We start from the raw sequence: 144,179 nt of genomic DNA on the forward strand, positions 1-144,179 counted from the left end.
AAATGTGAGCCATTTCCTCCACCAGACAGCAGACAGATGACGAAGGTCTGTGATGAGGTGGAGATGAAGCATTTGTAAAGGTTAAGCAATGATCTGTGACAAAAAAGCTCTTTTCTACATAGTTAAAGCCTGACATCGGATAATGGAGGGACAAGGACAGAGAGGAACATGCAGCTGTGGGAAGTGTCCTCGTTTCTGAGAGCAAAATTAGCTTTTAATGTTACCAAAAAAAAAGAATTATTAAAAACAGGGTGTCTGTACAATTACACAGGCTGAACCCAATTTGCCCGCCACTCTAATTAATGCACTATTGATCAACTTTAGTTGGCACTTTGATGTTAGTCGAGTTTGTTAGCTTGTACGCGTCAGTAATGGATTAAAACGCTAACGATATTGTGCTCAAAGAAGCAGACCAAAGCTGATCAAATATGCTATTATTCGCAGCAATTCACATTTACTAAAAAGGTTGCTGTGCATGTAGGCGTACACATGCTTTTAATTGGAGTTTTAATTAACTGTAGTTATTAATTGTAGTTAAGACACTCATAGACATTACTGCTCTAATACTTGAAGCAATGCCGAGCTTAACTGGGTAAAGACATTCCCATTCAAATCAAACAAAAGTTAGAATCCTCCACAAATGGTAGTCATGGTTACCATAGCTACAGCAACCACTGTCTCTATTAGATATCCACTAAGGCCTCGCCAAGGTCATAGAAATAAACAAAGCTCTCACATAAAATGTTTGTGATTACTCAGTGATGAAAAACTGCAGATAGCGGCATAGACTCTTTTTATTAGCGGAATCCATCGCTGAAATGGTGTCTTTAAGAACACTTAGACATGCGTGTTCATGCTGTGTTTAAGGATTGAACAATTGCGGTTTTCATAAGCAGCTCGTTCGGCACAGTCTGATATGGGTGGGAGGGTGTATGGGTTTGGGTGGCTGGGTATTTGAGTGGTGCCGTGATGACCTTTCCGTTGTCACTTTTAGTGTTGTGACCTGACTGTACTCATTAAAACCAGTGTAACGGATCATTCCCCCTAATTGTTTTTGTTGACAAATTAGTCCTCAGACTCAAGGCTTCCACAGAGCCTGCAGCAGAGCTCCGGCTAATGAGAGATCCAGTGTGTGTGAGGATACACACTGCGGTCTGTCTGTGTGTGAAAGAGAGAGATACAGAAAAATATACCCGTTTAGCTCTGTTCCAAATCCTAGAAAGCTGACTCACTGCCTATAAAGTCAGCTGCCTTCTAACACCACGTTTACACCGGGCACGACCACTGCTAAAACAACAGCTAAATTCTGTGTACACTGGACGGAGCGACCGTTCCAAATCATTTGGATTTCCAAATCATTCTGATTCAAATCTTTGTCAGTAAATAGAACGAGGCATCAATTTACTGCAGGGGATTTGCCATGTTGCGTCTCGCTGCGTCGCATCCAGTGTAGACAGCATCACTGATTATCAGAATCAGCTTTTATTGCCAAGTATGCTTGTGCATGCAAGGAATTTGTTTTAGTGTCACAGGCTTCCAGTGCACAGAGACAACAGCAACACACGGACAATAAAAATAAAATGAGAATAAAAAACTACACATGTAAATATAAGTAGACTGAAATAAACTGAAAATTAAAATAAATTGTATATACAGAGCTATAGATGATAGAAAACGAATAGAATAGAATGAGATGCTGGGATGTACTAGGATGTAGGTGGTAACAAATAAATATAAGGTTATTGCACATGTTTTTATTGTACAATGGGGAGAACATTTAATTGTTCATAAGGCAGATATTGTATACTGTATATTAGATATTGTATATTACAATGAGTTCTATAGCTGCATTCAAACTACAAGCGTCACGCAACGACAAAGCGATCCCATTGAATTTAATGGAGAGCTGGCAATTTCCGGCGACAAGTGCGATGGTTGAGGCTAGAAGGGAGACAGCTCTGGCTGTTATTGTTGTCACACTGTACAGCAATAATACCGTTTTTGTATTATAGTAAGGGATAAGTTTAGGGTTGGGTAGGTGTAGACGTTAATAAAACACAATCTAATAGGTAGAACAATTAATTTCATTTTTAGTTTCCGGTCTGAGCTGTATGCCTTCTAGCCACAACCGTTGATGTGACCGGATGCAACAAAGTCCAGAATCCTTCAACTTTATGCAAATGCAGAGTGACCTTCTGGAGCGACAGCCAATAAGAAAGAAGACAGTAGAGCTCATGTGATCATTCTCCCCTCAGCTGTAGATAAACATAGAGACAGAGCGACACACGTCATAATCTGAAAACCACGCCCACCAGGGGGAAAACAATCCAATGCTCTCCATTGACTTTGTATTGTGGGAAGCTGCCTCCTTGTCATTTCTGACATATAACAAAAAGCAGAACAATGTCTAAAAACTGCTATGTGACAAGGTGTAAAGTAAACAAGCTATAAAACCCAGAGCTACATTTTTATAAGCTGTCAACCTAAAAAAAAAAAAGTGTGTTTAAAAACGCAAAAGTAGAGCCCAACATGTCACATTACTCTGAGAATTACGCTCACTGGAGGGAAACAATCGGCGATAGGAAACATTCATTATTTTTAACCATGTTAAAAGATTATGAAAAGATTAAGTTACACTTTCACTTCACGAATTTAAAGAGGTCATTGGATGCAAAGTTCACTTTTACATGTTGTTTGAACATTAATGTGTGTTGGCAGTGTATGTACAAATCTACCCTATAATGATAAAAATCCATGCAGTGGTTTTTAATTAATCTGTAAAAATAATATCCCCTTTTTCAAATTGAGCCATTCTCAGATGCCGTCACACCAACAGAGGCCACTCCCACGATAGTTGATTGACATGAGCATCTTACCTCAGACCTGCACTAAATCAGCTGTAACAGTCCGACCTCCATTGTTTTGATGCTGGAGCAGGGATGTTAAGTTAGACAAAAATATCTCCAAGTGAGCGATTGAGGTGTTGTGTTGCTGGATGTAATAATGAACATAGTGATCGTCATTTACTCGCAACATCTGAGCCTCTGAAGATGCAGTGGATTACGTTTGTTTGTGAAGGGAATGCACCTTCCGATTTACATAAATGCGTCTGTTCATGCAAATCATTCGTGATCCAGCTTCACCTACAGCAGAAGTGTGTATAAGGGTTTTTTTTTTATAAATCTCTGCAATCATCTTTCCTAATAACGTGCTAGTTAGCAAGTTTCGTGGCTAAACGCGCTAAATGCGGCTAACGTAAATAGGCTTGTCACTCCACAGAAGAGAGAAGAGAGGGGCAGGGTGAGCAGAGCTCATTTGCATTTAAAGGATCAATCCATCAGAATGGGTTGATTTTTGCAGTGCTCATTTTGACAAGCTAAAAAGGGTGTTGTTTTACACTACCATTGAGAATTTTTAACCAAAGTATATTATAGGCTTTTCATTAAGACCCAAAAGAATCATATCAACGTGTTGAAAATGGGCATCCGATGACCCCTTTAATGAGAATTTAACGTAAATATCTAACTTTTTTAGCACTGATAATAGTGAGATGTTCCTTGAGCAGCAAATCACCATATTAGAATGATTTCTGAAGGATCATGTGACATTAGACTAATGATAACATTAGAGTAATGATGCTGAAAATTCAGCTTTACATCAGAGGAAAAAGTGAAATAAATTACATTTTAAAATGTTATGATATGCATGTTTGATCAAATAAATACAGCCTTGGTGAGTTTATGAATGGTAGTGTGTTTGTAATGTTGCTTGGGTAAAACAAGGTATCTTTATAGGTAGCATAATCAAGTTTCCTACCTTTTGGAACAGCTTTTACGTATGTTGCCTTAAAATGCTGCCTCCATAGGCGGCTAACTAGGTTTCCGAACAGAGCATCTGTGCCTGGTTTATTTTGCTGAAATAAACTGCACCTTTTCTGTGCTTGTCAGAAGGACAGTAATGATTATTTATTTGTGTGGGGTTGGTGTATGGCTCTTGGGGTTCTCAAATCATTGGTATTCAACACAGGAAGCTGTGTGCATTTTTCTATCCTCCGCTCTGCTTCAACCTTGCCCCCACTCCACTACGCATGAAGTCACTCCGTCTTTCTCTCTCTCTCTCTTGCATCCACCTGTTCCATGGTCCAGTGGAGGGCTGTGAATGCTATCAGGGGAGAGCGTGGTGCGGTGCAGCCTGCCTGGCTCTAGTCCATCACGGGTGCACTCAGGCTACTTTCCAAGCCCGCCAGAGCCGTGCCGCACCGTATCGGGGGCCCAGCTGCAGACCCAACTGCCGCATTACAGCATGACGGATGGCTTCATATCAGGTGTTTAAACCGAGTGGCCGCTCCATCTGCTGAAGGATTTGGGAAGTCTGGAGTTCCCGTGTGATGAATGGTGAGAAGTGATGCTGCCAATCAGGCCTACCTTTGGCAGTGTCACTCCTCTGCTGTCTGTCTCTGCTTTCCTTTTCTCTTTTCCTCAGCCAGAGACAGCTCTCTCCTCCCTTACGAAGTCTCTGTTTTCTTTGCTTTCTCTTCTCCTACTAGTGGAAAAAGTACAATGGTGAGTTTAAAAGGATAGTTCACCCCAAAATGAAAATTCTGTCATTTTCTCACCCTCATGTTGACCCAAAACCTGAATAACTTTCTTCCATGGAACAATTTTTGATGAATACCTTGGAACCCCAAAATTATAATTGGTTGATCCGCAAAATCTGTCTGAATGATTTGTTCGCTCACTCAATGGTTCAGAAGCAGCAGTTAACAGCCTACTGAAGTGAATAATTATCTGAGGATAATGATTTTTAGTCTGTTCCTCTCACAAAGCTATCGGATGACTTCAGAAAACTTGGAATGTGTACACAATTCGTTTGGGCTACTTTTATTATACTTTAATGATACTTTTATGGTGCCTTTTGAAGTTTGACAGTCTCAGTCCTCGTTTACTTTCATTATACTGAGTGGCCAGGAGTGGCTATTCTTCAAAAATGCACCTCATGTTCCATGGAAAAAAAGAAAGTTCTATGGCTTTGGAACGACATAAGGGTGAAAAAAATAATAACAGTGTTTTCAGTTTTGGGTGAACCATTCCATTAATTGTAGAGTGTGGGAAGTCTCTAGACTCGAGCAGTCAGCCTGAGAGTCAGATGTGCTTTGCACATGAATTTTCTGCAGAGCTCGTTTGGTTCCAATGGCTACTGTGTAGCCACCATCACACTAGAGTCAGCCAAGTCTAGTTCCGCCTAAAATCTTGTATTACGTTACCATTTATGTTCTTAGCAGACATTTTCTTAGCTAAGGGACTTACACTCACAATCAGACTCATGGAGCCTTCAGAATCATGGTGGTCTTTAATACTTGGAGAAAGCTATCTGTTAGCATTACCATGCATCCTAAAGCAAAATCTTGCCATATGTGACCCTGGACCACAAAACCAGTCATAAGTTGCACTGGTATATTTGTAGCAATAGACAACAATACATTAATTGTCAAAATATGCATTGCTAAGAACTTCGTTTGGACATCTTTGAAGGTGATTTTCTTAATATTTCACACCCTCAGATTTCAGATTTTCAAATATTTGTTTCTTGGCCAAACATTGTCCTATCATATGGAAAGCTTATTTATTCAGATGATCTCAGATGATGTATAGATCCCAAAAATTGACCCTTATGACTGGTTTTGTGGTCCAGGGTCACATATTTGGTTATAGGCACACTGGATGCAAACCAATCAAATCTAAGCCATGGATGCCATGTCTAAGCATGAAAGCCTGCGTTTCCATTACCCTTCAAATTGCACAAATTTAAACTGCGAATTGAAAATATGCTCAATAAAAATATGCCACATTTATTGCAAGAAAGTTTTTACGCTTGGATGAGGTGGTTTTTCAGGCAATTCGAAAAAGGAATATTTTGCAAATCTTCAGTGGAAACTGTTTTTTTGTACTGGCGTACGTAAAAAGTCACATGATCATTCTTTAAAGTACTATAACCTCCAAGAAACACCTCATATGGGGATAACCCCTTATTTACACGGCATTACAGCTCCAATACGACCATTGTCAATGCTTGTGTTTATATCAGCAGCGCCGCGTCATGTTTCAGAAGTGGCTCTCCGTGCTGCTTTGTTAAAGAAAAACACACATACTGACAATTTGTTGAGTCAAATTGAAGTAATTTGTTACCCTGCTGCTTTAAAATTTTAAGCTAAGTGAAAACTTAGATATTTGAGTTGAAAATTTGGTTTGGTAAACTTAAAAGCTGGGCTTGTTACCCAGCTGCATTAAAATTTTAAGTTGAATGAACTCAAATATCTAAGTACAGTCACTTAGTACAATGTAACATTTCAAGTTGACTAAACTTTTTTGAGTTGAATGAACTTAAAATTTTAAGGCAGCCGGGTAACAAATTATTTTAAGTTGACTCAACAAGTTGTTTTTTACAATGCACGTCTCCTACAGTTGAAACTAATGGCTAATGTGGTGACTGCATTATAAGCAAAACTACCAACACCTGTTGGCATGATTTATCACAAGAGAAAAATAAGTGCGATTTAATCGCATAAACATCAGTTAATGGAACTGCTGTCATTTCACTGTAGTTTTTTATCGACATAAAAATATCACAAACGTTTTGCGAATCTGTAATGGAAATGTGCCTAATCACAGAAGGCTGGTGTAAATCCGTTTCACACTTTTAAGAACCTTCAGAAGGTGGTGAAAATTGGTCATTTTTTCTATATAAAACATTTTGGGCTTATATATTGATCATAAAAATTGAAAGACTGAGGATTACAACTATTCTGGCAATATACATGCCTACATTACATTTAAATGTCTATCAAAGGAGTAAGGTGCATGTTGCACTCATGATGTAATTGCATCATCTAGCGGGACAGTGATAAGTCATAAGTCGCAATGGTATAATTGTGGCAATAGCCACAAAAATCATTAAGTTATTAAGTAAAGATAATGTTCCATGAAGATATTTTGTAAATTTCCTTCCGTAAATATATCAAAACTTAATTTGTGATTAGTAATATGCATTGCTAAGAACTTCATTTGGACAACTTGGATTTTCAAAATGTTGAATGCATTATCTAACAGCAGGACAGTGATAACCGTTGGAACTCACAATGTAACACAAACTTTTCATGTTCCAGTCATTTCCCTACATTTTTTTCTCTTTAAAGATCTCATTTTATTCATAATAATCAGATTATCGAATTAAAAAGTGTTGCAAATACTGTTTATGTTGACTAAAGTTTTGTGTCTGTTGAGAACCTCATAACATTTTTGCTTCATTTAGTTTATGTGAATTGAGGTAGGCCAAGCCTGTAAACACAAGCTCAAAATACTCCCTTGTTAAAAGCGTATTTGTAGATATCACTTTCCACTGTGGTGATTCATTTATGTTGATGTCTTCTCCTGGTGCAAACAAACACTTCTGTGCCAACAGTGGGCCTTGGCTACCTTAAATCATATTTGTCTAATGCGTTTGTGTGTGCGTAGCGGGTGTCCTCATATGTACTGTATGCCAGAGTGTGTTTATGCTTCCTCTTTCTGGCTTCTTAATTTGTCTGCTTCATAGACAGTAGGCTTCTCCTGATGTGTGGGAAATCCATTTGACTGAAAGCACTTCCAGTTGTTGAAACAAGGCAGGTCTGGGCAAATCAATACACTGTCTTTCATTCTCATGGCACGGCGATGGGGACATATTTCAAGGAGCGCGGTTCAGAAAGACGGTGTGTGAGTGTGTATGTGTGTTTATACATCTGTGACTGACAGGCAGGGCAACGTTACACTTCATATATCTTGTCTGTCAACTTTTATTGCCGATGGGAGCTGGGCTGGTTGAAGGCACTGAGATGTGTTTTTCACATGTGTGCACTTCAAAAAGAACTGTACAGATCCCAGCACCCAGAGGACGCCCCCAGATCCCCAAACTTCAGCACTGAGAGACTTATATATCTGGCACTTTGGCCTGATCCGCCTTACGAGATACCCAAGGGCTGGGCTGTGCGGTATTGCTTCCCTCCATATTTTCATTTACACAAAGAGAGGTCTGTTGGTTGATTTATCTGAGGAATTGTCCAAGGGATTTTTAAAAAAAAACAAGAAGTAAATATAAAGGCAAGCGTGATGTGTTAATTTAAGAAGAAAAGGGAAGGTGTGAAAAATCATCCAGTAATATGGTCTTCTGACAAGTACATGGTTGGAGAATTAGGTGCAGCTCTGGGGAACAGCACGCTAATTACATTATCACATAGGTAGAAGTGCTTGTCAATTTCTTCCCACTTAGATTCCCTGCTTTATTCTCAGGAAGTGGAGCTGCCAGACGGAATTTGAATTCAATAATATGCCAAGTGAACCATGAGCCTGCCGTACAGATCCTGCAATGGAAAGAAAAATCTCTTATACAGTAAGTCATGGCTTTTGCAGAAACTATTTTGTAGCCATAGAGTTAACTTGTGCATCCTCGTCAATAAGAAATCCACTTCATTTGCTTCGCAAAACATCGGACAGTGCAAATCAGAACTTTAAATAAGCAAAAACAGGACACAACAGTAAAGCGTGCACTTTCAGTTAATATTGACGTTATTTTCCATTAAGGATAATAGCAACTCTGATGGAGGATTAAACTGCATGAGGCAGTCTGGAGTTTTAAAGGTTTTAAAAATCCAATATTTCATTGAGTTTACTCGGCTTTTATTCCCTGTTATTTTGTTTTGCGCTCTTTATTGACTAAGAAGATGTCTGTATTTAAAAAAAAATAAATAAATTTTCAAGGGTTCACAACAGAAATACTACCTAGAGAAAATAATTTTGAATGTCAAGCATTGCAAGTTCTCTGTAATTTATTTATTAGAGGGAAAGTTTATCCAAAAGTGCAAATTGTCATCATTCACTAACCCTCAAGTTGTTCCAAACCAAAAACTTGTTAAATTTCTTTCTTCTGTTGAACACAAAAGAAGATATTTTGAAAAAGTGGAAAACCAAAAAGTTGCTGGTAGCCATAGACTTTGGTAGTGTTTTTTTCTTCTCCCATACTATGGAAGTCAATGGGGACCAACAACTATTTTTCCATTTTTCCAACATCTAATATTTCTAATTGTAATTTTCTTGCTGTAAAGGATGTGCTTTAGAAATGCATGTAGCAACCATAATAGGTCAAATGGATGATAACCTCATATGAGTTACTCCTTCTTAAACTACATTGCTTTGTTGTGTTCCTCGTTTGGATAAAAGAGCCTGCTAATTAGTAAACTGCTGTCGCATTAGCGTCTTTTTTACTATTGTTTTAGAGATCCCAGACAGTGGCTTGATTCAGCATGTTTGCATGCATGCCACAGGTGGCTGACCGGTAGGTGGGGAAATGCAGGAAGTCTGTGTGGCCGTTTGTGTGTGTCAGGCCCAGCATGTTTTTCCCTCAGCAGAGGCGAGGTATCCTGTATGTGTGCGGCCCGTCGCCCAGGGCGGCTAACTTTCAGGAACCCCAGCGGCAAAAACAGCACTGCGTGTTTCCTGGTCTCTTGTGCTGTTATCAGTGGACACGACACCCGCTTGTGCCCCTGCAGGTTTCCTAAACCACCATCCTTTTTGCCTCCGGTGTCAAGATGTTGCCCTGTGATTGCCACAAGAAGCTTTTCTCTAGCGCACGCTGTGCACAAAAGAGATCGGATTGAGTCCTTGTGATAACAGAGGGTAGGGTCTGTTTGTGCCGATCTGACGCGAGCGTGTTTCATTCAGCTGGCGGCTCGAAGGCTCCCAAATTGAGAGGCATCTCACTGAGTTGTCTTTGTCTGAGAGGAACAAAGAGTGCACATCACGAACTCTAGCAAGAGAAGTTTTGTCAGAGTTCCAGAGATTTTTTATGATCTATGAGAAAGCATAACTTGTCAATTGAGAAAACAAATACTAAGAATTCAGCTCAGTCATTGCATGAATTACATGAATAAATCCTCATTTGAGCAGCTGAAACAAAAGGAAAACATTGTTAACGTGAATACAAGACATCGTGTTTTGAGCACAGGCCAAGTTAATGGTAGTTGCCAGAATGATTTCATAATCTTGTTGCAGACCCTTATTGTAAAAGAAAGCCCTCTAGAATATACATATCTCACTTGAAGCATACAACGTATGGGTCGAGTTGGGGTTAAAAGCGAGATTTGGGAGAGGGAGTCTGCGACGCATTAACTTCATGAACAGCGTCTGTGTGAAAGAGGCTGTTATCATCGGGCTGTAAACGACGCTTCTGCTTTTCCTGGCTCGGCGGGTCGAGATGAAGTCCAGATGGTCGGGGAAGTGTTTGCCCAAGGATGTAACCAAATATTCCAGATTGAGGTGGGGGGACCAAATGTAAAAGTTGAAGAAGGGGTCATTGAAAAACTCATACTGATTGACTACAAATCTGTTTTTTGACTTGGGGGGCGTTGGGGATATCCATGGCCCTGTTTACACCTGCTATTAAGGTCTCCAATGATTCGATCACAAGCGGTCAGCTGGTCAGCAGTTTACACCTGGTACTAACGTGTTTCCATGTCGTCTTCATGCACTTTTGTTATGATCTGTTCTGGGGCAGAATACCTGTACTACCTAAAGAATATTTTTTTATTTAACCCTGAATCCTGAACCCCGAACACATGGCCTATATTTCATTGTGTGCACCAACACAGGCAGTCAATGCATGCGCACTAAAAAATTTCATTCTTGTTCAAAATCTGTGCTATTTCTCTCCACTCACACACTTGTCAGCATGGGGTTTTGCCAACTTCAGTTTGTTGTTGTTTTAATCTGTCATCATTTTCTACTGTGTAACAATGGCCAGGGCTAATTACTGCAACAATAACATTATTGATCAACAATAACACAAAAATCAAAGGTGAATATGTGAAAATATGCACCGTTAGAAAAATCAAAATTTATGCTACAGTGCTGATGGCGAAATTTTACTCAAAGCACTTTGCTTGTACCGAATGTGTTACGTTACCCTTGCATGTATGCATAATGTATACTTTACATATGCAAAAGTATATTTCAGGCTACAGTATGTTTGATTTAATGTGGTCATGTACAGCTGCATTTAAATTACTGCTGTCAAACGATTAATCGTGATTAACTGCATCCAAAATAAAAGATTTTGTTTACATAATGTATGTGTGTGTACTGTGTAGATGAATATATGTATAAATAAATACACACACATGCATGTATAAAAAAAATGGTATGTTAATATATTAAATATATGTATATATTATATAAATTCTATGAATATATATATATATATATATATATATATATATATATGTAAATATTTTCTAAATATATACTGTATGTTTGTGTATTTATATATACATCATTTACATATACACAGCACACACATATTGTAATCAAAAACTTATTTTGGATTAGATTAATCGCGATTAATCGTTTAACAGCACTAATTTAAGTAGTTTTTCAGAAGCTGGTTTATAATAATAATAATAATAGTAATAATAATATTACAATTTTATTATTTCACTTTTAAACCTCACACTTGCAGCTTAAAAGGCCATCTCACAATGTGACTTTATTTCTTATTTTTACATTTGTCACAATTACCTTTTTCATGCTTTACTTTTACGTGGAAGCGGCTTTTGTAATAGATGTAGCACCGTCCAAACAGATGTTTTTCCAGGTGTAAACGGGACCTATAAGCCAGTGTTTGCCTTAAATTAAAGCAAGCTGTGTGACAGAGAGAGAGAGACAGAGTAGCCGCGTTCGTTATCATCCCCTTCTTTTCTCATACAATCTCATTTATTCCGCTCTATATAGAGTTTATCCCATAAACCTGTACACATTCATATCCAGATGCCTGTTGTGCCAGGCTCCGCCCACCGCTAGAAAAAGCCCCGCCTACTCTGCACCTGGGTTTCCCGCCGAAGCTCGCCGACTAGAGGCAAAGTACCACAGCTTCTCCAAGCAGCCGGGCGGGCGTTAGAGGCTCTTCGGAAGAAACGGTTTTCCTCACTACTTCGCTGTTCTCGAAATATTCCTGACTCTTGTCGCACACTAGGATCAAACGTTTTGTGTGTGTTTCGTGTTCATGTATTCGGACATTTGAAGGAAAACGCCGCATTAAATGAGTTGAGCTCGACACACAGACAGCATCATCCTCTTGTCAGGTTGAGCTTCATCCGAGCCTCGGAGCTCACTGCCCTTCAGCACACTGGAGCGTTTCTAGAACTGAGCACTGGAGTTTGACGGACACATTTTCTCCTTCGTCTTGGAAGTACACGTTTAAGACTGAGAAACATCACTAATATATCGACCGGAATCGAGGACAGGAAATTAATTTTTCTCTCACAACGCCGTTACGCATGGTGGGAATTTCTACCTCTTTTCAGTGTAAGTCGCTCAGTTACTGTCTTTATCTCAATTTACCGTGATCTCAGATAAACACTCACCAATCTGTACACTTCAGCCACGATTAATAATTTTATTAGGACGGTTTATTTTACATTTGGGTAAATGATAAACACTTTATATTATTTTTCTCTCGCAGAATAATGTGTATGTTTCGTTTTGCACATATTGCTTAATTTAATATCATTTACAACGTAAAGCGGATATCACCTACAATAAATAATAATACATAAAGTTGTCATATTCACCCATAGTAAGTTAAATGGCCACTTAAATTTGTAACGGCTCGCTGCTTTAGATCTTAACAAAATCAACGTTGGTAAGGATATGACCGCATTTACCTCTATTTGTAAACAATGAAAAATATCGCTTATACAAAGCGTTTCTTTCATGTCTACTCTGGATTTTATGGCATATTTTATATCGCATCATCGCTTTGAAATATGTTTTATCGGATTGAATCTGAAAGGTAAATCTTGTGTAAGAGAAATTATGACAGTATTGTCGATACTATATACCTATATTTATTCTTTGAATTTAGTTAACGTGTTCTGTCTCTTATCTCACATGCTCAGTACATTTTTTTTTTATCTTATATTCTATAGTTTTCCAAATCCAACACAAAACTGCACATAATTATGTATAATTTTTCACGCAGCTTCTAGGTTTGCTTCCTAATTTCCGTGTTTTCATAATAAGAATAATATGACAGACTTTTAACTTACGTCTACAGTAATTCATCATAACATAATATATGAAGTCAACCAGTCAAACATTAACTGGCGATCAACATGTCATCTGTTGGCCGAGTGTAATATCACCTCCGTCTGTAAACACATTAACGGTCTCTAATAAGCTTGAATTGTTGCTGGCCAGTCTGCAAGCTTCTCAGGCGCTGCAAATTTGATCAAATCAAATGTTTGATTGCAAGCACAGGTAAACATCTGGTGTGAGACAGGAAGAAAATTGTGACGCCAGGATGGATTTAGAAGGGTTTTTTTTTTGTTCAAAAAAAAAAGAAGATGCAGGAATGTGACACTGGTTTAAGAAGCTGTGAAAGAACAATCAGCTGAGAAGATGTTTTTGACAATAATGATATATATTTTGAGAAGCTTTGTGACAATTGTAATATCACAGTGGATTAAGATGCATCTGAAAAGTGTGATATCACATAGGTGTGTTTAACAATTGCAATATCAAATTTGTTGAACACATCCGTTGACAATTATGACGTCACGGTGAATTGACAAGATGAGTCTGCCAATTGTGATATCACAGTTGATTGAGGAGCTGTATTGACAACTGTGACTTCACAATGGATTAAAAAGACGTGCTTATCAATTGTGACTGAGCCAGCTTTTTAAAAAAGCTGCTCCTGTCACAATTGTCAAGCTCATCTTCTCAATCCATCATGATGTGAATAGTCCACTCTCAGCGCTTAAGTTCTCTCTTGACTGAAGAGTTGAGCCTTTAAAGTTTAAAAATGAGATTTTTTTTTAAAGCCTGAACGGGTAAAAGTCGAAAATTAAAGGGTGGAATTTTATTTCCCTTGCTCTCAGTGGCAGTCCGTGTATATTTAAAGCGAAAAAAAACCAAAGGGATTTTGAAGAACTGCTGTTCTTGACGAAATATGCTTGTTCTCACAGCTTGTGTCAAGTATATGCTTTTATTTTTGTATTTAACAATGATCCAGTGATGTTTTGTAATCTTAAATATTAAGTAGATTTACATTTTCTTTTTCACTTCAGGTTTTTTTAAAGATGTGTTATTCCGTCACATTTGTGCGATTCAGAAAATGAAGGCTATGACCTTCTGTAACTATGATGCTCTCCGCTGTGAATTGGTCATCGCCTCATTAAGATCTCCTGTCAACATGAGATTCGAACTGGAGACCAACGGACGGTGCAGGTAGTGAGCGTACCTTGATTAAAGGCAAACATAGTGTATAGTAGCCAGAGGTGAGGGTCCAGTGAGCGATAAGCACTGTGTATGTGTGTGTGTGTTTGAAGCCAGCATTAGCAGGCAGCAACATCCTCTGGCTGAGGCCATCTGCACAGCCACCAGCCTGCCTGCCTCACACCTGTTCCCCTCTCCTCCACTCCCACTGGCCTCACACGGGTCAAACGCATGAAACCAGACACTGCCACAGCATAATGAAGAGATGACTCGGCTGCCCACACCAACACACAGCTGTGTGAGAGCGAGAGATATGGAAATACTTATCCATTATTTTTGAATATGCCCGGGAGATATTTATTTATTTGAATTTATTACATATTTTCTGTATGTACGATCTATAAATATGCACCATGCATCACTAGAAATTAATTAACCACGCAGTGTGAAATATATTAATATTTTTTTATTTTTGTCACATTTATGATAGACAAGCATTGTGTGTTCTAGTGATAAATGTGCTTCTCATTTACCTTAAACGCAGAGCGGCGTAAAAACATTTGTAGTTAAGTGCTTACTGTGTATTTTAAATGACGAACAGCAGACGTTCTGGCCGAAAGCCAAGCGTGTTATCATTGCAGTAACTCATTTCATTAGTGATGTCATTAACCCCATACATAAACCGGCAGATATTCTCACCAGACACTTGCACAAATACGCAGCATGTCTCGTTGCTTCACGATTTCTCTTTCATGCATGTGTAAATCAAAAACATGCTCTTTGTGCGTGAGGATTCAGAAACGCACGCTGTAAATTTTGCAGCGAGCCACCGTATGTGTGCGAAAAGGTCTAAGCTGACAGACCATATAATTTCTCTGGATGAATAAAAATTGTAATAACAAAAGGGAAGAAAAACGAGCGAGTTCAGTTACGCGACATCAGCCAAGTGCATTATATGCGCTCTTAATGTTTCAGCTCTTAAGGGAAGCGTTCCCAAAATGCATTAGCGCTATTTCACTCGCATCTCTTTCCGTTGAGCTATATCATGTATGAGGCTCTTTATATTCATTGAGGGCTACTGTTGGACTTGCTGACACACTCAATCTTGGGCTGTAAATAAGCGACGTGAGATGTTGGGCTTTGTCAGAGGGGAGAAAGGGCCCTTATTTGCGAGGGCTGTAGATTTGACTCGACGTGAGTCTCCGTGGAGGGCAGGCCATGAATGATTGAGGCGGCCGTCATCTCCCAGAATCCACGCTTCGGATCGATAGGGGGCATAATGGCTACAAATTTTTCAACGAGGGGAATTTAGCGTGTGATTATTGGATTTCATAAAGCATGAAACTATAATGTGAGAGAAGAGGATGAGTGGTTTTTATTGTATCGTGGGGCTGGAGACTACAATATAATGAGGCAATATAAAGTCAAAGGGGGATGTGTAAGAATTTACATGGGGCTTTTTCAGCCGATACAGCTTTTCCGCCAAGGTACAAATTTTTATATGTTAATTTTTTTACATTTAATAATGTTAATATAAAATTCACTATTTATCAGATAATAACTTATTCAAATCTTTTAAATTGATTTATGTTAGTACAGTAAACAAAATACTCAATTTCTAATGTTCTCCAAAGTTGTATTTGAACTTGCAATGGGGTCTAGCTGAACTTGAGCCGTCATTGTGGTCCAGACCATGGTTAACAAAACAAACCGCTGCTCCAGCTGACAGGTGTCCAGGCCGCCCAGCCTTGCTCACTATCTGTCTTCCTCTCTCTCTTTCTCTTTTGCTGTCTCTCTCTCTGTTAATCCAAGATACACTTGCCAATTAACTTCTCTTTCTCTCCCTTTCTCTCTTATTCCAACACGTCCTCTTATTCGCTCACATCCATCAGCCGCGCTCACTCACACACACACACACACACACGCACGCAGTCACGCGCACGCTAAACTACCTCTCTGTCTTCTGTCTCTGTCTCTCGCTCGCTCGCTCTCTCTCTCTCCCCCTCTGTTTATTTTCCTGCCTCCATCTGGACCAGGCTGATATTGTAATCGCCCTAATGCACATTGCCTTCCCCTTAGACACACACACAATGTGCCATCCTGACAAGCCCCTTTATATTTCAGATAAGCCGGGGATGTGTGTTTAATGAATACAAAGCCGCGGTGTGTCGCCGTGCACTCTGCCAGAAGGTAATCTTATTGAATAGGTGCTTTTCAGCGATGCAGAAGACGATAGCGGTGCAGGAGTGAAGATGTAACCTGTTATCTCGCGCCTCCTCTATTTTCCCGTCACAGAATTTACATTTAAAGATTAGCTGTAAAAGGGTAAAAGATTCAGGGTGGTGAAGGTGTCAGGATGAGTGTGTGTTTATGTGTGTGTGGGTGTGCGTTGAGGGGGGGATGGGGTGGTCTAAGGGAGCGTGACTTTAGCAGGAAGGAGTGAAGGAGACACACAAAAAAACACAGGCTCTGTCATACAGGCTGTATCTGGCCTGCGTTTCAGCCTCGCGGCATCGCTATCTTTCTCCAGACCGACTCTCTGCTCCCTGGGAACAGAGATTAGCACATTGTTATCTGTAATTGGGTTTTGTCTGTGGATTCAGGGGCTGCTTTTGCCAAGGAGAAGGTGAGAATGGCACATGACCAACATTACGCTTTGGCATATCAGTGTAAAGGCATGATTGATGGGGAATATGGACTGTGTAATGGCTTCATTAGGGTTTACTTCTTTTTATGAGGTAACAATTGCTGAGGGATGGACTCAGCTCTTGCAGGAAGTCTATAAAGCTCCTCCATAAAAAAAAAAAAGGGTGACAAACTGCCAAGGAGACATCAGAAACATCCTTTCAGTGACGTTTATCCTTTGGCTACCTTTCATTTCATGTTGACATGATATAGTTATTTTGCTGGACTTAACAACAAATCCTTCAAATATTAAATAACTGTGTAATAATGCCGGCAATAAATATATAATATTGAAAAAAGTTTTCATTTGTACCTTGAAGTACTTAACAAATGAGTGGCACTTCATCTTATTTGATTATTTTTTTTGATGTAAACGGAAAGATGTGATTCATAATACTATTATTATGCTGTTATTATTATACTGCACCAAAATATTTTCTTACTGAAACACAGAAACCAAAAAATGAAAGTTTCCTTTTGGCCAAAAACCAAAACTGAAAATTGAGTTTTAAAAATTACATGTGTTAAGCTGTTTTGGTCAATAATTTTGGCCCTCCAAAATTTTTTTTGTCATAAAAAATTAATAATTCTAGTATCAGCAAAGAAATAGATTCACATTACATAACACTTGAGATAAACAAAGGACTCAAAACAAAAATACTGACTTTATAAATGAGATGAGGACACATTCTGGACTGTTATAAAGCTAATTGCATTATACCAGAAGTGCATCCGAATTAATCTGAATCAAATTGAAATTTGAATTGAATCAATTAAATGGGGAAATCTGTATCAATAACCAGCCCTACTTGCAGCTATGAGTGATCTTATGATCATATTTAATTATTTTTCTTGAAAGTAATTGAAAGATGTGATTCATAATAATAATGCACCAAGATATTTTCTTACTGAAACACAGAAACCGAAAAAAATTAAAGTTGTCTTTTGGCCAAAAATCAAACCTGAAAATGTAGTTTTAAAATTTTAATTGCCCAATTGAAGTAAAGTTATTTGGCAAGTAAAGTTATTTGGCAAGGAGCCATGTCAGTATTTCAGACAAGCTAATTTTACATATTGCTACCATCAGTTTTAGTCACAGTGAAGTGCGTCCACATTGTTGACATGTTTACCTTTTTTAGCTTATTAAAAATAATTGAAAGACGTGATTTATAATAGTAATGCACCAAAATATTTTCTTACTGAAACACAGAAACCTGAAAATGAAGTTTTAAAAATTACATCAGGGAAATTGAATTCTTTATGTGTTTTCAGGTGATAAATTAAACCAGTTGTAGTAAAGTTATTTGGCAAGGAGCCGTTTTAATATTTCAGACAAGCAAATTTTACATATTGCTACCATCATTTTTGGTCTTGTTGAAGTGCGTCCACATTGTTGGCATATTTACCTATTTTAGCTTATTGTAGAACTGCTAATTAAGCTGTTTTGGTCAATAAAATTGCCTCTTAAACACCTTTGTGTCATAAAAAATTAATAACTCTGGAATCAGTGTAGAAATAGATTCACAAAACAGAAATACTGATGTTATAAATGAGACGAGCACACGTTATGGACTGTTATAAAGCAAAATGCATTATACCAGAAGTGCACCCGTATGAATCGGAATCAAATCTAATTGAATTGGGAAATCTGTATCAATAACCAGTGCTACTTGCAGCTATTACTGCGTTCTCAGTTTACAAGGAGCACAGATGCATTAAGGACTACCTTTTTCTGTAATTTATGGGATCAGAATGGGAATCTGTCAGCCGTATCTGTTCAGTCACTAATGTTTGATTCATGGTCCGCTCACGCCCATTAATTTTGATTTATGGATTCTGATATGTATTTATGAAAAGGGCACCCACTCGAGTGCAGCCTCTGTGGCCCAGTAAAGAGGAGTGTAATTAAGATTTGTTTTGAGCCTAGAGGCTCGACTCCTTCAAGAGCTTTGGATCAATAGGCAGAGACAGTAGACCCCTGTGTGTTCACTACACATATTGACACGCTCAGTCAATTAGAGCTCCCGAGAAAAGCAGAGAGCAAGCGAGCAGAAAGACGGCGAGAACAAGATGGATCGGTAGAATTGTACTCAACGTTCGTACTCGGTCTGAATAAATGAAAAAATGAGGTAGTATGCAATTGTGTAACGCAGTGATTTTCCAAAGCACACAATGCCATATGGTGTGCATTCATTATAACGTCTATAGATTCTTACACCGCTAGAGAAAATAACACCTGGTATTCAATAGCTTCTTCATAAACTGAGTATACAGACTTTTTCAAAAAGCATTTGTGTGTGTGTGTGTGTGTGTGTGTGTTTTCTTGTCTCTGGATTAGTCCAAATTGCATTGAGGCTATAGTTTGGGCTTCCTGTTGTTGGCAGTTAGTGTCACAGACACTGTGGTGGGACAATAGCTCTGTGGTGTAGCACACTAGAAGATTGTGTTGTAGTTGAACGATCAGCAGGTGCCTTGGAGATAAATGCTCCGTGTCAATTATTTCTAGAAGAGGTGATTCATAAGATGGGCTGAAGTGTACAAGACAGAGCGTGGGGGAGCAGGTAAAGAGGAGCATGCGCCGGGGTGGATGAACCTCTTCGTTTTCAATGCGGCTTCGCATAAAAGAGTCATTTTGTTAAACGTCCGTTGCATCTAAGCTTTTGTTAGCAGTGAATGGAGGGGGCACCCCTGGCGCATTAAAAGTGTTTGTAGCTGCAGAACGAATGGAGAATTGCGCTGAATTACGTGACATTATCTCCCCATGTTACCATCATCACTATTGGAAAGACTAAAGGAGCCGCTTTAACACAAAAGTCAAAATATCCCAATATTTGAAACACCGTAGACCAAGACGATAATGCATTGATTACTCAATCGCTTTTTTAAACATAATGTTCTGAATTACGGGTGGAGTTTTCCTGACAAACGTGGTTCCTCTTGTATGCAGACTTCATAGAAGCTGTGAAATGGGAATGAACCTTGTCTCAGATCCTGTTTATGGTCGTATGGATGTGAGCGTGTTTTTTTTAAACAGCTGGGAAGGAATTCACCCTGCCAGGAGCCATTCCTGGTCACTCAGGACTTCCGCCATTAGCAGCACGGCTCCACTGCACGCACATGACCACGGAATGAACTCACAGATGGGCACTGGCCTCGGCTGCCACAGACCTTCGACACGTCAGTCATGTTTTTAGACCGCTCCGAAAGAAGATACCGAAGCAGATCAAGTGTAGCAAAGTGATGTAGAGCTCATGGTTGTTAGGCGACTTGTGTGCGGTATTGTGGAGTGGATCTTTATGGATCAATAGGGTCTGAGTTGAGGGGGTCGGAAGACAAGGGCAGTGATCTGTGCCATTTTAATTTGTGCAGAGTATTTGGGTATCATTAACCTTTATGTGAGTGGCACAGCCTCTGAGGATTTGAGATTCTGTCTGTGAAAACAATTTGGAGATGTTTGTATTAAGGATGCTCCAATATGAAAAATTGTTTGGCTAACATTAGAGTTCAGTATTATTATGTATAAATTTACATAAATGCAATAAAAATGTAATTCAATCATTCTAAATGCATCACAACATTTATAATGTTTAGTACAAGAAGAAATTAATATTCCTTTTAAGATTACTATAATGGCCTAACATTGATTTTGAGTGTTACTGACTTATACAGAATTATTATACAAATTAACAAAATATCTAATATTAGCCGTTAGCTGATATGGTGCTGAAATATAATGCACTGTATTTGGATAGTGAAATTGACTATTAATATACTGCATTTGGTTTTACAGTTAAAAATGTTTATTTGATTTCTAGATATTCCTGGTTATGATGTAGGGCCCTATGATTTTCGCAATGCTGAAAATACGAACAGAATCGTAGAATGGATAAAAATGGAATTTTCTGTATAACGCGGAATGTCACGGAATTTGCCCAATTTTGAATGAATAAATTAAAAAGTAGGTCAGTGCACTTAAATCAAAATGCGATATGGCAAGTGTCTTTGAATATTAAGATGCAAAAATACTATTTAAATATGAATCCTGCATGTTCTGCGTGTCTCTGCAAATGAATGGCGCAGACACGCGGTTTAGTTTACTACACACTTACCGAAGCACACATGGTGCTCGCATGTTTTTTTTAGCCTCTGCCGCCTCAATATATGAGTACATGAAAACATAAATACACTCTAGAACTGCTAGAGAGTCACTTCACGAGCATTTCTTTTGAGAAAAAACTATCATCATATCATATACAAACAGAAACCTGAAGGTTTTCGCACCAACCCGTCAAAATAAAAGTTCGGTTTAACTTGAAGAAATTGTGACGGAAATATATTTCTTAATGTAATGATAGTACTGCTGCTAATAAAATTATTATTAAAACTTCTTTTTTTAAAAGGAATGTTTACCAGGAAATTATTTACCAGAATTTATGTAAATACAGAAAAATATGTAAATTCACAACACAGTATTTCTGGGAAAAAATAAATTAATTAAAAAAATTCTTCATTAATTTTTTTTATTTATTTTTTATTAATTAGACATGCTTTTGATTAATAAAATGTAATGAAACCATGAAAATGGAATCCAAATTAATGGAAAAAAGAATTTGGAAAAAAAAATTAAGATTTCATAGGGCCCTATTAATGTGAGTTATCAGTGCACATTTTCTGCTGACAGTCAAAAAGCTATTTAGGCATTGAGTCCCACCCAAAATTTTGTTCAATTTTTTGTTGGAAAAAAATTTATGTTGACTTTAAGACTTGTAATTGCATGAGTCCCAGTGAAGCGTGATCTTCAGCGTTTTTCAGTTTGGCAGAAAATTTCCTGAACAATGTATCCAAGCATATATAGGGCTACGTATGGATTGGAGTGGCATTATGTGGTATTTCACTGCGCTGTGGTCTCTCTGATTTATTCCTTTCAAAATACACTTCAGCGCCAGTGTTTTAAATAGCTGCGCGTTGCGGCGAGCGGCGCAGCTATGGCAAAATTGAGACCCCTCTCCAAATAGGAAGGGGTCTCGAGGAGCAATAAAATAGCAGAGCGTATAAATCCATCTTGCCTTATAAGGTCAGAAATGTTTTAAGTTGTTTCAGGACAGTTGTGTGTGCCAGTAATTGTTCTCCCATCTGTCTTAATGTGTCTTTATCAACATCTGGTTTTGTAAGCTATACTTCAGTAACAAGTATCCGTTATATGTCAAGGGTTCCCAGTCCTGCTAGCACGATTAGCCTAGCCTTGACTACTGCTCTAAGTGCAGCGCCACATATGCTTGCCATTACTCCATACCATTCACAAAATGTAATAACTTTTCAGGGAAAAGATGTGTGCATGTGCCTGTTTTTCTTCTTCTCTTCACTTTTTCCATAACTGTAAAGAATTATTTTGGTCTGGTTTTAATGTTCCCCCGGTGACTGGACAAATTACTGGCTCGCAGGACGTTCGGGGCTGCATGAGTGAAACGTGAATGGCTCATCCCTCTAAGCGCAGCCCTGTCCGCACTTCCCTGCGTACCTTACCAACACAGAAAGCAAGAAAGACACCTTCCAGCCGTCTCGTTTGACACATGAAAGGAGATGCGTCTGTAATGAACCCATTCCTTACTCTAAGGCTCTGGGCACAGGAACGTGCGCACACTTTGGCAGCGATGCAACGATATGATCTTAATCTGCTATTTCCTCTTTGGCAGTATTAAATTGTCCACATAATAATTCACAGCTGCACTGGGATCAAATATAATGGTGCAGCTGCAATTTTATGTTTGCGAATTTTAACTGTTCTTTCTTTCTGTCTTATCGTCTCCCTTCAGCCCCGCCTCCTCCCGGCACCATATGGGAGATGCTGCTACAGTCAAATGAAGGGGGTTTGTGCTTTGGATATGGCGCAGAGTCATGTGCAGTCGAAGCCACCTTGATGGTTAGATTGTGTTGCAGTTTCGCGCGGCGTACCGTGTGCTCTCAATAGAGGGATTAGGAGCTTGTCATGGTTTCATTCACCCTGAGACACTTAATTCCAAACATTTCCGTCCTCCGGAGACCTAATCGCATATAGAATTTGCGTTGGCCAGGTCACGGTCTGAATGTTCATCCTTTGCTCACCCTTTTATAGCTACCTACAGCGGTATTTTTTTTTTTAGCGATGTGCAAATCTGTATATTTTTAAATTGACTAGTCAGGGAGCTCTCTGAATGAATAGTTGAGTAATCAGTTTATATATGGTAGTCTAAACAAAAATAAAAATTCAGTCATCATTTCACCCTCGTTTCAAACCTTTCGCCTTGTTTGAATTTTTTTTTTTTTTGGAATAAAAGATGCAAAAGATATTAAAACCCTATTATGCTATTTTAATATTCTAGACTTTTATTATTACAGTATTTATTCAAATTTTTATTAGCTTTTATTTGTATATTATTTTATGTTTATTTTTACTTTTAGTAGTTTAGTTTAGTAACTTCATATGTTTTTGCCTTTTTTATTAGTTTTTTATATTTTATATAGTTTTATTAATTTTAGAACTTCAGCTTATATATATATATATATATATATATATATGTATATATATATGTTGATATATAGATATTAGATTTCTTTCAGTCAACAATAACAACAGTGGTCTAATGTGGAAACATTCTTAAAAAATAATATATATATATGTATATATATATATATAAAGAAATATTATTGCACTTTAAAAAAACAGTTTTCTATTTTAATTTACTTTAAAATATAATTTATTTCTGTGATGCAAATTTGAATTTTTATCAGCCATTACTCCAGTCTTCAGTGTCACATGATCCTTTAGAAATCATTCTAAAATGCTGGTTTATTATTAATGTTGGGAACAATTGTGCTGCTTAATATTATTTTGGAACAAAATAATAATAATAATAGTCTTTACTGTCACTTTTTATCAGTGTAACACATCCTTGCTGAATAAAAGTATTAATTTCGTTCAAAGAAAGAAAGAAAGAAAGAAAGAAAAAATTTTACCCCCCAAAAAACTGACCCCAAACTTTGAACTGTAGTGTATATTGTTACAAAAGATTTCTGTTTACAAAAACAACTGTTCTTTTTATCTTTGTTCATCAGAGAATCCTGAAAAAAGAATCACAGCTGTGAAGCAGCACAACTGTTTCCAACATTGATAATAAATCAGCACATTAGAATGATTTCTAAAGGATTATTTTGACACTTAAGACTGGAGTAATGATGCTGAAAATTCAGCTTTGCATCACAAGAACAAATTCTATTTTAAATTATATTAAAACAGAAAACCACTTTTTTAAATAGCAATATTAATTCACATTATTACTATTACTCTGTATTTTTAATTAAATAAACACAGCCTTGATGAGCAGAAAAGCCTTCTTTCTAAAACAATGAAAATCTTACTGATCCCAAACTTTTGAACGGCAGTGTATATCATACAGGTTTGAAAGGACATAAGTAAATATGACAGAATTTTCACTTTTGAGTGAACTGTCCCCTGTCCCTAAAAAATCCCTGTACAACTATACTAGTGAAAGTGTCACTACTAAAATAACAAACAGAAAAACATAAGACCTCAATATTCGACTAGTCAGCTTTTAGACAACTAATCAACCATTGTGATCCATCCTATTTTTAATACGTCCAGAGAGATCCTGAGGTGATTCGCCACCATCAACGCGCGCAGCATGGAAGCACGGAAGACACCGCTCGTCACTGACAAGGGGGTCTTTCTGGACACAGTCTCCCCGAGCACTTATTGCCAAAGAGATGATTTGTCATGCACGGCCTCAGGCTATTGCTTTTAATGACAGCGTAAACGGAAAAGTCGGCGGCTGATTAGAGAGCGTGCACGCACAGCATGCTTATTCAGATCTCACTTTTGGCTCCCGTCTGGTGCTCCCTGTCACTCCGCGCCAAACACGACTTTCTTAAAAGGCCCCTTGCATCAGCTGAGCGCTGGAGGCGCCTGTATGTGTGTGTGTGTGTGCACAAGATGGATTAATGCTATAAACAGAGAGTTGGATTTATCTGCGATTGGCACCACGTTTTTCTCCGCGCAGGATTTGGAGCCCGAAGAGGAGGAGAGAGAAGAGAATGCCTTTATTCAAAACAACTGTTTGCGAGTAATTAACATATGAAAGGAAGCTTACAGTCTGGCAAATCCCTGCACTTGTTTTCAATTATTTATCCACATTCTGGGAGGGGGGTGGCGGAGGTGGGTGTCGATCGCGGAGGGAGGGTGGCGGGTTATCCAGAACCATGAAAAGAAAAGTGATTTTTTTTTCTGCTAACACAACCAGAGGGCCTCTGGGAATTTGCTATCAGGCATGATGAGATGAAAATGGAGTTAAGCCAAAGAGTGGATTATGGGTAACGCAGTGGGTCGATGACGAGCGGACGGTGAAATGGAATGAGAGCGGACTAGAATTCCAGATCAGCGTGATTATTGGATAAACCTCGGCTCGTGCTTGCCGTCTCTCCCTGAGGCATTGATTTTACAAAATTGAGCAAGAACGGATGGGAAAGACAAAGCCGCAACTGACCTCAGGGTGAGATGTTCATAGGACACGAGGAACGACAAAGATAGGTCTGGATGGAATAAAGTTTTCACTGACATTTGACAGGGTGGAGCCTTCCTGTGCTCACCGATGCCACAGGCTGGAGATTGATGGGCAGGGCTTCAGGTCAGGACTGTATCAGCACAGAGCAGAACTAGTCAGAGGAAACCAAAGGGAGGAGAAGATCAGGCAACCCTGTTAGAGACAAGGAAGATTGAGAGCGGAGCGCAGAACGATTGAACAGACGTATAGTCGTTGTGCCAGATGCCACAAAATAGAGAAGCGAGGAATGAATGAAACAGGAGGAGATGGTCTGAACAGCGGCACATTCAGAAGCATCATACAGTATCAAGTTTTAATGTGCAGATTTGATTCACTCTTGCAAGCTGTGCTTGTTCGCCCATAATCACTAGCTTTATTTATGATGGGCTCTGGAATAATGTTATAATCAGATTGCCTCGTTTATGGATAATGCAGGCTGTTATGTTATACGCCGTACGGGGCAACATAACATTGCAGATTCGTGTCTCTTTTATTAGGGTGGTGGTGAAAACTAACCGAAATATTTCAGTAGAACTGAACATTTGTGGTAGAAATGTTGCATTTGTAGTAGAAGCGTGTAGCTGGAGGCTATAGAGGGTTCAATTAACTCCCACTGTCCTCATTCTTGCAGATCTCGCTCTGTTCATGCCATTCATTTCAGACACTGACTTTGGAGTGCCTGACAGTGCCATTGATCTGCTCTCTGCATCTTGATCTCTTGAGTTTCAGCAGAGTGTGTGTAAAAGGATAGTTTCGGTTGTTTTGTTGTTGTTTTTTTCCTAAAAACACTTTTAATAGCACATGGTGCTAAGCTGGTGTGGAATCACATTGGCTACCCACAATTCACATTGCACGTGTATGTGTTTACCGCTGTACAGTGGATTTTTGGCTATGGATTTTTGGCTGTGCTGGGCTCCAGACTGAAAAATGACTTGGAGTCATGAAATACCAGGTTTATTTAATTTTATTTTATGCCAAACCACTGGAATCACTTTGATTAGAGCTTGGCGATTTTGCCAATTTTATCAGTTAATTCGAATTTTATGTTTTGCCACGATTAAATTTTTTAGAAATCGAGGAATCACGATTTTGAATAAAAATATTACCAAATGTTAGAATTAGACACTTTGACAATATGCCAATGATAACAGTAAAGAGAAAACAACGATCAAATTGTATGCCGGCCCATGTGATGAATCGTTCACGCGTGATGTGTTTATATCGCTAGGTGCCATTCACACAGAATGTGTTGACAAAGATGCGGCGCTGGCAGTGAAATAGGAGAAACATGCAAGAAGATGAGAGTGAACTTCTTTTAACTTGAGCACTGTGTTTTTATAATGTCGTTTCATGCATGAGACACTGCAAGAGACACGATTGCAACCGTCATGTTTACATAGAATAAGCAATGGAAAAGCAGCGCAATCGAAAAAACTGTGAAGTACTACTACTGTATATCTGATATTTCATGTTTGCGTCATGATGACAGGCTGAAAGCTGCTGTTTATTGTTTTTACAGAACATTTATAGTTAATAATAGTCTACTGGTTTTATACCTTCAGTCATTTTGAATTTAAATTACCTTGACTTTTAAGATTTTTTTAAAAGCATTTTCCTCATATTATTTCTTTACATATAATATGTATAAAACAAGTTTGTACAAGATGTAGCTGTAGTTCATGCATCTTTTCTGCAAATATATTTAACAAGTGATTTGTTTAACATTTGCATCATGTTGACAACATGTGTGATGCACTTGGAATAGAATTTTCTAGTTAATTAAAAAAGAGTTACTTGAATCATGTTGTAGTTACATTTTCAAGGCGACTAGTTAAAAATCGTATAAAAATTTGAGAATTAGTCAAATGTTCAGAAAAAATATTGCCCAGCCCTAACTTTGATAAAACCTATTGTTAAAAAAAAATGTTTGGCTGTTGCCAATGTTAATTACATTTTAAACTGTAAATAAATACAAATACAATTAATTAAAAGTAAAAAATGTAATTATAATATAATACATAATTTTTTTTGTTTGTTTTATCGCCATTTAATCATCGCCTGAAGCTTGCAATGGCAGTACTTAAGGCTATTACCTTTAATAGTTGTAGTTAGTGTCAAAGGACCTCGAGTGATACTGATGTCTTTATTATCATGATAAATATAATTTAATCATAGCGTGTAGGACATGCACAAAATTAGCTATTATTTTTATATAGGATTTTTTCACATGGTAATAGAAGATTTTCATTATCCGACGGTTGGAAAAGTGAAAACCACTTTCCCATTTTCCTTTTTTTATTTGCATTTTCATTCTCAGTTGGTGAGGCTGTTGTGTCCCTGGCTTTCCTCAGCTAATGGACGAATGTAAACCCTGAATTGAGTGCAGCGTTTGTTTAGCCTCCTCTCTTCCTCTACCCCTCTCCTCTCCCATCTCAGTCTTCATGCCATCTGTGGGTTTGATTTAGCGGCTAAGAGGCTTTCTGAGCAGTGGACAAGTGATGTTAATGGCATACATATGCCAGAGGACTGTTTTAGTTTTATGGCTCTGACATGAGACTGTTTTGATTCAAGCGAGGCTGAGCATAACTCATCCACCGCTGCGCCGCTTGCCATATATTTTATTAACACCAATGAGTTTTGCTTTTTATTTCCTCTGTATCTGTTTCTCTCTTTTTTTTCTCTCTCTTTCTAGTAGTGGTGGTAACTTTATTTAGCATGTAGTACACACACAAAAGCACCTCTGCAGGTTGACAGGCTGCTCACCTCACAACATATCTGCAGTGCCGTCGTCATGGCAACAGCAGCGGGCTGCCGGCGGTACTTTGTGGTCGGAGGTGTGCTGAAGTAGAGCAGTGCTGACCAGAGGGATGCTCGGGGTCTGCCCGGGACACCCGGGGTCATCGCAGCTCTGTCCGTTCTCACCTCGCCGGGCTAGTGAATATTTCATGAGGATGCTGGAAGTGTTTTATCCTATAGAGTGTGGACATCCATGCCTCAGCTCCTCCTCGCGGGACTGTGTATTGTTCGGAAGAACACGAAGTGGATTTCCTGTATCCTCACACCTGTCAATGAAGGTGTGTGCCACATTTTCTGTGGTGAAATGGAGTAATACACTATTATTGATAACTAAAAGCATTTTCAAATCAACATATTTAAAGGGAACATTCGAAAAGTAGTCTAATGTCCACTGACTTTCATTGTATGGGAAGAAACAGCTGCAATATTCTTGTAAGTATCTTCTTTTGTGCTATTCAGAATAAAGAAAGACATATAGGTTTGTTACAACATGAGGGTGTAAAATGATAATGATAATTTTTGGTAGGGCTGTCCACGACAAATAAAAATTCTGATTGATTAGTAGTCGTTCATTTTAAGCATTAGTCGACTATTAGTCGACAATTTTAATCATAATAATGAGACTTTAAGTGCCTGCATAGCCTCTTAAGCGCTCAAGAGCATGCAAAAGCTTGCCACAGCACACTGGCAGATATTATAATTATGAATGTGTCAGGGAAAAACAGCAAGGAGACTGCATTAACGTTTTAATAGTTTGTTGATAAACTAGTGCGTTCTTTGTTTTCGGCTTAAGAGATGAAGTCGGCGACACTGACTTGTCATCTCCACAGTAGTGGATGCGCCGGTATGCAGGTTTCATACGGATTACGTAATCTCAGAATATTCGTTTTCTATTTGAATTGGTTGATTTAAAAGTAAACATTTCACTTTCTATAGAAAAGTATAGTATACACAGCAAATATACACAGAGTTTTGAAGCTTCGCACTCAAGTTCACAGAGACAGAGACAACAGAAAACACATCCTGTTTGCTTTAATTATTTTACAAAAGCACAACGTTTCTTCGTTATTCTGAGTGCACACAAATAAACGCAGGCTCTTTACAGAGTCAGAAGATATATTACTTTTATCTGTATGACCAAAAATGATGGAGTATTTTAAGTGCAAGTGAGCACACCAGCGCCTCCATCTGTCATGCAGTTAGCGTGCCACAATTCAGCTTCCACATTCCAGCGCACATTTTTCTAGGTTAATATTAAAGTTGCTACTACATACATCTTTCAGATGAAAAGCCATGTTTGAGGTTGATGAATGATAGGCGAGTGTTTGCATATTCTGCCCAACGTGCTTTATTAACACATAGACTAGCCGTTAACAATCTGTCCTTCACAGACTGCGTGACTTCGCCACTTCCTGTGGATTTTTTTTTTTCCGCAACGAAGTGACTGATAAAATTTTGGTTGACCAAGTCTCTTCTAGTCAACTATTAAGGGGCAGCCCTAATTTTTGGGTGAACTATCCCTTATGATCATAGAAGGGGCAGGAGTGTATGTAAATTTTTGGCTTACGGGCATTGGACTTCTGTGGAAATCTGTTGAACTTTCTGCCATTAATTTGCCTGCTGGGTGTTCCTCAAGAAGGGCAAGAGTGGGGCGGATAACGGCAGCTTGTTGATGCCCCAGTCGAGGCTTGCGGAAGCCTGATAGCGGGACCAACCTCTCGACCAGGACAGTGGAGGTCAGTCTGTGAGCTCGCCCGCCCTCAGGGCTTCCGACTTTAATTACCTGAGGAGCAAAACATCCCGGCCCGCCAGTGGGGGTAGAGTGTGTGAACATGGGATATCGGGGCCGCGCAGTCCCGCAGCAGCGACATCCTGCCCAGGGAGGCCGGGCCCTGTCCGTCCTGGTTCCTGACAGTGGGCTATCTCTGCCGGGCCCGTGGTTCCTTCCATTCTAAAGGCCATTGTGTGGAGAAGGGCTGGGCCAGGAATGACTGGTTCCTGTTGGACTCGATCTCTCGCTCAGCCAGCTCCGGTCCCACTGACAGATTCCTCCTGTTTTGTTTTGCTCTCTCTCTTTTTGTGTTAGTCACTCATGAGGATACCGAAAGCAATAACAGGACTGAGGAGAGCCTGCGTTGTGCTGTTTCTGTCCTCTTTCCACAATATGTTTGCATTACATAATCTAAACATAAGCTGGGACAGCTGGCATCCTCACTTTCGTAAAAAGTTGACAAAAAGCAGAACCGTCTTTTTTCTCTCTCTCTCTCTCTCTTCAGCATTTGCTGGTGAATCTGTCAGCGTGCATCTGGACTCGCCTCTGAAAACCAAACGGCTCATGATCAGGATTTAGAAATGAGACGTAGGTGTTTTTGTTCGTTACCTAAAAGCAGAACCAGACACAATGAATCTGTCACTCTGTACGTGTTGGTGTGTGTGTGCATGTGTGAAGATTTAATATCTGAAGTATGTATTACTAGCACCACCTAGTGTGCAAACACTAAAGAGATGAGCCATGAAGGCATCTCTTACCTTTCCAAGATATGAGATTAAACAGACTCCAGAATAGCGTCAAACTTCACTGCCTAATGAAACATGCTCTGTTTTCCGCAGCGAGGAAGAGAGGCTCAGCTGTCAGACGGTGGCTGGACCGGGCTGAGAGCAGTCTGGCTCGGGTCCAAATGAGGGGGCTGATTTGTTACTGACGACATGCTTTTCATGAATCAGCACAATTGCCTGTGTCACTTGCTAGTGTGAGCCACACATTCAGATGATACTCGCACACATTATACAGACCGGAGAGTGGGATCATTCTGCCATCACGGGGAGCGAGGAGGGGGGTCTTTTTGGACCTTGCGACCGTTGTTGAGCTTGATTGGCGTGCACTGTGTGCCGCAGTCACGCTGAAAAGGTGGAGTGGGAAAGTCATGAATAGCTGCGGAACACAGATCTGGCCCCGGCCCTCAGCCACAGCTTGCTCTGGGACTCGGGGACAGCAGAATGGACAGATGGCTCGGGACTGGACACACATACACAAACACACACTTACTTCTGCTTTCTTTCTTTTTTCATGTAGACCCACTACACTAAGGTGGCTAAGTAAGCTGCGGCACATAAATTCACACAAGGCATGTATAAAGTTTTGGTAATTTAATTCTTCATGCTTTTCAAGGTGTCCTGTCCTTAAGTGATCAATTAAAGCAGTCATAGTGACGTTCTTCAAGCTGCATCTCTGCATAATTTTTGTTGTCAACTGCGTTCATATTGTTGATACGTTTACCTGTTTTAGCTTATCCATGTTGTGCAGTGCTGCCAAGTCTGCAGTTTTGCCGCGGAATTGGGCTACTTTAACATTGTTTGCACAAGTTTTTTTGATGCGCGCGTTGAAGTGACCCCAATAATGTGTATATTTAGCCCCTGGAATACGAATTTTAGGGAAACCCCTCCAAAAATATGTATTTTACCCTTCAGAATGCAATTTTTACCAGGGGAACCCCCTCAAAATTTGGGCTAGTTTGGGGCTAGTTTTGAGTAGCAATTAGGCGGTTTTTTGTTGTGAAAACCTGGCAACCCTGATGTTGTGGGCATAAAAGGAGTGGGTTATTGGGATCAGGGGATGTCATAGGGTATCCATTCATATTTATATTTCCAGCATTTGTTCAGACTATTTTACTATGGCTTTATAACAGAATATTCATTTCCAACCTGTTGGAATAATGTAATATTTAGCCCCTGGAATGCTAAATTTACCAGGGGAACCAAACCAAAAAACTTGTATTTTACCTCTTGGAACACAATTTTTACCAGAGTACCCCCTCCACGATTGGGATAGTTTTGGGCTAACTTTGATTTGCAAATTGGGCAGGTTTTGTTGTGAAAACCTGCCAACGCTTGTTTGAATGCCCACTTGTTCATACTCAAAACCAGTCTTAAGTAGCACGGGTATGTTTGTAGCAATAGCCAAAAATACATTGTGTGGGTCAAAATTATCAAATTTTTCTTTTGCCAAAAATCGTTTGAATATTAGATAAAGATCATGTTCCATGAAGATATTTTGTAATATCAAAACTTAATTTTTTTGTAATATGCATTGCTAAGAACTTCATTTGGACAACTTTACAAAATTTCCAAATTTACCATTATGACTGGTTTTGTGGTCCAGGGTTCCACATAAGATTCAACACAAGCACTCCTGTGTTCGCCGCTTGTTTCCAGTGTTTTGCTCCTGCAAGGAGCATCTTCACATGGTTTCTGCTGTCTGTTTTGGCTGAGAAATATTTATGCTGTGATTCATACCCTCCTATTGGACAGTCTTGCCCTTTGGGTTTTCTTCTGTGAGACAGCAACATACTGGCTGATCTAATGACCGTCTCTACTTCCATAGTTCCTCCTCTGCTTCTCTTTTTCTGTCTCATTGCAGCCTAGCAATGTACAAGCAGATCATGTACAAGCAGATCATCAGAGAGCTCTAATGGCTTCCAGCTGTGTGGAAAATCAAGCCCTTTGGGTTGGGTTGAGAAGCCGACAATGCACAAGAAAAACTAAACTAATTTAGGCCCTTTTTTAGCGCCAACAGATCACAAAAGACACAGTGTCCGTGTGCAGCACAGGTCAAGGGGCTGAGGTCCCGCTTTTCTAGTTGGGACCTTCACCTTGCAGAAGACGTATCCGTATGCTGGCTTTTCATCAAGCTCTTAAGCCCATCACGAAAAATCTGGCGCTGTTGGTCCTTGGAACACGAAAGAAGTGGAATCCCTTCAGCTCACAGTTTCCTCATCTCGCATTGTCTCGTTCCTGCTCTTTCAGTCTGTTAATGCAGCCAACTCTTAAAGCAGGCCTTTATCAAGCCAGCCTGGAAATATATTCTCTTCCCACCAGCTCTGAAAGGGTTGTCAGATTGGTTTAAGGGGAGGGAGGGGACGGAAGGGAGCCACAGAAAAGCCTGAATATTTAGTTTGCTACGTTGCCTCTCAATAAAATCCTGGACGTAGCGGCTTTTGAGAAATTTACTAGTTTAGAGGCGATGGGAATTGAAGGATTTGGCTTTGTGCTGACTGGACGTGAAGGTGTGTAAGCGCTGACGAAAGGAAGTTGAAAGGACATTTTCTCACACACTTCATTGCAGGATATAAATGCGGCAGGGTTTGTTTTTTACCTCATGGTAAGTGATCATCCTTGAATTGTTCAGTTATGTTTACGTTTTCAGAAAGAGCTGCAGCAGCAATGACGAGCATTTCTGTCAGTATAGCACTGTTTTTTTCTTATACCTTGTAGCACACTTTGCCTTTTATGACTTTGCAGGAAAAAGCAAATGAGGAAATGTAGCATTGTTGGTAATGTTCGTAATTTACAAGTGAATGCAACCGCTGCCAATTAAAACAAATCAACTTTGTTTGACGCACTGCCAGTAGGAACTTCCAGAAAAGTCTCTTTTCTTACCAGTGATTGAACATTTAAGGTACAATTATCCTGAGTATTGTATTATTACCCATCTCTGTGAAACGGTTAGGATGGTGAATCTCAAAAACTGCTGTTTATCTCAAAGTCTGTTCAGCCCCCAATGTGGAGAGACAGGTTGTAGGCTGATGAAGAGAGAGAAATGCACCACCAAATGCGCAAGAAGGAAAGATCCGTCTCTCCACCCCTCGTCTTTCCATCCTTTCCTCTCTCTCCTCTCTCTCTCCTGAGTGTTTCCTCCACATGGAGCTCATCTGCTGTTTAAGGCGGCTGGGAGAAATGCCTTCAAGCTGACAGGGGCTGAAAGCCCAGACATATGTTAATCACATGCAGTGATGGCAGTCTGGGAGGGGAGAGAGAGAAACGGCAAATCTGAGAAAGAGAGCAAAAAAAGAATGAGCGCAGGGGGTGGGGGGAGAGAGAAGGAAGAGCGCCACTCTAGAGACTTAAAACACAGCAGTAGAGGCAGATGCATGCCTTTGTTTGGACTCTCCAAATTGATTTCTCTTGGTTTTAATGAGGTTGTTCCTGCCGCTGCTTGCAAAAAATGGTGGAGGGGGGCTTAGTGATGCAGGCGGGTCACCCGCATGCCGTTATTTTGCATGCATCCAAAGCATTCAGGCAAATTTGTAGACAGATGAATCAACTGAATCTGATAATCTGGACATCACAAACATGAGCAAACATGCTGTTCACCTCACATCTATATTTTTTCATCTGATATGAATGTAGTAGTGAAGTACGAATTGAATCGGGTTAAGCAGAAGCAGATGTGACTGAACTCAGATTGGATGGTTGACCAGAAAAAGGTTGTTTTTGCAAGAGTGCTGGTAATTTGAAGCATATGAGAGGACAGATTCACACAGCACAAATCTGTCTATATATCTGTCTGTCTGTCTATCTGTCTATCTGTCTATCTATCTATCTATCTATCTGTCTATCTATCTATCTATCTATCTATCATCTCTCTCTCTTGCTCTCTCATACGCTTGCTGTGTTCTGTGTGGCTGCCGTGCATCAGCTGGGAGGGGTCAGCGGAGGAGGCGGAGAGCGTGCGTGTGTGCGCGCATTTGCGTGCGCTCTAGCTGTCATTGTCTCAGTCTGCGGGCTCAGGGAGCAAGCGTGTGCAGGATAACGCGAGGCCCCAGCGGCCACACGTGCCCTCGTTAGTGCAGGGCATCCCTGGAAGCAGAGCAGAACGAGAGGCAGGTCTCCATCTGTCCCTCTCAGGCTCTGAAAGCAGGAGGACAGGCTGCTCGACTCTCTCGCTCAGACCTGGTGTACTGGCCTCGGGGGCCCCGTGCCACCCCCCCTACCCCTTGCAGAGAGCACTGAAAGACGCAAAGAGATTAAGATTACAGGAAACCTGGCAGAAATAGAGAAAATACCCTGGATTCTTTGATATCCAGCTTGTCTCCATCATCGATGATGCCAGGTGAGATTGGGAAGCTTTCAGTGTGTGTCGTGAGAAATTGTGCATGTGGTTTTTGAATGTAAATATTTTAGAATAGAGAAGTTGACTATGTAAGGCTATTTGTACTGCTTTTTATGTTTATGTTTTTTTTTTTTTTAAATTAATGTTTTTATTGATTATGTAAATTCCAACTGATACTTTTTCAAAAATGTATCTATCTATCTATCTCTCTCTCTCTCTCTCTCTCTCTCTCTCTATATATATATGTGACCCTGGACCACAAAACTAGTCTTAAGTAGCACAGGTATATTTGTAGCAATAGCCAAAAATACATTGTATGGGTCAAAATTATCAATTTTTCTTTTATGCCAAAAATCATTATGATATTAAGTAAAGATCATGTTCCAGGAAAATATTTTGTAAATTAACTACCGATATTTAGATTTTTTTTCCAGAATTTCAAATAGTTATATCTTGACCAAATATTGTCCTATCCTATAGCTTTCAGATTATGCATAAATCTCAATTTCAAAATATTGACCCATATGACTGGCTTTGTGGTCCTGGGTCACATATATTCACAGGTGAATGTTATTTCTGCCTGTGCAAGGGAATGCTGGTTCTATATAGAAATATTTCTATATAGAACAAAATAATACAGAGCTCAATAATGAGGTTTTTATTCTGTCTGCCTGGTCATTTCTGGTCACTTTTATTTTACATTAAATGTAATTTTTTCTTGATGTGAAATGTTTTTAATTTGCAATAATAGCTGTAATTCCGCAGCTATAATGTATCTCCATGATGGCTAAATCCATGCACACAGTATTCCTTAAAAATGACAATGTATTATAAACATATCCAGCCCTTTTCATTAAGCCTTCCAAGACTATCTATTGGCATCATTTTATTCATCACAGAAATCCAAACATTTATGTTCACAACAAGATGTAGTAACAATGCAGCAATGGCCTGGTGGTCCTTCAAATCTCTTTGACATCCTCATTGTTGAGCTCTGGAAGATCAGAGATCTGTTCTAAAAAGAGTAAAATGACTGTACAGGAGCATGAAAGTAAAGAAAGCAGACTGAAAGAAAGAAAATGAGAGAGGAGAGTTGCAGAGGGCAGCTGGCGTGCTGTGTGTGTGCAGGCTGCAGGGAGATCTCAGTGCTGCTCTTCACAGATGGTGTTGTGAGACAAGCTCTGTTGGCACTGCTGCTCTCCTGTGTGCCATGGCCACTACCTCTCTGCCAGCCAACCCGTCTGGTGCCCACCTCTTCGACTCCCCCTCTCCATCTACCCACCCTCGACTTCTCTTTCTGTTTGTTTCTCTTTCTAAACTTGCAAGTGTAACATTGTTGGCTGTGTATTTGGCTCGGTGGCTTTTCAAACTGGAGTTTGAATGATGAATTTCTGTGGTTGAGTTAATATTGTTTTCTTTCAGGAGTTAATATGATTGGTTGCGTTTTTGCATTTGGGCTTTTTTTAGGAACAGTACGTGTACAGTTTTTTTGCTCTCGCTAAATGGGTTTTCGATTTGTTCTTTTTAAACGACCACTTGAAGCGTGTTTGTTAACATTGGCCTTTGTGTGAAGTGTGTGTTTATGAATTGTGTGTGCATGTGTAGAATTGTTCTGGGAAGCTCTGGAGGAAGCAGCTGTAAGCAGGCGCGTGTGCCAGGTCAGGGACACTTGAGCAGAACTGACACTGGGTTATTTCGGACACCCATCTGCACTGGAGCTACCGTTCCTCCAGGCCGCCGCCACGGACAATCTGTTCACTCGCTGGCAGAGTGCCAAACACAGTGCCGTCCATCTGTGGCAGGGACTGAAGCTCTCAGTGCTGAGCAGAGCTTGGCTCCTTCCTCTCCGCCTGTAGTTTTATAGCTTTTTTGTTAGCAAGAGTGTTTTCGTACAGCGTGTTTTTAACGCATGTTCTCACTTTGCTATAATATGCTACTGTAATGAGATAGAGGTCATTTTTTTGGTAATATGGAAACAGCGTTTTCATACAGTATGTGTCTAAGTCAGTTTCTTAGTTTGCAATGTTCGGTTGCAATTAAAAGTTGTTTAGGACCACACAATGTGGAAAAAGTGGATGGAATTACGGAATCCAGTCAGAAAAATGGAACTGTATAATGCAGAATGTCACGGAATTTGCTCAATTTTGGATGAATAAATCAAAAGTAGGTCAGTACACTTAAATCAAAATGCATGTCTGTGAATATTAAGGCGTATAAATACTATTTAAATATGAATCATTTACTACGCATGTTTCGCAGTGTTTTTAACATTTGCCGCCTCAATATATGAGTACATGAACACATAAACAATCTCTAGAACTTCTCTGAGACTCATTTAATGAGCATTTTACCATTTCTTCTGAGAAGAACGATCATCCTATCATATACAAACAGAAACTTAAAGGTCTTCACAGCAACCCGTCAAAATAAAAGTTTGGTTTAACTTGAAGAAACTGTGACAGAAATATATTAGAAATGATAGTACTACTACTAATAAAATTATTATTAAAACATTATTTTTAAGAAATATTTACCAGAAAAATAATTTGCCAGGAAAATGTAAATAGGCCTATATATATATATATATATATATATATAAATTAATTAAATACAAATAAATACATTTTTAATATAAAAATCAACTAATTAGAGATGCTTTTAATTATTAAAAATGTATTTAATGGGACATGTTTATGTTAAATTGTGTAAGTTATGCTTTTTGATTGATATTTCGTCATTTAACCAGTAAAACAAACACAAAATAGAATCCAGAAAAATTAAAACGGAATTTGGGAAAAAATAAAATGATTTCATAGGGCCCTATTTGTTAATATGGAAACAGGGCCAAGGTCCTGCAGTTTTTTTTTTAGCTTTTTTGTTATCAGCAATTATCATTTGATGTGTTTTCAATGCAGTGCAATTCTTAGATCGCGATATATCACTCACAAGTTATGCTACTATAACCAAACAAATTGTCAATTATAAGGCTCTATCTGAATTGAGTTATTCACATATTCGTATTTATAGTATGTGATGTTGCTTTTGTAAGCTGTGTACATTTTGGGCCTTTTTTAGAAAACAAAAATGATTTTATCTACAGAAGTCTATAGAACGCAAAAGCTTTGAAGCTAAGTTTCTCACAAAAGTGCTCAGAATGCAGATAGAACCTTATAATTCTAAGGTGACGAAAGATTGTTTTCTTGGTTTGTAAAGAAACAAGGCTTAGGTATTTGTAGTTTTGTATGTTTTCTTGTAAGCAAAAGTGTCTCCGTACTATTTTTTTATTTGCAATATTTCACTTGCAATTAATGCTAATTCAGTTAAGCTTTTGTAGCTTTTTCATAAGCAAACATGCTTTTCAACATACTTTTTGCATTATTTTGCTTGTAGATTATTCTGACTGAAAAGTCAATCTTTTTTATGAAAACACTAAGTGCTTGTATTTTCTTCTTAACTTTTGTTAGCCAGAGGATACATTTTTATTACACTTTCTCATTTCTCAATATAATGATACTATAGCAAGAAAAAGGCCGTTCTCTTGTGTAATATGAAAACAAGCTCTCGTCCTGTAGCGTTGTTTGTACAACGTTTTCTGATGCACTTTGTCAGTTTGCAATATTTTACTTGTGTGTTATGCTGCTGCATGGAGATAAAGGTTGTTCTCTTGGGTAATATGAAAACAAGTATCTCTACCTCTAGCTTTGTAACTGTTTTGTTAGAGACGCTGTTGTACAAGATATTTCCCATGCAATTCTTGTTTTTCTTTGCCTAGTATGGCAGCAAGGCTTTTGACCCAAGTTTAAGCATTAAAGACAGCCTCTCTAGAGTGTATTTAGTCATTAAGAAGCCACTCAGTGATGGCAGCCAATCGGTTGAGGGGCAGTCATTGCCTGGAGCTACGCCTCAGTTCCTTGTACTGAAAGCCATTAGCAAACTGTGGCCAGTGCCACAATCATGCGCACACACTTAGAAAAGCGCTCAGGGTGGAAGTGCCCTGACGTTAGGTCATACTCCACCATCTCCTGCGTCTCCTGCCTGCCAGATGTGACTCGAACCATTTTTAAGGTCTCATGGAGGGGAAGAGGAGGAGGGAGAGACAGAAAAAGAGACAGTTTGTGTGTGTGTGCACACAGTAATTGGGCAGGGGGGTTAGTTGTTTTCTGAATCTGGTTCTACTTAGTAAATCTCCATCCAGGACTGCGTTTCATAAATTGTCGACATATTTTTCTGCGCAGCGGACTTAACTCACTCTAATTTTGAACACATGGCTTCTGTCATGTGATATTTTCAAAACACTTGCAGACAGAGGTCCCAGCAGAAATAAACCGTCATTCTGCCGCCAGGGTCTTTCTTTTTTCTCGCAATCGCCTTCCCCCCTCCTCCTCTTCTGTGCCTGTCAGTTATTCTTTTATCACGTAGCTGTGTTTTCAGTTAGCGAGAGCGATATATTATTAGCTCACATTTTTGAGTGTAGTAAAATAGCGTTTTGTTAATGTAAAACATGAGCCTCTTTATTATCTGTCGAAAATTGATTTGGCATCTGCCGCCGTGGGCTCGACTCGTCCTAGCATCAGAGACTTTGCCACGCTTTTGTTGCCAAGCGTGGAGAGACGTCCGTTCGTAGCTGCCACAGCCAGTGAGAATAAGTGGCTGAAATGAATAAAGTGAATAAGTGGATAAAGGCCTGCAATTTGCAGGTTTGAGTGGTGCTGAGGGCAATGAGCAGAGTGCAGAGGTAATTGCAGACTGCTTTAGCTGCAGGAGAGGACAGGAGCTGTATATGGATATGGATGAAACATCTGACGTATGTTCTACAAGCATTCTGAGAACCTCCAGCGAAGTTCTCTGGCTTCTTTCAGTCTAAACTTCTGTTAGGCTGTCAGTAGTTGCGTGTTGTTGATCGATATGGAGTATGCAGTGGCAGATATGTTGCCGATATATTTGTAATATGATTTAATGACAGTGTACACAAGTATTGATTAAATGATATGGCCACCAGTCAAAGCTTTGGACAGATTTGGTGTTTCTTCGGTCGAAAAGAAATTGAGGTTTTTGAGGAAAAAGATTTTTCCAAGATTTCTACATAATGAACTTCAACAGGACCCAACGGGTTGAAGGTCCAAATTGCAGTTTCAATGCAGCTTCAAAGGTCTCTACATGATCCCAGCTAAGGAATAAGAGTCTTATCTAGCCAAACAATTGGTCATTTTCTGAAAAACTGAAAAATTGCTATACTTTTTATCCACAAATGCTCGTCGCGCACTAGCTCTTTCTGTTGAAGCTGCATTGAAACTGCAATTTGGACCTTCAACTCGCTAGTCTCCATTGAAGTCGACTATATGGAGAAAAATTATCAGGAAATTTTAACTCTGGAGTGAACTAATGCTTTAACCCTTTAACTGTCAGTTTAAAGTTTACTTCACATTACAAATAAATCCTAATCTAATTATGACAAGATACCTAAATAGATATTTTACCATATTTTTGTGTTACAAATAGGAAAAGTAATAGATTATATATTAGTTCAAAGCGTAAAATCTCAAAATTTATCCTTTGAAAGGCATTTTAAAATCAGACATTGCATTGCCATGGAAAATGTACATCAAAATCATATTATAAAATGTTTTCATTCATGAATTATAAAAATGTCTGGATAGTGCATTTTTAGGTCTGTGTTCAAAAATGGGAGTGACAATTAATGGGTTAACTAAAAATAAAACTTTTTTTATACAAATGCTGATGCTTAAATGTTCGACATAAGTTTTGTAGTTTTGTAAGTTTTGATAACTATTATTTTAAAGTGTTGTTTATTTACCAAAGACAGCAGAATAGATTAAAAGGATAGCAAAAGAAGACTTTTGTGTCTCATTAACCTCAGAAAATAAAAACTCTAAAATCCTTTAGAGATTAAGAAGAGATGTCAACATTATCTCAAACTGCGATTTGCCAGGATACCAAAGACTGTGATGAGCAATCTGATCTAATTTTTCATCAGTCTTTGGTATCTTGGCAAATCAGAGCAAAGTTTAAGACATTTTGGAGTTCTCTTCTGAATCTCTAGAGCAATATAAGGCTCAGACTAAAAAGTGCATGGATGAGACCTAGAAAGAAATGAGATATTCAAGAAACATTTTCATGTCTATTTTTATGTTGAATCTTTTTATGGTAAACGTCTGAGACAAAGTTGACTCCATGAAGTCATATGAGCTGTCAAAAGCTACATGAAAACATTCAAAAACAAAAAAAATGTTGATAAGGCTGATTGTAGATTCTGGAACGGACACAAGGGGAAAGTACCACTTGCAATAATCTGCCAAGCGGACATGGTTATAATCCCAAAAATTGGCCAAGTATTGCTCAAAATATATCAGTCTATCACAAGTTGTGAACGTCTACTTTTTCTGGCCATGTGACGTTCTGTTTATGTGATGTTGTTTTCAGCAAACAAACTTTTTTCAATGACAGAGCGTTGCTCGTGGACCGAGCGTGAATCCCACGAGGACGTGTGTGACTTTAACCTACACGCTGCTAATGAGGGACACAGTGAAAAACACAGCAGTGTTGGTGGATAGCCAGTTAAAGCCATGTGTCTAGGTGCTGAGCCATATTGCATGTGCCGACTTTCTCTGTTTCTCTCTCTCTTTCTCCCCACTTTTCAGCTGGCATCTGCTCATGCCAGGAAGCTGAGTGAGTCATTGACTTGAGAGTTGGACGAGCTTCATACTAGCGTTTGAGAGCACTAATCTCAGTATGAAAGGCCTTTTATTGAAAAATGCTCTAATTCTGCCTCTCTAGATAAGAAGTCAGTAAATAATTATTTACTGTTCGTTCAAAAGATGCTGGAAATTGCAGTTGTGCTCGTGGTGTAATTGCAAAACCGTCATTGTTCCCATTTCAATTATGATTATGTGTTTGTAGATGAGGCACGAGAGAAGATTACAAGCGTTTTCTATGCGACTTCCCCTGTGAGGTCTTGCACTCTCGCAGCCTTTAAGGATTTATCCTTTTCCTCTTTTTTTAAAGTCTGGCAACAAGATACTGCACAAATCTCTACGATTTCAACGGATGCGTAACGGCAACCGTGAATCACTTTTATTGTTCCTCTACACTTGTTTTCTTCCTCTGCGCTTCATGCCAACAGGGCCTTATTTCAACAGATGGTTAAAACAGACGTTAAGATAAATCCATTTTGAAGAAGAGGACGAAGGAAAAAAGAGTGACTTCCACTATAAACGCTGCATCTGTTTTATTGGTCAGTCTTCTTTTTTTTTTTTTTTTCCTTTGACGCAAGACCATATTTTGAAATGGATCAGCAGATGGCTCCCGGCCTTTTCTGTTTACTGCAGAAATGCTCCAGGAACGCATTATCTCACATTATAGCCGCACTGTAAAACTAACAGTGCCCACTCGTCAGTGTCCACTTAAGTCGGCACGACTGGCATCAAAGTGGGTAGCTATAGTGTGAAATCACTTTCTTTTAAAGGTTACTGCCATCGGTAACCGATGATGGCATTTACGGTGCGTTTAAGAGGCGGAATGATTCATTCGTCTGTTGTAATCCAGAAATAACATCTCGGTTGGGTGTGCTGCGGAAAGAGCCCGACGGAAGAGTGCAATCTCTTTAAATATCGGAGTGCACAGGTTGCTGTGCGCTGCGGTTGGTGGTTGGGTGGGTTGGTAACTCTTGAGTGAGCACAGACTGATGCAGGTCCCTTCAGCACGCGCGTCATTTGATGGGATGGAATGGAACGTTGGCACACCACCTGGCGCCGGCCAAGTGGGGCTCGGGAAAACAATTGCGCCTGGGGAGAAGCCTTGAAAAGTGAGGGCTCGGGGAGAGAGGGAACAGAGACGGAGACGAAGATGGAGATCCAAAGGGACAGGCTTTGTTGCAGGGAGAATGAGCGGAATAAGTGTTGGGAATGAGTTCCAGGAGGGTGGGGGCATCCATACATCTTCCCTGACAAGCCGGCAGGGTTTGATGGGCCACGCTCCGTGCGCCGTTCCATCTGGCGGAGATGATTGCATGGTGCATCGGCGTGCACAAGTTCATAATGTATTCATACCAACGCAACACGCTCTCCCAATTCACCCTCGGCCTCGGATACCTGAGACGGCATCTGAATTCCAATTATCCGAAGAGTCTATGTTTTCTCTCTCTCGCTCTCTCTCGTTCTCACCACTTCTTCATCTTTAATGCACGGCGGCTCTGAAGCGCAGCAGCTGGTTGTAACGCCACCTTTGTCATCTACTTTTACTGCGCTATCTGTCCCGTGAGACGTCTCCCGTGAAGGTGTTCTCTGTCTTTGCCACCCGCACCTTGTGACCCTGATCTGATGAGCGCAAGTCCGCTTTAAGCAGCCATCTTGTTGGCATTAGTATGCAGCTGATTGGCTTCCAGTGGCTTTGTCATGCTTCACGTTAGCGGGCACAGCTTTTCTCTGAGGAGCGAAAAGAGTTTTCCTATGGGGAGAAACCCTACCTGAACTTCCTGCAAACACATAACTCTGTGGATTTCTGCATTGCTGCAAGCACTACAGAAATATAAGGCTGAATCATCACAGCCGATTAGGTTCAATACTAACTTGCTAAGTGAATAAGCAACTTTAGCCGGCGTGTGGGAGGATGAATGTAGTTGCAGCTTTCTCGGTTTGCACAATGACACAAGAGCCGAGATGCATTGGCGTGATTCTTAAATTCATGGGGAGAGCTGCTTCAGAAACATCCAATAGGGTTTTTAATACAATACACACCAAGAAAATGAATGAGATTTTTCCTGACCTAATCCTTCTTTTACCTCACGTACTGCATGTGTACACAGATGTCTGTTTTACCCACTGTGGAATGAGCTGAGCATTACTACTTGTGCAGTGAGTGATGTAAGAGACATGTAAGTCAAGCTGTGTGTCAAACATAAGAACAGTCTCATGTTTTTTTCTGAAGAAAAAATCTAATACAGGGTGTATGTATGAAAGGAGCAGGCAGATTAATGGATTTTATGGGTTTTTTTATAGAGTGAGGATGATATCTAGGCTACCTGATCTCATGACGAAAACGTACCTCTGGGAACTTTTTTGCAAAATGCGAAATATGTACCAATAAGCACATATCACTGCAGTTTCCAAAAGAAATGAACACTAGAGTTGTTAAAACAGCGAGCACTTGTAATTGTTTTCGTACACAGTTACATACAGCTCCATATGTTTCACTTTCCGGTGTTGACCCCCACCAGGTGTGGGGGAGGGTTTATGATTAAACAATCATATAGCGATTTCAACAAGAGGGGGTAATCATTTGGCAGGGGGTCGAAAATGGACACAACACCAAATGTAACAAGCTTGCTCGGTAGCTCAGGCGGCACAGAATTGGACTTAGGATGCGGAATCCTTGGGTACGAATCATGTGAAAAACATGACTTGCGATGAAAGAGCTGAAAGATAAGAGATCAAAAAACAAGCTAAAAAGACATGTTTGCAATTGCATTTTTACATCACATTAATTTTTGTTCATACTATCGAGTAGGATTGGGTGTAGATCAGATGATGCGTTATTTTAAAACTTTATGGAGCATTAGAATTATAGTGCCACTCAATGGACATTTTAACTGTGGTGACACGTACAAAACCAACGTCACATGAAACATACCAAATTTACGCTCAAAAAAAAAAAAAACGAACACTCTTTTAGCACCACTCAGTGGACATTTCTGTTGGAAACGCCAGTGATATGTACTTATTGGTACGTATTTCGCATCTTGCGAAAAAAGTTACCACAGGTATGTATTCGTCATGAGATCCTGGACCACAAAACCAATTATAGGGGTCAATTTTGGAATAATCTGAAAGCTGAAATAAGCTTTCCATTGATGTATGGTTTGTTAGGATATTGATCAAAATTTGACTGAAATACAACTATTTGAAAATCTGGAATATGAGGGTTCCAAAAAATCTAAATCTTGAGAAAATCACCTTTAAAGTTGTCTAAAAGAAGTGGTGGCTATGCATATTACTAATCAAAAGTTAAGTTTTAATATATTTATGGTAGGAAATTTACAAATTCATGGAACATGATCTTTACTTAATATCATAATGATTTTTGGCTTATTGAAAATGATAATTTTGACCCATACAATGTATTGTTGGCTATTGCTAGAAATATACCCGTGCTACTTAAGACTGGTTTTGTGGTCCAGGGTCACAAATGTACAGCATATTAGCTTAAAAGCGTATACTATTTTAAACAGAAAAAAATGTCCATTCTGGCACACTGGCCAGACCATAGTTAGTTAGCTATCTGATTGGTTGGTTTGTTTTGCATTTCTATGTAATATTCTGTGTAGGTTATGTAATATAAATAGACAGCATGCACAGCTGACTGTTTAGATCCTAGACACAAACTGACTAACTGACCCTGAAGAATGTGACTCAGTTCTGCACCAAATCATGCTGGTCTTTAGTAGTGGTCTCATAAAATAGTGTGAAAGTTTGTTATTCGTCTTTGACTTCTGTTTGTGTTTTTGCATGCATTTTGGGAACATACGCACAAAGATAATCAGGGAAGCAGCTAAAAGAGCCAGTCACGACTTAGCAAGATATTCACTGCCACTGTCGGGTCATGAAAAATGACCAGGCGTGGAGTGAAGATGAGCGAGTCGGTGCTTTCTAATGCTCAGTTTGGCGTGCCGTTTAATGGCGATCCATATTACTCGAGAGCTCTTTTGAAAAGCAATAAAAGACCTTGCCGAACAGCAAAATGGAAAGCACTTCATCGTCCTTCCTGGGAGCCACATTAAATCTCTTGCTGCATCAATATCCGTGGTGGCCCGCCTAATATTCATCTGTGCCGCTCGTCCGCCAATTTCCCGTTTTGAAAGGCAAGGTAACTGGCAAACAAATGCACTCTGTACGTTAACTCTGCGCAGATTAACTTTATGAAATCAGGGCAGGATGGATGTGCACTCTGGTATGTTTTTGAGCCTGTTTAAAAATGCAAAATTGCTTCTTTTCCACTCCAAGTGGGAACTCATTTGAATTGAGTTATGCATCTCTTTTTTCCACAACATATTTGCGCAGCCTGCCACTTTAGGTGGGCTTAATGCTGCTCTTGTACAATGCTGTTTTATTGGCAGGCCTTTTTACTTTGACTAATAGGAGATAAAATATATAAAAATTGTGCATATGTACCCTGCACTCCATGTATGTAATACTAAGTTTTTCAGACACTCTTCGTCATTAGTGAGATTATAATATAAATAGTACACTTTGATCTGAACATTTTTCAGATGGGTTTTTACAGTCATTGATTGTTCTCTGTGCGGAATACATCCGTCTTACCAGTATAAAAGTGAGATGTATTATTGTGATTATTATTTCACTCGAACATAGGATGACGCACACTATGGAAGTGCAATGCTTTTAAGTTGTCTGATGTGTAATATTTCAGTAGAAAGCGGTGAAGGAAATATGAAGCATAATGGATATGTTGTGCTGACAGATCCTTATGGAGAATGTTCCACTTTTTTATACCTTCCTGTGTCTTCAAGTGGTCACAATCTCAGTGTGTATGTCATGCACGCTTGTGAACACACACATGTACGTGTACTTGCAGTTTACAGCCTATTTTTTACCTCGTATCATCCATTTCTGTCCGACAGGTAAGGAGAGAGGATGAGGTTTAGACGCCTCTGGGTTGTTTCTCTTTTCCCGATTCCCAATCCAATCCCAACTTTGACCCAGATGTTAATCCTCAATTACACATGTAGATCCACAAGCTGCTTTTTATCTCGCCCTGGGCTCCTTCTGAGACCACAGCTGAATAAAAGTCTTTCCCGTAGACCTTATCTTTCTTGGACAATTAATATAATTTTCACAATTCATGTGATATTTTCCAATTATAGTGATCTGACAGGCATATTGGTTGAGAATAGCTTTCACACTAGTGCTTGGGCTATTTTATTCATTTCAGATTTGTGCTGTGGCTCTTGTGAATTATAGTGCCTGGACTTGTCACGTTGTTAACATTTCAATGTAATAACTGGCCCCATACTGAGATTTTAATGTTGAAGTGAGCCACTTTGCCTTGCCTCATCCCTTTCACCGACTCAAGAATCTTTCATTTCTATCATTGTGTTTTTGAATGAATATCATGGAACAAATGCAGAGTTGCCTTATTAGAAATAATTATATGTCACACTGACATTACCAGTACTGCTTTTTCACAGTAGACTGTCCATCATATCTTCGTTTTTTTTTTTAACAATACAGATACAAAACGGTTAATCAGCACATGTGTAGGTGTGAGACTGAAGACCCCTGCTGATTATTCTGTCATTTCTTTATCAGAGAATATAAATGGTTAGCTTAGGCAGAACAAGATGGATCCCTGCCTGTGTAATATATAAAGCGTAAGCTTTGTTTTTAGCGTGGACGGCTCTGTTCTCAATTGGGGAATGGATTGTAAGTGCATGGGGAGCAAGTATGGGGCAGATTAAGCCCACACAGACACATATGTTTAGGATCTGCTGCACACATGTAGCCACTGAGGTGCCTAGGGAATGGGAGCTATACGGAGCTGAAATTCCCACCTTTTTATCTCTTCTGCTTTTCTGGTTAGACGGTGGTTGTTTAAAAGCACGCGCCTTTCTTTTTTGATCATATTACAGTGTGTACATGGCATGCAAGACAATAGTCTATGAAGGTGGTACATAGTCATTATTAACTGTCTGTATTTAATATTCTTCCGCGGAGTAAAACATGCTGAAAAGCGAATGGTGAGTAAAAAAGAAGAGGTAAGACAGGAGACGCTGCTGTTATCAGAGTCAAGGGGACACCCAGGACAGTTGTAATCGAGAAAGTCAGACTACACGTCACAGACGCAGGACGGCTGGTAGCCCAGACACACAGTGTTCCCACAGCTGGTACAAAGCGTACATGTATGTGAGAAATATAGAGAATGAGGTTTTCTGATAGGTCAGTACAGACCCTGATATTGTAAAACAACTAAAATGAGACCCAGTGCCCTTCTAGAGTAAACAAGATGTAATTTTGTGTACTGTCATATCTAGAGTTTTGAAGAACAAAAGCATGCATACCCTAAAAACTGTCACTGTTGGTGCATGGCCAAAAAAACAACATTTATTTAGCGCTTTGGATCTTCTCCAAACCAACTTTGACAGGTGTTATTTTAGTATTATTTGTGTACTGTATATTTTGAATTAGCGTTAGTTTTTAGATATTCAGCTTTCATTTTAATTTGAGTTTCAGTTTTAGTTATTTTGTTATGCACTTTTGTCATTTTTATTATGTTTTGGCTCTTTAATATGTCTATGTAGCTTCAGTTTATTTTTATTTCAGTGTGGGTTTAGCAATTTTAGCACTTACACTTCTACTAATGTAATGTCATTTAGTTAACAAGGCAAGATTTCTAATTGTGTTAAAGTTTTTCAATTCAGGATTTATATTTTAAGTGGCCTGAATACTGTGGTAGACCAAATTTGAAGAAAAACAGGTCGTTTGGTTCATTTGGTCTGGACCAAAAAGGAAAATGATGCATATACTCATGGTCTGCTTTGTCTCAGTCTCAGACGTCACGCCCATGGAACATTGGCTAAACGTCTGATGCATAAGGCTCATTTAGCTGGAAACACTTCAGAGTTTCGAAGTTGTCATCGGACTGGTTAGATTATACAGGATTTCCGGGAGACGTGTGTGTTGCGTTCTTTAATGTTCCGCCTGGAAACAAAAATGCTGTGGCGTCAAACCCCCTCATGAAAGAAGAAAGCCGTCGTGTTTACAACTGTGACAACGAGCGCTTATCAGGGTTAACTAAGTTCTGGATTTTCAAAAGTATGTGCAAAATGTAAAGTTTGCAGCATAGAATCTTTAAAATATGTCAGAGATCTGTTGTTGTGGCAACATTTCCACACCCCTAAACATGATGCGGCACAAAACGAAACGTAATTGGTTGCTGTACCTGTCAGTCGTATGGCCTCTTAGGTGGGCCTTGGCCATTCAGAGCGGCCAAAGTTCTCAGACCTTATGTCTTCAGTCTGAACGTCTGGCTACATTAGACTATGGTCTGCTTGGCATTCACACTGGCATTTTTGACAGCGAACCTAAAGATTCTGAACCTAAAAGAATAGTGATACGTTCACAACCTGTTTGGTCAGGTTGAATGATATATATTTTGTGACGGAACTCATTGAACACTCCAAACAAAAGAAGAAGTTGCAGTCGAATTACTGAGCAGACGGATCAGTGAATGGGTACTTTGATGTCATACACCCTCAGCGCCACTTTAAGTCGAATACACCTAATGCCGCCTGCTGGACTACACAAAGAGTTCATAAAAGACACTTTACCTCCTCGTTGCTCAGCGTTTGCCCTCTGCTCATTTTGTTTTGGATGCACTGCTTGTTCCCTTCATCGCATCTTGTCATTACTTCCTGTTTTTGGTTCTTTTAGAAGTACTTGGTCCGTGTTGCGTTCATATTTAATTCGAATCGCACCAGAGTTCATTTGGAAGCAGACCGAGACTCATCTTTTGAGCCAACTCAGTCTCCTTACTTGGTGCGCACCAGGGTTCAGATGGCAGCGTTCACACATACTCAAATTACTCAGAGTTCGTTTTAATCAAACCAAAATGACAAGTGTGAACACACCCTTACAGATATCTCGATCTGTAACAATGGCCACTTTGTCAAAATAGAGATGTTGATTGGTCTTGTGTTCGATATTGGCAACACTCAGCTTACTATTTGCTAAATATTTTGCTTTTTAAAAACCTGTAGTAAGTAGAAACTTCACATTTTAAGGATATATGAGCATACTCAGAGCTATAGGTTTCAAATCCCTAATCCAACCATGCAGTTTATTGAGGTGTGCTATTATTTTTCTAATGAATCAGATTTGTACTGTATGTGCTTTTTTTGGACCCAGGCCATATCAAGGTATCAGATTGTCATAAACCAACCAGCAAGCTATGCTCTAGAAATCACTCACAAACCCTAGTACGCACATGGTAACACACAAGCACTGGTACGGCAAGTCTTGCACATGCAATAAAATGTACATTTAAAGTCAGCTTGTTTCTGTCGTTCTTAACCATAATCAAGTATAAAATGGGTCGACTGACTTCTTAATCTGGAGAAACGGGGTACTTTAGATGTTACATGTCTGTTGTAGATGCTGAGGACCTCAGTGGGGCTCCTCCAGATTTGTGAAACATTTTAATGAGAGTATTGCCGGTGTCTTTGATCATTAGGGAAATGGGGATGACAGCTGGAATTTGACTGGTGTTACTATCTCTGAACTCTCTAAAGGCGTGTACCGTGTATGTAGCTATGTGTGTATATCTTACAGGAGCTCAGGTGCTGTGGAGAGGCAGCTGTTGGGATATCACTGAGGTCTCACAAGAACTGTTCCACTTTTTCTCCCGTAGATCGCACTGAGAAGCGCTCCACCATGCCCGACTCACCTGCTGATGTGAAAACACAGTCCAGGTTAACTCCGCCCACCATGCCTCCTCCCCCCACCACACAGGGAGCTCCCAGGACCAGCTCCTTCACCCCCACTGCATGTGAGTACTAGCACACACTGTACTCTGCCTAGACACCTCAACAGAAGAACAATGCATTTGAATGACAAAAAAGTTTAAAATACTCTTTTAGCTTTTTTTTCTTATAGCTTTTTAAAATGAGTCCAGTTGTGTTTTTATTCTTTTTTTGAATAGTTTAGCATCTGAACTGTTGTAACCAAGTCAGTCTGTCCAGATCATTGCAGTACAGATTGTAGGGGCCTATGATTTCCACGATGCAGAAAACACGAATGGAATTGCAGAATCCGGTCATAAAAACTTAATGTACTGTATAATGCGGATTGTCACGAAATTGGACAAATTTTGGATGGTTACATAAAAAATAGGTACACTTAAATCAAAAGGTGATATGGACTAGTGTCTGTAAATATTAAGCCGCAGAAATACCATTTAAATATGAATCTTGCATGTTCTGTGTCTATAAATGTTTTGTTTACTACACACATACTGAAGTGTGTGTGACGCTCACAATGTTTTCAGCCTCAGCCGCCTCAATTTACGAGTACATGAACACATGAACATAGTCAATAGAAATGCTCTGAGAGTCACTTCATTAGCAGCATTTTACCATTTCTTTTAAGAAAAAAATATTCGTCATAGCATATACAAACAGAAACTTGAAGGTCACTTGAAGTAACTTGAGGAAACTGAGACAGAAATTACATTTAATGTAATGGTAGTACTACTAATAATGATGAAATTATTATAATTTTTATAATTATAATTATTATAATAATGATGAAATCATTATTTTTAAAGGAATATTTGTCAGAATTTTTTTTTACCAGAATTGATTTAGCAGAAAAATGTAAATACACAAGTACAGTAAATACAGTATTTCTGAAAAATAAGAAGAAAGAAACTTAATTAAATTATTAATTAATTATTTTTAAATTAAACCATTAAAATGGAATCCAGAAAATTAATGGAAAACAGAATTTGGTAAAATAAAAAAATACAACTAAATTTATGAAGGAAAAAACATATTTCATGGGGTCTTAGAAATGTAATTTTTGTAAAACTTTTAATAAAATGCTGTTTATGTTGTATGTTCATCATTTCAGTTAATTAGAGGTGATGAATAAAATGTAATTTAACCATTAAAACAGTCTATTAAAATGTAAAAACAGAATCATTAAGACAGAAAAAAAGAAAGACTGTAACATTTGGTTCATAGAAAGGGAGTTTATAAAGATTCATAGTTTCATTTAAAAACTGTGCTGCACATTTGTATTGTGCAGAAAATTTGGTCTTTCATGGCAAAATTTGCAATTCCAATCCATCTTCCAGCTTTTTACAGTTTGTGACAGTTTGTGTATTGTTAACTAGTTAGTTTAAAGGAAATATGCTTCAAATATTAAATCAGTTGTGTTTGCATCCAATAAATAGTACAAAAGCTGCATGGAGGTCTGATCGTATATGTAGGCCTATATCAGATTTTCGGATCCAATTTTAGCTTGTACAATACTTGTATTTTAATTTTAACAGCTAGATTGTATGTGAATTAAACTGGATGTGATGTGTTCCAATTGAAATTGAAAGGCTAACTTGTTGACTAGTCATTCAGAAAATCTATCACCTTTGTCAATTTGAAAGAATATGTAGTTCTGCACTTCCCTCATTACAGTCGACATGATTTCCCCTTGTCTTCTGACCTGCAGATTTTTGCGTCTGCCCGCTGGCTGATGCCACAAAGAGCATCACACATGCCAGCTCAGGGGAGCGCTGGAGCGGCTCACTATCAAAGCCGTCCGTGCCACAGCCTCCCAGCACCATGTCAGTGTAATTGAGCGGTGGTGTGCTGTCAACAGCAGTAACACATTCCTCTCTCTGATGTTACATCCCTAAAAACAGATCAGTTGGACTCTGCAATTAGCGCTTATGAAAAAAGAGACAAAAAGCAAGCCGGGTCTGAAGCAATCCGGAGCCTTTTTAAAGGCAGACTCTAATTATACATTCTGAAGGTTTAACAAAGCAAGCGCTTTGATTTCCCCTCCATGTAATTGTTACCAGATGCAGCTCAAGTATCTCGTTTCTGTTCTGTTGGAGGGAGGCCAGGCAAACGAGGCTATCACGCAGCCTAATCTCATTAGAGAGACGTTGATTCCAAGCTGCATCCCTCCGCCGCGTATGTTTCTCATCGTGGCACGGGGGGCACTCGACCACATGTATTCTCCTCCTCTGGACTTAATATGTCTGATGTATGGAAGCAAGAACGCACGGCTTCCTTCTCAAAGCTGCCGTGGCTGATTCAAAACAAATGTTTCGCTGTCACAAGTGCCTCATTCAAGCACCGTCAGTCACAGGCTTTCATACGCCAATGTCATTTTTGACAAAGGAGTACTTGCAGCTTCTTTTTAAGCAATGTTCCTGGCAGTTTTTAATATGAATCTTTTAGGTTTAGATCATTCAATATGCTTGGGTTATAATGCCAAAGCTCTCTTTGTGGCATGAAGAAATAATTAAGTTTCTGTTTTCCAGTAACAAATGGCACCAGTCACTCCCCCACTGCACTGAATGGAGCTCCATCTCCACCCAATGGCTTCAGCAATGGGCCTTCATCATCATCTTCGTCCTCGCTCGCCAATCAGCAGCTGCCACCGGCCTGTGGTGCAAGACAGCTCAGCAAGCTCAAACGCTTCCTTACAACACTACAGCAGTTTGGCAATGACATCTCACCTGAGATAGGAGAACGAGTGCGTACCCTGGTGTTGGGGCTTGTGGTAAGTCTGCAGTCACAAACTGTTTGGCACTTACTGGCTAAAAACATCTATTGTAGGCCTGGGTAAAAAAATGATTTCCCATTTAAATATATCATTGTATATCCCATGCGCCTTCCATGCACTAAATAGCAAAAAACGCTGTGTTTTGTTACTTTTGATACAGTTGAGGTCAAAAGTTTACACCCCCCTTTTAGAATCTGCAAAATGTTACTTATTTTACCAAAATAAGAGGGATCATACAAAATGCATGTCATTGTTTATTTAGTACTGGCCTGAATAAGATATTTTACATAAAAGATGTTTACATATAGTCCACAAGGGAAAATAATAGTTGAATTTATAAAAATGACCCTGCTCAAAAGTTTACACGCCCTTGATTCTTAATACTGTGTCGTTACCTGAATGATCCACAGCCTTTTTTTTTGTTTTTTTTGTTTAGTGATAGTTGTTCATGAATTTGTTTGTCCTGAACAGTTAAACTGCCTGCTGTTCTTCAGAAAAAATTCTTCAGGTCCCACAAATTCTTGGGTTTTCCAGCATTTTTGAGAATTTGAACCCTTTCCAACAATGACTGTATGATTTTGAGATCCATCTTTTCACACTGAGGACAACTGAGAGACTCATATGCAACTGTTACAGAAGTTTCAAACACTCACTGTTGCTCCAGAAGAAAAAAAACATGCATTAAGAGCCAGGGGTGAAAACTTTTAGAATTTGGAGATCAGGGTAAATTTACCTAATTTTTTCTTCTGGGAAACATGTAACTACCCTGTAGCCTCTGAAGGGCAGCACTAAATTTAAAAATGTGATATTTAGGCAAAATAAGTAAAAATGTACACATGGAGCATCAGTGAGCTTTTGAACCTTCTGTAATAGTTGCATATGAGTCCCTCAGTTGTCCTCAGTGTGAAAAGATGGATCTCAAAATCATACAGTTATTGTTGGAAAGGGTTTAAATACACAAACATGCTGGAAAACCAAGGAATTTGTGGGACCTGAAAGATTTTTCTGAAGAACAGCAGGCAGTTCAACTGTTCAGGGCAGGAACACAAATCAAAGGGATGTGAACTTTTGAACGGGGTCATTTTTATAAATTCAACTATTATTTTCTCTTGTGGACTATATGTGACATTGTATGTGAAATACCTTACCCAGGTCAGTACTAAACAAACAATAACAAATGCAAAACTGCAAAATTTGAACTTCGTGTATTATGACAGGCTTCTTTCTGGTGACATATGCAGGATTTCTTCAATCATTTAAACAGCTTAACCCCCTGTCTCTGAAATCTTAAAATCCAATCAACAACCAATGCATGTAACGACTTCAATGGGAAAAAGGAAGGACTTCCTAACGTCCCGTAACGTGTATATTCTGACTCAAAGTCTAAGAAAATCTTCTCTACTAGGATACTAGTGATTATTGTGTCTCCTGAAAAGTTTACAGACAGTAGAAATTGATTTGTTTTGCTTTCGTGCCACCAAAAAGGTTTGGCCACCAAATCTTGTTTGACTTTCATCAAAGACTTGTCCAGCGACAGTAATTGAATAGAAGCATCTGTAGCTAAGTATAACTGAAAAAAAAATCCTCTTGACAAGATGTGCACCATAAGCTGTACCACAGCTTTATTTTCGTTAATATGTAGTTATGGAATAAACAATGGCGAAATAGCAGCCTGTACTAGAGGAGGGCTGCTTTAATTAGCCATTCCAAAGGAAAGCTCTTTTTTTCAGCGGGCATTTGTTTATTTTTTGCTGTGTCTACACGCAGAGGCTTCCTTGTGTCCCTTTGGCTTCCGTGGCTCTTTTAATTCGCTCCCCACTCTGCCTTATTGAAAAGAGTGACACACTTAATTAGCGCCGCCGATGCTGGAGAAAAGCTCAGGAGGCTTTCTGGCTGTCAAAACAGGCCGCTGCAATCTGGCCGAACAGATGTAAGCCTAATGTAACAAAATTCAGGTCTGGGAAATGAGGGGAGAAAAAAAACGGCTGTGTATTTTTCTCAAACGTACGACTCCCCGCTCTCTTTCCCATCTTTCCTTCCGCTAGCTCTCTTGGAAATAACATGTAGAAAATTGAAAATAGTGTCCTATCAGTCCTATCAGTCTGTTAAAAGATGATAGAGCAGAGAGCAGGAAAGATTGAAATTAGTCATTCCTCTTTTTTTTACACTGCCGAGTTTAACAGGGGCGAGATATATGTCAGTTCGGCACGGAATAAGACCTGTTTTTTTTAAAGCTGCATATCTTGTTATGCTATTATGCTGCGCAGTGTGATTCTGCATCTGTAGTTTTGTTTGCATGTGTCTGTTGATGCAATGACGATGCGGTCGGCACATGCACATGTAAAAGCCTCTAGATCAAACTTCCCCTTACGAGGCCTTTCACCACAGCCATCCATATGCCTCCCATTACAGTCTTCAAATCATTCAATCTTCAGCAGGATATAGTTTTGCCTCCAATAAGTAATATTATCACATAATGCTTTCCACATGTATTCATGCGTGAACCGTCTTTTTTCCTCTCTCCCTGCAGAACTCCACTCTAACCATTGAGGAATTCCACTCCAAACTGCAAGAAGCGACTAACTTCCCGCTCCGACCTTTTGTCATCCCCTTTCTGAAGGTATTGCACAAGCAATCTGGAAAACATTTAAACAACTGAGGCACAGATGTACATATTTCTCCCAGCTTTCCATTTTTTTTCATCTTTTGCTTTTAAATGGCCTAAATGGATACATGGTTTCCTCGTGAGCAAAGAGGCATCAGGTTTCTTGATCACTGGGACCTGTTTTTTTAATTTCTGATGATGTGAACCTACATTAATCAGCATAGTGGGCTGTCTCACTACACACTGTCTCTGTTTATTCACGAACACCCTTGTTCGTTTGGCTTTTCTCACACGCCGATTTTCGGAGGGCAGGGCACATCTGAAACCATTACCAAAGTAAGACGATCTGTTGTCTGGGAGAATATCAACCTTTGCCCTCTCTGTCGCCCATTTGTCAGTGCGGCCCTTATTTCATTACAGTTAAATGTGTGTCTGGGCCTGTTTATGTTGGAGCACTTAACACGAACCATTCAAATAAACACTCTGCGTATTATTCTTTCGACCAAGGGAAGTATTTGAGTTACACATGCCATACTTTCGCATCATGTTTGAGATTAAAAAGATTGTAGCCTTCAGAGCAAATGTATAATTTGTTAATTTATGACATATGTAGCAAATAGACATCAGCGCTTGATAGAGATTAAATTCTCATGAGCATATGGTGACTGCTGTATCCATCCACCCTCAATCGTTAGCCATTCGTTTTCATCTGCTTGTAAGTGACAGCTATTACGTACGGCGCTCCAACCTACTTGTTCCCGTCCCTCTTTGTCTAACCTTCACCCCGCCTCCCCGTTTCCCATCCTTCTCTCACGCTTTGCTTTCTTCCGTCTCCCTTTCCATAATAATGAAATAAGCGACCAGTGGAGATGGATCAAATCTGTGTTGTTTACTCCATTAGATGATGATGGAAAGGGGTCCGTCCGTTTGATGCGGTCTTGCGCCATTCGAAGGTATTTCATCTTGTCCACTCTTTGGACTCTGTCGTACAGAAATTGGTCCCATTAGAGGTTGCGCCGGTCGCTGACGGATGCAGAGAAGCATACAGGGACACTTCCCTGACTCGCTCGCTCTCGCGCAGCTCCACGCCATATGGTTACTGTATCATCCAGTCAGGAGGGGTGGTATCAAAGATGCAACTTGTGTTTTTTTTTCTCTCGCGCGCTCCCTCTCTCCCTCTCGTCTAATTTTAGTGGTTTTCCTCAAAGGAGCCTTTAATGACAAATACCATATGGCTGTGGGAACAGGGGCTTTTATAAGTGTGCAGAAGCGCAGCTGCAACAATGTGCATTAGCAGCGTTTTTTCATTAGGCTAATGTTGTCTAGCGACCCTCCCGTCAGAGTTGGGTTTTGCGGGGAAATGTTTACAGGAAGGGCAGCGTGCATCACGCTAATGATGTAATCCAAATTCGACGCCAGCTGACGGCCTTCGTGCTGATGGCTTTTGTTTATGATTTCTCTAAATGGATTCCTCGTCTGATAAATTTGTAATATTTAGCTGCTGCTTCGTTCAGCAGGCTCCATAAAGCCTGTAAGCACATGTGTTCCTCTGCGGCTCTGTGCCTCATTGCTCAGAGACGTACTCAGCGTGACATAGACGGCGCTTCACCACATGCTAGCGGTGCAGAGGAAGTGAGGATTACATATACGTGGCAAACTGCTTTGCGGCTTGTGTTTGATATGCTGGTTTCCAGCTAGCTGTGTGCTAATGGACCACACAGGAGCTGGAGAACACACTCAGACATAATCAAAGAAAATGTAGAATCATTGCAATCAATAATTATAAACAATAACATCCCAAATTAGACTGTTTTAATTTTTACTTTAATTCATTATCTTGAAAAACACTGCAAGAATTACTTTCTTCCTTAGTATTTTGTCTTGTTTAACATTCTTAAAACAAGATGAATTGTTTTCTATAAAATGTATGAAAAGTAAGTTTAAAGCAGTAGTTCACTTCCAGAATTCTAATTTCCTGATAATTTACTCACCCCCCCATGTCATTCAAGATGTTCATGTCTTTATTTCTTCGGTCGAAAAGAAATGAAGTTTTTTGAGGAAAATATTCCAGGTTTTTCTCCATATAGTGGACTTCAATGGGGATCAACGTGTTAAAGATCCAAATTGCAGTTTCAATGCAGCTTCAAAGGGCGCTACACAATTTCAGCTGAGGAATAAGGGTCTTATCTAGCGAAACAATCAGTCATTTTCTAAAAAAAAAAAATATAAATGTAAATATTTTTTTAACCACAAATGCTCGTCTTGCACTAGCTCGACTTCACGCATTGGAAAGGTCATGCGTGACCAGTTTTTACAAAGCGAACATGCAGAGAAAGTCAAATGTATTTGACCAAAATGATAAAACGTTGATGTCAAATGATTTTAAAGTTGGAGGAGGCTACGCTACGTTTTTGAACCGAAGTACACAGACGAAGAACTAAATGCGCGTGACCTTTGCAAAGTGATTGCGTAATTCGTAAGTCATTGCAGAACTACTGCAAGATGAGCATTTGTGGTTGAAAAGTATATAAATGTGTATTTTTTTTTAGAAAATGACAAATCATTTTGCTGGATAAGACCCTTATTCCTTGGCTGGGATCGTGTAGAACCCCTTGAAGCCGCACTGAAACTGCAGTTTGGACCGTTAAACCATTGGCCACCACTAAAGTCCACTATATGGAGAAAAATCCTGGAATGTTTTCCTCCAAAACAATGTCTTTTCGACTGAGGACAGAAAGACATGAACATCTTGGATGACATGAGGATGAGTAAATTATCGGGAAAGTTAAATTCTGGAAGTGAACTAATTCTTTAAACAAGAAATACATCTGCCATTGGAGTAATAACAAAACTTAGCTCTTAGTTATGTCGTTATATCATGTCGTTTTCCTTCTCAAGTAAATGTTTCTTGATACAAGACTGTTTAGACATACTGGGAAGCAAGACAAAAATACTGATTAAGAAAATAATTTTTACCGTGTACATGTTGTATGTGAACTGTCACTAACTATGAGGACCTCCATTTAATGAAAATCTGAGGTCATTGAGGGTCAAAGCAATTTCACTGGCCTCTGGTAATTTTCATCATAAACTACTAACAGACCATTACCTCATACAGCTGGCGACCAGGCGGTCCTTTATAAACAACCCCCATCATTAACATCATTAAAATTAATCAGAATAACTTATATTTATTTACTTCTTTATATTCTGCCATTTAATCTGCATCATGACCAGCGGCAACATTTTGGCCACACTATTTTTTAAAAGCCAAGCTTTCATTGTGCTTCGTTCAATATTCAATCAACGCACCGCTCCTAATTTTAGCCATTACATCACTGAAAAGGCACACAGTGGGAGCGCGCTGAAGAATATTCCAGAGCTGAAAAGATGTTTGATTATAGTCTTAGATCAGAGTCACAGGCCATAGAGAAAGAAAAGAAAGAAAACACAGATGAAGAAAGCACAGAAAGAGAGAAAATAGACATCATCCTCCAACTAACACCTTGTGCTGTTTAGATGCTGCAATAGTCCGACTGTTGCTGGATGGGGATTCACAAAAACCTTTCATCTGCCGTGAAAATGCTCCTCAGTGTGTCTTTGAAGTGGCGAGGCCTCCAAGTGCTTTCGGAGAAAGCCAAGCCAGCTAGTAATCATGACGGAGATGCAGAGGAAATGAGACAGAAAGAAAGCGAACATTGCCCCCCCTCTCCCAAACCATCTGCTTTGAAGATGTCACTTTCTATGTTGACCATGATTGCTCATATCAAGGGCCCAGGGCACTAATGCATGTTTCAGGTCACAATAGAGTGCTGCTCGAAACGGCGCGAGAGTGTCTTTATTTTGGAAGAATGTACCTGTAATGATAATAATGAGTAAACAAAAAACGGTGTTTAGAGCCTCTGGCTGTGGACAGCTTCATAGTGCTATCTTCTCGGCACATCCTGACCGCTATCTCCCTCTACAGGCCAACCTGCCGCTACTGCAGAGGGAGCTGGTGCACTGTGCACGGCTGGCCAAGCAGAACCCGGCTCAGTATCTCGCCCAACACGAGCAACTCCTGCTGGACACGAGCACCACGTCACCCGTCGACTCGTCTGAACTCTTGATGGACGTCAACGAGAACGGCAAGAGAAGAACGCCTGACAGGTGAGCCGAACTGTAAACTAACATCATTATCACAAAAAAATGTGACCCTGGACCACAAAACCAGTCATAAGTAGCACGGGTATGTTTGTAGCAATAGCCAAAAATACATTGTATGGGTCAAAATTATCAATCTTTCTTTTATGCCAAAAATCATTAGGATATTAAGTAAAGATCATGTTCCATGAAGATATTTTGTACACTTCCTACTGTAAATATATCAAGGGATGTATCAACATGGGATGTTTTGTCAAAAAAAAAAAAAAAAAGGATTCAAAATACAAAAAAATCTAACAAATTTAGTTATATTTATATTTATATTTACAATGTATATGTAAGAATGTATATGTAATATATGTGAAATCTTAATACGTTAATATATCCCTTCTAATAACATTTTTATTACTGTGTCTTGATAGTAACAAATTTGGGGAAAGGACAAATATTCCAAAACTTTCTGAAAATACAATATGTGACCCTGGACCACAAAACCTTGTATGGGTCAAAATTATCGATTTTTCTTTTAAGCCAAAAAATATTAGGGTATTAAGTAAAGATCATGTTCCATGAAGATATTTTGTTAATTTCCTACCGTAAATGTATCAAAAATTTATTTTTGATTAGTAATATGCATTGCTAAGAACTTCATTTGGACAACTTTAAAGGCAGTTTTCTCAATATTTTGATTTTTTTGCACCCTTAAATTCCAGATTTTCAAAATGTTGTATCTCAGCCAAATATTGTCCTATTCTAACAAACCATACGTCAATCAATTTTTTAAAAAAATGTACCCTTATGACTGGTGTTGTGGTCCAGGGTCACAAATATAACATTTAGTTTAAGATGTTTTCCTTACAAAAAGTCAGGAATTTACAACAAACTAATCACACCAGCCTTGTGCCCGGATAATGAAAGAAGAGCTCACAGTAATTCATTTTTTGGGGGAGTTATCGATAAGTGCTTAATTGAGCATTCATTTTTATCTAGTAGATTTTAGGCACCCACATCCAACTATAGACTGGAAATACATGTTTGTAAAACAGCTGGAGGGCTGTAGAAATGTTGCAGGAGGTTATGAGTGTCTATATTGTCATGCATCATTTGGATTCTCATCCTTTAATGGAGCAGAACCAGGAAGAACCAGACACATCTGGAGAATGCAGGTAGATTCTTTGGAGGCTTCCTTTTGAGATGCTTCACTGTAAAACTAGAGCAAGGCTACGCTGTTGTGGCCTGAGAGAAAAGATATAACAGCTTATATATCAGTTCACTCCTAGAAGCTCAGAATTATTTTCTCTTTTCAGTGAGGAAATCTAATTTTTAATATGCTGTCTTGGATGAATACATATCAGCTCAGGTCCCCATGGTTATTAGAGAAGAATATACAGCTCTCTATTTTTCTCTTTCTATCTCTCTCTCTTTTTTTAATGTAATACCTGCATTTTTTTGCGTATGCTCTAATGTATGGCTAGGTGAGCCTGGGGACATGGCTGATAACACATACAGATGAGACTCAGCTCAGATACGGCTGGCTAAGCGCTTCTGTTTCTGCTTAGCTCGGCTCAGCTCGACTCGACTCTCCTCGCTCAGAACGAGAAGGTGCGAGAGAGAGAGAGAGAAAGCAATATTGGAATTTGAAAGGGAGCAATGCTGTCTTTAATCACGGAGCACAATGTACGGTCACTTCAGTCTGATTAATATCAAAGGAATCGGGAAACTACGGCTACGGCGAGGAGCGCACCCCACAATGCATTCTTAGTACGACTCTCCTCATTTAGAAGAGAAATGTGTGCCGAGACTTATTTGAATAAAATATTCCATTGTGCTGCACAACCCCTATATATTCGAAAACCTAAAAAAAAAGTGAATTTAAAATGAGGTTCAGATTCAGTTCACAGCTTTCAGTGATCACTACAGTCTTGTAAACGAAGATAATTTAAGACGCTACCTGAGATTTTAAAATACTAACACACAAAGACTTCAATGAGATCTATACTTGTACACAGTAAAAAAGTTTGGCCTCTGTAAGATTTTTATTTAATGTTTTTGTCTCTTATACTCTTATAAGAAGTCTCTTATACTCAACAAGGCTGCATTTGTTTGATCAACATTACAATTAAACAGTAATACTGTGTGAAATATTTTAATTAAAAACAAGTCATTATTACTATCAATGTTGAAAACAGTTGTGTTGCTTAATATTTTTGTGGAAATGTGATTCACTGATAAACAGAAAAGTCGAAAGAACAGGCTTTATTTAAAATAGGAGCATTTTGTAACATTATAAATGCATTTGCTATCTTATTTGATTAATTTAATGCATCCTTTATTTCCTATAATTTCTTTATATTGTATATAGTTATATTTATGTTTTTATATACACTACCAGATTTTTAATGCATTTATTTGATTGTACAGCCAAAACAGTAACATTTTGAAATCATTTTTCTATTTAAAATAACTTTTTTCTATTTGAATATATTTCAAAATGTAATTTATTTCTGTGATTTCAAAGCTGAATTTTTAGCATCATTACTCCAGTCACATGATCCTTCAGAAATCGTTCTAATGTTCTGATTTGCTGCTCAAAAAACATGTATTATTATTATTATTATGTTGAAAACAGCTAAGTACAATTTTTCCAGGTTTCTTTGATGAATAGGAAGTTCAGAGGAACAGCATTTATCTAAAACAGAAATCTTTTATAACATTATAAATGTCTTTATGATCAGTTTAAAGCATCCTTGCTAAAAAAAAGTATTAATTAATTAAGTATTAATTTCTAGAATTTCTTTCCCAAAAAGCTTTTTATTACAGATAAATGCTGATCTTTGGATATTTCTTTTCATCAAAGAATTATGAAAAAATGTTCTCAGCAGTTTTAAATATTGATGATGATGATAATAATAATAATAATAATAATAAATGTTTCTTGAACAGCAAATCAGCATATTAAAATGATTTCTAAAGGATCATGTGGCACCAAAGACTGGAGTAATGATGCTAAAAATTTAGCTTTGATCACAGGAATAAATTACATTTTAAAATATATTCAAATAGAAAGCACTGTTAGTTAAAATTAAACATTAAATATTACTGTTTTTGCTGTATTTTGGATCAAATAAATGCAGGCTTGGTGAGCAGAAGAGACTTCTTTAAAAAACATTAAAAATCTTACTGTTCAAAAACTTTTAACTGGTAGTGTATATTTATGTAACTATTTATATTTTAATTAATTATTTTATTTAATATTTTCTACTGTAATTAGAATTAGTTTGTAATTGTATTTAGCAAATGCTACATGAAAACACAGTACACAATTTTAAATACATTTGAATTAAAGACAAGGACGCAATATTTTACAAAATAATATAACAAAAATAAAATTAGGTATAAAAATGAATTTTGCTAATATTCTCAATTCTCAACCTGTGTAATAAAATAAATAAATTGCAAAGTACATAAATTAAGAGGTCAAAAAAGACATGTTTTATGGACAGAATAAAGCAAGATGAGCACATGAAAATCACATACTATGCCTGAATCAGAGAGACAAGTTCATGAAGAACAGATTGAATTAGAATTGGTATTAAAATGTATGAGACTAGGGTAAAATAAAAGCAGCTGTGTTTTGGAGGTGTGGGTGGAGGAGAGAGGTGGCTTTGAGGAGCATATGGACGTTGATGGATGCGCATTAGCAGCTCATAAAAGCAGCTCATTAGGAAGTTCAGTCTCTTTCAGAGGTAACCGAGGGACAAGCGCCTCACAACACACACACGCGGCGACTCACACGAGTACCAGCATCTGCGAACACCTGGACCCGTGACACATGAAAGTGAAGGGCAGAGCAATGTGAAAGCCCCAGGGTTTAGGTGCGCTGAGTGAGTCCTGTAAGTGCACATCTCTTACGGTCCTCGTGTGCTCTGTCAAGACCTCCTTTTACTGACAACAAAGTGCTCGATGGAGGCATAGAAGCTGCTTTTCTACTTAGCACATTAGATGACAGACTCTTACTGCCTCAGGAGCAGTTTCACATTCTCCCTCGACCCACCGCGGAGGAAAGTACATTACATCAATGAACATGCTGTCCTCAGAAGACATCTCAGTGTCAGACAGTTTCTGTCTTGTTGGAGTGGTAAAACGCAAAAATGAAGGACTAGTGTGTCTACACTCACCCTGACATGCCTGGAAAGACAACCAGTTTTATCTATGTATCTATCTATCTATCTGTCTGTCTATTTATCTATTTATCTATCTATCTATCGTTCTATCACGCTTATGGATTCTTGTATTTCTTTCCAGAACCAAAGAGAACGGCTTTGAGCGGGAGCCGCTCCATCCCGAGCACCCCAACAAGAGGCCCTGCACTATCAGCCCTGGCCAGCGCTTCAGCCCCTCGAACGGGCTCTCCTACCAGCCCAACGGCCTGCCACATCCCACCCCACCTCCTCCACAGCACTACCGTCTGGACGACATGGCCATCGCACACCACTACAGAGATTCTTACCGTCACCCCAACCACCGCGAGCTCCGCGACCGCCCTCGGCCTCTGGGTAAGAGAGGGCAGATTACAGCAGCATCTGGGGACAGTCATTAATAAGAGCGTTACTGCGCTATGAAAGATTGTTAGAGTCTGAGACGTGCAATATAAGCCGCTTTCTCTACGGCTGCGGTCACCAATGCCTCCAGTCCTCAAACTTTGTGAGTAGCATATTCCATTTTGATGCAAGACCCTTATAAATTTTGAGGGTAAAAACAAGTTTCAAATAAAACAAGGCTCAAATTCAGTTCATAGTCTTTAATAGAGCCCAGAAATAGAGAAAGTCACATAAAAGTTTCTTAAAGGAAAAGGTACTTAAGTAAATAAATAATTTTAAGTAGTAATAAAATGTAAATTATATTAATAATAATTAAAAGTACTGATAATAACAAAAACAAATATAAAATATATATACATTTCCAGTCAAAAGTTTTTGAACAGTAAGATTTTGAATGTTTTTGAAAGTCTCTTCTGCTCACCAAGTCTGCATTTATTTGATCCAAAATACAACAAAAACAGTAAAATTTTGAAATATTTTTACTATTTCAAATAATATTCTATTTGATTATATTTTAAAATGTAATTTATTCCTGTGATTTTAAAAGTGATTTTTAGCATCATTACTACAGTCTTCTGTGCCACACGATCCTTCAGAAATCATTTTCATATTCAAGAAACATTTTTTTATTATTATTAATATCAATATTTAAAACAATTGAGTACAACTGAGTTTTTCAGGATTCTTTGATGAATGATCCAAAGATCAGCATTTATTTGAAAATTTATTTGAAAGCTTTTGTAACATTATACAGTATACCATTCAAAAGCTTGGAGTCAGTATAATTTTTTATTTATTTTTTGGGGGAAAGAAATTCTAGAAATTAATACTTTTATTTAGCTAGGATGCTTTAAATTGATCAAAAATGATGATAAAGACATTTTTAATGTTACAAAAGATTTCAGATAAATACTGTTCTTTTAAACTTCATCAAATAAACCTGAAAAAATTCTACTCAGCTGTTTTCAACATAATAATAATAATACATGTTTTTTGAGCAGCAAATCAGAATATTAGAATGATTTCTGAAGGATCATGTGACTGAAGTAATGATGCTAAGAATTCAGCTTTGAAATCACAGGGATAAATTACAAATTCAAACAGAAAACAGTTATTTTAAATAGCAAAAATATTTCAAAATTGTACTATTTTTGCTGTGCTTTGGTCAAATAAATGCAGGCTTGGTGAGCAGAAGAGACTTCTTTAAAAACATTAAAAATCTTACTGTTCAAAAACTTTTGACTGTAAAACTTTAAAGGGATGATTCATTAATTAGTCATTAATTACTCACCCTCAAGTCGTTCCAAACCTGTAAGACCTTCGTTCATCTTTGGAACACAAATTAAAAGACTTTTGATGAAATCTGACATCCAAGGTGATGGAAATTGTTGAATAAAGTTGTTTTTGTTTTCTTTGCGCACAAAATATATTTGTGTAGCTTCATAAAATTAGAGTTGAACCACTGTCACATGGACTATTTTAACAATGTCCTTACTACCTGTCTGGGCCTTGAACATATCAGTTGCGTTGCTGTCTATGCAGGGTCAGAAAGCTCTTGGATTTCATCTAAAATATCTTAATTTGTGTTCTGAAGATGAATGAAGGTCCTCAAAAGTCCACCGCATGCCACTCAGACTCTTAGAAGTTAAACCAAACAAGACTTCGTTGGATCAGGAACATAAACTCCTTTAAAAATGATTTGAGGTTTACATAAAACCAACTCTCCATATCGGGTTTAAATGTGCTAAAAATACTCAAGCGCGTTAGCCAGTGATATATGCACGAGATATGCATAAGCCTGGCAGCTCTGGTGCGGCGTGGAGAGAGCGAGAGAGAGCGTGCCCGCAGGCTGCTCGGGAGAACGGAGTGAGGGATGAGAGCATGTGAGGAATGAAGAGTGTGTGAGCGATGGAGGATGTCAAGAAGTGGGTGAGCTATGGCTGTGAAACAGACGGGCACGACATGCCGCTGAGGGCAAGCAAGAGAAATGGAAAACCGAGGCCCAAATAGTAACACGTTTAACACTCGCTCTCTCTCTTTCTCTCGTTCTGTGTCAGGGATGCACGGCAGCACGCGCCAGGAGGAAGTCATAGATCACAGACTCACAGACAGAGAATGGGCAGAAGAGTGGAAGCACCTTGACCATGTAAGAAAAGTAATAACATTTTTTATTACTATCCAAAGTGTATGTGTGTGAGAGAGAGAGAGAATATCACAAGAAGTGTGTTTGCTGGTACGTTTCTGTGTTTGCATGTGTTTTTTTATTTATTGTTCTTCTAGACAGCAGATTTTAGCTTTAAGTCTACTGTTTATCAGATTTTTGTTCCAAGACATCACAAAGATTTTAATATGGATGCAAACATCTCTTTGTTAACAGTTTTTATCTTTAGTTTTAGGAGAAACATCAGTTGCTATTTAACTGGTCTCCCAAGCTTAAAAAGAGCAACCTCAAAGCATTAACTTTTTGTCAGTGGTTGGCATTCGCACTTTAGCGACTGTAAACATATAGAGGTGTGAGTCATCGTTCAATGCCAGCCTTTAACATCATGTTTTTATATCTAAATTGGTCATTTCTATTTAAAGCAGATGTTGTGTTGGTAACACTCTGCCTGTGTCTCCCCCGCAGCTCCTGAACTGCATTATGGATATGGTGGAGAAGACACGTCGCTCATTGACAGTGTTGCGGAGGTGCCAGGAGGCCGACCGGGAGGAGCTCAACTACTGGATCCGTCGTTACAGTGATGCTGAAGATCTTAAAAAGACCAGCAGCTCCAGCAGCAGTCAGTCCAGACAGCAGAGCCCCGCCAGCCAAGAAAGTAATGCTTTAGGTAACACATATTCAGCACAAGAGAGTGTCTACATCAACTGAAAAGCCTCATGTTCTATTTTGTGCATATACACTACCAGTCAAAAGTTTTTGGACAGTAAGATTTTTCATGTTTTTAAAGAAGTCTCTTCTGCTCACCAAGCCTGCATTTATTTGGTCCAAAGTACAGCAAAAACAGTCAAATTTTGAAATATTTTACTATTTCAATCAATTTATTCCTGTGATTTTAAAGCTTAATTTTTTAGCATCATTACTCCAGTCACATGATCTTTAGGAAATCATTCTAATATTCTGATTTGCTGCCCAAAAACATAGTTTATTATTATGTTAAAAAAAACAGCTGAGTAGAATTTTATTCAGTTTTCTTTGATAAATAGAACATTCAGAAGAACAGCATTTATCTGAAATAGAAGTCATTTGTAACATTATAAATGTCTTTTTCATTACTTTTGATTAATTTAAAGCATCCTTGCTAAATAACACTGAATTTCTAGAATTTTTTTTCCAAAAAAAATTATACCAACTTCAAGCCTTTAAATGATATAGTGTATAATGTTACAGAAGCTTTTTATTTCAGATAAATGCTGATCTTTGGATCTTTCTTTTCATCAAAATATACTGTTTTAAATATTGTTAATAATAAAAAATGTTTCTTAAATAGCAAATCAGCATATTAGAATGATTTCTGAAGGATCATTTGACAATGAAGATTTTTAAAAATATTCAAATAGAAAATGTTTATTTTAAATACTAATAATATTTCACAATATTACTGCTTTTGCTGTATTTTGGATCAAATAAATGCAGGCTTACTGTTCAAAAACTTTTGACTGGTAGTGTATTTGTGTATAAACTTGATTTGTCTGATTTAAAAAAGAATGGATTTGCATTCAATTGTATTTTGACTGTTCGTATCCAGTATTGAGTTTATTATAAATAAACTGTCCTTTCTTCTCTCTCTTCCAGACATCCATAGGGAGCTCCTTCACAGGCCAGTGTCTGGATACGTACCTGAAGAAATCTGGAAGAAAGCCGGTTAGCATGCCGTCTTTTGCATTTTTTTAAAACATGCACACACACTCATGAGCACAGGTGGAAAATCAAAGCTAAATTATTCAGACACAGCTCTTTCAAAGCCTGTCTATGATTTAAAAGCTCTCTGAAATTCAATCAGTCAGTCAGGTAGTTATTTGTATGCAGAATTGCAGAGTCAGGTGGGAACCTGGCTGGTGTAACACTAAACTCTGGTGTGATCTCAAAAGATCACGACTGTTGTTGTGAAAAATCGGGAAAAAATTAAAATTAAATGCAGAAGAAATGCTGAACATATAATGGCATTGTAACACCAAGCAAAAAAAGAAATGCACAGAATGCTTGCGGAACAAATATTAGTGTCTTAGTAAAAAAAAAAAAGATTATATATTTCAAAAATGTAATTTCTGTAATGCTTTTAAAGCTACTAGAATTGTTTTCTTTTCATGCATATTTGTGATAAATGACAGTGGAAGTAGATAAAAAATGTTTTGTTGAAATATGAAGATTTTGAAGATAAAAATGAGAATCTTTTGAAGCAGATATTATACTTTGAAGATTTAGTCATCATGCATTTAATTTACAGCATTATTTGAAGCCAACATTATGAAAAATCTGTAGACGCTGATAAAACACTTGGAAGATTTAGTGGGTTTTGAAAAGTCTGTTTTTGTGTAATTTTGTTTGACTCCGGTAATGTTCCCTGAGTCGTGTGTTGGGCAGTTCGGTGATTGGCTTCACTGGAAGCACCTCTACACATTCCAACAGTGATGTCAGATCATAAAGCTCTTTTATTGCTCTGGCTGAACAGGACACATAAGTGCTCCCAGCCTTTACAGCACTTCAGCACTCCTGCCATTAGCTGTGCAACAGGCTCTCAGCTCTCCACGGCACTCTGTTTTATCACAGCAGAGGAGCTGGTTAAAAGACGGATAAAGATATTAAAAGGCTTTGTTTAAAGAGCAGCTGATCTGTGTGAAATATGACAAGTGATGGATTCTGTAATAGCAGATTGTTTACCTTGGCCTCAGCACGGTAATACGCGACAGACGCATCTGCTAAAGCAGTTTGTCTTCGCTGTGTGGTCTTACCAAATGCTTTGTAAAAGCAAACAAACCTTTCCATGAAAGTGACTTTACAAAAGACAGCGCTCATACATTGCCTTCGCATCATAACAGCGGTGGTGACACCCTAAACAAATCACCACAGATTGAAATTCCATCTGAATAGTCAAAATACAAATCCAGTAAAACATATCAGGGAACGTGGTGCATTTTCCGTGACCTCAGCTCATCAAGAAGACGACTTTGTGCACCAAACCACCATGGTTTCACAATTCGGTCCAGTCTTGATGAAACTGTCCCTGGCTCTATAATCCTTCATATTTAAGACTGGGGAGGAGGGTCTGCGTGACCGCAGCCATCCGTTTCTTCAGAGCAACAGACTGCCATGACAGTTTAGTCTATTAAAGCTCCTCAAGAACAGCATGCCTTTTTCAAAACCATTGTACGCCTCTAGTGATGGTTGCACAACGCAAGCTAAAAGTGTTTAAGAGTCAGAACTGCCTTAAGCGGTCTTCACAAGTTGCCACAGTGTAATAAGGGGTGAATGTCCTTTTTTTTTTTAGAAAGATTGTGTACAGTAAGTGATGAATATTCAAGCCTTTTCTCGCACAGTGCCATATCCTGATCTGCATGGGCCTTTGGGGGCGCAATTGAAATGCATAATTTAAATATAAATTGCCCGATTTGCATATGCAATTAGTCAGGCTGCAGCCTTGAACAATGAAAACAAACAAACACAAAAAAAAAGCCTAGTCTGCTCTTGAGATGAGTTTTCCAGCCAGAAGTATTTACGGATAATGGGATAACAATGTAAAAGTACTGATAAAGTACGAGTTCAAGGAAATTACATTTATACTTCAGAGGGAAAAAAATATCAAGGATTACCTGTAATCTGCCTTGTGCACTACAGTCAAGTCTTTGGTTTGAGGCAAAACAAAAGCACTTTTTCTTGTTTGTTTGTGTTCGGCAAACACAGAGAGTCATCTGAGCCCATTCAAATAGAAATTGATGTTTCTAATTAATCCCCAGATTAATCTCTCAGCTGCTTTTGAACAAAACAAGCCAATAGGATCAGTTAAACAACATAAAAATAGTTTTCCAAATGCACAATAATTAGCTGTTGAGTTACTCTGAATGAATTAAAATGACAGATACTATTGTTAGGCGATTGTGTGTGTGTGTGTACATATAGAGAAAGAGAGATTCTTAAAGGTTTTTAGCGTTGCTCTTTCAGTTGATTAAAATATGTGGTTTTTTTGTTGGTTTGTTTGTTTGTTTTGTTTTTTGTAGGCTTGCCATTAGGGCTGGGCAATATGGTGAAAAATTTAAACCAATTTTTCCAAAACGCTTGACCGATTCTCAATATTTTTTGACACTTTTTAACTAGTTAACTTGATAATGTATCCACAACATGATTGAAGTAACTTTTCTTTATTAATCCTCTAGTTAAAGACAATTCTATTCCAAGTGCACCACACATGACGTTAAACAAATTACTTGTTAAATATCTTTGCCATGGTGCAAACATGAAATATAGGACATACAGTAGTATGTTCTTCACAGGTTTTTTTTTCGATTACACAGCTTTTCCATTGTTTTATTCTATGTAAACATGGCGTTTGACTGTTGCACTCATGTCTTTTGCAACATCGTACGCATGAGACAGCATTCTAAAAATGCAGCGCTCAAGTTAAAAGGAGTCCGACTTCCATCTTCTTGCATGTTTTTCCTATTCCACTGCCCATGTTGCATCTTTGTCAACACAAAAGTGCATTCTGTGTGAATGGTGCTGTCACACGTGAGTGGTTAATCACATGTGCCAACATGCAATTACATCGATATCATTGGCATATTGTCAGACTGTCTAATTCTAACGTCTGGTAATATTTCTATTCAAAAACATGATTCTTTGATATCTAAAAAATAAAAGCAAAACATTAAATTCGAATTAGTCAATAAAATCTTAAAAATTGCCCTGCATATTAGGACTGGGTTTTGACACAAATTTCATTCGATTTTGATTCACAACCTGGTGATTCAATTTCTGATTTGTTTCAATATTGATTACTTTTGGATATATATCAGGTAGAGTACATTCAAAATTTTCTCAAGGAAAAAAAATCTCTTAAGTATACATGAGAGTCACTTGGTACTACATTATTATAATATTGAAGGTTAAAATTAACTGATTTGTATACAAACACTTAAATTACACTTAAGTTTTTATGATAATAAAGTTACAATTACATAATTATACATCTACTCCCATTCGTTTTTTGAAATTTAAACATTTAAATGGTGGCTGTCAGTGAAGAATAGTAAAAATTATTATGAATAAGTTACATGTTGCATATATTTAGCAAAATGCTCTCTATAGTTCATTTTTCTGACTGACTAACAAGGTTATGGTTTCCAAATATGTATTTTTCCAAGGTAAATGTGACGTTACTTGACATATTGTTTACAAGCTCTTATACTGACGTCTTTGCACAGCTGAAACACTGATTGAGCGATTACATGAGAGAGGATACAGATTTATGTTGTACTCCTTCTTTTAACATACATTCGGATGTTCATTCATGTTTATTTTGTGCTGAAATTGGTATTTTGAAGCAAAGGAGACCATCAGTTCACTTCTCTTGAACTGAGGCGCTACAGCGATCTTTCACTCTACATTAAACAGTGCTAAAATGGCATTTATTGTTTGAATGTTGTAATAAAATGGACAGAATTAGAAATCTGGGACCTTGTTTCATATCAAAAGTAACAAAGCACAAAGCTTATTGCGATTTATTGAATGGGAGATGCGCAAGAATGCTGTTTATTAACTAAATACAGGCTAGACTAATTGATTCGTAGAATTTAAGAATCAATATTGTATCGTAATAATGAGAAACGCTGAAAATTGAGAAATCACTATTTTATACCCAGACCTAATGTATATATACATCTTTGGCTGTTGTTGTGAGATATCAAGTTCTTGTGTGGTTGTTACCTTAATGAGCTATTTCTATCTGGTCTAACCTTACAATTTACTAGTAACAGTGTAGACAGTTAATAAATATTAAATAATATTTTAGACTTCAATAAAACAAGTTAATTTAGATGTTGTTTACAGTGTACAGCAGAAAGTTGTCACATTTTTATCTAGTTAGCAGAGCTGCAGATCATTTGTTATGTTAACATCAGTTATTCTCTCTGAACCATTTGCTAGATTTCTGTTGCTGTGCCCTGGACACTTAATAGCACTGTGCTCTTTCTTTCAGAAGAGGCTGTGAATGAGGTGAAGAGGCAGGCCATGTCTGAGTTGCAGAAAGCTGTGTCAGAGGCCGAGCGCAAGGCCCATGAGATGATCAGCACTGAGCGAGCCAAGATGGAGCGCACGGTGGCCGAGGCCAAGAGGCAAGCGGCAGAGGACGCGCTGTCAGTCATCAACCAGCAGGAGGACTCTAGTGAGGTAACAGCTTGTACGCCTACCACACATTGTTATTATATTAGCGAACAGCTGCAGCATTCACGTACCGCACAATGATTCATTGGGATGTTAATATATTCCATAATTGATTATATTTTGCATTATCTTGGGAATTTTCTTTGATTTTATGTAATGTGTACATGCCTGATTTACTTGGCTGGGCTGTTTTAAGTTTCATGGCTTACGGTCGATCTCCTTAGTATGAAAATCTTTATGGAGATCATATGAAAAGCACAGGGGGAAGAGAAAGTGTGTCCCAGATAATTCCTCATGCAGCCCGGTGTCATGCAGAGCCGAGGAATATAACATTGCATTTATCACCTCAGGCAGAGCGCCGCTTTTCCTCCTCTAAATGAAACATGTGGACAGTTAAGGTGGTACTGATTTGGATGAGGGAAATTGGGAAGGGAGCGTCGAGTGTCAGCGCACAGCGGGGGTACGGCTCGTTTAATCAGTTAGCAGAGAAAGGCGGCACGCATCTGAGTTTAATTGCACGAGCCATGTTTATGCACGTCCCCCCGGAGGATTGCGTCGGTAGCCGTTTATAACTCCGGCTTCTTGTCTCTGGGACGCATTCGAGACTTTGTGATAATTGCTCTTATTTGGCCCGGAGACAAACACAAAGAGGCCACAGTGGTAACCTGAGTTTCTGTGTGATCTTCGAGCGTTTTGTAGTTAACCTGTTACAAATGTGTCCTCACGTAGCGCCATGTGGAACTGGGTAAAACGACCGCGTTTTTCCCCAGCTAGCTCATTATTTCCGTGTTTTCAAAGCAGGGAGATCCAAAGAAAAGTTCTCTATTTAGACTTCAGCTCAAATGGGAAATGTTTGCCGCTAATGAGCCGAGACTTTCGCTCGTTTTTTTTCTCAAAGGTCCATGCATCTATTATTTCCTAATTGGGATAATACCCGTGGAAAGAAGTGCAAGTTTTTTTGAATGTATCACAGTTTAAACCTCCTCCTCCCCCCTCTTTCCCGTGCAGAGCTGCTGGAATTGCGGGCGCAAGGCAAGCGAGACTTGCAGCGGCTGCAACACGGCGCGTTACTGCGGCTCCTTCTGCCAACACAAGGACTGGGAAAAGCACCACCACGTATGCGGCCAGACTCTCCAGGCTCAGCAGCAGGGCGAGACCCCCGCCACCGTCAGCTCTTCGGCCACCCCCAGCAGCGGAGCCGGCAGCCCTGCGGACACGCCGTCCGCCGCCACTCCTCGCTCGGCCACGCCCGGCACGCCCTCCGCCATAGAGACCACGCCACGCTAGAGCCCGAGCGGCCCGTTTCTGACTCACCTGCCTCACTCGCTCCAAAATGCTAAATCTAGCGCACTAACAAAGAGAGAAGACTGTACCGTGGAGGTCCATTTCGGGTCATATTGACTTGCCATGATAGAGAACACAAAGATATTCTTTGTTTGAAATTCTCATTGTTACTACAGCTATTATCGATTACTGTTGATAATGTCGTTTATTGTTGTTGTGGCTCTCTTACGTTCTTGTAAATAAGAAGACAAATGGAGTAGACAGCCGGGACCTCTCAACGAGTATATTTGACCTCCCCTTCGTTCCGTTTTTTTTCGCTCCGAAGCTCTTTATCCAGTAGCTGGGATATGAAACTATTTGACCTCATTAAAAGACACTTTAAATGACAAAAACCAAGGAAATACTTCATAGCTGATGTAAGCAAAGACTATACCAAGACAAAAAGACAGCGTTCCTTGTAAAGAAGTCAACAAGACGTTGACGAGAAAAAACATGCTACGAAGGGCATCTGTGGCGGTGGAGTAGACGGCGGACGGGCGCGCTGAACTCTGCAGATGTGCAGCAGATTGTGAAGGAACGCAGATGTTCGTCCCTCTTCTGCAAGATAATATCCAGGTCAATGGTCTGAGAAATAAAAAGCTGTTTCGCCGAGGAATGTAGGGCCGAGGAGGGCCCGTGCTGGATGTTGAGTACCGCACGGCGTAATGAAGGATGCGCTCTGAGCCCTGATCCCAAATGCACTCCATCAGCTCCCTAAACAGGAAGTGAAGTCATCGGCCCACCAGAGCAGGACTGTCAGAACCTCACTGTGACAGCCGCTGGGAAACAAAGGGCTGAGAAATTACCCATAAATCACTGGCCTAGAGCCCTCACTGGCCAACCCCGCCTCGTTCTGCTTCTTTTCGCCCTTCTAGATCTCATTGTGTTAAACACTTGTGTCCTGTGCCGTCTCCAATGGTTATTTATTGTACATGTGCTGGACAATTGTGACGACGCATTACAACTTTTTAGTCTTTCTAGGTGCAAAAAGGAAGAACATATTTTCTCGTTTTCTCGCTCTCTTCTCTCTCGCAAGCTGCTTTTCTATTCGTACGTGTTCGTGCTAGTCCCCTCGTAGTTCTCTAAGAAGAAAAAACACTTTTCCCATTGTCCTCGAAAGACGCTATCTCTCAGAGCTGCTACTTCAGTCTCATCCAGATGTTTTTTCTGAGAACTAGCATGTTACATGGAATGCTAACATAAATGTTTTTGTACATGGGACGTACATAAATGTATTTGCACTGTCACGGTTTTTCTCGGCATGCTTCTTTTGGCTTTTTTTTTCCATAGGGAGCTTCGTTACATATCTGTGATTTTCTTTTCTTGTTAAAAAACGGAGAAAAATGGATGAAAAAAAGAGAAAAAGAAAATGGAAAAAAAAGAAAACAGAAGTATCACGATCTGCTTTTGTTAACATTTTTTTCTAAACATTTTGCTTTGAATAGTTAAGGACAGTGCATGCATATGCATACTGAACGCTATGGTATATGTTGTTTTTGTTTTCTACAAAAAAAGACAAAAAATGTACAAAAAAGACACTAACTTTCCAAATGCAGAGGTGAAAAACAGACAGCTTTAACACTGCAGAGCACCAGGATACACAGTATTACAAAAGAATTAACATGGAAGACAGCCAAAGACAGACATGAAGGACCAAAACCTGATTTTATCCAAGATTTAAACATTACAAAAGAGACTCACTCCAATGCATTCTTGTTTTCTCGACGTGTTTATCAGGGGAAGCCACATTGAGCAATGTTTCCATTCGAAAACCTTTAACTCTCCCCTGTCCAGAGCCAAGACCAGCCCGTAGGGAGGAGGAGCCACTCAAAAAACCATGTAGCAGGAAAGAGGGTTTCACGTGTGGATGATTGAGCAATAACTGAAAAGGTGGATCCCCTATGTAGATCCTGCAGGGGCGAGGTTTCACAACCGTTTCACTGTCGTCGCTTTTCTTTCCGCATCATTCCTCGAAACGGATTCGTCACGAGAACGCCGACCGGCCCGATCAAACCGAAGCTCTTCTCGTTCATAAACGGCGCATAACCAAACCTTCAAGTGTTTCAGCTCAAGATAAAAAGCCATGTGAGAATCTAAAACGAAACAACCTCGTCAATGGCTTAAGAGGAAGAGGGGTCTAAACAGGCACTTAACTGCACAGCTCACGTCCCCCAAACAATGGTGCTAAACGCTGTGCATTTGACCTTCTAGGAGGAGTGGCTCTGGATGCACTCCCGGCATGCTACGGTTAAATAATCCAAAAAAACAAGGTGTAAGACACCTGTCCGCATCTCCAGAGAATCTGCCAGCTAAGCTGTCTTGAAACACTAGTGTACTATTTTTGAATATAGTTAGCGTAGTTCGATCAGGGTGACCTGAATAAAACAAGCGCGGACGAAGCGTTAAGTAACTCCTCCTTCTCCTTCCCAATCTAGTACGTCTGTTTTGCTACAACCTTTTTTCCTCGGTGGCAAAAAGTCTCACTCTACCTCTGACAGCACGTTAGGAGCACCAGTCGCTGAGCGGACACTGGTCTAGTCAAACCAAATGGGCACATGAGAACAGGACTTAAACCCAAAGTTAAAAGCTCATATAGCTGCAAACCATATCACTACTTGGTAACAATGCAGACCTCATGAGAAAAAAAAAAAAAAAAAGATGAATAGAATACGTAAAATATAAAAAACAAAAAAAAATTGTTATGTTCATTTTAAGTTTGTCATGCGTACAAGTCGCTTTGAGTCAACTCAGAGTTAAAAAATAAAGGATTTCAGAGTGTTGACTCCATTTGATATACACTATAATTCAATACATGGTCAAAGATGAGAAATGTGATATATTCCTATTGCCCTCCTCTTCTCCTGCACCCCCTTTCCCCCCATTTCTGTCTTCTGTTGTGAGACACGCTTGGCCGCTCGTCAATGTCGTTTAGGTTCGTGTTTATGGGGGATTCGCACCAAATGTGAGCGAAAAAGTAACGGCTGGTGAATTTGCGCATGCCTTTTTTGCCAGGTGTAATGTTTTGATTATTTTCTCCAGTTTGTAAAGTGAATGAAACTTCGGGATAATAAAGGGACGGTGGAAACATTAAGTTAAAATGAATTGGTCGGGTGGGTTCAGGACGGGCAGTCATAGGATTCTTCGAAAATCTTTATTGTGAAAAAAAAAAAAAAAAAACTCATGAAAGTCGTTGTGCAATACTTAACGTAAACATGAACCACAGGTTACAGGTGGGCTGGGAGGGTGTGGACTCTCGTCACACCGTTTCAGTGTACTCTAGGGTTTTTGAGTCTACTATGTCAGAACTGTGGTTTCTTGTTTAATCTGTTTTCTTTATTTTATTCTCTCATTTTTGGGGGCTGTAGTAAATGGTCTGTCAGTCTGTGAATCTTTGCAGTATGATTCTGGTATTGTTGTACTCTTTACTGTGTAATAAATATGTTCATACCTGCATTGGAGACTGTGCATTTCTTTTGGCTGAGTTTTGAGTATCTCCTACATCTTTGAGTAAACTGCTGTCCCACAACCAAAACACACATTTAAAAAGCTGTTTTAGATGTTTACTAAGATCCTTCCATTATCTATTGAAACCCATAATAATATTTAAAATATAAGCAAGCTTAATATATATAAAATCATTTAGTGGGTACTTTCAATTGGGAGGTGGCTGTCCCAAACCCAAACCCCTACATTTCAACTTATGAAAATGATGTTTAAATAATATTTGTAGTTTTTTTCATTGTTGTTTTTAAAAGATTTTTTTTTTTTTAAAATATGTAAAAAATACTTCTGTTTTCTTGTAATGTAATTAAGAAACTTTATTGTGTGTGTGTGTGTGTGTGTGTATGTTTTAGTCCACTGGCTGAGACTGATTTTTAACTACACTGTAAAAAACAATTTGTTGAGTCAACTTAAAATATTTTGTTACCCGGCTGCCTTAAAAATGTAAGTTCAGTCAACTCAAAAACAGTTTATTCAACTTGAAATGTTAAGTTGTACTAAATGACAAGTTACATATCTGAGTTGATTTTAAGGCAGCGGGGTTACTTACCCAGCTTTTAAGTTTAACAATAACAAATATTTAAGTTGTCACTTAGTACACCTTAACATTTCAAGTTGACTAAACTTATGTGAGTTGACTGAACTTGTTTTTTACAGTGTACACCCCTACATTTATGATCAGGAAATATTCATGTGTCACTCTTTCATAGCTACATGGTAAATACATAGGCAACATCATTTTGAGGTAAATGTGTTCAAAATTCTGAAAATCTTTGTATAACTTCAAGGAACGTCACTACCAAACACTTTTTCCTCCCTGCAATTAAGCACACTTGTTTGGGAGTTGTTCCATAACATTTAGTTTTAATATGTGTACAACTGTTCAGAACTGTGCTAGCTAACCATGTGCTGATTAGCATCTTTGAGCTAGCTTCAGAAGTATCTAAAATTGTCACTACTGAAATACCACCAAATATCATAGATTTTTTTTTTTTTTTTGAGGGGGTGTTTGAGGGGTGTTATTCTATAAATTTGTAACTACAGTGACAACAGTCACGACCGAAACATGTCATCATTGTTTCGGTAGTGACAAAAGTGAAAACACATAATCCTCACATTTGGGGGAAATATTTAAAATTTTAGTCCAGTTATGCAAGTTTTTTATATTTTAGTAGAGTTTTATTATGCAAGTTAAAATTCTGTAATGTGATGTGGTCGCTACCAAAGCATTACTGTCACTACTGAAAATGTGAATTAACAACCAAAACATGGGATGTTTTGTCAAAAAAAAAAAAAAGTATATTAAATTATCAACAAACATGTTATGATAGTGTTTGGTTCAACATATATTCAAACTAATGAATCCCTAACTTTGAAATCAGTATGATCAACTTTTTGCCTTTGGAAAAGGCAAAAATATATATATATATTCAAAATACAAAAAATGTAATAAATTACACCTATAAATATTTTAAAAAATATATATTGATACACATATACACATACACATATAAATATTTTGTTATTGATTTACCTCTGAATAAAAATAGCATATATATATATATATATATATACAATATATTTACAATGTATATGTAAGAATGTATATGTAATATATGTGAAATCTTAATAGGTCAATATATCCCTTGTAATTAAATTTTTATTACTGTGTCTTGATAGTGACACATTTGGGGAAAGGACAAATATTCCAAAACCTTCTGAAAATACAATATGTGACCCTGGACCACAAAACCTTGCATGGGTCAAAATTATCAATTTTTCTTTTATGCCAAAAATTATTAGGGTATTAAGTAAAGATCATGTTCCATGAAGATATTTTGTAAATTTCCTACCATAAATATATCAAAAATTTATTTTTGATTAGTAATATGCATTGCTAACAACTTGATTTGGACAACTTTAAAGGCAATTTTCTCAATATTTTGATTTTTTTGCACCCTCAGATTCCAGATATTCAAATAGTTGTATCTTGACCAAATATTGTCCTATACTAACAATCCATACATCAGTGAAAAGCTTTCATATACTGTATAAATCTCAATTTCAAAAACTTTACCCTTATGATTGGTTTTGTGGTCCAGGGTCACATGTGAGAATTAACTGCACACTTAGTAGAAATGTGTACCTTGGATATTATAAAATTTGCATACATGCACATTTTTTAGAAAAAGACACATTTTTCCAAGACGTTTCCAGCTCTGACTTTGGACAATTTATGTAGAATGACCCTTTATTTTTTTTTTTTTGGTTTGGATGCATCATTCACATTAACTCATTTAGCAAATTACAAATTAAAAATGCAACTTATAAAGAACCCCCCCCCCCCCCCCAGTTATTTACAGGTTTCCTGCAGTTATCTAAATCTAGATAATATGAGGAAATTTTAAAATTAAATAATAATTAAAAACATTTTAAAGCGTTGTAATTTCTGTAGTCAATATTACATTTTCTATTTTCAGATATGCAATAGGCCCTGTATAGAAGCCAATTTGCATATTGGAGAATCATATGGCATAAAAAGAATGAATAATTTTGACTTTTTATCTCATAATGTTGACATCCAAAAGCAATTTGCATATTAACAGCAGCTCCCTGATTCCTGCAATTTATACTGTATACAATATAATTACCCAACGATATAAACGTGAAAGAAAGCATTGAAATATATTTTCCTCACATCTCATATTTATTTCATTTCCTTTCTGAAAATGGTATTTGGATTCGGGCACATCCCTATTTTTAATCTTATAATTCTGACTTTAATTCTGACTTAGTATCCATTAATTATTCTTTTTTTATCTTATAATTGTTTGTCTATTTTGACTTTTATCTAATAATTTTGCCAGGTATTTTTTTTAGCGCAGTCTCTATAGAAACCACAAACGAATAGAAATGGAATTGGTCAAAATGTGTGAATATTATATACTTCTAAGCTCACTTTAAATGGCCACAACCTAAAACTATACTGCAAGTAAGAGGCGTACTGTTAAAGGTTGAGTAAATTGTATTTCGTCATATATGTATACATAAATCAAGAAAAGCTTGACATGAAATTAGGCTTTGAAAAGCTGTTTGAAATGCCTGCTACACCCAACATAAGTGGCCTTCGGAATTGAAGAGTAAATGCTCTCTGAAGGGAAGCTATTAGTGTGGAAGGTCTGTATTTAAAGTGTCACTTAATTCCCATGTCCCCCATTTTACATTTTACCTAATGTAGAAATGTTAATATGTCCAGTATTCAGCCCACTTTGTCCTGAAATGTGACAGCAACATTGACAAGGCAACACATTTAGTCCAGCAATTACCTTCATCCCGGCCGAAAGGCTTTATAAATGCGTCCGCCCCCAACGCCAAAATGAACCCGGGGATTCGTCGATCGCTCAGCCGTGACAAAACCTTCAGAGAATCACACGAATCTTCCGAGAGGTCTAAGCTTTTGTGAAGCTCTCACGCCTCTTATCTGCGTTTATTACCGTTTAGGAGATCATAAAGCTAAGGATGAGTTGAAACACTGTGATATTCCTGCCACTTACCACCTTTCGCGTTTCAACCCGCGTTTTTTATCAAGTGGCGAGAATTGACAGACCCTCAATTAAGCGAGGTCTGGAGAACTGTGCTCGGCCGATAACAATACAAATGGATTCTTTCAAACAGAGAAAAACAGCTGTCTCTATTATTTGAATGCTTCACCTTTCCCCGCTCCATTAATTGGGTCTTTGATCACAGGCAGAGGTGCAGAGTGGCTGATAAGAAAAAGGTTATTAGTAAAGTAGCCCGGAGGACCGAGCCGCGGCCTAGCGCGGGCTGCGCGAGATGAGATAAGCCCGTAATGCCCGTGTGTGCATGTGCTCGCGAGCGATAGGGCCGCCGTCTGCCCCCGAAAACGCTCGCGCGAGGAGAAGAGCAATACTCCGACGAGACGATAGCTAATGCGGGATATAAATTCGGCTTCCAGGGATGGAACGCAGGATTAAACTCCATAAAGAGTTCGCCTCTAAATGGTTTACATTTTTTGCCTCTAAATCAAACTGTGTCGCAGAATTTCACCGTGCTTTTTTGAACCCGATATGCGGCGAGGAATATTACTGTAGGCCTACAGTGACGGAGGAGAAAATAACGCTTTGCCTTTGAGAGTCGAGCGAGAGTGTCTCTTTGATATGCAGCCGAGCTAAATTTGAGGTTTTAAATCTGATTTCATCTAAGCCTGTTTATAGTCCCATGTCCACGGATGAGGCGCTGAGTGATTCGAAACACCTCGTTGAGGAGGCTTCGTAAAACTCTCGTGTAATGGGGGTTTTTTCGCTCCGCAACCACAGAGGAATACAACTAGGGGGTACGAGAGCATATTAGGCCTGTTATGGTGGGGGCAAAGTGACTCTATGGAGAAAACATTTTTGATTAAATTACAGAACACAAGGTTATCTTTCTCCAGCACATGCCTCGCTGCCCCGGGCCTGGATAATCTGTTAATACCATTCAAGCAAAATGACATTATTAAGGAAGTGGAGTGCTGCATCTCCACCCAGGCCTGAATGATGCATGTAGCCGACCCTCCATCATCCTAGACAGAGGATGTGGGCCGAGATGGAGAGCGAAGGAGAGAGAGAGGCTGCCTGGCAGTGACAAAAGCACTGCTTAAATGTCAGCTAATGGTTCCACGGCACCCTGCTGATGAGCGGGGCGAGAAAGGAAGAGAAAAAAGAGCAGAAATATATCTACCGTTTATCTCCAGGGGCTGAAGAGCTCAAGCCTATATTTATCCAGTGAAAAATAAAACAACGCTGCTCTTTCTCACACTGTCTTAAAATCTGCTACATTGAGAAAATGTGTAATCCATTATAGTTCTTGGTGGACATTAAATCTCTGGCTTCAAAAATGTGTAAATCTGGGATGTAGGTTGAGTAAATCAAAACTAGCTATGGGAAGGCACATTTATAAGCAAAATCAAACAAAGTCTTATTATATGTATGTAGTTATCAGGTGCATTCCTCCGAGGAGGGAGGCGGTGCCTTCTGAAAAAATTGGATGAGAAAACCTGGTAGTACAAAAATAAAACAATGCAAATTTAAGAAACATGACATTAAAAAGTGTATAAACCACTTTGTTTTTCTATAGAAACAGTGTCCAACAGCAACACCAGCAAGTAAAGTTATTACACGTCATTCTCGCCTCCCCTGAGCCCATTGAATTTTAACAGACTCACTAAAGCGTGCCGTGAGTTTGGTGGGGGTAATTGAGAATGAACGGGGGAAAGTCACATGAGAGTAGGCAATATGATTGGACATGACTGGTTATGATCGTCTGTGATTGGTTCATGTGATAAATCCCGCCTCTCACGTACATTTGCATTCGCAAATCCGTCTTAATTTTAAAAAGTAAACAACTCACACTTAGACATAAACACTTTTTTATGTCAAAATAAGACTTAAAATGGCCTGAAAAAACTTAATCTGTGGGAGTTTTTAGTGAGTAATCAGCTTGGTGAAATTTACGATAAATCTCCGCATCTGTGACCAATATTTACCAAGTTTTGAGGATCCAAAAAATTCTAAATAGTTAAAAATTATCTATTATAAAGAATAGCGGAACATAAGTTTACAAATAAAATATGTTGTTTGTATTGTTACTGTCTTGAGTTATTATTTTAGAATAAATGTAAAATGGTTAAAAACACAAGCTTGATGAGATTCTTGACTGTAAAGTAGGGTGACCAGACATCCCCGTTTTCCGGGGACAGTCCCGGTTTTTGGTGTCCTGTCCCAGACTGGAGCTGTCCCTGGAAATGTCCCCAATTTATAGCACGCTCAAACCAACCCGCAAATACTCTGACAACGCCACATGACAGAATCACTGAAATATCAAAGCCATTCAGAAGCGCAGAAGTGCACTGCACTCCCAACAAAATGGACAAGTTTATTATCTAGTTCATAAATGTTAAAGATTTTTAACATTATTAAAACTCCATACTAAGTGACTAATAGGCTACCATCTTTGTCAAGGAATTGGTTCGTATTGAGTTCGTAGTTTTAACGTAGGCTCTATGTTTGCTTAAATATCTACTGTTGCTTTCAGTATGGCTATAAATGTCTCGCAATATGATATTCAAACTCACATTAGACACTTTTAACATTGAACAAAGCACATAATCAGTACCTGAGATTATAATGGTCATAGTTTGTATGTTGTTGTTCCAGCCGCGGCATTACAAAAATAGAAACCGTTTCTAAAATAGAAATTTAACATAGAAAAGATACCTTATTGCACATTGCGGCGTTGTGACGTGTGTAGTTAGGACACTGTGTTTAAAATGAACCTAAAATTAAAAATAATAAGCCTGATTAGGAATAGAAAAGATCCATTTCCAAAAGCATTAACATATAATTTAAAAAATGTAATTATTGTACTCACAGTTGTGAAAATATTAAATACAGTTTGAAAATAACATATTTGTTACAGTTTTATTTATCTTATATTCTCATATTTAGGCTATTGTTTTTTTTCTTAATGTGTTTTTGTAAAGTCAGAATTTTGTTATAATATTACTGTTTTAATATGTTTGTTATTTGCAATAATTACTATTGTATTAAAAAATGATGTAAATTTGATTCTCAAACCTCACTGTAATTAGCATTTATGAGATTGATATATGGAACCCACAACAAAAAAAAAAACATATTGTCCCTGTTTTTTAATTCGTAGATAATCACAAGTGAGATTTCAGTGATTTTTTGACCATTGAACTTGGTCCTCGGTTTTCATTTCAGAAATCTGGTCACCTTACTGTAAAGGCACAATATGTACGATTTTTCAATAAAATATCCAAAAACCACTAGAACAATGTTATATATTTTGCTGACTTGTGTACTTACATTATCCCAAATGTTCTGAAGAATGTTTAAATCAGAGTGTAATGGACCGTGTCATTGTGTCACCTGTCAGTGACATCATACACCCTTGATTTTCCGGTTAATTTTGTAGAAAACATGGAAATCCCAAAGACGCTTTAATATGTTATGCATTTTATTAGACAGAGCACAGAGTAGCATTATAACAACACTTCAACACACTAAAATATATCTAGTATGATAAAACAGAGTTGCTTTTTCCTACATGCGCATGACCGGACAGAGCGGAAGCGGTGGACTGTGGCATAATAAAAGCTCAGCTGTTTTCAAGCCGTGTATCGCACTCGTCCTTGAATAGCAATCGCTCCAGCGTCCTCGTTTCACTTGGTTGCTTTATAGGTTGATTGATTGATTGGTAATTCAGATTTACTGTGTGTACTATTTTTCTTTAATGCGAAAGTAAGCCTATGGGTGAAAAGAAGAATAATAACAAGCTGTAAACGGTAAAACTGTTTGCACTACAAACCAGTGTGTTCATAATTTAGAAAATACATTGAAATAATATTGTAAGACACACCAGTTTGCAATTTTAAGCAGCAAAACAAGCTGTTTTGCACAGCTAAAAGTAGCTGGACGCGGATGAGACCCGAAAGTCAGACCCATAAAATATACAAATGGCCGCACCCACTCTTACAGAAAGAAAAAGGTGAATATATTAAGAGATTTTCTAGAAGGTATAAAAAGTAATAGTAAATCAGTCTAGGGGGAGTTACATATTAAAAAAAATATTTGAAGCATCAACTCAGCCCGTCCTCGGGACAAACCTCAAAGAATGTTTTAGATGTCTTTCTGTTGAACACACTAACAAGCTGATGAGATCAATCGGGTGTTTTAATTAGTGAGACATCTAAAACATTCTGGGAGGTTTGTCCCGAGGACTGGAGTTGAGAAGTGACCTATATGCTGTGCATTAATGAGAACAGGTCAGGGGTGGAAACACACCTCTAGAAATGCAGAGATAAAGACAGCACAGTAGAATCACCTGCAGGCCCCCTGAAACTGAACTGGAGCTGGATTGCGAGAAAAGTGCCGACGTGCACATCGCCAGAAGCCCAGAGCTGTGGGTCTTACCCAGCTGAGATGACTGATGGCTAATGAGAGCAGAGTGAGGACCAGGCCGACTGCTACCCACTGTGTGTTTTAAGCGTGATTGATGCTTTTCATGGCTCCCGAGCCCCTTCTTCACAGGAACAGCTTGCTCTAAACACACAGGGCAGCACTTGCTGACTTAAATACAAACTTTGTGTTTACGAGAGCCAGCCTAGTGCACAATAAAACTTTAAGAGGCATATGGAACCCACAACTTTCAGACCTCACTAGATGTGCTCTGCATACTGTCAGTTGGCTAGGCTTAAACCTAATGCAGCTGTGAAACAGGCACGTGGCTCGTCTTATGACAATGTAATGTGGCGAAATGCTCGGTCAAGATCTTGATAGTATGTTTCAATCAATTCTGGGTTCGTTGAATTATCATAGTTCCTGGAAATTTCTATGAACTCACCAGGGTTTTGGCACTGGAAATATCTGAATTCATGGAGTGGGACTGTGCTATCCATCATTCTGCTAATATAGTCTTCCACAAGGATTTCTCGTGTGAGATATCACACCAGCAAGATCCAGGCTGCCATCTTCGGAATATTGCAGCCAGCTGATACATTTTTTGTAATCTGTTTTGTAAACTGTTTTGAGAAATACTGCTAAAGAGATCTCAGCGGGCAAATTTCTGAGTAAACAGAGATGCCATACACTGTTTCTCCAAGTGCTTATTATGTTGATAAATGGTTGCAAATAAATGTGACTTTCTGTTTGCCAGCAAGACGCGATACAGTGGAGCAGCTGGGTCAGGTGCTCCCCAACATATGTGGCCTCCTCTTTCAGAGACAAATGTATTTGTTGTGATGTGAAGTAAACATTCATTATTCCTCATATTAATTACAATTATATTTTTGAGGTTGTTTTTATATATACAATCATTAAATGCATAGTTAACATAAAACAGTTTTATGTTTACGTTTACATTTGCTTTTGTTCATACTATCAGGTAGGTTTAGGTGCAGATGGTATGTTATTTTAAAATGTCATGGAGCATTAGAGTACAAGCGCCACTCAACGGACATTTCAAGTCAGAACTGCGGTGACACGTGCAAAACCGACATTACATAAAACGTACTACAGGTACGTTCATCTGTTCTGGGGGGAAAAAACGAACACTCTTTTAGCACCACTCGTTTGGTGGACATTTTACATCAAATATGTCATGAAACATACATGGTGGTACGTATTTCAAGTCTTGTGAAAAGGTTTCCACAGGTACGTTTTCGTCATAAGATCAGGTTAAGTTGTGTGCATATAGCTGCTGATAAATAGGAACTCTCAATTATTCACAATACAAAGAGATTCACATTGAAAATGAGGTGGATAAAGGTGCTCCTTTATGTTTTGTATTTTATCATTCATTATATACACAACTAACAACTGCGCTCATAACTGCAAGTGTATTGTTGTTTTAAACCAAAAACGTTACATTTCAGATGCAATATTGCCCAATTATTGTGTCTATTTTTATTTGTTTTGGTTGTGCATCTTAAATTAACACACAGCAGTGGTGTTTTGTCGCTGAATAAATCTGTATTTTTGAACAAACTGGTTAAATGAATCATTCAGTGGCTAACTAAAAGAGCTATTTGAGGGAAGCATTTGAGAGAATGATTTAAAGACTTATTCACAAAGACTTGTTATATTCCTGAAAAAAACACTTTTAAAGGAATCGTTTGAATGAATGATTCAGTGACTCACTCTTAGAGACATTCACTCGTTGCAACCTAATATGCAACCATAAAAGGCCAAAATTGCTTTCAATTCGTGAGTAAAATAAGGCCTGTGTTTAATGTAACTTGACGATACTTGGACTTGTATTCTTGGATATGTGAATTACACGAACTTATACTGAAAACACAAAATTTGAAGTAGTTATGTTTTTACTGTAAAGTCAAACAGAGTATTGTCAAGTTGTTAACACAGACCTTATTTTTACTCATTTACTTTCAAAAAGTCCCATTATAAAAACCAGTAGGAAAATCTCAAGAGAACCAGTAAATTAATCTTCTGGTTTTTAATGTCAAGGATGCAGTACTCAATATACTTAGTGTTCTTGGTGTGAGAGGACCTTAAAGAGGACATTGGATGCAAAATTCATTTTCACATGATGTTTGCATATAAATGTGTCTGTGTGGACACACTACAATGATAAAAATGTGTCAAATTTATCTTCAAATAACTTGAACAGTCTCAATTATCAAGCCGTTTTGTTTTTCTAAGCAGTATAACATCACACTGCTCAGGCCCCGCCCACAACTGCGGACAGACTGTCCTGTATTAGCATATTTCCACCTTCAGTCAGTCATATGCTGTCCATTTTCTCCACGCTCGAGAAGCTGTAGTGACAATAATGACTTGTATGCAATGCAAAAGTCACTTTTTTTTATGGTAATGCACCACTGAATATACAAAAAACGGAAGAGAGGGCTGGAGTGAGCAGCAGCTCATTATCATTTAAAGAGACAAACACCAAAACGGGTTGATGTGAACAGAGCTGTTTTTGACAAGGTAAAAAGGGTGTTGTTTTATACAACCTTTGAGGAATTTAAACCAAAGTATGTTGCAGACATTTCATGAATACCATAAAGAATCGTACCAACTTGTGGAAAATGAACATCTGATGTCCCCTTTAAAGATATATAAAGTGTCATTTAGCACTGATGAAATGCAGCATAAACACAATTGTAGCTTGTTTTTCAATCTCTCATCCTTCAGCTCCTTCATCATGAGTCATGTTTTTTTTACAAGTTTCATACACAAGGATTCCACATCTTAAGTCCAATTCTGTACCGGCTGAGCTACTGAGGCAAGCTTGTTACATCCGAAAAGCTGTAATCATAACTGTGTGCGAAAATCATTACAAGCGCTCACCATTTTATTGCTTCAAGGGTTCATTTCTGTTGGAGACTGCAGTGATATGTACCAATAATACACTGGTATGTATTTTGCATCTTGCAAAAAAGTTACCACAGGTACATTTTCGTCTTGAGATCAGGTAGAAATAAGTAGAAGAATAGCAAAGTGCAGTAAATAATTTCAATAATAAATTAAAATAATATGCTAACAAATACCAGTTTGCAACATCAAGCAGCTTAACAGGCTGTTTATGTATAGCTAAAATAACTGAAAACAGCTGACACCAGAAGCCCTACAGCGCTCTTAAAAATAAGGTGGACAGATTGTTGGGTTGAATTTGAGAGCAAGTCAACCAAAGGACTAAAATGTGAATTGGACTTTTATCCTCACTGAATCCTTACTCAAGTTTCCTCTCTCACACACAACTGCACTGATCACTTAGGAAATGGAGGATGTGAGAAATTCAGTGTGGCAAAGCTGGTGATGTGCCTTTCATTCCACCAAATAAACAACCAGAGAGAGGTCATAAATCAGTGGGGCTCCGTCTGGCCTCCCCACCCCCATCCTCCTCTCTCCTGAACGCAGAGCAACGGCATGAGGAGAGAAAGGCGGACGAGAAATATAGAGCAAAAGAGAGCTAACGTAGAAGGGAGAAAAAGCAAGAGAAGGATTGGAGGTGAATAAGTGCAGCTGACGGCCAGAGGAGTGACAGGACACACCTGAGCTCCTGCGCATGATTAATAGTGCTAGAGAGACACGCCGGTGTTAAGTACCCAGAGTTCCTGCGCAATTTATAGCTCCTGCCGCGCTTTCCCCCCATCCTCATCTCTGCCGCCCCCCCACCACGGTCTTCCCCAGCTGTTCCACACCTGGACGAGGGCCCGGGAGAGAGATGAGCCATCCATCTCTCACAGGCCACAGAGGGAGGGGTGAGGGAGCTCGAGCACCCAGCAGGTGCTCCGTGGAGTTAGGGATGGAGAGAAAGTGTCAAAAACACACAAAGCCATACAGCATTGCAGGTAAACGGATCTCGGGTCTCAACGCGAAATGCGGCAATCACGCATCTGCCGCATTTAAAATTAGCAAGCACTCAAAGTCTGCTTATCAGGCCCCCAAATCATATTTCATGCTGACAAGCGTCCTAGCTCAGATTCCTATAGAGTCTCCGGGAAGCGAATAAACCGCCTCCCTCGGTCACACTTTGATGAGATGTGATAAAAGTGGCCCCTGTTGGAATGGGAATCTGTATGGATGGACGATTCCTCAAAATGTGGAATTGATTTTTCAGTAAATTAAATTTTTATAGCTTTGAGACTTAAAAGGCACCTTATCTTCACATGGGAATCCCACCCAAGACCCTCAGATGATTTGAAATCACACTGAAATATGCATCTGAGCTCTGGGCTCTCTAAAAAAAAAAAAAAGTGTGGGGGGGGATTAATTCCAGCTGCAAGATCATGGAAAGCAGATGAGCAAGACTTGTCAAGATTGGCACAGTGTCGCCCTATTTGCACTCGTTCTGATCAATCCAGTGGCAGAGATGACACCTCCAACCCCTCGTGAGACAGATCCTGTCTCACGTGCCACAGCTCTTTCATCTTCACCTTCACACGCATTGATGGATGAGCTCATCCTACAAACCCTCACAGGAGCAATCCCTCACTATTGGATTTTTACATTTTCTAATGGAAATGTGAGCGGTACTGGTGCAGAACTAACTGGAACAATCCTAAAGTGGTTTCCAGGGCATTGCTATTCGGTTGCTAAGGTGTTCATGGTGACTTTTAGAATATTTTTTCAATAATTGCTAGCGTGTTGGTGGGCATTTTGAGGTAAATGCTAGGGGGTTGTTGATGATTTCTAGGTGTTTGCTTAATGGCAGCATCAAGCCCTGTTCAGACTGTCGGTCGAGAAAGTTTTGTGCAAATCCGATTGGAATCCAATCTAGATGACTGACTGTCGACACTGTGTATTGCAGCTGTTCAGATCTGATTTATTTGTCCTGTAGCACTTTTTCATTTTACTGTATATCTGCATTGGTTTGCAATATCTGCTATGGCAATGCCCTTGCACTGCTATGCCTACGTTAAAAATAACAACAGCAATCCACCTTAATTTTCCTGTAAGACAGTGTGTGGCCATTTGTAAATTTTATGGGTCTGGCTTTTGGTCTCATCCTCATCCAGCTATTTTTAGTTGTAAAAAACAGCTTGTTTTGCTGCTTTATACCACAAATTGATATTTCTTATCATATTATTTTAATGTCTTTTAATGACATTGCTTTGTATTGCACACACTTTTACCATTTACTGCACATTGTAATGGGTCATTCTATAATTGTGGGTACATCGCATGTCCATGAAGTATATTTTTAATATATTTTCATCAATATAAAGCCCTGATGCTTAATTTGTTGAGTCAACTTAAAATAATTTGTAACCTGTCTGCCTTAAAATTTTAAGTTCAGTCAACTTGAAAGTTTTATTCAACTTAAAATGTTAAATTATACTAACTAATGGTTACCCATTTGTTAAGTTTAGCAAACACAAATATCTAAGTTGTTACTTAGTACAGCTTAACATTTCAAGTTGACTAAACTTATTTTAGTTGACTGAACTTAAAATTTTAAGGCAGCGGGGTAACAAATTATTTTAAGCAAATTGTGTTTTTTATTTTTTACAGTGTAGTACACAATTATATTTTCCCAATCACACTACTATATGTTGAAAACCCCATATCTTTTGTTCAAAAATGATGTTCATATCACATACAACCGTGGTATTTAGCTCTTCGATTTTGTAAAGTTGTTCATTCTGCTCTGCATTTAAGCATAAAAAATATTACCTCAAATATAAATTAATTAAATAGTTTTGTTTTCAGTTATATTAGGGTATCAAGATATTTGGGTGTGCGCTTCAAAAATAATGTGTTTATTGTGATATAACTTGCTTTTTGTCCGAAAAACCATTGTCAACTAAGTTACCCATTAGAACACTAGCAAACCTGTATCAAGAGTGGATTAATTGACTGTCAACAGTGTTACACAAGTATTATTGCTGCAAATTTTAACAAGACAATTTAACAATTTACCGTTTATTTTAAATTGAAGATGAGGTAGCAGTTATACAGTTTGCAATACAAATGTTGTTTTATGACATGACAAAAACATGTTTCCGTAGCGCTGGATTATATTTAATTTTATGAACAAAAAAGCAGAAAGCTGGAATGTGTGGCTTTAGGGGCCGTTCACATATCGCGCCTAAAAACGCCTTGAAAACACTAGGCGTGCCGATTTTTCCTCCTTTCCAATGCGCTCTGCAGCTTGCGCTCCCGTGGCCTCTGCCGTTGCTAAGCAACTATGACCCGCACTCTCAATGAAGACGCCGAAGTTTCATCAAAGGACAAACGGATTTCTTGCACTAAAAATCACTTGCTGTAGCTCTGCTACTAAATTTATTTAAAAATGTCTCCATCTTGGCTGAGCTTTCAATGTTATTACAGGAAAGGATGGAGCTAATTGGTTGAATCTTGTCACATGACCCGCGGTGCGCTTGCGGCATTCTGAAAAGTTGAGATGTTTTCGTCTCGATGCGGCGCGGACGCGCCTGAAAAAACCGAGCGCGTCGCACCGCGTGTGCGTCGCTTCCGTTATGAGCGCGGCTGCCGCACGTCTACATTTGAAATAACGAACTTGAGCGCGTAAAAGACGCGATGTGTGAACGGCCCCTTATTCCGTGCTGCCATCTCCCTGGTTTCAAAACTTAAAGAGGTGCGTATACTAGCAGTACATTGTCTTTTTCCGCTTGACTTGCACTCCGCAACAACACAAGCTTATTTCTGCAAAGATGTCCGGAATGTTTTCTATTAAAAAAACATGGTGACAATTTGGTTTCAGACATTTTCAGGAACCAATTTGGTGAAACAGATTTCATGTAGTTCGCAGCTGGTCCATAAAAAGCCAATTGAAATCCGATCATATTGAATGGCATCTAACTAAAATTTTGCTAATCCGTTTCGAGTTACATTCATATGTGGTTTGGAATCCTGTTCACATCACATTCCTTGAAATGCGTTTCAGTCTGACCAGTTAGAACTGACAGCCTGAACAAGGCTTTATTATTAAAACAGAAACTAAATTGAATAATTTTCACTGAACCGAAATTGAAAAAAAAGCTAGACAAAGTTAGAAAACTGGGGCTAAACTAAAATTATAAACTATTTGTTTTGTTTGTTTGTTTGTTTGTTTTAACTTAAAACTAACATAAAAATGGCCATAAACTTCTAGTTTTAGGATTTGATATAGAATATTTTGTAAAATTAATATGAACATACCACTATGGCCATGAGAAACTGCAAGACCTATTTAAATGATCACTTAAAGGGGTCATCGGATGCTAAGTTCACTTTTTCATGCTGTTTGAACATTAATATGTGTTGGCAGTGTATGTACAAATCTACCCTATAATGATTAAAATCCATGCAGTGGTTTTTAATTAATCTGTAAAAATAATACCCCCTTTTTCAAATCGAGCCGTTCTCAGATGCCTGTCGGTGTGTGCGCCACACCCACAGAGGCCGCTCCCATGATAGTTGATTGACATGAGCGTTTTACCTCAGATCAGCTGTCACAGTCCAGTAACTTTCCATGTTTTGATGCCGGAGCAGGGATGTAAGTTAGACAAGAATATCTCCGACTGAGTGATTTAGGTGTTGTGTTGCTGGATGTAATAATGAACATAGTGGTCGTCATTTACTCCCGACATCTGAACCGCTGAAGATGCAGTAGATTACATTTGTTTGTGTAGGGAATGCACCTCCCGATCTACATATATCCATCTATGTTCACACGAATCATTCATGATCCAACTTCACTTACAGCAGAAGTGAGTATAAGCATTTTTTTATGAATCTTTGCGATCGCCTTTCCTTATAACGTGGTAATTAGGAAGTTCAGCGGCTAAACGCGGCTAACGCGGCTAATGTAAACAAGACCGTCTTTCCATTTTGCATTTAAAGGAACAACCCCTTAGAATGAGATGATTTTTGCAGAGCTGATTTTGGCAAGGTAAAAAGGGTGTTGTTTTACAAAACCATTGAAAATTTTTAATCAAAGTATATTAGAGAGTTTTCATTAAGACCCTAAAGAATCATATCAACTTGTTGAAAATGGGCATCCGATGACCCCTTTAACACAATGGCTTTGGCAGCACAAAAAATATTGCAACCAAAAAATAAAAATAAAATGACAACTAACTAAATTAAAAGGACAAACTGAAATTAAATTAGTCAAAATAAATAGTAATAAATAAAATAAAGAGGCCATCTGATCCCTAGATCTCTTTCAAGGGAAGATTTATAGGAATTATCCATCTTTATTTGAGTTTTATCGTCCTGGTTAAGTGTGTCTGATTGGTTAAACAAACAATTTAATACTTAAAGTAATACAATGAAAAAAATTCATCCTATTTTATAAATGTTATATCTTATTGTGAACAATTCATCTGTATATGTGTGTTGTTGTTTTTCAAAATCATAACTGGATGTTCATTTTTTTTCTTTATTTGTTTATTACACTTGGATGCAGTGTTGGGGGTAAAGCATTACAAGTAACACAAGTGACTAGTAAAGTAGTGCATTACTTTTACATTAATATATCTGTCTCTACTTCAGTTTCATTGGGACTTTAAGGTCAGGAATTGTACAAATGCAATCATTGCTCTTTAACATGTTTGAGATATTGTACATGAGAAAGGGATGCATATTCACAAACCGATTCAGAACAACATACTGTGGCATACTTAGCACACAGTACCTGTAGGCAGTGCAGGTCTGCAGCTGTATTCAGCGTTTGCCCTGCGGATACAAGATAAATGTGTGACAGTAGCCCATGTAAATGAGACTCTATGTGCCAACTAAACCATGTTCCGTTCTCTTCCCTCGGGCGGCTCGTAGCTGCACCCTCACATTCAATGTCAAGCTCGCCTTAATCATGCAGAGATTTACTACCCTCCATAATTTCTTCAGTATTATACATCTTTGTTTTTCATAGCCTGCGCTTCCCTCCAGCAGTGAGTCGCTGGGCTCAGCAGTGTGATTTCCTCACCCTCTGTCCCAGCCATCCATCTACAATGACTGATGCCACCCAGATCTAAAACAAATGTTTGACCAAGCTGTTCCACTGTATTATTCAGCTGTGCGAAGGACCTGACACGTTTGACATAACGCATTTGCCCGTTTAATTATATAGATTCCAGATAAATATTTACAGATGGTCTTTTGTCTGTCTCAGTGAGAGTGATTTATTCAGATGTGCCGAGGAGGTTTCTGCTTCTTTGACTGGCTTGAATGCATCAAGGATGGAACATGCTGGAATTTTCTCGCACTGATTTTTCCTTTCCGCTGATCATTTGTGTGACACACATCAAGCTGCCATTTCTAGACAGCTGCACAGAGCTGTCATACCAAGCCAATCTGTTAACAGAAACCTGTGAATACATGAAGAAGGAAGATTAGTTGAAGGTATTCTAGTGAACACATACGCAACACATATCACATATCAAGATGATTAGAATAATGATCTTGTTTTAAAAATCAGTCATGTCCACACACTGTCCCTGCAGCATCTGATAACACAAAACTCTTTCTGGACATTTCCAATTATTTTTCCAGTATATTTTAAAGCAATAAATAAATGGTATCAAAAAGCTGGTTAGCCCTAAGGTTATTAAATTAAAATATTTCATTACTTGAAATAAAATAAACATTAACCAAAATAAAGTAGAACAATAAAACTGAATCTATCTATCTATTTAACAAGAACTAATAAAATGATAACACAATTACATTACTAAAACATTATCTGAAAACTGAAAATATAAAAAGTATTTATCAAAATAATCCGTATGGTTATTAAACTAAAACATTTTCATTGCTTGAAATAAAATAAATATTAATTGAAATTAGATAGATAGATAGATAGATGCACCAAACAGTAAATAATTATATAAAATCTGAATAACTGTAAATTGTGAATATATAGAAGTAAATCAGAATATATATTTAGAAAGCTGAATATATAAAAAAGAAGAACAATTAAAATGACGATAACACAATTACATTACTAAAACTTTATCTAAAACTTAAAGCTGACTAAAAATATAGAAAACTCAAAATATTTATCAAAATATTGATACAAATAGTATCTCAGTGATACTAAAGTAACACTATTAGCACAGGTTTTTGGAAATATTCCACTTACTGTCGCCAGTCCAAAACTTTATGTGGAGTAGCTTGTACAAACATTGTGAAAATAAATAAGTAAATAAATAGTTACACTTAATTTCTGATTATTTTTATTTATTTTTAATTACACTTAATTTCTGATTATTTTTAATTATGTTTTGTAAACAAAATTTAACAACATATGAAGACATAATATATGTTGAATTTAATCCTTATTACTCAATTTTAAGCAAATGTAACAAGATTTTGTGAAGTTTAAGTTTAAAATAAGTGGGGTATGAAAATAATTCTCTTTTTACATAATTTCTTTTGTATTATTTTTTAGAATTTTTAGATAAAAATATCTGAAATAATAACCTGCTTTAGAGCAAACATGAAGACACTAATTTATCAAATGTCATATGTGACCCTGGACCACAAAACCAGTCATAAGTAGCACAGGTATATTAATAGCAATAGCCAACAATACATTGTATCGGCCAAAAATCATTATGATATTAAGTAAAGATCATGCTCCATTTAGATATTTTGTACATTTCCTACAGTAAATATATCAAAAGTTCATTTTTGATTAGTAATATGCATTGCTAAGAACTTCATTTGGACAACTTTAAAGGCAATTTTCTCAATATTTTGATTTTTTTTGCGCCTTTAGATCTAGATTTTCAAATATTGTCCTATCCTAATAAACCTTACATCTGTGGAAAGCTTATTTATTCAGCTTTCCATAGGTATAAATCAATTTCAAGAAACTGGCCTCTATGATGGCCAGTGGTCCAGGGTCATATGTAATTAATGTAATTTTCATATAGTATACTGTTACTGTACATCAAAAGGATATATTTGAATAATGTTTGACTGTTCAAAATCATCTTATGTGATTAAGTTTGACACAGTTTGTTCTGTCATCTGTTTATAATAATAAATAATAAATTAAACTGACAAAAAGTACTGAAAAAAGTTCCTGTCTTAGTCTATTCTAATATGGGATGACGTATTCATGAGAAATGTGCAATCATCAGCTCTCTTGAATATCATGGCCTCAAAAATAATCAGCTAAATCAAAATGTTCAATCATGCCAGCTCATCTCACAGGAGTTTCTATTCGCTACTAGTTCCTAACTAGACGGTCTGAATATCAGTCTCAAAGGGTCACAGTCTTCATCGTCTCATTTTCGAAACGTTCCTTGCATTACCAGAGCAGTAGCATTAATGGGTGGGTTGAGGGGGTTGACTTAAGCCAGGTGCTCCAATTAGGCTGGCTGTGTTCCAGCACATACGGCTGCAGTGCCGCCCGTCACCAGCGATCGGAGCGCTTTCCCTTGCACAAACACACCTGCTGAAGCAAACTCAGCCTCCCATATGCTGCACTAGATTTATAAGCATGCATAGCCTACTCTATATTCAGATTTATTGAAAACAAAAACATATCTGTTGTGGTTGAAAATCTGTGATCTTGCATGACCTACTGTACAGTGAGAGAAACTGGTGAATAATATGGCCTTTAACAGATCTGTGGGCTGCGTGTAATGTCAAAATCTCGTTTTCATCTTAAGTCTAATCATGTGTGCACATATGAGCCAGACATATGGCAATGTGATAGGGTAAATGTAACATATGACGGGGCAATGACTGATGCTGTGGTGGAGCGTTACTGAAATAGAGAGCGGGAGAGAGAGATTAATGAATATGGCGGACATATTCCTCAAGGACGTTGCTCCTGTCCCTCCATATGAAACAGATGTTGAGCCGGTGGAGGTAGAATGCCACGGGCGCGGCATGTTCCAGAAAAATCCAGCGTACAGATGCCTCTACCTGGGTCGTGCTGGTGTCAGCTGCCTCTCACATTGAGCATGATCCTCAGGCCATGTGAGCCATCAGGGAATGATGGGAAAAACAGACCGGTATTACTGAGAAGCAGACAGCAGACACAGGCACCTACACTGGGACGGTCAAGACATTATGCTGACTGGCGAAAATGACATGCAGCACTTGATTTACACAAGCAAAGGATACATTTATGGCATATGTAGAGCTATTTCTACCCAAAACTGTTTAAAGGGGTCATCGGATGGCCAATTTTCCACAAGTTTATATGATTCTTTAGGGTCTTAATGAAAAGTCTATAATATACTTTGGTTAAAAATTCTCAATGGTAGTGTAAAACAACACCCTTTTTACCTTGCCAAAATCAGCTCTGCAAAATTCATCTCATTCTGGTCGAGGCTGCTTTAAATGCAAATGAGCTCTGCTCGCCCCGCCCCTCTCTTCTCTCTGTGGAGTGACGAGCCTGTTTACTTTAGCCAGTTTACTTTTTGACTTTTAAAAACCTGGGCCAAGTTTAAACCAGTAACCAGGCATCACAGTTGGCAAAGGGACATGTCTGAATTATTGCCATTATTATGTAATCAAAATGAAATTATTATTGCTGGTCTTCAATGATAGTGTCAAGTTACTTTAATGTGTTTGCACCAAAAAATGATAAGGATTTATGCTGATATCGTCCAAAATCACACTTTGCCAGGGGTGTTTCCAAACTTTGGAGGGCAGTGTATATAACCGTTAAACTCAACAACATTTGCAGCCCATTTTATTTTGTGTATTTATTTTTTGATAGAATAAGGCTTTTGAAGCTTGATAAAGGTCCAATAACAATGATTCTTTATATGAAGAATAAAATAAATATGTTGACAAGCACACTACTTTATTAAAAAATACTTGCTGTTATTTTCTTGCTGGTGTACTTTGTATGTATGTGTTCACATATTTACCATTTTGTTGTGTATTTTTATACTTTTTTCTGTTTAGTTGATATTACTCTTCTTAAAGACTAATGCCTTAATTAAATTCAATCTGATTTGCAGTGTGGATAAATGTATCCACTAATTATACCCATATTGCCGTGGAACTTTTAGTTGGCTTTGACTTTAATGTGACATATTTCTGGGTGAAACAAGATATTCAAGGAGAGAGAGAGAGAGAGAAAGAAAAACAGGACTTGGGGGACTTCATCTTGAAACACTAATGACATCCACCTTTGAAGAGGTCAAGTTCACCCTCAAGAACATCTTGACTTTCCCAGTGGTATAACTTTTTTTATTTTTTTTAATCTATCATTATTAGCTGTGTCCAGCGTATGTTTTATAACATGAATAAGCATTACATTAATACTGAAATGCAGTGGTGAAGAAACATACAATATACAATAATACAATAAATAGGTAGAAAAATACCTTGCTAAACAGCCTAAAACCTAAATAGTTATGTGGCTGTTGGTTCATGTTGTGGGCTTACAATCTTAAAAACGAATGGCCTTTATTAAGGGCTTTTGCACTGCAGGAACCTTTTCATAATTCCTAGAACCACTGGTGGAAGTACCCGCTTTTTGGCATGTTTGCACAGCAGGAACTACAATTTTAGTTCTAGGAACTCTCGTAAAAAAAAAGCTTTCCTGCTTATAGCCTTAGTAGCCCTAAACCCAGTTGAAAAATCCAGCATATGCTGGTTTGGTATGTTTTGAAGCATGGCTGCTGGTTTGAGATGGTTTAAAGGAGAAGTTCACTTCCAGAACAAAGATTTACAGATAATTTACTCACCCTTTTGTCATCCAAGATGTTCATGTCTTTGTTTCTTCATTCGTAAAAAAAATTATGTTTCTTGAGAAAAACATTTCAGGAATGATCTTCATAAAGTGGACTTCAATGGTGCCCCCAAGTTTGAACTTCCAAAATGCAGTGTAAATGCAGCCTCAAATGGCTCTAAATGATCCCAGCCAAGGAAGAAGGGACTTATGTAGCAAAAAAAAAATTTTTTTTATTTTTGATACAAATTTACAATAATTTATATACTTTTTAACCTCAAACGCTCATCTTGGCATATTCTCTGTGAAGCGCATACATAGTCTGTGTAATTAGGGTCAAAATCGTCCTACATTGCTGTTTTGCCTCCTTTTATAAAGGGCATTTGAGTTTCTTAGCATGTTAACTTTGTAAACATTGGGTTGGTACTTCTGCAGAGATTTTTAAGTTGGAGGAGAAAATGAGTCGGGAGTTTTTCGACATATCCTAACTGTATTGACCTGGAATACACAGACTATAGCAGAGAATAGACAAGATGAGCATTTAAGGTTAAAAAGTATATAAATTGTCAATTTGTTTTGAAAATCGTTTCGCTAGATAAGACCCTTCTTCCTCGGCTGGGATCGTTTAGAGCCATTTGGAGCTGCATTTAAACTACATTTTGGAAGTTCGAACTTTGGGGCACCATTGAAGTCCATTATATGGAGAAAATTCCTGAAATGTTTTCCTCAAGAAACATAATTTCTTATCGACTGAAGAAAGACAGACATGAACATCTTGGATGACAAGAGGGTGAGTACATTATCTGTAAATTATTGTTCTGGAAGTGAACTTATCCTTTAAGCTGGTCATGTGCTTGTTATGAGTAGGGTTGCAAAAAGGTGGAAATTTCCAGGATATTTTGGAAACATTCCAGAAATGTTGGAAACTTTCCAGGAATTTTTGGAATCTTCTAGGGATTTTAGGCAAGTTTCCAGAAATTTAGCTGGTCCTGAGCAGGAGCTAGTTGCTTAGGGCCTGCTTAGGAACAGCACATGACCACACCCCTATATTCTTAAGAGTGATATTAAACAAAAAGAAAGGTAAATTCAGAGATGGAGTAAATTGTTAATGTTAATATTTTTAATAATATGCGCAGATAAATTCTGCACCATGTTTACAACTATTTAGTTTTGATCTCAAGTCTACCTGAAACAGCATGACGGACTTATAAAAAAGAATCATCGCCCTACTAACACAGTGCTCATTTCATCCCCAGTGTCTGTGCACACAATTTGCTGACCTTTTTGCCTATTTCTTTTTCTTTCAAGCAAGGCGCATCAAAGGATTGTTTGGTTCAGCGCATCCGCTGTAGTTTGTTTCAAATTACAAAACTTGAAAACCAACTTTCCGAGAAAAACAAAGCCTCTCAAAAGTACGAAAGAGGCCCAGGTTTATAATTCCCTATGGATAGTCTACAGTCATTATTGTGACTACTGAAACTCTCAAAGAGCACGAAACAAGATTAAAGCTTATTTGCTCTTTGAAGTTTTTTGCTTCTTCTGTGTTTTCTTGCTCTTAACAACACAAGGTGTTTTTACACTTGGAAAAAGGGGCGAATGACCCAAAACTGCCACTGTGAAAGGGACTTTCTGTGGTGCCCCAGCTAATGAGGAGAGGGCCAATGATGGTATAGCCTCATCTTTGCCTCAAAGCCTTCGCGCTTCACTCTCTCTAACACTTACTCTCATTTGTTCTGAGCCGAGGCAGAAAAACAAAGCCTTACATGGTTGGGATGCTTCTGTGCCTTCTTTTTTTATAGAGAAAAATATATCAATATACTAAACGAACACCACATTATCTTTAAACACTGAGCTCTGGCTTTGATTTTGGGCACAATTATATATAAAATAAAATGTGACAATCTACAAAGCTTGACGCTCAGTCAAAACCTTCAATTGAAGTCTTTTCGGGCTAAAGCACTGCCTTAAAAAATCCTATTTTCAGTGTTCCTGATTAATCATATTTTTCTGGTTACATTTTGGCACATCTCCAGTCCTCCTCAGCCATTTTGTTTAGTGTATGGTATTCTCATCCTCTTAGATGCTTTCACAGGCTCTGCTTCAATGCTTTTCAATCCCGCTCGCTGTCGGGACGTTTACCAGAGAGACACAGTGCCCCCTAGTGGTGCCTAGAAGGAGTGTGACAGATTGATTGTGCAACCGTCATGTTGACAACGCCTTGGTGCCATGCCAGCAGCTCAATAGGAGAGCCCTCATTCAGCATAAGATGCCAGACAATAGATTTCCCTGATTGGAGAGTGCTCTTCTTAGCTTGACAGTGGTTCACTGCGTGGTATTGAGTAGCTGTTTTTCCCCTTCTCAGAAGCAGGCCAATACACCAATCAATGATGCTAATTTTAATACTTGAACTCAGAAGATAACAGGTCTGGTTGTAGGACTAAAAATCGACCCACACCAGTCATATTCAGAGGGGTAGGCCTGTTCTCCCTAGGGATTTGACATATCCGAGAAATGAAAGACAAGCATTGATGTATAAAAGCAGTGATGTGGTCAGAATGCAATAGTGTTAAAAAATATAAAAAACCATCACATCAAGAACAATGATTTATATGAGTGAAGACGAAATCCTTTTTACATTCAAAAGGGTCTTTAAATAATGGTGAAGATCTGTCACAAGGAGAATGATTTCAATTTTCATTTAGGCCCTGTTTACACTAGTTTTAAAACAGTTTTAAAATGAAAACGATCCTCATATACACTAGCGTTTTCACTGCGTTTCAGTGAACGCGAGCAGCCACGCCATCGTTTTCAAAAGTCTTTGTTTTGGTCTGTTTACACCAAAATGCAACCCTGGAGTTTACAAACTAAAACGGGGTTTGCAGCATTTTCAAAAGTCGAACGCCGGAGTAGTGTAAATGACTGAAACTGTAGCAAAAGTTATGCATTTTAAAATGAAAGCATACTAGTGTAAACGTTCCTCAGTCTCCCTTGTGACAAAAAAGTGTGTTTAATCGTACTGAATGTGTAACTGTAATGTATTTCAAATCTTTAAATGTATATTATAGCTAGACAACATTACAAAAGATGCATGTGGCACATGACTCAAGTTTGAATCCACTCGTTCTTCTCCCTTTTACATCACATATCAAATCAGCAAGGCATTTACTTAAATAAAATGAAGGAAATAATTGAAAATTGTAAAATAAAGTGCCTCACGGGTGTTTATTGGTTAGGGGTAGGTGTTTGGGCTTTATTGTCCCAATAAGGCAGCATCCATTTAATAATTTTAATAAAAATGACAATTTAAACTCAATATGTTATTATTGCATACTGCTTTATAATCTACTACAATACTGAGATATTATACCTAGAGATATCTGTCACTTGCAATAAGTAGTACAAGTAGCATCTAATATTATTGCAAACAAATACTGATATTTTTACATATAGTGTAAATAGAATATATCGCTATTTGCACTTAATGTGAATAGCATCTATCACTAAAAAAATATGCTTTTTCACTTAGTATAAATGGCATATCGCTAAGAAAATATGCTATGTTCACTTTAGTGTAAATAGCATCTATTGCACAAACACAAACGGACAGTTTTGATTGCCTTTCTTTTAGTACTATGTTGAATAGTACAAAAATAGTTTCCCAATTTTTCAAAACACTGTGAAACTGTTTTTTTTTTTTTGTTAGATAATTTACACTGATGAGTGTGAAACTTAACTAATAAAATAAATAGATTTAAAACAATAATTAATAATTCAATATCATAATTAAAATATACAAAAACTACATTTTCAAAATGCAAATAAAAATGAAAAAGTACCTTTTCTTTGATAAACACAGAGATGTCATATCATAACTTTTTTTAACATAACTACAGTGCCAGAAGATGTGGGTTACAGTTTCCAAGTGCACTTAGTTTGTAAAATTGTATTTGCAGATATTAATGAAATAATATTAATGTTTTAACACACCTATATGGTGCATTTTGAAATAATATAAAATTTTCCTTTACATTTTATTTAAAAAAAAAAAACATTTGATGTACTTTAAATAAACACAACTTGTTTAAAATATTTCGCAATTTTTAACTGTCACGTACTATTTGATAAGTGAATATATTTTAAATGTACTAAATCACAACTTCATCATTACAAATGTGGAATTACAAATATATTTAAATACATGACATTCACGTTTCATGACAGTATATTTTAGTTTAGCATAAATGCTTGTCATTATGCTTGTAGTACGCTGTAAATTAAAATTACACATTAAGATGTATTTAAGTCATACTTAAGTGGATTAAAAAAGCACTCTGAAGTTCAGCTATAATTGTATTTAATATAAAATGAAATACACTGTAATACATTTCAATTTAAATGCAATTAACATGCAAGTTTTGAAAACATTACATTTAGTTTGCATTCAGAGTGTTCTATGCCATAACAAGTACTCTTTTTACAAGTATGCTAAAGTGCACTTCTTCTTCACAAGCGTTGTTATGTGTCATCAAAACCTTTTTGTTGCACTTCTATAAGGCATGATATAATTATACATACACAAATTGCATATAAAAAAGATGAGCGAATAGTATATTAACAGTATAAATTTCAGTCTTGCAGTGCATATTCTTACAATTAAAAGGGTCAAATTCTCTCACCAGCGCTCAAGGACATTCAGGGGTGTAAAGATGGACCCGGGAGACTGGGCACAGCTAGGAGAGATGAGCAGGCATGCCTCAGGCAAAGCACAATCAAAGCAATCTCATTCCGGTTACATGCGTGTTAAAGATTATGACAGCAATATGGTGCAATGAAACCTTGTTTGGCTGATCTGTCAAAGTCCACGGTGACAATAAAGCCCTGTCAGTGCTATCTTATAAACAATTCATGTTGCTTATATGATAGATATAGTGAAGTAACAGACTGCAGGTAAATAAGGCGGATACATTGTGCAATATTTAGGTGGGAAAAATTCCGTTTTCTATTATAAGCGATGCCGTGATGCATTACGGTGAAATCTATGAAACGGGTCAAATGAAACCCAATTAAAGAGATCTAATCTGTAACGTAGCTACTGAAGCGTTCCTAATGTGCGCATGTTTGTGTGTGAGGGCTTGATAGGAGCTTAAATAGTCTGACAAAGAAGAAATGTAATAAAGCTCCGGCTTTCCAATAGATCATCCTGAGTGAATTTGCCAACATTACTCTTCCCGTTTCAAGGCTAGTAAATTAAAATTTATGCACACCTACTTTATCTTCCTTTACGTTCCCCATGAGGTGGCGAGGAGATATTCTCACCATAGGCAATATTCGCTTTCAGTAATTATATCAGTGTAGACTTCCTAATTAACATATGGCATACATGTTCAGAGTGTACAGGAATAATGCTCTCAGTTCTCCACTGCGTCTCCCACTGTGTGATATTTTCTCCACTGACAGATATTCTGCATTGCTATTAACGTCAATCAAACACATTCTCTCTATTCAGGCGGCACAAATGCCCACAAACAGGGGCTCGGGCTCGTGTCGTGACATTCCCGCATCGTTGATGTATGAAAACAACAGTGGAGTGTTTGTGCGAAACGAGGTTAGCAAAACAAGAGGAAAGGCTGGGCTCTGTTTTAACAAAGTGGTCTGACAGAGGAGAGCCGCTCACACGCATATACACATCCGCAAACACACACACGCGCTGACACCAGACAGGGCCCGAGGCGGTCCTGCTGCTCCAGGACCCCAACATCTGCTCTCTGGAATAATGCATGTTTCATTTCAGATGCTCCCTCTCTCTCTAAAATGGAGCGGTGATCTGCCTGTAATGCGAAGGCCACAGATCATGCGGTAAACTCTGCTCTGGTAGCCTCAAAGCTGTCCTCGGGCACACAAAATCCAGCTACGGAGATGGAGGAGACTGGTGCGCCATTTGTTTCCAGTGCACTGAGTAATGGCTGCCACTGGGCTCTGCCACAAAGGCAGGCTGTTTCAGACTAGACGCACAAAGAAACACTCAGGCTGGTGTGCTTCCTAATGCACAAACAAATGTAAATGTATACAAACTAATTAACAAAAAGCCCTCTAGCCTGTATGTTACAATATGTACTGTAAATGGAGATTCAGATTTGTGAGTTCTCTTAACAACCGCCTTAATAATTGCCAAATGTCTTTAAGCCGAATTTGAGCAATGAACATTGCCACACAACAAATATTATACAAATTTTATCTCACAATTCTGACTTGTTTTCTCAGAATTCCATGATATAATCTCGCAATTACGAGGTATGAAGTCAGAATTGTGAGATATAAACTCGGATTTCCAATTTTTTTTTCTCAGAATTGCATGATATAAACTCATTTGCAAGTTATAAACTTGCCAAAAAAAGTCAGATTGCGAGAAATTCCTTTTTTTTTTTTTTTTAGAATTGTAAGATATAAAATCACAATTGTGAGATATAATAAAAAAGATATAAAGTCCAATTTTGAGGGAGAAAAAACACTGATGTTCTTAGAATTGTGAGTTTCTATCTCACAATTCTGACATAACTCGCAAATGCATGTTATAAAGTCAGAGTTGTCACAATTCTGAGAAAAAATTGCGAGATCTAAACATGCAATTCTGAAAAAAAGTCAGAATTGTGAGTTTATCTTGCAATTCAGACTTTATTTCTCAGAACTGTAAAAAAAAAAAGTTTAAGTCTCGCAATTCTGAATTTATAACTCAAAATTGCGAGTTTATATCACACAATTCTAAGAAAAAAAGTCAGAATTTCAAAATTAAAAGTCGCAGTTACTTTTTTTATTTTATATTTAGTGGAGGAAACAGGCTTCCATAGCAACATGAGGCAAATTTTGCAGGCACAAGGTTATTTTGTTGTTTATTGTGTTTAGTTTAAACTAACAAAAATAATAATAAAATCTACTGTCATGTATTACATGATTAAATACATTTTTGGCCAATTTTTTAAATAAAATTAGAACATTTCAGCCTTTAAATCTTTTTTTATTATCTTTTTTTTTTTAAATTAAAAGGATGAGTCAGAATGATAAATTTTATTTTATCTGCTCCATAAATAGTTCTAAGCCAATGTGCATTTTAAAAATCTCAACACCTCTGATAACAAGGTAGCCTATTTTCCATCAACCAGTTAAGATTTGCAACAAAAATACGGTCCAATTTTCGCATTGGTCTGAACGAAAATATGGCAGACAGGCTGAATGAAATTGTAAATCCACTATTTGACAGAAGATGGTGCTTACTATACTACAGAAAAAGAACTGTTTTCACAGTAACATCTGTAAACAAAACTGCACTACGTTTCTAAACACTGCTTTATTACACATTACATGGAGGAAAGATGGAAAGCAAATGTTTCTGAAGACATTTCTGAAGACATTCTTATTAGACAGACATACATCTGCAAGATGTCTGTTAAAGCATCTTCTGTGTACAAACAACTGACAGACGTCTTTCAGATGTCAGTTTTACATACATTCTAAAATCATAAACATCTTAAAGACATCTAATAGAAAAAATCAGGGTTTCCTATTATGTATTCATATCCTGATATCACACATACATCAGAGACATCTATTCGATGTCTGCATTTACATCTGGAGTATTTTTTAGATTGTTTGCTCATCTGCAATACGTCCAAGGGACGTTTCCTATCAGATGTCAAATAAACATCTATTAGATGTCTTTAAGATGTTTATGGTTTAGAATGTATGTAAAACTGACATCTTACAGATGTCTGTCAGATGTTTGTACACAGCAGATGCTTTCCAGATCAAGTGATTTTTACCAGACATCTTGCAGACATATGTGTGCTATCTGGGTACAAATAATTAAATCATTCATTGTTTCATATAATTTCTCTGTCTTCAGTCATGTTTTCGCAAGAAACCTACTCTGCGTGGTGTGCCTTCGTGAGACTCTTAATAACTTTGCTTAAAGCTTAGTATTTATTATGAGTTTTTCAAATTGCGATAATCAAATTCGAAATGGGATCATTAAAATAACCCTACAGCTGATATGTGAGCTACCTCCAATCAGGCCACGAGCTACTGGCAGCTTGCGAGCATCATGTTGGAGACCCCTGGCCTAACAAAGGTAAATGTGATGTGACCGCACCTTAACTCGGCATTTCGTTGAACTGTTGTTTAAAATCAATATCACACTCAATTACTGTTCTGAATAGCAGCACAGCTGTGATTACCTATGGCATCGTGCCATGACTATGCATTTGGAAAACATCGCTATCGTTGTGCTACTGCTTAAACACAGTATTAAAAAAGCAATGGCTAAACAGTAATCTTTTAATGGTAACAGCTTAATTTATTCATGCATCACCGAACGCTGGGAGCCTGAAATCAGAAACATCCTTCAATATGAAATTGTTCATTCAGACAACAGCTATTGAGCTAGTTGGGTCAACATTTCAGGGAAATGTATGTTCAAAGTTGTTCACATTTGCTTTTTCATCAATGTGGGAAAGCATTAACCAAAAGATCCTTATGTACTCTTGATGATTTACAAAGACGGTTGTGATCGTAATACAGCGGATGGTTCGGGAAGTGCTATATTGAGAGCCTTGTCTTTTGGCTGATTGATTTTGCTGACGTTTGAATGCAATACAGTCTTATCATGGCCGAGCGGGCGGCTCTCCTGACAGCTTTCTGCTTGTTGGTGCATTTGCCTCAAAGAAAGTAATTTAGTAACATCAGACCGAAACAGACTTGTTTACACTATCTCCTCTCCTCCTTTCAAGGGGAGTCCATATACCATTTGTGAGGCGCATTAACGCCCGCCAAGTGCACAATCGCTTGGAAATTGAGGCAACTGCTCTGGAATAATGGCTGAGCTTGACTGAGGGCTGTATAATAAATGACTGAGTCTCGTGGCACTTTTCAGTGGACATCCACACAGTCACCATTAGTTTCCTAAGTGCACTTTTCCCCGCACTTCTAAATTGATTGAAACAAAATGTCACAATTATGCCCTGTAGCTCAAGCTTTAATTATTCATCAATTAGCGTTTTCTCCCCCCCTTCTTTTTTCTGAACTGATTTTTCATTCAGTTTGCAGAGATGTATGGTTCCCCTGCTGTTAACCAGTCCAAAGTCATTAGTTTCTGGCTTTGCAATTAAACCTGCTGCATTATTCATCAGGCCCAACTCGGTAGACTCTGCTCTGAGCTCAGGAGGCCTGCATGAGAAATTAATTTGGAGAGATGAAGTTTCCTCTCAGGTTAGAACAGATGCCATTGGCCCAAACAGAGGGTAGGTATGGAGTGCTTTCATTGTTGGGGATTATAATGGCAAGAGTAAAGTCAGACTGTAGAAAGGGGGAAAATGTGAATGGAAAAAATATCACATTTCGGCATAGCCTGTGGCGAAATTCTTCATATTACTTAAAAATGACTTCTCAGGAGGAAATGTATAATGACTACATATAATAGTCATATTGTGCACTTAAAAATGATTAAAATAAAACATTTTATTTCACTGTAATATAATTTTTTAAGCTAAAGTATAAATGATAAAGTGCATGATATTTGTATCTAATATAGAAATGTACTAAATGCTGCAAGGAAAAAAAAAACCCATTCAATTCAGCAGATATCAATCTGACAGCCAGATCAAAGATCGTCAGTGATCAAATGTTGCCATCTGCTGGTGTATCCCAAAAACATCAACTATTCATTCTTTATAATAAGTTCTGATTGAAAATATTATCATGAGCAGTCATGAGGTAAAAATATGCATTTTTAATTTATAATCGTACAAGCCCGTAATACTGGTGGTCATCTCTGTTGAAGCAGTCATAGGAACAAAGCAGAACTCTGACTGGAACAGACTGAGAGCTTTTCATTCCCATGTGCTGTTCAAAGACAAAAAGTACAGACTCCAATTACTAACGGATAGTCTAATAATATCCCTCTTTTATTGACATTCAACATGGATCGTGCAGAAAAAAAATAGTAACATTTTGGCATTATTTTTGCTAATATTTACTAATTAGCGACATAAGTTAAATTGTGACCCTGCTAATTTTTGTTGATTGAAATAACAAATGTTGTCTGTGTGCCTGAGGCATACTAAATACCTATTATGCAAGTGTAATTCAGCAGAGTGTCAGGTTGTTAAACTGTTAAACTGTCATCAAACATCCTGAGCGAAGCAGGTTCTGCCAATTTTTAACTACAGCGCTACTTCTGTGCATTGACTGCCACAGGCACTGCCTGCTGAACATTTGTGTTATGCAGAATGAGCTGATACCTTTCTGGTGTTGATGAACTGAACACACTCCAGCCAGGTGGTGAGGAAGGGCTGTGAGCACAGAGCACACTGGCCCCAGTGAGACAGCATGTCCTGCAGCTCTGGGTACGCTGGTAGGGCTCTGGACACCACTGACAATTTATTAGTGCTCTGCTGGAGGATCAGCCTGGCTGAGAGTTCCTGAACACATTAAAGGGATAGTTCACCCAAAAATGACAATTCTGTCATTAATTACTCACCCTCATGACATTCCAAACCTGTAAGACATTCGTTCATCTTTGGAACACAAACTAAGATATTTTTGATGAAATCCGAGAGCTTTCTGACATGTTCGAGGCCCGTGAAGATATAAAAATAGTTTTTATAGTTTAAATAGTCCATGTGATATCAGTGGTTCAACCGTAATATTGTGAAGCTACGAGAATACTTTTTGTGCGCAAAGAAAACAGTCAGAAAGCCCTTGGGTTTCATCAAAAATATCTTAATTTGTGTTCTGATGATGAAAGAAGGTCTTACAGGTTTGGAACGACATGAATTTTTTTTTATTTTTGGGTGAACTATCCCTTTAAAACTACAATCAGCAGCACCATGAAAAAGTTATAGTTAAAAGTAACCATTTAAAGATGACATGCTTATTTTTAATTAAAATTGTTTTCCCACTACTAACATCCTCTAGTTAAATACTAGCAAGACAGAAATCAGATTTGTGCAAAAATGTTTAAAAATAATGAATAATAATAACAATAATAATAATAATTATTATTATTATTATTATTATTATCTTTTAAGGCAAATAAAAAGTTACCTTTAATGAGAGGACTTCTTTCTCTTGAATGGACTCCATGAGTGTGAATGGAACTAAATTGTTTCCTTCAAAGAACAGTTCCTCCAAAGTGAGAAACTGAAACTAAACATTAAAGAGAAAGAAATGGACATTTTTAAAATATTATAAAAAAAAAACATTTTATATAGTATGAGTTAGTGAACAAAAGTAAAAAAAAAAAAAAAAACATTAATCCTATAAAGCCTTCTGTATTGTATTTAAAACACAAAGGCTTCTAAATTATCAAAATAATAAAAACATTGCTGAAATATGTTCTACACAATCTACTACATTCCTGCTATCACCTGGTTGAAAAGTTTATTCTTTTTAGCATATTTTACATTGTTATACTTCAAGTAGGGGTCGACTGATTATCGGCCTGACAGATTATCGGCACCGATATTAAGCATTTTGGTCATTTTCAAAACTGATTTGCTGAAAAAAATATTTAAAAGCATTTAAAGAAAGTTTTTGTCAGAGCCCCTTGTTATTCTTATTGTTTACATTAATTTTTATATAAGACATATCGGTTCAAAATATTGGTTATCAGTCTACTTGATCTGTAATACTCAATATCTGCCCTGAAAAACCTATATCTGTCGACCCCCTAATTTTTAAAATGAACACTTACTGGACTGAAGAAATTTGAATATTTTTACTTGATTGTTTTTACATTTTACTTTGCTTTGCACATATAATTAAAAGTACAGAGCTTTTATATAATCTTTAATATCATGTTACTAAGACTGGGAAATATAGAGCATATTTCAATCTATTTTAGTCTGAGTAGTCTGCTATATACTTTTATACAGTCTCATAAAAGCTTAATGTATCATAGGATACTCAAATAATAAAAGTTTATTTATTTCTTTTTGTTGTCTATTGTCCTATGTCAGATTTCACAGGATTACTAATCACAGATTTATAAGGGGGCTGAAGTCACACTAATTAACATTTAGAACCACCTATATATTACATTATAATCAGCTTATTTAATAAATACATACATGTTGCCAAAATCATTAGTAAATAACCAAAACATTTAAATAAACAGCTGAAACGGCTGGCAATTTGTCCGAATAACTTACACCAACTGGAAACACAGATAAACAATTTCCGGCAACATCCAAGATCTTCAGATTTTTCCATCCGAGAGCGCCCTAAGCAAAGAACGAACACTTAATACACTAATATGCATACAAATTGGGTAAAGTATGATGATAGTCGTCTGTCTTGCCTCTGGTAGTTCTGTCAGTTTGTTTCGGGCCAAGTACAATTTCCTTAGCTGTGGTAAATTGTATAACTGCTGTGGTATTTGAGTCAGTTTATTATTAGTGAAGTTAATCTCAGTCAGACTCTTCATAAAGCCCAGTTCAGCCGGAATCTGCTGCAAATGATTATCTGTGACACTGATGCTTTTTAGACTACACAGCCTGCAAAAAACATTTTAAAAAATCAAGTATCATGATAGCCAAATGGCAATAAAAATGTAAAAGATAAATTTAAAAGTTTAAATTTTCAAGCGACAGCTGAAAACTCATCTCTTTCGTCACTATTTGACTTCATTCTAAAAAAAAAAAAAAAAAAAACTTTTTCTCTTTTCTTAATCTTCCCTATCTAGCTTGTACTTTGATTTGCTTGATGTACTCCCCAGTTGTAAGTTGCTTTGGATAAAAGTGTCTGCTAAATGAATGAATGTAACTGTAATTGTAAAAGGTCAATTGACTTGAGTCATCTCACCTCTTTATTTCTGCAGGAATGACTTTGATTCTATTGTGGTTCAAATTGAGAATCTCTAGGTTTGATAGACCCTCTGTAAATACAACACAACGCAATCAATACTCCCGACCCAGTTCAATTAAATAAACCTGAATAAGAAAAGATTTTGATCTTACCCAGCACCTCTGGTGGCAAATGGCTGATTTTGTTTCCATACAAATAAAGTTTATTTAGACAATGGAGGTGTTTTAACACAGATGGGATCTCCTCAAGAACATTATTTCCTAGATTGAGCTCTGTCAGCTGTAAAAATACAATGAAAGTACAATGAATACAATGAATGAAAATTATAAACAATGTATACGTAAAAGTTATTTAATCTAATATTAATGTAAGTTAATTATCTTAGATTCGACTTGTTTTCTGCTGTTCAATATGGTTCATATTTTGTTTTGGGCTCTATCATAGAATAATAATATCCGTATTAAGAAGTATAAAACAAAGCAGTTATACAGATAAAACGAACATACCTTCTGCAAACACATCAGTTCAGACGGCAAACTCGACAGATAATTATTATTCAACTTTAATATAACAATCCATGTCAGCCGCGCAAAAACCTCTGGAAGATGTGTAATTTTCCTCGAGCTCAAATTAAGAGAGTTTGATTTCGTTTTTAATGCTTTGATGATTAAATCGTTTGCCATTTGACACGTCGCGTGTATAGTTAACTTGAACTTTTCACACGTTTCCATGGAGATACAACGCAACTTCTTAACATAGCGTTGACTGAGGCCGCTGGCGCCACCTGATGGACTAAAATGAGAATAACATGCTGTCATTGTAGCCTCAATATTGACTACAGAAATCAAAGACAAGTAAATCAACAAGATGTTTTGCACGTTCCACGATTAGTGACCTGAAAAAAATGACCTGAAACGTTATTAAAAAGCGCTCTTTCAAAAATGCTTAGTGAAAAGTTGTTAACCTTCAGAAAACCTTGACAGTCAATTCAACCTAAATATTGCATGTTTTTTATTTTCTACTAATTTTCGATGTCCTTTGCGATTTGTGTAACCTAAATATCTAAAGACTTAGATCTATTGATGTGTGATTTTGCCCTTTAAGCAAAAACTTAAATAAAATAAAATAGAATAGAAATAGAAATAGAAATAGATTCACTTGTCTTTATGTCAGGATTTGTAATTTGAAATGTACTTGTCTTCATATCATGACTTCTGAAAGTGTCCAAATAATTTCTTATGTGTAATAATTTTAAGTAATTTTACATTATTTTGTAACAGAGGAAATCATGTGGTAACAGGGTTTGTGAGAATACAGCTAAACACCAGATTTTAGGTCAATTAAAATTAGTCCGTCTGTTTACAGTTACTTATTATTTATTGAGTAGACTGTCAAAATTATGAAGTAATATGAGCTTAATTTTGTATAGTCTAACCTGTTTTTTAAAATGATGACTGTATTTAAAGGGATAGTTCACCCAAAAATGAAAATTGTGTCAGTAATTACTCACTCTCAGGTCGTTCCAAACCCGTAAGACCTTCGTTCATCTTCAGATAACAAATTAAGATATTTTTGATGAAATCCAAGAACTTTCTGACCCTGCATAGACAGCAATGCAACCTTCATGTTCAAGGCCCAGAAAGGTAGTAAGGACCAGAGGTAGGTAGAGTACCCAAAATCTGTACTCAAGTAAAAGTAAAAGTACTTATGGAAATATTTACTCAAGTAAGAGTAAAAGTAACAATCCCAATAGTTACTTGAGTAAGAGTAAAAAAGTATCCAATGGAAAAACTACTCAAGTAGCTAGTTACTAGTTACTTCTGATCTGATTGATACGAAGCGAAAACCTTGAATTTCAAACTATTTGGAAAGCTTCCACACACCTCTCCTTGAAAGTCTCGTTGTTTTGTTTATATAAAACATAGGCTGAATTAAAGTAGCCTATCTCAGTCCTGTGATGGGCACATTAGTGTACGAATTTGTGTATAACGTCACAGTATGCACTTCAATTTATTTAGATTTTTGGAAAATGGATATGAAAACATGCAGACGTTTAGAAAGAACGTTTTTTACGAACGTGTGTTGTTTGTAAGGTTCACAAGATATTTGTCATTGCTTGCACAAGCGCGCATATGAGGAAAAACATTCGGATAGTGTGTGAAATATGGTACTATAACAATAGGGGTTCGATCTTCAACTTCATGTGACTTGTCAGTGGCTGGTGGCAGCTGCCAGTCTGATTCTGGCAGGTCACGTGACCTGCCAGTGGCGGGCTGGTGGCTGGCAGTCTCAACCGCTTTAGATCTGTGAGTATAACGCGTTCTCTGTCACTCTCGCTGCAAGGAAACACACTATTTTATTGTTATAAATGTATTCTTATGACTCTGTTCTTTAGTATGATTGACGTTTTAGTTTTTTTCCACAACTAAAGCGGTCAAACGAACTTGATCACGACTGGTTGCTTACTGACGCTTCGCCTAAACTCGGAGCGCTCTCGCGGCTGACTGAGCTGCCAGTGGAAGCTACAATAAGCTGCCAGTTGAGAACACGGCCATTTGAACACTTTCTTCATAATAAACCTCATAAAATGTCGACAAATTAAAAGACTAGACCCATAAGAATATATTAATGATCATGAAGTAATATATTTCCTTGTAGCAAGAATGGTAAAGAACGCGTTAACCTTGGAGCGCTCTCGCGGCTGACTAAGCTGGGAGTGGAAGCGACAATAAGCTGCCAGTTGAAACCACGGCCATTTAAACACTTTATTCATAATTAAACTCCATAAAACGTCGGCAGATTAAAAGGCTAGAGCCTTAAGAATATATTAACGATCATGAAATAATATATTTCCTTGTAGCAAGAGTGGTAGAAAACGCGTTAACCTCGGAGCGCTCTCGCGGCTGACTGACTGAACTGCCAGTGGAAGCGACAACAAGCTGCCAGTTGAAACCACGGCCATTTAAACACTTTATTCATAATAAAACTCCATGAAATGTTGATGAATTAAAAGACTAGACCTATAAGAAGATATTAATGATCGTGAAATAATATATTTCCTTGTAGCAAGAGTGGTCGAAAACACGTTAACCTCGGAGCGCTCTCGCGGCTGTCTGACTGAACTGCCAGTGGAAGCGACAATAAGCTGCCAGTTGAAACCACGGCCATTTAAACACTTTATTCATAATAAAACTCCATAAAACGTCGGCAAATTAAAAGACAAGATCCATAAGAAGATATTAATAATCATGAAATAATATACTTCCTTGTAGTAGGAGTGGTAGAGAACGCGTTGAACTCGGAGCGCTCTCGCGGCTGGCTGACTGAGCGACCAGTAGAAGCGGCATTAACCTACCAGTCGGAATCACCGCCATTTAAACACTTTAATCGCGCTAAAAATAAAGAACTGAACAGGTTCACAATAAGAAATTAAGCACAAAACACAAAATCTGCCGAAAATCTGTTGTTGCTGAAACTTGTTGAGGCATACTGCCAGCTGGCAGCTGCCAGTCAGCCCGCCCAAAATCAGACACTGGCAGCTGCCACCAGCCACTGGCAGGTCACGTGACGCCAGCCAGTTGAAGATTGAACCCCCTCTCTACTATAAGGTCAAAGTGCCCATAGTTACCAAATTACCATTAATAGGGTTCAAATAGGCATCATCGTATTAGCCGCTTTTCCACTATCGTGATAGAATGTGTGTGCTAAGCGAAAGCGCGCTGTATGATCAAACAGCCAAGTAAACAGCTGTTACACTGCGTTCATAGCTCATGCATTTATATTGTCAATAAATGTGTTAGTTTTCAGAAAGGTTTTACCTTCTGTGTCCGACTCCGTTAGCATGCATATCCCCTCAGCATTTGTTGGTAACCTTATACCTGTCGTCGCCTTCTGTTTATTTATTTATTTTTTATTTTATTTTTTTTGCGTTGTTTATAGTTGTGTCCTTTTTTCTGTTATTTAACGAAGTCCCAAAAACAGAAATATCTGATCATATCTCTGTTTATATTACATTTGCGTTACCAAGGCAACGACTAACGCATTTGTATTTACATTCCAAAGAGTTCCGTTATCGGCACCACAGTGGAAAATGAAACCGTATCCGTGCTGAAAAAATAGAGTTGATTTGAGGCCACGGGTGATCTGCCCCCGATAGCTCACACACGTCATCCTCCGCTTCAGCCATCAGCTTTCTAAACGCGCGCTGAACTTAAGCAGGAGATGCGTTGCAGACTCTCGCGAAGCAGCCCCTCCAACGTCTCGCGAGACTTCAGATCAAGTCACGTAAACGAATTATTATTTTATATATCAAATATTTATTACAATTTTGTCAGTAACGGAGGAACGCCATCAAATGTAGCGAAGTAAAAGTAAAGTTTTTTCACTAAAAATGTACTTGAGTAAAAGTAAAAGTACCTATCTTTAAATATACTCTAAAAGTACTAGTTACGAAGTAAATGTAATTCGTTACTACCCACCTCTGGTAAGGACATTGTTAAAATAGTCCATGTGACATCAGTGGTTCAACCATAACTTTATCAAGCTATGAGAATACTTTTGTACACAAAGAAAACAAAAATAATGACTTTATTCATTAATTTCTTCTTTTCCATGTCAGTCACAGTTTACATGAGGGTGAGTAATTAATAACAGAATTTTATTTTCTAGGTGAACTATCCCTTTAATATCCTGTTAATTAACACAAAGTTTTTATTGATAGAAAGTTATCTTTATTTAATGACATGAGCATGACCATGATCCAGCACCTCTTAGAGCAAATTACTTGCAGATATGCAGTTTTCCAAGTAATAACACAAAGCACATAGCAGTTTATTCAAGAATAAACACTGACAAGCATGGTCTATTACATTAGGCTTGTCCACTGCAACTGAAGTCACCAGCATGTGTTATTTCATCATCCTCTGAGAGCATCCTGACCGAATCCGCTGATCCTAGCAAAACGGAATCAAATTCCAGAAGGTCCACTTCTACAGGCTAATTATGCACAGATGCATATATTAATGTGTGTCAGTGATGGGTCAACCCTCTTCCTCATTTCCCAAATCTTTCAGAGGCTCCACAGAGTTATAGTGCTCACCAAGTCCATACGCATGCCGCATATAACTGTAAGAGAGAGTGAAATGCGTTTTAGCACAGTGGTAGAGAAATTAATGGTTTGTACATGATTTTATTTTATGTAACTTACACGAGTGTGATTGTTGGCTTGTCATATTCTTCACCAATAATAATAGAGGGGGATTCTGCCTGAATGACTTCTATTGGTAGCTGGAGGACCTGTGAAAGCGCTTTTAACTGTCATGGAGAAAATATAAAAAGCATTGACATAAAAAATAGGCAAATGGTGGATTATGATGTTTTAATGTGGACATATTTTCTGGTATTCTTACCTCTAACTGTCCGCCCCAAGCAGCTGTGTCTGCAATTTCATTGCAGTATTTCTCAAACTCATCTAAAGTAAAATTGAATCCAGAGTTAGCAACAAAATCCATTCATATCGTATTCATATTTAGCTTGCATTTATCCATTCAAAAGCAATGGCTGCTGAAAATGTAGCTTTGCTTTAACAGGAACATCTTACATTTTTAAAATACAGTTTACTGTATTTTGATCATATTCCGAAGAGTATGGCATTCACCTGCAGTGTACATGTCTCCTGAATTGGGGTCAGTGAGGAACGGCAGGAAGTCGTCTGCATGGCTCCTCATGTACTGAGCTGTTTGAGCCCGAAGCTCTTTAAGGCTGAGAGCGGTGCCTCGCTCCGTCAGCTGATCCTCCACGGCGCGGTACATGCAGTGACCGTCAGAGGAGATCTCTTTGATTTGCAGATGCCTCTCCATTAGCTTCTGCCTCAGCTTTAGACCCTCCTGATGACGGGAGCCCGTGAGGTTCTCCACTTCCGCCTCAGCGATCCGGTTCTCCCGCTCCTTCTCAAGAGCAGCCTTTTTATCCTAAAACACCAAAGATTCTCAGTATCCTTAAGAGAGACCACCTACACCCACCTACAATGGAAAAGAACGTACCCGTCTCTTCTGGGCTTTAGATGGCCGAGTTTGCTTGCTTGAATCTGTTTTTTCCTCATTGCTTTCCAAACTCACAGAATCCAAAGCATTTGAAACCTCCTCCACCTTAGAACAATCCTAGATAAGAGTACAAGTGAGCTGCAATCACATGTATGTACTTTATGGTTTCTAGGTAGGGTGTTTTAATATCTAACAACACAATATAACTTACAGAAGGAGAGTTTTGAAGTAGTTTGAGCTCATTTTCATGTTTTTGAGTGAGTTCTGCCTCTAGTTTGGCGATGTCTTCTGTCAGCTGTTTCCTCCTCTTCTTGTCATTTTTAGGAATAGCATTTTTCATACTTTGTATTTTTGCTATGACACCAAAAGAGACATATATATTTAGGATGCACTATAAACAATTTTGTTTCGTTTAATCTTAGTCTAATAAATGTTTATAGATTTATTTCTTTTGAAAGATAGTGATATGCTGTTTACCTTGCAGGTCTTTCTTTTCCTTGCGATGCTGTTTGGCTAACAGCTCCTCTGCTGTCTCCACTTCCTCCATGTCAAAGATAACTAAATATTCAAAGCAGTAAAATGTTTGCTGAAATGGAGCTAAACAATAAATATATTACTCATTTCCATTAGTTTGATTTACTGCTCGACAAAGACTAAATTGCAGGTCAGCCCATAGACTTCAGTTGATTTGCAAGTCAAGCGCATGGATTCAATGGGAACGCAGAAACTGATGACATCCGGGAATGCAACGTATCAAAATAAAAGTCTTAGATACTGTTTTCCTCTGTGTGTTTTATATAATAGTATAAAATGAGAGAATAAATAAACCAGTAATTTACGCAGCGCCTTAAAATAAGTGTCTTACTTTTTTTTTTTTTTTGCTCCGAATTATTTTGAAACCGTTGACAAGTAACTGTCTCTTCTTTATTCTTAAATTACCTTTAAAAATAGATAGCAGTGATTTTCGTTTTTTGGGACTAATTTCCAGTAAATAAAAAATCCTAAATTTGAGCTTGCTAGTGTTGGTACCCTAATACAATAAAATTATCCCTCCTGCTGTTTTGAGCTTGATATATTGAAATTATTTATTTTAAAATCTTTACAAGCTCCTCCTCCAAGTCTAATAATGCGTAAGAAAAATAAATAACATGTAAAAATGGGGTCGCACATTTTGGTGTGTTTGGTCGCTTCATTTTGTGGCTTGATTAATCATTCCCGGTTGCTTATTTTTCAAGTGAAATCTGGCAACACTGTGAGGCAGAGCTAATCGAAAATGTTTCAACAACGCTTACGACTGATCGACACAACTCCATTTGATTATTATGTCTGACGTGCAATTCATGTTGACAGTTGTAGCATACTGGCTTTAATACCACAGATTTATTTAAATAAGAGATAATTGTGTAGCAGAAGCGGGGTTTCTGCAGCCTCGCAGGAAATGTTGGGGAGCCAGGGCATTCAACCTGTCACGCTAGTGTTCAATAACTCCAAGAACTGCTTTCTTCACCTGTCATCAAACTTCGCCACTCATCTCTGTCTTTATGAGGTTTGTATCCAGCTAGCTGCTTTATAATATATGCATGTCAGTTACTAGTCTTTAACCGTGCTGTGTGCTTATATTCCATAATATGCAAAGTTCTGAAAGTTTTGGGTCATGTTACACTAATGTGATGTCAGAACCAGATCCTGGAGCTGTCATGGGGTGTTTCTGCACCCGTGTTCCTCAGCTGGATCAGGTCCAGGTCTTCAGGTCCAGAGGACAGAGTTGAGATCAGCAGACAGCTGGGAGAAAAACTTGGGCTCAAGGAGGGAGAACAGGTTTGTCACTGTAATCAATATAAATCAGTGGAAACTGAAACTCTTTGGTTCCAAATATTATTCAGATTATCTTCTTTCTTCTCAAGATTACTTAAAATGGTTTAAAATAAGACAAAACGTCCATTGAAATAAACAAGTCAACTTAAAATGAAGATTTTATACGTTTGTGTTGTGTTGTAGGGGTATCTGAGGCCGTGTCTTCAGGTGCAGTCGGTGCAGCAGGTGTTTGTAGAGCCTCTGTCTCCAGATGACTGGGAGATCCTGGTGAGTTCACGATAGTATCATTTACCTCAGGTTTCAGTCTTTAAGAGATGTTTCAGCTGATATATAGTGATATATGTCCATTAAAATGAATATAAAACTTTTTGAATTTGAATATCAGGGTAAATTTAACTTATTTTTTCTTTTGGGAAACGTGTAAGTATCTTCTGTAGCCCCTGAAGGGCTGTGCTAAATTAAAAAATATGATATTTAGGCAAAATAAGAAAAATGTACACATCTGCATCCTGTTCAAGAGTTTTTACCCCCCAGCTCTAAAAGGAGAAGTCCCCTTCCAAAACAAAGATTCACATATAATGTACTCACCCCCTTGTCATCCAAGATGTTCATGTCTTTCTTTCTTCAGTTGTAAAGAAATTATGTTTTTTGAGGAAAACGTTTCTGCATTTTTCTCCATATAATGGACTGGTATGGTGCCCCGATTTTGAGCTTCCAAAAAGCAGTTTAAATGCGGCTTCAAACGATCCCAGCCGAGGAAGAAGGGTCTTATCTAGCGAAACGACTGGTTATTTTCATTAAAAAAAAAAAAAGAATTTAAATACTTTTTAATCTCAAACGCTCGTCTTGTCTTGTTCTCCCTGAACTCTGTGTATTCTTCAAGACAGTTAGGGTATGTAGAAAAACTCCAATGATATTTTCTCCCTCAACTTCAAAAATCATTTCAAAATCATCCTACAATCGCTGCAGAAGTTCTGACCCAGTCTTTGCAAAGTGCACATGCAAAGAAGATCGAACACCCTTAACAAAAAAGGTAAAACATCGATATAGGACGATTTCGAAGTTGAGGGAGAACATGAGATGGGAGTTTTTTGACATACCCTAACTGTCATGAACAGGAACAAAAACAGTCCAAGCAGAGTAAGACAAGACGATCGTTTGGCATTAAAAAGTATATAAATTGTATTTTTTTAAAATGAAAATAACCGATCGTTTTGCTAGATAAGACCCTTCTTCCTCAGCTGGGATCATTTACAACCGCATCTGGGATCGTTTGAAGCCGCATTTAAACTGCATTTTGGAAATTCAAAATCGGGGCACTATAGCAATCCATTATATGAAAATTATAAGAAAATAATATGAATTATATCCATTATAAGAAAAATGCTGAAATGTTTTCCTCAAACATAATTTCTTTACGACTGAAGAAAGAAAGACATGAACATCTTGGATGACAAGGGGGTGAGTAAATTATTTGTAAATTGTTGTTCTGGAAGTGGGCTACTCCTTTAATGCATCGTTTTTCCTTCTGGAGCATCAGTGAGCATTTGAACCTTCTGTAATAGTTGCATATGAGTCCCTCAGTTGTCCTCAGTATGAAAAGATGGGTCTCAAAATCATACAGTCATTGTCGGAAAGGGTTTAAATACACAAAAATGTTGAAAAACCAAACAATTTGTGGGACCTGGATTTTTCTGAACTGTTCAGGACAAACAAAGGACGCATGTATGATCCATGTTATTTTAATAAAATAATTAACATTTTGCAGATTCTGAAAGGGGGATGTAAACTTTTGACCTTAAATGTACATCAAATAAGAGAATAAAATGGATTGTGAATGACTTTTCGTTTTAAAATCTGATCCGAACTTTGTTCCAGGAGCTGCACAGCATGGCTCTGGAGCAGCGACTCCTGGATCAGATCCGAGTGGTGTTCAGTGAGGGTGTTTTTCCTGTATGGGTGGACCAACACACTGTCATCTATATCAGGATAGGTTAGTTAGCCCTATTTTAAAGGTACATCATATTAAGTTGTTGTTGGGTTTGAACTTTGAATGAATGATTCTTTGTTTTTCAGCATCCCTGTCTCCATCTGTTCCATTTGGCCGACTGGAGCAGTTCACTGAGCTTGTTATCTCCCCAAAATTACATCCAGGAGTGGAACAACTGCTCCAAACGCAGTCGGCAGATCCAAGCCAACATCTACAACGCCAGAACATCGATGCTAGGTCATCCTCCAGCTCAGCCGTCCATCAGGATCCTGTCAGTGATCATCTGCAGAGTCAGAATGAAGGCCACTGGGGAGGAATAGCTGACCTGAAAAGCCTGGTTAGATACCTTTTTACAAGAGGATTTGAGCCTGCAAAGGAGAATCTGGCAGTTCCCACAATTCCCACCATCCTGAAAGACTGTATCCTCCGGACCTGTGGAACCCCTCCTAGGTCTGTCAGTAATCTAGGCTCATGTCATGGAGATGTCCATATACTGCCATGGAACCTGCAAGAGCAAGAGAACTGGAATCCAGGGCAGTCTGCACTAACGTACGGCAGGCTTTCAAAGATCCTTTCTCCTAAAGAACTCAGGGAGAAAGTCAAGCAGGCCATGGAGAAGAAGAAGATCAGAGATGAACCTCACAAAGGGAACGACATAGAGGAACATAAAGAGAATGCTGTTGTGGTCAGGATGCTTTGTCACAATATAAAAAGGCTGCAAGAGGACCAGAAATTCAATAAATGTGAAGAAATATACTCTGGGAGAGTCTGGGTAAGTAAGTTCAGTTATAGTGTTTCACAGAAATATTATCACCATAATTTCTATGGAATTACCTAATTTACCTAATAGTCAACCAGAACATCATAGTAAACAATGTGATAAAAACACCTTAACAACATCTGGCAATGCCCTGTTAAATTATTTAAAAATATCCTTCCCCATATCAATAGCCAGATCATTTTAATATCTGTACATCCTTTGCACAATTAAATATTACCCTATATATATATACTTTGGAGGTCAAAAGTTTACATACACCTTTTTACCAAAGTTTTACCAAAATAACAGGGGTCATACAAAATAAGTTATTTTGTATTAAGTTCTGACCTGAATAAGATATTTCACATAAAATACATTTACATATAGTCCATGAGAAAATAATAGTTGAAATTATAAAAAGTGTTTACACACACTTGATTCATAATAGAGTGTTGTTTACCTGAATGATCCACAGCTGTGTTTTTTTTTTGTTGTTTAGTGATAGTTGTTCATGAGTCAGTTGTTTGTCCAGTTAAACTGTCTGCTGTTTTCAGAAAAGTGCTTCAGGTCCCACAAATTCTTTGGTTTTTCAGCATTTTTGTGTATTTGAACCCTTTTCAACAATGATTGTATGATTTTGAGATCCATCTTTTCACACTGAGGACAGGCATCTGAGAACAGCTCAATTTGAAAAAGGGGATATTATTTTTACAGATTAATTAAAAACCACTGCATGGATTTTTATCATTATAGGGTAGATTTGTACATACACTGCCAACACACATTAATGTTCAAACAACATGAAAAAGTGAAGTTTGCATCCAGTGACCCCTTTAAGAACCAGGGTGTAAACTTTTAAACAGAATGAAGATACATTTTTCATATTTTGCCTAAATATAATATTTTTTTCATTTAGTACTGCCCTTGAGAAGCTACAGAAGATAGTTACATATTTCCTAGAAGATAAAATGTTGCATTTACCCTGATCTTTAAATTTAAAAAGTTTTCACCCCGTAGTTCTTAACGCATCATGTTTCCTTCTGAAGCATCAGTGAGCATTTGAAATTTCTGTAATAATGTTTTATGTGAAATATCTTATTAAATAAAAAATAACATGCATTTTGTATTATCCCTCTTATTTTGGTAAACTTATTAACATTTTGCAGATTCTGCAAGGTGTATGTAAACTTTTGACCTCAACTGTTTATCCAATATCAACTGTTACAAATAAAAAAAAAAAAAAAAACTAATATAGCCTGATAACCGATTTAGTACAGATTGTATATTGCGAATCCCTAGTAAAAAATCTAGTTACATGTTTTTTTTGTTGCAGATCCCAAAGGTGCTGCAGAGGCGTTTGAGAATAGACCCTCGAACGGCTGTGAGGATCCAGCCTTTGAAGTCAACGCCAAGAGTTGCAGAAGCAGTCATGGTGCAACCATTACAACCATTGGTATGGTTTTCTTTAAGACTTGATGCTGTTGTCAGATAATGACAATATTGTATTGTAAACATATTTTCTTTCTGTTTGCAGGCAGAGAGTGAAAAGGAAGAAGATATTCAGACTGCGTTCCTCAACTGGTTGCATGCTCAGAGCCATCAGCCTTTGACCTGTCTGACAGGCCGCACGAATGTCATTCTCTTACCCTGTGCCGAAGGTGTGAGGAAGAACCATTAGAATTTATGTTTTTAATCATGTTACTATTATTACAGACTTTCCTGGATTTCTCTCTTCTCAGGAAAAGAAGAGTTTGTCTTGACTGTGCTAAAACCCGAGCAACAGCAAGAGGATGAAATGTTCTTTCTGTCAACCACTGTATTAAAAAAAACGAATGTGCAGGTATAAAGTCATAAGTTGTTTTTACAAATTATTTTTCCTACTCCTGCCTACTCAACAAACCAGCTCAATCTGTTTAGATTGTCAGAGAGCCACATGATTCTGACCACAAGGGCTCTGATCATGATAATGAAAATCCACATCTTGGCTTTCCCTCCCTCAGCTCTCTTGGGTATGCTTGTAATCTTTATAAAAACAGAAAATATCAATATATTATCCTTAAGCAGTGAACAAGATTCACTTCTTGGTTGTGTGTGATTGTTGATTCTGTTTGCTCAGTGGGGTAGAGGACATCAGCAGGTCAGCTTTCAAGCATATCTCTCATGCTCTAATGGGAGGTCCTCTCTCGCATGAACTGGTCTCCACAGGACGTGGACTGAGGGGCGGAGCTCTGCTCATCACAGGTGCAAAGGTAACCTTCAGACACATATGCAGTATATACAGTTTCAAAGTCATATGTACGATACTTCTGCTTCATATCTCTTGATATCCTTATGCATTAAAGCAATGCTAGCAGTTGTTTTGTGGGTGTTCAACATTATTTAAGATCATACATTACAGATCTCTGTAAATATTTTATAGAAAGTTTTTATTATGACTTACTGTAGGGATTTGGACTCATTGATGTATTGAACTAGTTTAAAAGTGAACAAGCAAATATGGAATAACTGTGTGTCCACACAGTGTAATATTTATAATATTTAGTTTGATTTAAAGTGTCATTTTAAGTAGAACGTTTGACATTTGAAATAGCAATTTAATGTAGAAAATCGAATATTCTCAAAGCAATGAATGAATAAATAGATGGTACAAGTTTTCTGTGATAAATTTCCTACTTTTCTCCATAGGGCAGTGGAAAATCTTCTTTCTCCAGAGCACTGTGTCGAAAGGCCAGTGAAGAGCTGGATGCCCACATTCAAGTTGTGGACTGCAAAACACTGAAAGGTAGGCAAGAAAATTAGATTGACCAGTTCAGCTGTGCATTCCAATTTAAAGTAGACCTATTATGCTCCTTTTTACAATATGTAATATAAGACTCAGGTGTTCTCAGAATGTGTCTGTGACGTTTCAGCTCAAAATACCCCGCAGATAATTTATTATAGCATTTTGAAAAATGCCTATTTTGAATGGAAGCAGAAACAGGCTGTTTTCGTGCATGTCTCTTTAAATGCAAATGAGCTGCTGGTCCCCGCCCTCTTTTCCAGAATAGGGCTGTGCCTTTACAGCTCCTGTCTCAGATACAAAAAAACATCGGTTTGGTTTTGATTTTCACGTCTATCATTCTCAAATCGTGCATTTTATATTCGTTTTTTATATACGGTTTTCTGAGCACGCACAGAAAATGGCTTTCACTTGGCATGTGAGTTTAAAACTACGTTTTTAATCACTTATTGCACTGAAAGGAGAAGTCCACTTCCACAACAAAAATTTACAGATAATGTACTCACCCCCTTGTCATTCAAGATGTTCATGTTTTTTTTTCTTCATCCGTAAAGAAATGATGTTTTTTGAGTTAAACATTTCAGGATATTTCTCCATGTAATGGACTGATGTGGTGCCCCGAGTTTTTTTTTTTTTAATAATATTTTTATTAGTTTTACATTGCATAACAAACACCAAACCAAACAACAACAAAATACATAAAAAATACAATAATAATAATAATAATAATAATAATAATAATAATATATAAAAAAAAAAAGGAATTTTAAGGGTAATCAGGTCATATTAGCAGTTTCAAGTGAAAATAAAAGCACTCAAAAGGGGTCTAAAAATGGTTGCCATATACTGTAAAATTTATCTAGAGTACCCATAACGCCATACCGGACTCTTTCCAAGTGCAATATTCCAGTAATATAGGCCAACCAGGTCTTAAACTCAGGAACAGTTTCTGTTTTCCACAGCCTTAGAATGACACTCTTAGCAATAATCATTCCGTAAATTATGGTACTTTGTACAGACACATTATGATCTAACAGAGAAACAGAACTCCCAAACAATGCAATTTCTGGATCAGGTGTAAAAACACAATCATACATTTGGTGCCCCGAGTTTGAACTTCCAAAATGCAGTTTAAATGTGGCTTCAAATGATCCCAAATGCGGTTGTAATCAATCCCAGCCGAGGAAGAAGGGTCTTATCTAGAGAAACGATCGGTTATTTTCATTTTAAAAAATACAATTTAAATACTTTTTAATCTCAAACGCTCGTCTTGTCTTGTTCTCCCTGAACTCTGTGTATTCTGGTTCAAGACAGTTAGGGTATGTTGACAAACTCCAATCGTATTTTCTCCCTTAACTTCAAAAATCATTTCAAAATCATCCTACATCGCTGCAGAAGTACCGACCCAATCGTTGCAAAGTGAACTTGCAAAGAAGATCGAACAAGTTGAGACGATTTTGAAGTTGAGGGAGAACATGAGATGGGAATTTTTCAACATACCCTAACTGTCATAAACAATACAGTTCAGGCAGAGTGAGACAAGATGAGCATTTGACATTAAAAAGTATATAAATTGTATTATTTTTATGAAAATAACCAATCTTTTCGCTAGATAAGACCCTTCTTCCTCGGCTGGGATTGTTTACAACCACATTTGGGATCGAAGCCGCATTTAAACTGCATTTTGGAAGTTCAAACTCGGGGACCCAAACCAGTCCATTATATGGAGAAAAATCCTGAAATGTTTCCCTCAAAAAACACGATTTCTTTATGGCTGTAGAAAGAAAGACATGAACATCTTGGATGACAAAGGATGAGTACATTATCTGTCTATTTTTGTTCTGGAAGTGGACTTCTCCACTAGTCTGTGTTAAAACAGTCGGTTATGTCTTTGAAGGTAAACAGCTGGGAAAGAAATTGCATGTTTATATTGTATCTGTGTGGCAGCAGCATAATATACACTAAATAAACCAATAAATCCACTGCTCTCTTGTCTCATCTGAAGCTGGGACTCTAAATAGTGTTTTGTTCAGCCAGCGACAGAACAGTTGGCATGCTTCTGACGGCACAATGGTTGGAAACGTGCACATTAAGGGGTGGTATATTATAATAAGATCCCCTTTCTACATCACGTTTTTTCACATGCTTGCAGAGAAAGGCTCACCAAAACAATGTTACTGGGTTGTCCTTTTTCACATTTTATGGGTTGGCAGATGCACAGGGGACCCGATTATAGTACTTAAACATGGAAAAAGTCAGATTTTCATTAAAAAAAAAAAAAGTCCCCTTTCTATCTTTTATTTCCATCACATTTCTTGATGCTATGAATGAAATTCCTAGGTAAGAGAGCAGACACGATCAGACAGAGGCTGGAAGAGGTTTTTGAGCAGGCGATTTGGAGACAGCCCTCAGTGGTCCTGCTGGATGACCTGGATCACGTGACCGGTGCCGCGACCTCACCTGAACATGAGCATGGGCCAGAGGCAGTACTGCGACAGCACATTGCACAGAGTAAGACATCAAAACAGACATGCCTGGTTTTACATGTATCTCTGTGAGGAAGCATCTGATGGACATCTTCGCTCTGCATGTTCTCCTCAGGTCTGAGGGATTTGGTGGATGAGATGGTGGTGCACTCCAGTATTGTAGCTCTGATGGTCACAGCACAGAGTGAACATGCCCTTCATCAGACACTGACAGCAGTACAGGGTTCACACTTTGTCCAGTGTTTCTGTAAGATCCAAACACCAGATCAGGTGGGTTTATGGAACTTAGTAACTTAGTTAACTACTTTAGTTAAAATGAACTAAGAATGAACAATACTTCTACAGCATCTGATAATCTTAGTGTTAATTTTAACACTTACTAATGCATTATTAAAATCAAAAGTTGTGCTTGTTAACATTAGTTAATGCACTGTGGATTAACGATAACTAACAATAAACGACTGTATTATAATTAACTAGCATTAACAAAGATGAGTAAATGCTGTAATGTTTATTGTTTGTTCATGTTAGTTAATACATTAACAAACATGAACTAATGGAACCTTATAGTAAAGTGTTTACTAAAATTTTTTGATTTTTTAAAAAAAATTGTGATTTAAAATGTGTTTTTAAAAAAAAAAAAAAAAAAAAGCTCCAGGTTTTCTTGATTGGGATTTTTTTTTTGTATTATATATCTATGGGTTTTGGAATTATACGTATTTTTATTATTAATATGACTGTAAAAATATAATACTAATAATAAAATTATGAAACCTAATAATTAAAATCAATATTAAAAACATAGTTTATTATTATTCCCAATTAAAAATAAAAAATACAACTATTGTAATATTTCAATGTAAAATAACAAAAAAAACAACATACACTGCCCTCCAAAAGTTTGGAAAAACACCCTGGCAAAGCGTGGTTTTGGATGATATCAGCATAAATCCTTATCATTTTTTGGTGCAAATACATTGACATTATCATTGAAGACCAGCAATAATAATTTTCATTTTGATTACATGATAATGGCATTATATACATGTCAAAGTCAGATGTGCCCCTTTGCCAGCTGTGATGCCTGGTTAGTGGTTTAAACTTGGGCCAGGTTTTTAAAAGATTTTTGGGTCAGCACACCTTAATAGCTTCAACAATTGATTGCCAATTAAGTTTAGAATATAATGAATTTAGGCAGAGCTGTAACAGCTGCTAATGGTGGATATTTTGATGAATCGAACATTTATGTTTTTTTCTATGTATAAACTGTTTATTATAAAATATGTTTTCATAGTTTGTGTTGTCCCTTATCAGTGCAAAATTATCACAAATTAAAAAGGATTCATGCCAGTATTGTCCAAAACCTAATTTCTAGGGTGTTTCCAAACTTTTGGAGGGCAGTGTAATAAAAAAAAAAAGTGAATTTAATGTGTAAAATTACAAAACTAATATTAATGAAATGATTTCAGTTTTATTTAAATTAATCATGCAACCCTACTGCAATCTAACAAAGAAATTTGGTCTTACCTTCCCAATTCCTTGCCAGAATAAGTGCAATGTGGACCAGACATTATACCTAGTCGGAAGTCTGACTACACAAGACTAGTTTTATTTTTGCTTGGTGTTTTATTTCCCACCTAAAATAGTGACTGTAATATGATGATTTCTCTTTATAGGCTCAAAGGGTTGAGATTCTAAGGTCTTTAATAGCCAAAAAGAACTTTCAGGACTGTGAAACTACTCTTGACCTAGACAGTGTTGCCAGAGAAACAGAAGGATTCATGCCACAAGACCTGAATCTGCTGCTCGAGAGGGCCATCCATGCCAACACCCTACACAGCAGGAACAATGGCAGCTCTGAAGGCGAGTGCTTAATCTAGTTATATCTTTCTAGGATTCAGCTGTTTTGCTGAAATCTAAGCTTTCTGCTATCACAGATCTGAACTACAAGGACTTCAGACAAGCCCTTCAGGGCTTCACCCCGCCTTCCCTCTGGGGGGCTCAGCTGCAGGCTCCCAGCGGAGCTGGCATGGAGCGTATCGGGGGACTTCATCAGGCACGTCAGCTCCTGATGGACATCATTCTGCTGCCAGCTAAGGTACAGCTGCTACTGTGCATATGTCCATTTCAGTGGAAGCTTTCCCAGACTAAAAAAATCCAGTATTTGTGCAAAAACAGTTATCATAACCGGGAAAGTCAAAGTAATTCATAAGTCAAAAACTGTAGTGGTGGAAATAATGGTCTGTTGTGTCCAGTACCCACTGCTGTTCTCCAGTCTGCCACTGCGTCAGTGCTCCGGTGTGCTGCTCTATGGAGCTCCTGGCACAGGAAAGACGCTACTGGCTGGAGCTGTAGCCAAAGAGAGTGGTATGAACTTCATCAGCATCAAGGTAAGGGGATGCGTGTGTATACTGATATTAAAATAGCGGATAAAAGTACCGTATAATGTTATTTATATTTAAGTATTTTGATGTCTTATGTGTTTCTCCAGGGTCCTGAACTCCTCAGCAAGTATATTGGTGCCAGTGAGCAGGCAGTTAGAGATGTGTTTCAGAGGTCTGTCCAAATGCACAGTCTTTTCTGTATAAAATATAGTAGCAGTTCACTGGAGTCATCATTGAATGTATGTCTGTGTTGCTGCAGGGCTCAACAAGCTAAACCTTGCATACTGTTCTTTGATGAGTTTGACTCTCTGGCCCCTCGAAGGGGCCATGACAACACAGGAGTCACTGACCGTGTGGTTAATCAGCTGCTTACTCAACTGGATGGAGTGGAAGGACTGACAGGTACATTAGGGTTGTCAAAAGTTTTTGAACAGTAAGATTTTTATTGTTGTTTTTTAAAGAAAACGGGCTCACCAAGCCTGCACTTATTTGATCCAAAGTACAGCAAAAACTGTAAAATTCTGAAATATTTTTACTATTTAAAATAACAGCTTTCTATTTGAATGTATTTTAAAATGTAATTTATTGTGTGATTTCAAAACTGAATTTTTAGCATCATTACTCCAGTCACATGATCCTTCATAAATCGTTCTAATATTCAGGTTCAAAAAGGTTCAATTTTTTCAGGTTTCTTTGATGAATAGAAAGTTTAGAAGAACAGTATATTGGAATGATTTCTGAAGGATCATGTGACAGTGAAGACTGGAGTAATAATGCTGAAAATGTAGCTTTGATCACAGGAAAAAAATACATTTTAAAATATATTCATATAGAAAACAGTTATTTTAAATAGTTTAAACATTTCACAATTTTACTGCTTTTGCTGTACTTTGGATCAAATAAATGTAGGCTTGGTGAGCAGAAGAGACTTCTTTTAAAAAAACATTAAAAATCTTACTGTTCAAAAACTTTTGACTGGTAGTGTATACCAGCGTTTTGCTCAGTGTGAATTGTTTTACATGGTTGTTGTGAAATATCTAGAGTGTATTTTGGATTTTTAAAAGACTGGATTGTTGTATTTGTGAGAGTCATTGCATAATTTATTATTTTTAGGGGTGTATGTTTTGGCTGCCACCAGTCGTCCTGATCTGATTGATCCTGCTCTTTTGAGACCCGGGCGACTGGACAAGTCTCTCTACTGCCCTCCTCCTGATCGGGTCAGTATGGTGCCTGGCGCAAATCAGCTTAACTTCTGTATACCTATAACACCTACAATATCAATTTACTTATTCATATCTATCCTTCAGGAGGCCCGGCTGGAGATCCTGAAGGCTTTGACTCATTCCGTGCCACTGGCTGCAGATGTGGACTTGGAGCAGATTGCTGTGGCAACAGAGCTGTTCACTGGAGCTGACTTAAAGGCCCTTCTCTATAACGCTCAGCTAGAGGCGATCCATAGCAGCTTGGGGCCCAACCTTCTGCATGTGTGTTACACACAAAGTCAAACATGCACATATACAGATAAAACCCTAACCCTAAGATTAGTAGTTTACCTATATGGATTTTTCAGTGGTTGATTATTCTCACTAAGGCTGCATTTATTTGATCAAAAATACAATAAAACAGTAATATTTTGAAATATTAAAAAAAAAAAACTGTTTTCTGTTTGAATATGTTATAAAATGACATTAATTTCTGTGGTAGCAAAGCTGAATTTTCAGCTTAGTACATCAGTGATACATTTTCAGCTTGTGTGTGTTTTCTAGGATCTGGGCTCTGGCTCAGACAGTGATGTCAGCCTCTCCTCGCTGATCTTCCTGAACCATAGCAGCGGGTCAGATGACTCAGCTGGGGAGGGGGACGCAGGGCTGGAGCACTCTATGGTTCTCCTGGACCCCAGTGAACTCCCACCTGAGGATCCACGCCACAACATCTGGCGCCTTTACTTTGGAAGCTCCTTTGAGTCTGAACTGGATAACCAGTCTCTGTCTGAACTGGTGGGACACTAAATTTCCAAATGGACTTCTAATGGATTGTTATTTATAATTATGTATTAATCAGTGCTGTAATATTTCGCGTGTCTTCTTAATGGAATTGTTTAGATGATTTAACAGCGACTACCTCTCATGTTCTGTTTGCTCTGCTCCCAGAATTCTCAGTGCCTGTCTGGACCCAATTCTACCGCCCCTGACTTGACAGGAGCGTCAGTGAGAGATCCAAGCTCCTGTCATGCACCAGTTTTTATGTCCTGTCTGCAGGATGGCTTTCAGGAACTGACTCATGAGCAATCAGAACGCCTCAGAGTAGACGTCAACACTGTTAAAAACAGTTACCGCAGAAACACGGTCAGTCACATTTTGTCATCCATCCATCCATTAAGTTTCCCATCTGTCCATTGTTACATCTATCTAGTCTTTCCATCCATCCGCTGTTACAGAATATACATCTAGTTTTTTGTTTCCATATGCTGTAATGTGCAGTTTTCCCATTGCTATATTGCATCCATCCATCATATCAGTTTTCCCATCCATCCACTGATGTATCCCTCTAGTTTTCTGATCCATATACTCACGATACACCCATCCATCCAGACATGCATAAACCCATCCATTCATCCATACATGCATACATTCATGTATCTATCCATCCATGCACCCATCCATCTATACGTACATATACCATCCATCCATCCTAACACCCATTTATTCATCCATACATGCATACACTCATCCATTCATCCTTACACCCATCTATTTATTCATCCATTCATGCCACACACTCATTCATCTGTCCATTTATCCATACGTTCCTTCCATCCATCCATCCGTTCCATCTATCTATCCTACCATCCGTTCCATCCATTCCATTTGTTCCATCAATCCATCCATCCATTCGTTCATTCCATCAGTCCATCCATCCATCTGTTCCATCCATCTATCCATCGATCTGTTCCATCCATCCATCTGTCCCATCCATCCCTCCATTTATCTATATATACATACAGTTATCCATCCATATATGCATATACTCTTTCATCCATCCGTTTCATCCTTCCATTCTTTCCATCCATCCATGCATCTGTTCCATCCATCTATCCTACCATCCGTTCCACCCATCCATCCGTTCCATCCATCTATCTGTTCCATCCATTCCATTCGTTCCATCAATCCATCCATCCGTTCTATCCATCGATCCGTTCCATCAATTCATCCATCCGTTCCATCAATCCATCCATCCATTTGTTCCATCCATCTGTCCCATCTATCTGTCTTTGCACCAACCCATCTATTGCTGTATGCTTCTAGTTTTTCCATCATCCTTCCAAACATCCATAGCTATATCCCTTCCGTTCATTCATCCGTCATCGAACCATTTATATATGCCTCAACTTTTTCCTCCGATTCATTCATTAGTCTGTGTATGCATCCATCCATCCATCCAGTAATATATCCCTCTAGTTTTCCCATACATACATGCATATATCCATCCCTCTATTGCTAGTTTCCCTCTAGTTTATCCGTCCGTTCGTCTGTCAGTCCCACCGCCCACCCGCCCGCCCAAGAACTGTGTTAAGAGTGTGTAGCAGTCTATAGTCACTGCTGCTACTCAATAGATGAGATCTGCTGTTCTTCTGTGTTTATAGGATGAATCATCTCTGGTGCAGATTGGCCCCAGTAAGCCTGGCTCTCTCATATGCCAAACTCACCTGATCTCTGCTTTGGCTAACACTCGAGCATCTGTCAGCAGAGAAGACTGGAGGAGATACACTGAACTGTGAGTTACGCATTTCACATACACGTTTCCTTGTTTCATTCACATAAACCACCTGAAATATGCTATAAACACAGTCACACCACTGCATTGCTGAATCACATATTTGTACTGGTTTTCTCCTTCCATTCTGCAGATACGAGTCTTTCGGAGCCTCAAAGGAAAACAAGTCTCAGACAACTGCTTCATTTAAAGCTGGTCAGCGGGTGACATTGGCTTAATGAGAGCCTTGCATAAATTAATACAGCTCAGGGCATTACAAGGTGATTTTTTTTTTTTTTTTTTTTTTTTTTTTTTTTTTTTTTGGCTGAGATTATTGTGTGATATGATAGACTCTGGTTTGTATCACACATTTTGGGATTTTTTTTTACCTTCCTTTGCCTTAAGAGTAAATGCACACTTACAATGTTTTGATGTAAAGTAGATGGAAGTATTAAGAACTTGACTTGAATCTAATATGAACAAATAATTTCAAGATAATTTCAAAGTTTATCAAGTGTTGTTTTTGCTAAATCTGCTTAGCTGCTGTAGGCCATATAAAGTAATCAAATGTGTATATATATATATTAAATATGTAATTAACTTTTTAATAAATGACAATTCTTTGAATTATGCCTGTTTTATTTCAAGCACATGACACAGTATAACTAGAAATGGTGTATATCTGAAAGTAAATACCAATATAGAGTTTATGATTAATTTGCTTTTTAAGATTTTGTTTGTTTATCTATTGTTGTTGCTGTTTTTCTAGCATTGTCATGAAGTGATATATACCATAGCCTGTAGGTGGCAGTATATTCCTACTATCCAAAAGCCAATTGGCGTGTTGAGAAGTCCTCCATGGATATTTCTCAATCTGTATTCAAAGACCTCTGTGTCCTTCTCTTTGTAGAAGAGAAGAATCTTCTATTTCATCAGCCGTAAAAGCCTTTGGCTTATTCTGTGGATAACTGACATCTGCAGACCCCCAGGATCTGAGTTCTCCCAAATTGATTTTTCATTTTTTTTCAGTCTTCAGTTCCCCTTAGCACATGCCCTGGAGCTACAGCTGTCTCTGCACCTTTGATTATCATTAACTTTTTCAGCACATTCTCAGTTTTGTCCTCATGCGAGCATGGATTTCCTTCTCACACATCGTTGAGCTGAATTCAGAGTTGCCGCAAGACACACCATGGCTTACACATATACGGTCTGATGCAGCAGTTTCTGCTGCGTTAAATATAGCAGCCTTTGTTCTGGCCCCTGCTGTTAGTATTGTATGGGCTTGCGCTAAGGACCGCAGGAGCACGGAAGACCCATTCAACCATATCTCAGCCAAAACAGAAAGAAAACAAGTGACATCATGGGACTAGAATAGAATAAGTCACAGTACTGCACCGTATGAGAGCTGTGGACTAAAATGAGAAAAGCAAAATTGCTCTCAGCAGGATGCAGCAGTTCAGTCTGTAGATCCAGCCTCTATTATACTCAGTGTATAAATCTATATTCATAAGTTGTGATTTTAATTCCAAGTACAGCATTAACATAAAGGATACGTTCAGCACAGTTCAGATGATGCCTTGTGGTCTATCCAAAGAATTAGAAAAGATAACTAGTCCTTCTCAGCAGCCTACCTGTTTTTCTGCCCAGTTTATTCTTGTGTTTTTTCCTAAACATGCTGGTTGAAGTAAGCTGCCAAAATCTTGTGTCAGGATGGTTGTGGGCCTATTTTTCTACCCTCAGGTACATAGCCCGACCTTTGAATTTCAACGGAGGCTTTGAAACAAAAGCCCACTACCATCTGGAGATACTGTGCAAAACATGATTGTGAAGATTTACTTAAAGATATAGACGTCTTAGATTTATAAAATAAGGCCCTCTAGGAAACAATCTTATTTACATGATATTAAACGACTGGTCCTCCAATAAATGTAAATTCTGTCATTATTCATTCACCCTCATGTTTTTCCAAACCTGTAAGGAATGCAAAAGAAGACTTTTAAAGAATGTCTTTCCCTTATAAAAAATTAACCATGGTTTTACTACACATAAAATCAAAAAACCACGGTTACTATAGATAAACCATTGTAATCACAAATTAAAGGAGAAGTTAACTTCCAGACCAAAAAAATACAGATAATTTACTCACTCAGTAAACAACGTAATTTTTATTTTTGGATGCTGTATGCTCAACACTTAGAAATTCATTGAGGCATTTTAAAGCCTCAGTGAACTGAGATAGACCTTATTTACATAAACTGCAGTCTTTCCTCGTTCTGTTTATAATCTGCACAATATTACAATTAAGTGGGGTAAAAAAAAACACTATTCATCTACCACATCATCTATATGGTACAACAGCCATACAGGTTGAGCGGGGACGCGTCAGGCCGGTTAGCTCAGTTGGTTAGAGCGTGGTGCTAATAACGCCAAGGTCGCGGGTTCGATCCCCGTACGGGCCACACTCGTTTTGATTCGCAATTAATGAATAAATATACACAGGCCTATAGGAGTAATGTTCAAAGTTAAACTCTTAATGTTATCGACTTGAGGCTATTTGGACTGTAAGTTACTTTAAAATGGAACAGGATTTTTGAAGAATTTGAAAGCCATTGAGACCAGTGATTCACTTAAATACTACTTTGTAAACGGTAGTCTCAGTTTCTTTTAAAAATAGGGAACTTTTGAACAATAGCATTCTATAGCCAATGAAATAAATATATTAGGAATGTAGGATTCAAAATAAATTCATGGATCATCTTGCTGCATCGTTTGTATTCACTGACCTGCAACAGCGACAGCAAATATATTTTTTGTGAAACAATATATTTTTGTGAGTTTTGTGAAGCATGCACCCTCTAGTTAAAGTCAAAATATTTTTAATTTATTAATCAAAGAGCATGTTTGATTAATTAAAATCATGAAACTTATACAATTTCACATCAATGTAATTAAGGTTTAACAAAAATGACATGTTTAGGGACCTATGATATGTTTTATTGTTATCAAATTCTGTTTTAGCAGGTCTAATTATTTGAATGCATACTTAATTTATTCAAATTTATTCTTAAAATAGCCTTATGAAAGGTTTTTTTACCCTCAGAAATTCTGTTGTGTAGAAATTCTGGTTATCAAACGAAGGCATAAAACATTAATTTCATTTATCTTTTAATTATTGAAAATTAAGGAAACTTTTTTTTTTTTTTTTTGACAAAGGGGGATTTAGGGGGTACCCTGGTTTTTCAATAAAAATGTAATACTTTAAACATAAAACTAGTGAAAATGAAATGAAAAGATTTGATTGCTGTATTAAATTTAGACCTGCTCACTTAAATCATATTATATTTATACGCGTGTTTACAGCGTTGTTCATTATAACCAATCACACACGACTCTGTTGAGTTTAGAATGCAGTGGCCAATCAGAGGCGTTCAGAACAGTCATTGCTGAAACCTGGAGTTTTGTTCGGATTGAACTCGCGAATTCCCTCATCATAAGCAACAAAGTGCAGATGAACTATGTAAATAAGAGATTCATTTAACATACAGAGCATGGACAGCTTCATTGATTATAAGAGGAGTTATGAGTGCTTAAACACTAGCTAGACTTACTGTGCTCATTTAGAGTGCGTTCTTTGCGTGATTCAGTCTAATAAAATCCATTTTCCCAAAATTTAGGATATGGGGCAGAAAATGTGTATTTATATCATTTTGATATAGTTGAAGTTCAGTTCAATAAACTGTAAGTTAATATTAAGAGACTTACGTTCTAAACAACATGACGGTGTTTCCTTCCTGAATGAATCAACTGTTTAAATGATTCGGCAATGACTCACTTATTAACTGTGACTTACTGACACCTACTGGTGGTTGTAATTCCACATTTAAAATACCTTTTTATTTTTTAAAACAATTTTAAAGCTCAGCATTCAACGTTTTAGGATTAAAATATTAAAACATTTTTCATGCATTTGTAACTTTGACACAATTCAAACACTGCTTGAGCTTCTCGCGCGCTTCAGTGTGTGTAGTAAACAAATCCGCTCATCTGCTCCGTTCATTAGAACATGCAGGATTCATATTTAAATGGTATTTTTGCGGCGTAATATTTACAGATGCTAGTCCATATTGCGGTTTGATTTAAGTGTCATGACCTACTTTTGATTAATTCATTCAAACTTTGACAAATTCGGTGACATTCCGCCTTATTCAGTAAATTCCGTTTTTATGACTGGATTCCGCGATAATCATAGGGCCCTACGTCAGTGTGCAAAGACCTGTGAATTGCTGGGATTCAAAAGACTGATCAGATTCAAGAATGGAACCTTTCTAGATATTCAAAGACAACATATGTACAAAACCTGAATTGTTTGTTAACACATAGGTGTATTGTTGAGGTTGAAATGGCCATTAGGCATTTGAGAAGGCAGTGATGGCAGTGAGGAGGAAGTTGCTGTAAATGCTAGAGCTACACAGACCAGCAGACTGCAGATTATTGCCACTCTGGCCCTATTATTACCACACAGAGCTGTAAAGAAATGCCCTGAGTCAGCTCAGAGTCAGTCATTTAAGGCAGAAGGCTGTGATGGCCAGTGTTTTTGTTTGTGGGTAGTAATTTGCATTCTTAGTTGTGTAATAGTAGAGGGAAAAGGGTTTACACGTCGACTCATCCACTGTGGTTCCCACAAACTCAGAATATTTTACTGAAAATATACAAGAAAATACCTTCTTAGATGTTTACTAGGATCCTTCTATTATCTATCGAAACCCAAAATAATATTTAAAATATTAGTAAGCTTAATATATATAAAATCAAATTTCAGTATATGAAAATGTATTTAACACAGTAAATGGAAATGATCTGTGTATTTTTTTTTCATAGTTGTATATATATATATATATATATATATATATATATATATATATATATATATATATATAAATTCTTAACTTTAAAATCAGTATGATCAAAAAGCCTTTTTGGATTCAAAATGCAATAAATCTCATAAATTACACTTGAAATATTGCTAAAAAAAATTAATTGTTATTGATTTACCACTGAAAAGATTTTAATAAAAAAAAAAAAAATCTAAAAAAATATATATAAAATATAATATAAAAAAATACTTTCTGAAAATACAATATGAGAATTAACTGCACAATTAACTGTACCTTGGATTTTATACAGTTTGCATACAAACACATTTTTTGGACCATTTTTTCCCAAGTCATTTCCAACTCTGACTTTGGACCAATTCTGTAGAATGGCCCAACAAGGTCTTTAGTACAAGTAAGATATAAGTTTTTGGAGAAGGACTGGACACCAAAAGACTATTAGATAATGTAAAGATGACTTGATAAAGAAATGCTGAAACTACAAACTGAATTGGAATCAATCTTTAATGTAAACAGCAGGATGTTGCGTTCTTAAACCTATAACAAATATGAGGGGAAAAAAAAAAAAAAAAAAAAAAAAAATCATAAATCATAATACCCACAATCTTAAATTAAATTAATCATGAAGTTCAAATTAAATTTGACGGCCCTGAAAATAAAACTCCTTAATAAACACACGAAATGTATAATACTGACTACTTGGCAGCAATCACAAATATCACAAAAGTTTATACCAGCTTACAAAAACAGAAGCTCAATATTGCTTTGGAATGTTACAGCAGTCTGCCATGAGTCTGGTTGATGTCAAGTGAAGGAAAGAGCTATATCTACACGCCTGCGTTACAGTCGGACAATGTATGCACAAAAGCAGGTATGGTTTAAGACAAAAAGAGGCAGCTTCTTGCGTGAATCTGCCTATTTAACAGTCTACAGTATAAGAGGCATGAATGGGACACTTGGGGAAATCATTAAAAACAAACTTGGACTTCGCTAGCAATATAGCTGCCGCTTGTTGGAGTGAGAAACATACTACAGCGAGTGCTACGTGTCACAAACCTCTAGACTTTTCGCACACTCTACAGGGAGCATCCCACTCCAAACAGCCAGAAATTATAATGGGACAACAAATTCTTGACACATAACCATTTTTAAGCCAGAGCAGGTGGGCTGATTTAAGAAATGTAACTGTTCGAAGAGATGACTGCGACAGGACTGGAGTGGTTTTGGACCTGAGGACCAGTTTGTGGTGGTGGTTCTTCAACCAGACCAGATGGTTCATAGGCCGTGCAAGCCAAGTCCATTAAGTTGAGCAAATCCATTGTGATGAGGCGCACTAGAAAGCCAAGTTTTAGCAGGAAAGAGATAAAAGTCCGTCTTCCAGTATGCGTTTAGGAAAAATCAGTCAGTCCAGTGAAAGGAGATTAGTTGCAGTCATAAACAAAGTCATAATTGCTTGGCTCTTTGGGGATCGGGGGAGGAACTTCAGGGATTTGGATGTTCTCCAGGTCCAGGAGGCGGAGCTTCATCTCCATGTTGAGAAGAGTGTCCATGTCTGAGCGAGTGAACTCACTGGTCATCTCCTTCCCCAGCAGTGCATTCAGCCCATCTGTCCACACGCAGTACTGAAAACGGGCCAGAAAACATGACATTAAACCACAGTCCAAATCGCACCAAAGAGAGGCAACGGCTACAACTTTGCAGCTTGCGGTCGCTCATTTGCTCACCTCGTGCTTGTCGGGGGCGATGAAGTTTAGATACTCGTCAGATTCGTAGAGGACAGAGAAAGCCAGCTCCAGCACCTCCTAAAGAAAGAAAGAGGATTGACACCGTCTGTCAAATGCTAATGGGGCTGCTGTGTTTGCGCGCCTCCTATTGCGTGACTTTTGCAGATCTTCGCCGAACATATTACAACAGCAGATGGTCCAATCTGGTGTGTGTATGTGTGTGTGTGTATGTATATGGGCCTTTCCTGCCGGGCACAAAGACGATGATCAGCACAGGAAGCGCTTCTGTGCTTGAAGTAACAAAATACTTCAATCTCATTGACTTGGCATGGAGTCTTTGCCATGATAATTGCATCTAGTAACAACCCTGTCAAAATTATGGACATGCAAGAAAAAAAAAAAAAAAAAAAAAAAAAAAAAAATCACCAATTCAAGTAAGAGGTTTCTTTTCAAACCTGTCTAGAGACCTGTCTAGGATGGTAATTAAGATGAGCACAGAAAAGTACTTTTGTGGCAAACCACAGGCATTACTGGTGCAGAATCTGCCCTCGCATCATCTCTAATTGTCTTATTTGGGTCAACTAACCCAAAAAAACAGGATGAAATTGGATCATCCGAATGGCTTAAAGGATCATTGGATGAGAGCTACATCATCACATCCAAAATGAGAGCAAACAAACATTTCTGACCCCTCACATTCTGCCCACGGCAGCTTCCTGCTATTCAGTGCAGAGATGAGATTAGAGACAACCGAGACAATAGAAACAGAACAATCTCTTCTTCAGCAGTTGATGAGGGAAATGATTTTCCAAGTCAAATTCCTGTTGAAAGGATAGTTCACCCAAAAATGAAAATCCTGTCATTAATTACTCACCCTCTTGTCATTCCAAACCCGTAAGACTTTGGCTCAACTTCAGAACACAAATTAAGATATTTTTGAAGAAATCCGAGAGCTTTCTGACGCTGCATAGACAGCAACGCAACTACCAAGTTCAGCGTCAAGAAAGATAGCAAGGACATCGATAAAATAGTCCATGTCTCATAAGTGGTTTAACCGTATTATTATGAAGCTACAAGAATACTTTTTGTGTACTCTTGTGAATGTGTGTCGACTGAAACGGAGAAGAAATTGTTAAATGAAGTCGTTATTTTTGTTTTCTTGCGCACAAAAAGGATTCTTGCAGCTTTAAAAAAAAAAATTATGGTTGAACCACCAATGTCACATGGACTATTTTAACGTTGTCATTACTACTAGGGCTGTTCAATTCCCGAAATTCTGGAGTCCGATTCCTGTTTGTGGAATCGATGGGATTCGATTCCAAGAATCGATTCCTCACTGTTGTTTTCGATTCTTGTTTTTTAGAACCTAGTTTTACCATGACTGCAGGATATAAAGGTCATAGAAAGTGGACTTCTCATAACAATAAGCTTTATTTTAAAAATTATGATACATTTCTATAGCTTTATCTGCATTGCCCATGAAATTAGTCAAAGCCCACAGCTCAGCAGTGGAGATGCATTTATTGCATGACTGGAACAAGACATGAAGTGTCTAAAATACATGTTTATAGATAAGCTTTGTTGAACTGAAAGTGGTTCTGAATGAGGAGTTGATTCCTATTGATGGCATCGACTCCAACCTTTGGAATCAACTCTCAATTCCCAACGCCTTAGAAACAATTCTTTTTGGAATCGATTCCCAGCCCTACTTACTACCTTTCTGGCCCTTGAACGTAGTTGCTGTGCAGGGTCAGAAAGCTCTCAGATTTCATAAAAAATACCTACATTTGTTTTCCAAAGATGAACAAATGTCTTACAGGTTTGGAACGACATGATTTTTGGGTGAACTATCACGATATATCTTACTTAAAGAAAGGACAAGAACAATATTGATCCAGATGATCATTTTTAGAGTCTGTGATATCAGGACTAGGGCGATCCAACAACCTTTTGGCTGTGCCAGAAAATTCCAGTTTTACTTGATATCTCATCCTCAAGTTTAATCACTTTTGTCAACAGGGAGTCATTTTTTACAGTTGTGGCATAAATTTGACATTGCCTGCTTTGTTCTGTGGGAAGAATAAAGGGTGACTTTGAAACTGAAGTGAGCTGATGTATCATTACTCACAGAGCTACAAGGCATAACTAATGCATCTTTGTCACCAAGCCACACACCAGTGCATCAAAGGAAAATTTGATCTTTTGATATTCAAGAGCATTTTTTGCTCTCCGTCATCAAGCGCACACAAAAGAGCTCACCTTGTTCTGCTTCAGAGCTCCCTTTTCCTTCATGTGTGGACAGTCTTTACCAGTGACAACAGCTTTGATATCAGCCACAGGAACTGTGGAGCAAAGAATAATTAATAAGCAGGGTGTGGCCATCTCAATCCCATCACCATGGTCAGAATTCAGGTTGTACTCACGTTTGTCCTGTAGGGAATCATGGGGTACTTCTCCCTGAGGGCTCTCTTCCAGATCTCCATAGTGGAGAACTTTATGATTGGGCGACAGTCGACAATACCAGAACTTGTCTGTGAAAAAGCATAACAGTGGGTCAGTGGCAGAAAAAGTAGTTTCATAACATTACAGTTGAACCACTAATGTCACATGGACTTTCTAGTGCCGTCCTTTCTACCTTTCAACGAGCTGTCTTTCATTCTAGTACAATGCTAAATATTCTTTGGCTTTTCCTTGAGGATTGGGTAAAGCTGCAACTGGCAAACTGTCTTCCAATCCCTTCCTGACACTTCCTGCGCTATGCCGAAAGCAGACACTAGTGATCACTGCCAGGACTGCTCACATGTTGCCTAGAAGGCCATGGCTGGCACTCGACCCTAGTGCCTGAATCCAAATCCTAATTACTGGGA

At 37.9% G+C, this 144,179-nt stretch overlaps 5 protein-coding genes and 1 non-coding gene across 15 annotated transcripts in view; 3 read left to right on the top strand and 3 right to left on the bottom strand.

Moving 5' to 3' along the window:
- The first annotated feature begins 11,952 nt into the window (after positions 1–11,952).
- On the top strand, positions 11,953–77,245 carry runx1t1 (RUNX1 partner transcriptional co-repressor 1). 4 transcript variants are annotated; one of them, XM_051136716.1, is made up of 11 exons: positions 11,953–12,386; positions 50,703–50,840; positions 53,340–53,581; positions 56,115–56,204; positions 60,157–60,338; positions 64,638–64,888; positions 66,991–67,088; positions 67,560–67,761; positions 68,727–68,795; positions 73,123–73,313; positions 74,316–77,245. In XM_051136716.1, exons 1-11 carry the CDS (start codon positions 12,359–12,361, stop codon positions 74,592–74,594), a joined length of 1,770 nt encoding a protein of 589 aa, XP_050992673.1. In that variant the 5' UTR covers positions 11,953–12,358; the 3' UTR covers positions 74,595–77,245. The 4 variants fall into 4 exon arrangements, with proteins under 4 accessions (XP_050992673.1, XP_050992674.1, XP_050992675.1 ...); XM_051136717.1 differs by having other exon boundaries at positions 73,126–73,313; XM_051136718.1 differs by having other exon boundaries at positions 66,991–67,079.
- Positions 77,246–108,161: 30,916 nt separating this feature from the next.
- Positions 108,162–113,396, bottom strand: lrrc69 (leucine rich repeat containing 69). The gene is made up of 8 exons (XM_051136259.1): positions 113,195–113,396; positions 112,841–112,967; positions 112,686–112,758; positions 112,183–112,378; positions 112,034–112,105; positions 110,928–111,029; positions 110,123–110,302; positions 108,162–109,724 (listed from the first exon to the last, which is right to left on the bottom strand). Exons 1-8 carry the CDS (start codon positions 113,369–113,371, stop codon positions 109,617–109,619), a joined length of 1,035 nt encoding a protein of 344 aa, XP_050992216.1. The 5' UTR covers positions 113,372–113,396; the 3' UTR covers positions 108,162–109,616.
- Positions 113,397–117,292: 3,896 nt separating this feature from the next.
- Positions 117,293–119,458, bottom strand: otud6b (OTU deubiquitinase 6B). The gene is made up of 7 exons (XM_051136141.1): positions 119,207–119,458; positions 118,941–119,083; positions 118,730–118,846; positions 118,345–118,657; positions 118,097–118,158; positions 117,895–118,001; positions 117,293–117,812 (listed from the first exon to the last, which is right to left on the bottom strand). Exons 1-7 carry the CDS (start codon positions 119,274–119,276, stop codon positions 117,728–117,730), a joined length of 897 nt encoding a protein of 298 aa, XP_050992098.1. The 5' UTR covers positions 119,277–119,458; the 3' UTR covers positions 117,293–117,727.
- Positions 119,459–120,061: 603 nt separating this feature from the next.
- On the top strand, positions 120,062–135,303 carry pex1 (peroxisomal biogenesis factor 1). Its single transcript, XM_051135933.1, has 24 exons — positions 120,062–120,275; positions 120,407–120,547; positions 120,728–120,811; positions 122,423–122,537; positions 122,621–123,306; positions 124,628–124,747; positions 124,829–124,952; positions 125,034–125,134; positions 125,212–125,303; positions 125,411–125,543; positions 125,980–126,076; positions 128,414–128,584; positions 128,675–128,829; positions 130,236–130,422; positions 130,497–130,657; positions 130,815–130,949; positions 131,051–131,115; positions 131,203–131,345; positions 132,057–132,160; positions 132,251–132,427; positions 132,710–132,940; positions 133,094–133,288; positions 134,587–134,717; positions 134,851–135,303. Exons 1-24 carry the CDS (start codon positions 120,168–120,170, stop codon positions 134,933–134,935), a joined length of 3,741 nt encoding a protein of 1,246 aa, XP_050991890.1. The 5' UTR covers positions 120,062–120,167; the 3' UTR covers positions 134,936–135,303.
- Positions 135,304–137,081: 1,778 nt separating this feature from the next.
- On the top strand, positions 137,082–137,155 carry trnai-aau (transfer RNA isoleucine (anticodon AAU)). Its single transcript has one exon. It is a non-coding gene; the product is annotated as a tRNA-Ile (tRNA).
- A 2,919-nt stretch (positions 137,156–140,074) lies between these two features.
- Positions 140,075–144,179, bottom strand: part of elmo1 (engulfment and cell motility 1 (ced-12 homolog, C. elegans)) — a 125,894-nt gene continuing 121,789 nt past the window's right edge. For all 7 annotated transcript variants that reach the window (XM_051136373.1, XM_051136374.1, XM_051136378.1 and 4 more), the window contains 4 exons: positions 143,736–143,843; positions 143,572–143,654; positions 141,313–141,390; positions 140,075–141,210 (listed from right to left, as the gene is read on the bottom strand). In XM_051136373.1, the coding sequence (XP_050992330.1) occupies positions 141,010–141,210; positions 141,313–141,390; positions 143,572–143,654; positions 143,736–143,843 (470 nt within the window). In that variant the 3' untranslated portion in view covers positions 140,075–141,009. The remainder of the gene's footprint in view (positions 141,211–141,312; positions 141,391–143,571; positions 143,655–143,735; positions 143,844–144,179) is intronic.

Source organism: Labeo rohita, chromosome 19, assembly GCF_022985175.1.
Source record: "Labeo rohita strain BAU-BD-2019 chromosome 19, IGBB_LRoh.1.0, whole genome shotgun sequence".
Classification (NCBI taxonomy): domain Eukaryota; kingdom Metazoa; phylum Chordata; class Actinopteri; order Cypriniformes; family Cyprinidae; genus Labeo; species Labeo rohita.

Excerpts from the sequence above, each read along its gene's own strand:
- runx1t1 (XM_051136716.1), top strand. The coding sequence starts at position 12,359 with ATGGTGGGAATTTCTACCTCTTTTCAGT. Across the intron at positions 56,205-60,156 it reads TTGTCATCCCCTTTCTGAAG|GCCAACCTGCCGCTACTGCA; the intron begins GTATTGCACAAG and ends CTCCCTCTACAG. Across the intron at positions 64,889-66,990 it reads CGACCGCCCTCGGCCTCTGG|GGATGCACGGCAGCACGCGC; the intron begins GTAAGAGAGGGC and ends GTTCTGTGTCAG.
- lrrc69 (XM_051136259.1), bottom strand. The coding sequence starts at position 113,371 with ATGGCAAACGATTTAATCATCAAAGCATTAAAAACGAAATCAAACTCT. Across the intron at positions 112,379-112,685 it reads ATTCCTGCAGAAATAAAGAG|GCTGTGTAGTCTAAAAAGCA; the intron begins GTGAGATGACTC and ends TGTTTTTTGCAG. Across the intron at positions 109,725-110,122 it reads AGTTCATCAACACCAGAAAG|CACATGGGAATGAAAAGCTC; the intron begins GTATCAGCTCAT and ends GTCTTTGAACAG.
- otud6b (XM_051136141.1), bottom strand. The coding sequence starts at position 119,276 with ATGGAGGAAGTGGAGACAGCAGAGGAGCTGTTAGCCAAACAGCATCGC. Across the intron at positions 118,847-118,940 it reads TACTTCAAAACTCTCCTTCT|GATTGTTCTAAGGTGGAGGA; the intron begins GTAAGTTATATT and ends ACTCTTATCTAG. Across the intron at positions 118,159-118,344 it reads AGGAGACATGTACACTGCAG|ATGAGTTTGAGAAATACTGC; the intron begins GTGAATGCCATA and ends ATTTTACTTTAG.
- pex1 (XM_051135933.1), top strand. The coding sequence starts at position 120,168 with ATGTTGGGGAGCCAGGGCATTCAACCTGTCACGCTAGTGTTCAATAAC. Across the intron at positions 122,538-122,620 it reads TGTCATCTATATCAGGATAG|CATCCCTGTCTCCATCTGTT; the intron begins GTTAGTTAGCCC and ends TTTGTTTTTCAG. Across the intron at positions 131,116-131,202 it reads GTTAGAGATGTGTTTCAGAG|GGCTCAACAAGCTAAACCTT; the intron begins GTCTGTCCAAAT and ends GTGTTGCTGCAG.